The sequence below is a fragment of the Antennarius striatus genome, chromosome 1 (assembly GCF_040054535.1).
Source record: "Antennarius striatus isolate MH-2024 chromosome 1, ASM4005453v1, whole genome shotgun sequence".
In the NCBI taxonomy this organism is placed as follows: Eukaryota; Metazoa; Chordata; class Actinopteri; order Lophiiformes; family Antennariidae; genus Antennarius; species Antennarius striatus.
This window is the reverse complement of record NC_090776.1, coordinates 10,091,284-10,218,570: the sequence shown is the minus strand read 5'-3', so window position 1 is coordinate 10,218,570 and position 127,287 is coordinate 10,091,284. Positions and strand designations below refer to the sequence as shown.

Below are 127,287 nucleotides of genomic sequence, written 5' to 3'. Positions count from 1 at the left end.
CACAGAAATCTAGACACGGTATCGTATTTTGCTGTGAGGAAAGAAAGGCTTTGTGAGGTAGTGTGTTACAAGACACACTGCAGGAGCAGGTTGGTGTACAGTATATCTCATCATATCTTCTGGTTGTTGGCTGAATTATTTTCTATCCATTCTTACATTCCTTTGGTGCACATCAGAGAACATTTTGTCCATCTTGTTGAACTGAAACCAAGATGGTCGAGATCATTTTAATTTTATTTTATTTTATTAACTGTATTGATCCCCAAAGAAATATTATCAGTCCACTCTACACACACTGATTAGTTGCATGCATATACAGTATATAGTGTGTACAGGCCTGTAATACACACACACACACACACACACACACACACACACACACACACACACACACACACACAGACACACACACACACACTTAGGAGGCCTGGAGGGCATGCAGGTGAGGGAGAGGTAGAGCAGCAGGCAGCTCCTTCATGGTGCGCCCCCAATGAGCAACTTGTAAAGGAGGATGGCGCCTTGCTCAGTTGACACTCCGAAATTTTCTGCCCGATGCGGGTCTTGAACTGCCGGCCCTCCGGTCTCCAGTCCAAGACTTCGTGCACTGAGCTACTGCCACCCCCATGCAAACCGCCATACACCCACAAGGCGCATCAATTCCTCCAACACATGTCCAACAACCATGACAAGCTTCAGACAGGCTACAGCAGTTTGCAGGAAAGAGGACATTCTACATATAAAACACAGAAAGAAAAACTAACGTGAGCACTGCTGCCATGATTATGTGTGGTCATTACAGTGAAAACAGCTGGTACATAAAATGGTAAGAGAGATTTACAGGAGGACATGACCCACAAACCATCTGATCACAAAAATCATCCTGAACCTGTTGATGAGTTTTCAACATTGATTCTGTTACTAAACATGTTTACACTGGGCTGTAACTCTTGCATTCAGTCATTCTCATATTTCAAAATACATGTAAGCCGGCTCAGATCTCTGCTATCTCTTGAAGGAACGAGGAGAAATGTGCTGACCTCACCATACATCCCATCGCTAAAACTGTCCTGCCAGGACAAACACACTGCAGTGGACAAAAGTCCTCACTCTATTCACGTGTTTTTAGAAAGACATTCCTGACATATTGAGGGGTTTTTTAACTCTCGTCGCTCAGACAGCAAGAATAAAAATAAAACAGATCCAGCTGAAGAAAGATGTGATGATGGAGACAGTTTCATCGCTGAAGAGCCAGATGTTACATGTGATCAGCAGCACGCAGCAGCTCATGACCCCAGAACTAGCGTGTTGGTATTAATAGGTCAGGAAGGGTGTGTGTGACATACAAGGCGGCTAAGAGGGTCGAGGATGTGGTTTCAGGCAGCCTGTGAAAGGGAAGCAGGTGAACCTTGAGGTGTCTTTGCACATTTCTGAGGCGGGTGTCCATCCAGCGACCTTACAGGTTCATATGATTTATAAATGGTTCCCTCTCGTCTTGCCAAGAGCAACATATCTGGCCTGAGGAAAGCTCTCTGTGAAGTCAAGCCATGAGATTCAGGTGTGTGAGATGGCTGTATACACACATACACACACACACACACACACACACACACACACACACACACACACACATTGCACTATAAAACTGCAGCTTGTCACAGCTGAGGTGAACAGGAGCACGCCCCACGAGGGAGCAAACGGGAATGACGGAAACGTCCAATCATTGTTAATTTGTGTCAAAGAAACAAAGAGCCAGTGATCATGGGGGGAGGCTGAGATCACAGGAGAGAACACACTCACACACACACACACACACACACACACACACACACACACACACACACACACACACACACACACACACACACACACACACACACACACACACAGCCTAAGTGATTTGTCTTCTCCTTGCAACCATCAAATGCTCTGAAGCCACAAACGATTAAAAGTCTGTTTTCAGGCTGTTTTATGTTGAAGTCAAACCCACGCATCAAACACTTTACACATTTTTTCAAGTACACATGTGCTCATCGGAAAAATGTTGTTTTTGGGAAAGCTTTTGCTGCCAGTAACTCATTTCCCACATTAATATCAAGATGTGTAGTAACGGAAAATGTTTATTTCATACTAAATTTTTAAAGGCTGAAGCTTTCAGAGCTTTCGGTGTGAAATGTTCTGCCTCATCCACCAAGAAGCTCTCAGGACGGCAGGCCAACAGCTTATCAATGTGATGAACACAGTAGTGGAAGCTGTCAACATAATTCGACCTACCCCGGAGAATTTTTAGCTTTCATCTTGGACATTGAAGCTGAAAAGTTCAGAAAGACATAATTGTTTGATTTCATGTTGTTGTCATGTCAGTATTTAGGAGAGCCATTGCTCAACTCGCCTTATTCACATGCTCAGTTTACTTCTGCCCTGGGGTAAGCTCGAACTAACTTTTCTGATTGAGTCATTGCTCTCAATCCATAGTAATTATGGATTATCTTTGTCAAACAATATTATCTAAAACAAGAACACTCTAGATTTGCAGTTAAATCATTAAATGCAAGTAACTTGTTACTTGTTCTGTCCCACACACGATCGAGGGAAGACGTGGAGGTGAAATGCTGACAAAATGTCTGTTAAATTAGTCCAGTTAATTATTCCATGTACCTCTGACAGATGCTGTATGCACAAGTGTAAACAGCCCAAACAGCCGCATGGCAACGACAGATAGTCCACAGCCTGAGACCAATGGCTGCTCACCAGAACAGTTTGTACACCAGCCTTTGTTGATGTAGACACAGACGCCTGCTTCACCGGATTTCCCCCACAGGATGGTTTCAGTCGGTTGGGAAGGCGAGCGGCCCGTCAATCTTATAAGCATGTAAATTATAATTGTTATTATTGTTGTTGTTGTTGTTGTTGCTATTGTTACTGCTATTGTTGTTGCTATTGTTGCTGTTATAATAATAATAATAATAATAATAATAATAATAATAATAATAATAATAATAATAATAATAATAATAATAATAATAATAATAATAATAATAATAATAATAATGAAATAGCATAATTTATAAACAAATAATGTAAAGAAATGTATTCACCAACAAACAGCAATACTAATACTATTTTAATGTGCCCTGATATTTTTTGCTCTGGAATATGACTAAAACTAGTCCAATTTATAAAATACAACTTTGTACTTTCAAATTGTTTGCAGTGCATTAGGCAAAAGAAAGTTTCCTGATTCGGTGAAGGAAAATATCAGAGACGGAGGATCGTAACTAAGGTGAATATATGACGTGACTCTGACCTTCACATGATGACCCTTCTGTTGTGTCCAATTAAATACACACATAGGTTCTGTTGCTCCTTTTCAGTTTCGTGCAATTAAAATATTGTAAAATGTCACAGAGCAGTTGATGTTACATTTTATTTTAAATGTAAAAAACATAATTATGGTATAATTATTTTCCACCAAAGTATATAAATCTTATTAGCTTTATTAGTTTTGACACACTTGATCAAAACCCTTCTAAGGTTTATTTCTTCATCTTAATCTTTATGTTCTCTGTATTTTAACCATAAGATGATAGAAACAGTTTCTCAATTCAGAGTCCGGTTGAGTTTTTCCAAATGTAGAAGGGAACTGAATCCAGATGTCTCTGTCCTGCAGCCTTGTCATATCCTGTGAACTCCAACCCAAAGGTTGTCTTTTAAGTGTCTAATGAGATGACAGTATAGCCTTGTGTAACTCATTCAGCTCCTAACCACCAGCCCCAGCCCATAAAGGTGATCGGAAGTCAAGCTAAGTTAATATCTACAATCCAGCTTGACGATAACTCAGCAAAAGTTGAAACAGCCGAGAGTTTCGATGACCTTTGACCTCCTCGTTACTGAAATCCCAGCACCGCTGAGGAAATTAACTCGCTGAACCGCCGCACATCATCATCATTTGTTACTACAAAGAAAACCTGAAGCCGCTTCCTGCTCGGCAGAAGCTCATTTAGTGACGATGGAGTCGTTCTCAGTCCCAGTCTGGTCTGACATGAATCAGACGCAACAACAGACAAACTGTTTTCAAACCAGTTTGACCACCCCACCTGCAGTTCTTGTTAACCCAAAAATATTCCAGGACAAACTTTCCACAAATGGTTTGTCTGTTTTTCTATCGATTATATGAGGAACAGTTTGAGGTTCTGGCTGGTTGGGTTTGTTGCCTTTGGACTTAATGTAAAAACATGATATTCTCCTCAGCTGCTGACGATTTTCCAATTTTTCTTCATTTAATTTAATCATCATTGCATCATATTCCATAAATATTACCCTAAATGCCCTAAATGTCTCTAGCATTCTCTGTTTCACCAACTGTTCTGTTTGGTTAAATTAAAAACAGCTAAAAATAGTTTGATGATGTTAATGTGATTTTGTTTTTGGGTTGTTTTACTGCTGTGAATTGGGAAACAAGACTAATGCCACTCCCATGTGTTTTAAAAACATTTTAAAAAACTGATGGTAAAGATTTTAAACAATGATAAACTTAAAGATTGGGCTGACACACCATGGAGGGTTCACATTAGTCTGGCACTGGGTGTGAACCCTTCATGGGAGTCCTTCTACAAGCCACCATTAACAAAGAAGGTTGGAGATCTCCTATGGAGGAACCTGACTGAGATACCTCATGTAATAATCTTCAGGTATTCTTGTTTGATGTTCAAAAGTTCCCTTTTTCTGTTTTCACGTTTTCAAAATGTTTTGGGGTTTTTTTGTGATCCGCAAACCAATTTTTGAACGATTCATACTTCACAAAGGCAAAAGTAAACAAACCACATTGTATGATTACAATTATATTTTGTAATATATCACTTGACTGTGATTATTTTGTAATTTCTTTTGTATTTTTGTGAATAAACATGCTTTTAAGAATCCAAAATCTCTTAGCTTAGCATACAGACTGTAGTCAGAGGGAAACCCCTCAGGGTAAGGCTCATCATTCACCACATCATAAAATCATAAAATAATAGAATTGATATCACAGTCACAGACATTCTCAGATGTTTCTAAATATGTTTCTAAATAGTAAGTAGTTTTCTTGAAATTAAAAAAAAAAAAAGTAAAAAGCTGTTGTCATATCATATGAAGGAAAACCATCCAAAATATCAGTCTAAAAAGACATGTTGAGTGAAATATGAATATGAATATGAATGTGAATATATTAATATGAATATGAATATTCATATGAATATGAATATGAATATTCATATGAATATGAATATATCAGCCTTCAGATCTTAGTGTGCTAATGAACTATGGTGACTTTATTTTGTTGGACAGAGATTTTCTCATTGTTCATGAACTTGTGCACAAAAATTAAAGACGAAATTGTGACATTTAAAGTACCAACTTGTGGTTTAATGGGCGTGATTGGAATGATTTTTTTTATTTTTTTATTTGGGATTAAATTGATTTGTCATTCATTTTTCAAGAAATTCCTCACAATTACAGCAGCATTTATTTTTACTTCTATATAAGTACAAATAAGTCCAAAATTAGAAAATCAATTTTTAAAAATTGTAAGAAAAGAGTACCAAATTTAATATCAGATGTGCATCTTTTTTTCATCTTAACCGAACACTGAATTTATAATACAGTAGAGTTTATTTTATCATGACAAAAGTGTTTCCACTCTAACTTGCTCTCGTTGTTCTGTTTTTTGCAGAGGCAGTTTCACATCAGACTCCTCCGTTTCACTAAGAAGCAGCTGTACAGAAATGGAAAATACAGAAAATAAATAGGACCATTCACTGTGTCTACAAAACCACATACATCGTCACGTGTGTTACACCGCAGGCAGACATTAAAGGACTATTTGCCATTGGGGAGTGTGGGATTATTGGGTTTGGTTTTGTGTTTGGGTCCATCTGTTTCTGGCTGAAGGAGGAAGAAAAGCAGAGCAGATACTCCCAGCTTGAGTGGTTAACCAGCGACTAATGAGGGGAAAAAAACACTGAACTCAGATGTAACTGTTTAGCATGAAATGGTGTTCAATGTCCTGACTGGGATTCAGGGAAAGATGGCCAACAGTCAGGTAAGCCCATGTGTTTTGACTAAAGGGATGAAAAGGAGAGGTTGGACCTGTTTCTAAACCATTTGTGTTTGAACTCCTCCACAGACCACAGGAATCTCTTTTCAGTCAGACTTCTACACCTTCGATACACCAAATGTTTACTCCCACAATTGTGGTGTAGCTTTTGCTTACTTTTGCCAGAGTTTGGCGACCCTCAAACAACCCCCCACCCCCACCCCCTACTACCGCCCCCCTCAAAGTACTGGAATTAATCCTGGGAAATGAGAAGGCTTCCTGCCCCCTCACTGCTACTCATTTCAAAGTGCACAAAATCACAGGTCAACCCGGGATCACCGCCGAATGGAGAGATAGAAGAGTAATATATGACGGCAGAAATAGTACAGGAGGAAGTGGGGTGAGGAAAGGTGAAAAGTCGGACATAAGACATAACAAAATGAAAGAAAGGGCTGGAAGACGCAGGGCTTGGGCTTGTGGATGTGAACCAAGCTGAAACCATTCAACTTAAATCAGCACCATGTGTTGTCCAGAGTCTTATTATCCCATAAATGAACTTTATTGAGGCAACAAAGTGCTTAAAGGGTCTGCAAAAACATTAAAGGGGCTGCGTCCGTCTCGGCCTGGTGCCAAGAGTATTCCGATTCCTCCAGGGTCTAATGAAAAGAGAGGCGCTCCAAGCTTTGTGTTCCCTGCCCCCTGTGTAGCAACCCCAGCCGACGGGTCACTACTACCACTTGAGTAATTGCCCACGAGAGTCAGAGACAGGGTCAGCAATTATTACAAAGGCACAAGTTATGGCACTGATGTTTTAAATAACCTGGTATATTAAACAGGAATGAAGGATACAGATAAAATACCAAGAATGAAGAAAACAACAGGAAGAAGGAGGAAAGGAAAATACAAACATTTTAGAAAGTGGATGAAACATGTGAGTACCGGTAAGTGTGATTTATGCCAGAATTTATTCTCCCGACATATGATAACATCTTGGTTCTGCATCAAGATAAAAATGGAGTGAAACATCAAAATAGGTTGAGTCCTGAGTGACGATATGTGGCCCAAACGTCATTTTGTGGCCTGAGGCCAGGCCATGCAGGAGTGACGGGTGAGAACAACGGCAGAGGGAAGGTTAGTGAAGAGGAGACGAGTGTTGGAAGTCTGAACAACTTCCAGCTCTCTCATAACATAACGCTGCTGAGTTCTGATAGGAAATCAAACAGAGAACAACCGCTGAGGTAGCACACTGCTGTGTGACATGACAAATGTTTCTGACAGCCAGAGGACTGGACCGCGGATGTGCATCAGATGTGTGTAGAACCACAGTCTACCACTCATGAGGCCTGCGGTGGACGACTGGGCCTCATTCCAACATCAATAAAGCCTCTGATCCTCCTCGGGATGATGAATTTTGTAAAGATGTGTTTCTTCGCGGCCGGGGAAGGGGTTACAATGGTAAACCAAATTGCCGCAAGTAATCGTATGGAACTGATTAAGGATCCTGGAGATGACATTAAAGCGAGATCTACCGACAGATTGACTTGTATTTGCCAGAACTGCTGAGAACAGATTATGTAGCACAGCCTGCAATAAAGAATCATATAGCAGAGGAAGGACGGCTGCCATGAGTGAAACCGTGTGCGTGTGTGTGTGTGTGTGTGTGTGTGTGTGTGTGTGTGTGTTAGTGAATGAAAACACTGCTTTAAAAACAGAAAGATTGTAAAGTAAACCATGTCTGAAACAGTTCAAGTGTGTAGTCAAATAAAGTAAGATCTGGGGTCCAAAGTCTGGAATCAGAGTGACTGTAAAGGACTGGAAGAGTTTCCTGAGGTCAGCCGCTGTTTTCGTGTCATCTGAACTGCACACACATCTGATGGAAATGATTCAGACATAGTGGATCTGATTTCTACAAATTATAAAATAATGTCAGTGAATTAAGTAAAACGTCTATATCTGTTCTAAATCGAGCTAAAGTAATAAGTGGTATAAAGTATTCACTACAGATGAGGACAGTAGTTTGTTTGAAAAGTTTCAATGTGAAATCTGAAGGTCAATTTAATGAAATTGTCCAGTGGATCACACGTCACCAAAATAATATTCAATCAGCAGTAGCTTAGTAATTAATATTGGTGGTTCCTCTGGACAGATGGTCTGAGAATCCATAAATCCAGGTGAGTTGTCAACACAAAAATCCAGATTTAACGTAAATGCGTCATGTGAACCGAGGTGGAACGTGTGGAAATGAGTCATCCTCTAACTTGAACTCTGGCAGGGGTTCCAGTCCAGGTGGGGGACTGAAGCCAGCCCAGCTGAAAACATCGTCCCCACACACAGCAGCTCGCCTTTGTGAAGAACCAGGATTGTTTACCCACATCAAGGCGACTGGAAAATATTATCTGATATTAAAAATAGGTTGACATCTCTTTAGCAGACAATCAAAAACCAAGCAGGCAGTCTTTCCTGATCGTCTTCCCTTGTTGCTCCCTGATGGACTCGGTTTTGAGCGTCCTTTCTCAGTGGCGTGGAGCCAGGGCAGCTGCAGCCTGCAGAGAGCTGAAGGGCCGAGGGATCGTGTGACAGTGGATATGGACTAAAAACGGACCTGCTAACAGTTTGTGCTGCATAATAATGTCATCATAATACAGAGTTCACACAGTCGTTTCTTAACTCATGCCATTCAATCCAGAGGAGGCTGGACTTTAGGTCCTCGTCCTGTAACGTCTCTCACTGGTATTGATTACCTCCAGTGTGCACCGTTACGTCAACGCCTCCACAAAATGTTGAAGAAACCTGTTGAAGGTTCTTGAACTGTTCACTGTAGTGCTGGGAAATGATAACCAACACATTTGATGTCGATGGAACACGTACTCAAAAGATGTATGAAAACAAGCACATAGATGTTAAGTGAATGTACAAGAGTAATAGAGTGTGTGTTGCACAAATGTGAGATCTGTGTCAGAGTTTTTACAGAGGCTTGATATGAAATAAATTTATAAATTAAAGATCCATCCGTCCATCTATCCATCTTCTATACCCGCTTCATCCGCTCTGTCACAGGGAGCTGGAGTCTATCCCAGCTGGCTGGGATGTGAGGCGGGGGACAGTCCAGGCTCACACCTCGTCAATTTGGGACCGGCTAATCAACCTGAAGCGCATGTTTTTGGAGGTTGGAGGAAGCCGAAGAATCTGGAGAGAACCCACGCAGACATGGGGAGAGCAAAGATATTTCATTTTTAAAAAAACAAACACTTCATCTCACTCAAATCGGCGTCACGTTGGTCCAAATCAAATACATCAGGATGGGGCTGATCGACATGTCTTCTTATCGTAAGTACTTTTCAAGTCATGTCAAGGAAAAAGAGAATTGTGTCTGTTCTGTTTTTTTGACGGGTCTGCCTCAACGTCCAAACAGAATACAGCAGTGGCGGGTCGTGCATTTCACACCTAGGCCTTCAGGTCATGTTCTCCTCAGTCAAAAGGGAATCAATACATCCCATAATACTGAAGCGGCTCCCACCGCTGCCACCAATGTAGCATTCAGGACTGAGGTGTAGCGTTCAGGACTGAGCCCCACTCATTTTATTGTCACTGGCACAGAAGAACCCACGGCCACACCTTTATAGACGTCACAGAAGAAAATGTTTGTCATTTTATTTCATTATAATTGATTTGATAAAAATGAAGATGATTTACAAGAACAATAACTATGAAAACTTAAATTAAATGCATGTACTCACTGAAACAGCTGTTCAAACGCAAATTTACTTTAACTAGGGCTGCCAGTTTAACGCGTTACTTAGATTAATTAATTATGCTGCAAATTAACGCGCTATAAAAATTTACGCAATTAATAGTGAGTGGCAAGTCAGTGCGCAGGCATTTTAAATTTGGCCCATTCAGTGACCCGTAGGCTGCAGTGACGTCACTTCGTACCTGCGCCACTAGTCTAAAGCAGAGTGACTGACAACAGAGATGGACGCGACACAGGAGAGCGAGGCAAGCACACTCGGACCTTTGGGCGGAAAGTTTATTTATAAAAAGAACAAAGACGGGACTATCAACAAAAACGCAGTGATCTGTACCTTTTTTAAAAGAGAATTTTCATTTCACCGAAGCAGCTCCAGCCTAACGCATCATTTAAATGCAAAACATGTCAAGGACACAGAGTTGTCTGTTGTCAGTTCCTGTAACGTTAACTTACCCTTTTAAAGGAAATGCTTGTTGGCATCTTGCTATTTAGTTGCCTTATTTAGAGGCATGTTATACTATTCATTTTGAATTGCTGTATTGAGTCAGCTTTAGTATTCATTTTGATTGAGAGTCTGCTTATGTGCCTATTTGAGGCTCAGCTTTATTTTATTTCTGAATTTTATTTATTTTATTTAACTGTACTTGTATTACATTTTTGAGAAATGCACCTGGCCTTATTGGTTTGCTGATGTGCTTGTCCTTTTTTCTTTTGAATATCATTTATAAAGCACACTTAACCAATAAAAATGTGGATTTAAAATCTTCTCTTCTTGATGTATTCTATTCATTAGTCGTACACTACAATTTTGTAATGTTCTAGAATTAAAATTCTTTATTTGGGGGCCTTTAGCAGGTATGAGATTAAAATGTGATTAATTTAATTAATTAATGACAAATCCTGTGATGAATTAGATTAATTTTCTTAATCGCCTGACAGCACTAATTTAAACACAAACTCCATTCTCCTTTCTATCCACAAGAACACTCCATTAGCTACAACAGGTCAGCTAGTTCAGGTTAGCTAGTACCGGTTAGCTCCTTCAGGGATCGGACCCTCGTGTCATTAGAGCTTCTCTTCAGATGTGCATCTGCATAGTGCCGCCTTCTCAGAGTGAGTATCCAATCACAGGACACGTACATGTCATGTGAACTTGGGCTTGCTAGAATGTCCTAGAGGGCCAACTCATGAACTGATTGGCTATCGTATCTATTAACTATGTGTTCTCGTCCATTCACAGTGCAGGGAGACCAGTATTCTAGATTCTGAAGGTCCTGGGCAGATTTCATTCAACCTGGCAACACAAGCTAGCTGAATTGTGATTGGATAAAACCTCTCTAACCTAAAAATAGAACGCTGATCCAGCGTTGCCTATGTCATATTATATCCCAATGTATAATTTTGTATTTATACATATATTTGAATATATTTAAGGAAAATGCATTAAAATATAATTAACTTTTATCATATATACAGTATTATCATGATTTCTGGTTATGTTAGACCAGCAGAGAAGGCCTTACTGGCCCCGATCACCCACCACTGGAATGTTCAGTAATCTGAGATAAATCTATATAATAAATGACAAATGTTTGATTTTATTCAATACATCACAATTCATTGCTGGATTTATCTGATGAAGAATTTTAATGGAAATTGGCCCACCTGGGTGTTCAGCCTGCAACTTTCAGTCCCCAGTCCAAGACTTAGCAGACTGAGCTACTGCCTCCCCGAACAGCATGAACCAATTTTTCACCATTATTTTTTTTTATACTACATAATTGAAAGACGGCAGACCTGGACATTTGTATTCTGTGTGAGTCAAACAACCGATCCTGATCAAAGACCGCTTCGAGGTTTCTTTTCTGTTTTGTCCAAGTTGAGCAGCAAGTAGAAGGGTTTCCATGGTAACTATGCTTATTTATGGGCATCAGTGGCGTTAAGGCAGATTTTGAATGAGTTTGACTGATATACAAATTGGCCACACGATGGCGCTGTTGGGCCGCCTTGGTGCTTTGCAGCTCAATACTGACCGTAATCGTCATGCCTTCAGATGCTCTGAAGGTCACAGGTGTTGTTTGAGAGGCAGGGTACATCCCAGAGACGTCACCAGGGCACCACAGGACTGTTGGGGGTTCCATCATCACCATTTATTTTAATGAATCAAGATTTATGAACACAATTATTTTGCAACTTTACTCGGTGGAACATATGCTAGCTCATTGTTGAGTACATAAAATAAATCTACAACTTTGTCCGGTTAGTTGAATTACTGTTTGAAATAAAATTACTAATTCATGTTATTAATTGAGGTGTAATTACATTATGTATACACACTTAACAGTAATTCTTACACATCTCTGTCAATCCATCAGACTCTTCATTAGTTGCTGAAGCATCGTGACCCAATTCTAGAGGAGTCCTCTGATCAGTTAACTTGTTAAATATTTACCTGGTATTGCACCCATGCTGTAAGGAATTACCTATCAACTGCATTCAGAATGAGTTTATATTTACAAAAAATGTAAATACCTACATAGTGTAACAGTGGATTTCTTGTCCTTGTAGTTAAATGTTTCCCAAATAACTGTGTTGCTTCTTCCCTTCCTACACATCCACCTGTAAAGATTTGCTAATATACTTTTGTCCAACAGTTGTAATGTTTGTTAGCATTAAAAAGGCCTGAGATAGAGATATAGAAATAGACCCCCCCCCCCCCAACAGGAGAGTTCGGTGAAGGCGATTGAACATTGTTGCATCAGTTTAAGGTAGTGTCATCAGACACCAGGTCACCGATTTCATTAAAAAGTTTAATCTGGGGAACATGCATTTTGTGAAATGTGTGCTAAATTCTCACAATCAAGAAAACATGGAGATGTTTACTGGGTAATCAGTCAGTGGTTTCGTCCTCTGGGGACCACGAATGCTTGTGTGGTATTCCATGGAAAGTCATCCAAGTTATCCAGATGTTTCACTGGATTTTGTCAGTAGTTTGGCTAAACGATAAAGGCTCAGGGGATTTTTCACTCATGACAAAAACACAGGACATGTAGTTTTCTATGTTAGGCACTTTTATTGCTTTTGTATTAATGATTCACAAACAAATTATTACCAAAGCTAACACCCAATTTTACACAGATTGGCATTCTGAATATTTATTCATACACTTAACTAGATGTAATTTATAGTCCATCTTAACAGTACAGGAAATAGCAAATGAATTTCTGGGAGGAAAGTTAATCCTGAAGATCATCAAAACAAAAGTCAGTCCATTTTATTTTTCTAAACCAGGAGATTTTGGCCAAAAAACAAAAGCAGGGGTTAAGAACTATTACTTATTATGGAGTGTTAGCTGAATGTTAATGGCAGGAGTGTTTCAAATAATCCTTAGTTAAGGGTTCAACTGTCCACATAAATAGTCTTTTGTTTGAGAGTGTTGTTATCAAAAGCATACTAAGTTAAATGTTGCCCTGAACATGATTTATGCCATTCTATTTCCAGACCTGCTGAATATCAAAATTGTCACACTGTAATACAGTAAGTAAAGTAGTACAAAGCAATGAAAAATATCAGTCTAAGGCATAAGACTCGCTCATCACTCACAACACCACTACACAACACCAACAGACTCAAAGAGCTGGCTCAGGGGTTGGCAGCCCTTGTTCTGAGAAGCTGCAGTGTTCACTGCCACGTAAATTCAGTTCTCAATGTTTCAAGGGGAAGTCAGTCCAAAATCAAATGTACACATTTATTCTTTTACACATCTTACTAGTTATTCATCTAGAGTGTTTGGGGCGAGTAACTAAACTGAAGAGATTCTTTGATATTAGCAGTTTTGTTTCCATATCAATGAGCAGGAGAAAGTTTCCATCTGCTCAAGAAAGAGAGGCTCCTTAATAAAACTAAGTTAGAGAGCATTAAAAGTCCCATCGGGTTCCTTTACCTTTGATATAAGGCAGAAATCTCCACAGCTGATAGAGACCAAAACTCCATATCATAGTAATCTACTTTTATATTCACATTTCATGTTGTTGCAAACAGTTTATTTATTATAAACATGCATTGGAGCAAACATGCAGACAATCCAGGAACAAAGACTGTCAACCCCTGGGCCACACTGATTATTACGATTTCTATCAACTTGGCCTGCCAAGTCTTCACCACTAGAGGGCACTCTGCTTTCAACAAATAGGACGACGAGCCACCGCAAACTGGAGGACAGCAAGAGATCTCCACTTCTCCACCCCTCAACTCAAATCCAGCACAAACCAGACATAACCACACCGTGTGACAGACGTAGCTGGATAATCTGTCTCACTACCTCCTACCATTCAACTACAATGGGGAGTAATTACATTAGGATTTTTTTTTCCCCTCTTAAGGCTTCTGGCATTTATTTTTATTCTGAGACATACTGAAGTTCTAAAAGATGAACACAAGGAGAGGAGCTGGCTGCTGGAATCACTCCTTGTGTCCTCCTGAATTCTCATATTAGCTACTGATAGAAATGAAATCCATCTTTGCACAGAACTCTCTCCTATTGGACCTGGTCACAGACGAATGACCAGGGACCATCAGCGTACACGCAGGCACCTGAGTGTGATATGAAATGATCACTTGACTCTTTTACTCATTTGTCTTTGCCTCTGGATACCTGTGTCCTTATATGCAGATATGACTTCCATTTCCTGGCTATTTCAAAGTCCTAAAGCTGCTCATTCTACAGCTCAAAAAAAAGAACAAATGTTAGTACAACGAATATTCCTGTGATTTTACAATCTGATTTTAGCTGATTAAAGATGATCTATTAAATACTTTGGATTTTATTGCCTTTACAGTTGAAGCAAATGAACAGAAAGATGAACTGCATCAAACCTTTTTCTGTGATCATAGAGGAGGAACCAGACATGTTGAGAGATTGAACCTTCTAATTCACGCATTGCTCTTAATGATAAACATCCTCGATGAGAGCTGACTGTCAGGTGGGAATGTGAAAAGTCGTCTGTGTTCACGTCCATTTTACATTTCAACCGAGCAAAAACACGAAAGGGACTTAGAAATAACTATCAGTTCAAGCTGCATGAAATTACACAGATTTGCATTATCATTCATAGTAGCTCATGAATGTATTGTTGCCGTACACCTTATCAGAATTTGTTTAAGTTTTCCTGGACGTAGTGTGTAGATCGCTCAAATGATGCCACAGGTCACTTTGACACATTGTTGTCTGAATTAAAATAATTTTGAATTTTGAAACATTTCTGCCAAAGTTGACTTTGTCTATCTAAAGTCTACAGTGGTTCATTTTTCCTCAGATGTTTGACAGACGTTCACAATTTCAGAGCGGCAATGCTCACCCACTGGGCACCCACAGGGGCCACAGCAGGGGGGCTCTGCAGCAGGAAATGTTATGTGGTTTTTTTTGGAGGGGGGGCTTTAACACACAAACTCCTGCCTCATCCGGATGATCTGTAGCAATGCGGCCTGGACATCTTCATCCATGTGTCCCTATGAAAAAAGTCAAGATGAGCATCAGATAAAGGGACCAGATAATCACACAACAGATGATCATGCGTCTAGATCAACATGTTCTCAAATAATTTCAGCTTGTTCTGTGTGTCGCTGTCTCTTTATTTTTGACATTTCCTGTTGTGGTTAATGAACCAGAAGGCTGCTCCAGCAGGACTTTCCACCATGTGGTTAGTAAGCCATTCAGAAATCTTTCATTGTTTAACAAAACTTTTTCTCCGACATTTCAAGTGCCAGCATGAATTTCCTCCTGCTTTTGGATGGTGACACAGTGTGAAAGCTGCTTTTACAATTCCCTTGATCTTGATTTTCAAAAGACCAACAATGATTTAATCAAACAGGTGAAGGTGGTCTGGTGGTGTTTTATGTGCACCTCTGAGAAAGGAGGTCAGCTACATAACCAGAGCCGCTGCATGTCACAGCAGTTTTCAGCTCCTATTTGCACCTCTACACCAAGTTAGATGACATTTCTCACATTTTAGTTCTGTTGTTATGGACAAGTGTTAATTGACGTCTGGCCCATAATCTGTGAAGTTTAGAAATCAAAACCAGATGTATGCCACAATTTGATAAGAAGTGAAGCAGTGCAAATTAAATTTTAAATGCTCAGCTAAGACCAAACACCATCAGAATGTTTTTTGAGACCAAAAAACAGATCATTTGGCATCTATTAAAAAGATAACTCTTCAGTAGAAATAAACTTACCTGCGCTGCACTTAGAAGATGAGTTCGATAAATTGAAACCACCTCCCTGTGTTGCCTCTCAGCATCCTGGGGGAGGGAAAGACACGTCAACAGCACGTCAGTCCAGTTAACACTGACGTGATGCAGCCACTGTGTTCTGGCAGCATATTAAAAATCTGACAACTAAATTTCATTGTTCATAAAAATAAAAAACTTTTCTGTCTATAAGTGATGGTATATAAATGGGCAGGATGTTTGCTGGCAATCATCAACTCAGCATAGGTGGATTCTTACTTTCACACACATGGAAGACAGTTAATGTTCAGTAAATCTAATGATAATCTTCTTCTTCTTTTCCTTTCGGCTTTTCCCTTCAGGGGTCTCCACAGCGAATCAATTACCTCCATCTATTCCTGTCCTTTGAATCCTCTTCTCTCACACCAACTACCTTCATGTCCTCTTTCACTACATCCATAAACCTCCTCTTTAGTCTTCCTCTAGGCCTCCTGCCTGGCAGTTCAAAACTCAGCATCCTTCTACCAATATATTCACTATCTCTCCTCTGGACATGTCCAAACCATCTCAGTCTGGCCTCTCTGACTTTATCTCCAAAACCTCTAACATGTGCTGTCCCTGTGATGTACTCATTCCTGATCCTATCCTTCCTGGTCACTCCCAGAGAGAACCTCAGCATCTTCATCTCTGCTACCTCCAGCTCTGTCTCCTGTCTTTTCTTCAGTGACACTGTCTCTAGACCAAACAACATCGCTGGTCTCACCACAGTTTTGTACACCTTTCCTTTCATTTTCCCTGAAACTCTTCTATCACACATCACACCTGACACTTTTCTCCACCCGTTCCATCCTGCCTGTACACGCTTCTTCACCTCTTTTCCACACTCTCCATTGCTCTGGACTGTTGACCCTAAGTACTTAAATCCCCACCTTCTTGATCTCTTCTCCCTGTAACCTCACTCTTCCACTTGGGTCCCTCTCATTCACACACATGTACTCTGTCTTACTGCGGCTAACCTTCATTCCTCTCCTTTCCAGGACAAACCTCCACCTCTCTAGCTTCTCCTCCACCTGTTCCCTGCTCTCACTGCAGATCACAATGTCATCTGCAAACATCATAGTCCATGAGTGTAATAATTCTGTAATACATATTTTATTATATAATCAAAGTCCACTTACAGCCAGCTGTTGCTGTAGGCCCTTGATCTGAGCTTGGAGTGTGTCGACGTGCTGCGTCTGTCTCTTATTAGGCGCGTTGCTTGTGTATGCCAGCTGGGACAGGCCGTTCAGTGCCTGCTTCAGTCGCTCCACATCTGTCAGCAGCTCTGTGATCTGACACCGACACTCGTGTTAATATTCATGTTATTCATGGAATAAGCACAGATGTTGGTAACTAGGAACTGACACAACTGTTCAAAAATAATCTGCAGACTAAAATATTTTCTAGTGGTCGATGAGCACATGTTTAATCTACATGAGTCGGTCAGCTATAGTTAAAACCATATACGTCCTAAAAAGTGTCTAAATATCACTAACATCAGAAAGTTTCAAGTCCACCCCCTTGGATGTTCATCTGTATGAGTTAGCCAAAAATCTTGTACAGATGAGATGTACAAATTACAAGAAAGTTTTAAATAGATGCTAAAAGTTATCACACAATCAAATGACCACTATGAGGTTATGATAGTTTAGACAACACAAGCTATGACTACATCTTCCCAACAGAACATTATCTAATTATTTTCATACGAACCTTAGAAGGCAGACTCTTTGTAAGATTTGACATGTATGAACCACTGCAAAATGTATTCATGATCAAATTGCATCCCATGTGTCTCACCTTCTTGTCTTTGGCTTCGGTCTGCTGAGCTGAGGTCTGAATCCTCCTCTGGAGGTCACAGATGGTGCTCAGCGATTGGTCGTATCTCTCCTTCAGCTCCCTAATTTCTCTTTCGATGGCATGTCCCTTCTCCTGCACAGCCTCCACCTCCGTCCTGGCCCTGTTCTCATCCTCCCTGGCTTGCACTGATTGCTGATGGGCCTCTTCACACTGCTCAGCTAAGCTTATCAGCTTGTTGCTCAGGTTGGCCACCTCCTCCTGCAGCTGTTGTTTCTCCTTCTTCAGCTGGTTCATTTGGTCTTCCTTGTAGCGAAGTTCCTCGAGGGCTTGCGTGGCTTGAAGGAGCTCTGATTGCAGGGCAGACACATCTTCAGCCCTCTGAGCGCTGTTCTCCTCCTCTTCACGGAGAGCCATTTGAAGTTTCAGGACTTCAGCCTCCAGGGTGTCTGTGGACTTGGACTGCTGTTGCAGCAGAGAAGCCTGATCCTTGCGGTATTCCTGCAGTTCCTTCTGTAAGGCACAGACCCTCTGAGCCTCCTGCTGCTGAGCCTCTCTTGCCTTCTTGCAGTCACTCTGGGCCTGCTGCATGGCGTCATGGAGGCCCTTGAGCTCTGTGTCGTACGTTGCAATTCGAGTCAACTCTGATTTCAAACGGTCCTGAAGATTTTGGATCTTATTTTTGCAAAGGGTGTTCTGGTCTTCCAGGTCAGCTTTCTGAGACGTTATCTCTTGATGCTGGAGCTCTAGGTTGGCCCACTTCTGAGACAATTCCTCATATTTGCTCTTGTACTCCTCCTCCACATCCTTGTGCTTTTCACTACTAACTAGAGCAGAATCTAGTCTCTGTTGGACAGATTCAATCTCAACTATCAGTTTCTCCTTCTCCTGTTTGTTGTTATGTCCAGTAGACCTTTCCTTATTGTACTTCTCTTCCATCTCTACTAGCTTTACTGTCAACTCCCTCACCTGAGCGATGTAAGACTGTTCCTTTTCCTCAGCGGCTGATAGTGGGATGAATCTGGACTGGATTGCCTCCTGGATGGTGTCAAGTTCTTTCTTCTGGGCCACCAGTTCTTGAGTAAGCCTTCCTGTTTCTTCCTGAGCGGACAAATACTTTGCTGACACTTCATTGGCTCTATTCTCTGCCTCGACCACAGCAGCATTCAACTTGTCGACAGTAGCTTTGTGGTCTTTTAGCCGTATACAATCTTTTTTCATGTTCATCAGGACCTGATCTAACTCTTGTTTCAACTTATCATTTCCTTCCTTCACTTTCTTCAATTCTTCTCCACTTTCTTTTTCCTTGGTCACCGCCTTCAACACGTCAGCTTTCACACTCTCTAAGGTGGAGGTTAACTCCATTTGCACTTGCTCATGCTGCTGTCTGGGAACATGCTCTCTCTCCATGCTCTGTTTCAGAGTCTGGATCTGTGTGGTCAGCTGCAGACACTCATTTTCTTGGTCTTTAAATCTCGTCTGAAAAAGTTTGATTTTCTCCATCAGGTCTCCGTTGTGAGAACGCAGATCTTCCATTTCACTCTGTTGACTCTTACTAGAGGTTTGGATGCTGCTGATATTCTCCTTTAGCGTGACCCGTTCATTTTGAAGTTGTTGAACTTGAGCCTCTGCTTTCCCATAGCGCTCACTGGCTTCCACCAGTCTGTCCTCTAGCTCCTCCAAAGCTGTCACCATGTTCCTCCGAGCCTCCTCGTGCTCCTGTAGGGGTACGTAGTCCTTCTCGATCTTGCTGCTGAATTCATCCAGCTGCTCTCGTAGTATATCTCTCTCTTCCTCGCTCTCCTTCACCTCATGAATTAAGACTTGGCTTCTGGCAGTCAAATCTACTAGTTTTCTTTTCAAGGAGGCGTTCTGATCCTCGAGGGCAGCCTGTATCCTCTGCTGCTCCTCAGCAGACACCGGTCCTGATGGACTGTCCAGCTTTCGATGGAGATCAGCCACTTCCTCCAACACACGGTCGTAGTCTTCCCTTAGTTCGGCAAGCTGACGTTCCTTCTCATCAACTGCGTTTGTCAGCAGGTTTTTCATATTGTCAAACTTTTCTGCTGGTACTGTGTTGCCATGTTTGGTCTGGACCTCCTTCAGTTGGGTCTCCATTTCTATCAGGGCCTCTGCTAGATCATCTCTTTCTGCCGTCACAGCTCCCAGGTCAAGGTTCAACCTCTCTGCCTCAGCTGCCAGCTGGCTCTCGCTGCTCTTGTACTCCTCCAGGGCCTTCTCACTCTGTTTGAGGCGGTTACGAACTCGACCCACTTCAGCTGACGCTCCTTCATATTTAGCCTTGATCTCCTGGAGCTGGAGTCGCATTTCTTCAACTGCCTGGCCTCCTAAGTGTTCTTTAACAGCAACTACATGAGCTTGCAGTTGTTTGACCTTACACTCAGAGTCCAACATCCTCTTCTGGACATCTCCTAAGGCGTCCTCGAGCTCTTGAACCTGCTGGTCAGCCTGTTTCTGGATGGTGTCTCGACTCTGAACCAGCTCTTGGCACTCTCTATTTTTACGGTTCAGGGCAGATTGAAGTCGCGTTGCCTCCTCTTCTGCTGCCTGTTGTCTTCTCTTGACCACTTCATTTTCCTGTCGGAGGGCATCCAGTTCGTTGGAGAGGTCCCAGCCTTTAGTGGGCTGACTGATCTCTGGAGGTCTGGACAGTGGCCGAGATATGGCAGGATTGTGGTGCATCTGTAGAGAAAGAGGGAAGACATGTCGACTTTAACACACGTCAAACAGACAAAGTATTGTGATTAACTTCTTTCATGGAAAACAAGTCAAGATATGAGAGAAAAGAATAGTTAATACTTTAAAAACATATTAACTGATGCTACACTAATTGTTATTTCACAAAGGTAAGAAAGAAACCTGTGAACCAAAAGGTAGAATTCCACAATTGTTGACACATCATGCAACACTTACCCGATCAGAATCCAGGCTGTGAGCTTGTTTCACCAGAGCATTTTCTTTACCTGTCAGACAATAAGGACATTCTGTGTGTTACAGCCTCCTCGTGGAGTGTGAAAAAGAGATTGGTCTGAAAGTCTATAAATAGAAAGCAGCTGACCTTTGATGACAGACTGTCCAGAGTAGTCCCCCTGTGAATACATGATGATAATATACACATTAATTACAAATTATTGAACATAAGATTTAGAGCAGTAATATTAGATCAGAATGGAATAGTGTCAGGTATGCTGGTTTAACAAAGTGACACACACTATATGGACACTAATAAAAAATAAAGCTTTCAGGCTGCAGACATGAAACCTGGATTCTCAGGGACACAGAACGCTTGAGAAGCACTGCAATCCAAATACTAATGACCAACCAAAGCAGTTCGGAGCTGGACCTTCACCGTCTCCAGGCCTCGAGTGCCTTCTTCTTTGGTACCGAGCAGCACCTTCAACTGCTCTCTCTGATTTAACAGAAACAAAGCATTGTTGGTAGGGCAAGAGTACGAAGACACATTTTAATAATAATGTACAGAAGCAGGAAGTTGATCTTTTTTCTTTTTTTAAACATTTTGTTGTTCTGTCTGGCCCCATTCTAAAGGAGCGAAAATCAGATTTTGAGCCCAGCTCTTGACCTTGATTCTTGAATGTGTGACCCTGACCCTGTGTTGATGACATAACTGCAGGTTGATTGCACAGTAACCAATTTAAGAGAGAAACCACTTAAACACTGGTTGTGAATATGTTAATGTGTTTTGTTTCTTACCTCTTTTTGAGTGTCTTCAACAGTTATTTTTTCCTGTAGGTGAAAAAGCAAAAACTGGAGTTGAAGAAATTATCATGCCCACCTAAGCCATTAACCCCTACCTCCCTTATCCTACATGCATGTCTGATAATTCCTCTCACTCTACAGATGACTTTTGACTAAAGGCTTGATACACAAGAAGTCGATACGACAGATGACAGGAACACAGATTTTGAAGGTTTTACCACAAATGATGTGGAGATGTTCCAGGCAAAGTTGGACAAATTGTTAGAAAATGACGCGCAAGTAGGTTTCCATCCCGCCCACCACCAAACATGAGACCATCAGAGTGTGAGACACACCCCCTCAGCCTCGCCCTCGACTTCCCTGCCTCAATCTCCCCCTCTCTACGTCTCTCTGCCAACAGAGAACCAGAACTCGATGATAAATTTAGTGTCTTTCAAGATAAACTTGAAACACATTAGCTGAAATTACATGATGAAATATTATTTATATAAAGTAAAAATATGTTTGGATTTTACTGATAAAATCTGGAGAGTTACTTTTAATATTTATTAAAGTTGTGTTTTTTCTGCAGCCAGATTGGCTCATGGCACATGGGAGAAATCTTATGGGTTAGCATCCCCAGAGGACTGACAGGGAGGAAAGGGTTAAGGAGTTTTTAATTTAACATTAACATTTTAAAGTCCACTATCATTCCTCTGGAAGAAATGCCTGAAGTTAAAAAAAATAATTATACCATTTTTAAATAAAATATGACCTTTCTTATGCAAGAAGAACTATAAGACTAAGAAAGGATGAATTTTCTTTTTGCAGTTTCATATTTGCTTATATTCATCACTCAAAGTGTACAGCACTTTGGTCGACTGCTGTTGTGGTAAAGTGCTCAAAAAATAAAGATTGGATTGGATTGGAAAGTGTGGAACCCCAAAGTAACTAGTAGGATCTAAAGGACGACTGACACAGGTCACCTGTTGTAGTGACGACAAGTCAGAAGTTAAGTGTAAGCATGCTCTGAGGGCTGTGGTTTGTATCTTTTACCTGTGTGAGCTGCTGCTGCAGCACGCTGACCTTATCCAACAAGGCTGCCTGCTCCTGATGGTACTGCATCAAACTTTCCTGCAGGGCCTCGTTCTGTCTCTCCAAGTCCTAAAAGGCACATCCACCCTCAAAGCCATAAAGCTCAAAAATTTAAACTAATCCTTAAACCCAATGAGGAAAAACTTTAATGGACTTACATGTATGATCTGATCTCTTCTGTGAGCTTCAGCTGCCTCCGATCGCTCCACCGAATGCTGCAGACAACACGGGGTTATTTTAGTAACTTGCATATGCATCCTTACTATATATGCTTAACAAATTTACACTAACGTGTGCTAATCACTAGCTGGCAGTCATGAAGTGAATACCATCCAGGTTCAAAAGGGTGAAATGTTTGTACAAAACAAAATGTCAAAAAAATGATAGCACATGCAGAATGAGTCATTTAATAGACAATCTTGCAGCACAGGTTTTAAAGCTTCATAGTCTTGTCATGGTGAATAAGAGGGATTCTGACACGTTAATGTTAATAATGCCTTAGGAACAAGCAGCCCAGACTTTCGTTAACTATTAACAGATCACACTGAATGAGTATAATGGCAGTGCAAATGTCAGTTAATTGCTATTCACTTCAAGCTTCATGCACACAGCGACCTCCTCTAAAGCAGTGGTCCCCAACCCCTGGTCCGTGGACCGGTACCAGTCCGAGGGTCTGTTGGTACCAGGCCACACAGAGGGAACACAGAAGCTAATTATTTCCATTTTATTTACATGATTCTAAACAATGCTTTGTTTTGAAAAATTATCAAATTCTCTCCTCCACATCTCTCTACGAGTCACTCTTGATGCCTGTCAAGATACTTGCCTCGGTCACATGACTACCTCAGCCGGTAACAAATAATACATTCGCTAAATTGAGACTCCCAAGCTAGCAGAACAAATAAAAAACAAACGTTGGTACAATGTTACGAGGACACTGCTAATAAAGTTGTATACACACTGGATTCCCATTTTTTATTATTATATTTTTGTAAAAAAAAGTTTTTGTGGTCATACCATTTTACTTTGTTGTATTTATCTGCCACACCTTAAAAGCCAGTCAATGAAAATACATTCTGACATTAAAAAGGCACAAAAAAAGTTGGGGGACCACTGCTCTAAATAAGTAATGACAGAGAGCATGTGCATCTCTCCCTGATGATGAGAACCAGAACAATGGTTCACTCTTACCTGTCGTTTCCACTGCTCTATCTTTGCAGCCTCTGAAAGCAGACAAGGAAAACATGCAAGGTTTAGTAACAAGGTTTGCTTGACATAAGTTACCAAGAGACACTAATTATTTGTTAATGGAACAACGTCATTAGGAAATAAGTTCACGGAAAGTAAGGCATACAAGGAGGACGAAAACTATTACAAACACGAAATCAGGTGCTTCAGATGAAGACTCTGACTTCAGATACTGTGATATACTAAACTGACACAGATGAGGAAGTTAACATAGAAAGTGGGACCACATCATATTTATGGTCTGAAGGATACTAAAAGCAATCCAGCGACAGGGCATTTATTAACCATCCTGCTCTGCAGCCGAACATACAGAAATGTTTCAACCTACCATTATAGTTTGGACAGTCCTCTCAAAACTTTATTTTTTTACTATACAGCTCCAACAACAACAGAACTCACTTCAGGTTAGCTCTCCTATAGAAACATCTTAACCTTCTCCTTTTTGTAAAATAAACTCATGGGGGTTTTTTTTATTTACATGATAGCATGTCGTTTCTGTCAACATGGTCACACGTTTACAATCGCTGCATCAGGCATGTCAGAGAGCGACCTCACTGGGCTCACACATCCACACACTCCCTGTGTGAACGACTATAATAACTTCATGGCTCCTTCTCACTGGTTTTAAGGCGCAGTCCATCTCTACTTTTTTAACTTTAAAACACATGTAATGATTTAAGGACAAGTTTCATCAGTCATAAATACTACTGATGCTCTGCTAATTATGCACCTCAAACAAATATTTACAAGATTATTTTAGGCCATCTAACCTCTGGTGGCCTTGTCCAGGTAACTTTTGACCATTGAAAGAAGTTCTGGGCTCTTGCTGAGGCGAGCGTAGTGAAATGCATCATGACCTAAGCCATCCACAGCCTTCACGTCAGCGCCACTCTTCAGCAACACCTCCACCGCATCCTTACAGCCATACTCACAGCCCAGGATCAGAGCAGTCCTGAGGGTAACAAAGAAACAAAGACCACTGATCATGATGCTCTCAAATAGATGAATGGCAAAACCTATGAACCACTGAAAATTTGCAGCTGAATATTCCATTCCTGTGGTAGCTGAACTTCCTAAATCGGCCCGTGTGTTCAACATATATCATTGTTTATTGCATTGGATATAACAGCATTTTCTTTGTCGGAAATGTTGCTGCTGAGAATACATAATAAATCACATATGTTCCTACGAAGTCAAAAGTTGTATTGCATTGGAAAATTTCAATGATAAGACATTCTCTAACTCAGCTTTAACTTTGTTGTATTGTAGATATACAAAATCACGAGCCTACTGTTCCTGGCTCCAGTTGAGCCTTGATTTTGTTAAACCCTTCAAACAATAATACAAAGACAAACAGCATTTCAGTATGCCTCGTTCGCTAGTGACGCAGACTCCATATTGAAGTATACTTTACAAATAAAAAAATGCCATCTAACAGTACTTTTATTATAATAATAATAATAATAATTTTGTAGTGAAAGAGGACATGAAGGTAATTGGTATGAAAGAAGAGGATGCAGAAGACAGGGTTAGATGGAGGCAACTGATTCGCTGTGGAGACCCCTGACGGGAAAAGCCGTACGGAAAAGAATAATAATAATAATTTTTTATTATTATTATTATTATTATTATTATTACAGTATATTATTATATTCATTGCTCCCTTTATGAAACATGTTATATTTTTCTTTTATATTTACTAACTGCCTAACTTAATATTATCAGAAAAACATTATTGCTTCAATTAACAGAAAACTCACAATATCTATTTAAAGGGGTCATAAACATTAAACTTGCCAACCAAACAAAAATTCCATGAGGGCCGATGTCTCTTACTTGTTTTGTTTGTCTCGGATGGTGATATCAGCCCCACGCTCCAACAGCAGCTGACAGATCCGTGGATGACACATCTGAGTGGCTAGCACCAGAGGCGTCTTACCATCCTAGAGAAAAACCAATCCAGATAAGCATGCACAGGACACAAACCTTAAGAATCTTACCTCAAAAGACCCCGAGAAAACACTAATTAAATGCAATACATAGATTAGGGCTGCTGCTGTCAATTAGTTTTTTCTCTCATGTTTGATTGCATGTCAATTTTTTGTTCTTAGTTTTATATTTTTTTATGTTTACTCGGTTTGAGAAAAATGCAATTTCAGTTCTTGGTATTTGTACGTGTGTAGCAAAACCAGCAATAAAGCTGTCTTTGAACAATGAACTTTGAACTTAAACACACGTTGAATGAAAACAAGAAAACTGAAATGGGCGGAAAGATCAATACTCACAAAGTCACTGGCATTCACAGAAGCCCCACTATCACAGAGGAGCTTCACACTGGAGGGGCAGCCGGCCATGACTATAGAGACAAAAAGCAGAAATATCTGCAATCAGCTCATCAAATTTACTGAAATACATATTTTTTGCCTGTAGATTAACATTTAAATATCACTGCATGTTAATGACATGAATAATTTAGTAATATATCCTCCATTTGATCTTACCAGCATCATGAAGAGCCGTTCTTCCTTGTAGGTCCACATTTCCAACTGGACAGTTGTGCTGCATGATGACATAAGCAGAAGTTGGCACAAGTGAGGCAAACTAGTTCACCTCTGTTCAAGTACAACTCGCTGCTTGTTGTGTAAATTATAAAATTCCAATTTTCCCAAGTAATTACAATCCACAATAGTTTCGAAACAAAGATTGAAAATGAGAACATTAATGTCAGACGAACAGATGACCCCATGATGGAAAAAACTGATGTGGACAAACCCCAGCCTACATCGCTGGTGAATTTGGGTAAATTGTCACGACAAACTGGTTGGATAGGCCAACAAATCTAAAAACATGCACACCAAAAATTATTATGATGAACACCTTTAGGTCTTCTACAAAATATTTGTTTTCTACTTAATTCTGTCCATCAGCTTCTGTGAAACTGAACATGCTCCCTTTATCAGACAGGTAACCCTATGTGCCCAATTTGTATGGGGCATGATAGAAAATTCTGATTGGAGATCTGTATAAAACAGTGAAAAGTCCAAAAGCGTCTTATCATTCAATGAGAGGAGGAGATCAATGAGCACTTAACAAGTAACGTAAATATACATTTTAAACCATGTCAATCAATTATTTACAAAGCTCTGCTTGATGCATATGGAAGACATGACAGAGTATCACACATCCTTTGCTTGCTGCACAGCGGATTGATACCGGTAAAGCACATCCCCACTGCTGTTTGTTTAGTGATAACTGACAAAGACTTTATGCAGAAGAGACAACATGCAATGATGCTGAATGAGCCTTGCACACAAAAAACTTTTGTTTCGGTAGTCATTCCACTTGTGCATGTATGCTGCATACGATAGTCCCTCTCTGGGAACAACAACTATCCACTTTTACAAAGGTGCTGAGAGGATGACCTTCAACACATATCTGTAAAAGAATATATGCAGCTTAAAAACCATTCATATTCAGATAATCAATCACAAGCTAAATATAATGTATGTTTTAGGCAGCTGATGTTATGGAGTAAGAAGAAAACTAATAGTTATGCGTTATGGATTGAGGCCCTCTCCCCTGGTTGGCAGTGGACTCTGAGCTGGGACAGCGGGCAGGTCATATTAGGCTAAGTGGCGCTGTGCTGATATACTTGTGACATCTCTACAGAGTCAGTCAGCTGGTTGGACAGCAGCGACCGTACATCTGTGGTGACGAGGGTATGTTATGAAGCCGTGAGGACTTAAAGCTAACAGGGGCCTGATGTTGCTGGGTAAGCTCACCAGTGAGCTCTGCCTCCCCCCTCCCCCCTATAAAAACCCAACTCTCTCTAGCAACAAGGGCCAAAAATTAGCCCCATGCTCAAATGACAAAACTGGAGGAGGAGGGGAACGGAGTCTCGATGGGGTTGGAGGGTTAGAGGGGCAATGAGAGCTGACGTTAGAGCAAGTAGTGGGGGATATCCTACACCTTCAGGGGTTGGACTGACAGGGAGATAGTGGAGGTTGTGGGGGTGTCGGCATCCAGCTGCTATGTCTGGTGTGATGACGGCACCAGGAATGGACGGCAGGTTTGCAGGAGGGAAAGCTTGTCAACACCACTGACAACTGCCTGCCAACAGCCTGCCAACAGCCTGGACCACCATTAGATCACTGCCATGCATGGGACGAGGGTGGGGGGAAAGGGCTACGATGCTATGAGAGCACAACAATGCATAAATCCTCCAGTGGGTCACAGTGACTCAACAGAGCCACTGTTGAACGGGCACAGCTGCCAGGACTGTTTGACAATGAGTATGTCAATGAGCTGAAAGGGAAACTACTTTTACCGGCCAGAGACCGATGAGCTGCTCTGAGGAACATTACTTCACTGGAGAGTAAGATGCATCTATGTTTTACTATCCCAAACAACTAAAATACACACAAACAAAAAATAAAGAAATTTAAACAACAATCCATTATCATTGTTAAGTTTTAATATTTTCTCATAGGATGAAATAATGAATAAGCATATACTGTATATAGAAAAAGAGTAACACGTGGAGGACAATAAGACTTTACCTGCAAGAGTTTTTGCACACACAGAGAATGTCCGTTTCGTGAAGACAGATGAAGAGCATTTTTACCTGAAAACAATGAATGAAGCAATCACCAAACGAAGCAAAGTCACAATCTAGTCTGCAAACCAGCTACATACATACGGACTGACAAGATTTTCCTGACCTGCCAGAGTTGTTTCAGCGGGAATCAATGTTCAAGCTTAAGTTGAATGAAAAAAAACTACATATATTACAAAATATAGCAAAACTGATAGATCCATCAGTGCATCGCTTCATCACAGCTGGTGCAGCAGAAGTTTGGAAAACAATTACTGGTCTGAATGCATCAGCCAGTGAGTCAAATCTCAGTAAGTTTGAATGGACATGTTGAAACATACGTAATGTAGAAACATTTATAGATTTCTCTCTACCAATATGCTTTCTATCGATTAATAAAGTTCTAAGGTGAACATAAAACAGTGTAAGAACTCAACTCACAGGTGAAAATAAGTTTTATTGACCAACCGACCAGGATGAAACCTCATTATTGCAAACAACAGTGATTGTAATTTGAGTCTTCAAATTTACCTAATTACCATACAGTTTCTGAAAGTAAGAATAACTAATGCCTCCTGCATGTTATTCAGCCTGATATTGATTTGAAAATGAAGTACAATAACATATCTGATGCCACGCAGCAATTTGTATGAAAGAACCACTAAACGAACAGATTTTCCCTTGTTTTAACACATTGTTTTGTTCTTAAACCAGGACTTGTGTTCTGGTACTGAGTGACCTGTCCAACTGGGTGCAAAACTTAAAGTCTGTATAATCTCATGTGAAATTCGTTTTATTGCGTCTATCTTACACAATGAGGGGACAAAATATTGGAAACAAATCCAAGAATACAGACACAACTCTGACGTACTGCTTTCATAAAACTTGAACTCACCAGAGCCATCAGTCGCGGTGACATCAACATTGTGTCCAAGAATGAGATTCAGACAGTCAAGATGTCCTCGAGTTGCAGCCAAATGAAACCTGAGAAGCGAGAAAAAAACAGAGTAATATGAAAAGAATTTTTTAAAAATCCAGGAAGTTGCCAAAGTGCACGGAGCGTGACATTGAGTGCCAGTGAAAAAGTGCTAGAATGTTAAAAGAAGGGATGTGTTGGAAATTTAAAAATGAGTGAGGGACTGCATACAAAACCCTGGCACCTTGTTATCAGCAAGATCTGCATTCTTGAAATTCATAACAAGAAAGCTCAGGGTGTAATGATGACACAGAGTCACATACAGAGCTTTCCTTCTGAGCTTCACCTTTGTATATGAAAGCCCTATCAGATTCCTTTTTCTCGTAAATTTTCCCTTTTGTGTACCAATTTTGTTTTGTCTGAGTGATCTTTACCTGTTCCAATGTACATTTATCAAATGGAAGATTGATAAGAGTTCAATTTACAATATTATTGCAATTATAGTCTGAAAGAATTCATGAGATGCCTTTATACATTTAATATTTATTCATGAGATCTTAGTTAATTTTTAAAAGAGCAAAAATCAAACTATAACTGATACCAGAGCAGCTACTTGATAAAGCTTTAAGTGTAATGTCAACATGATTTTTTGTCAGTTTAATTGCCAGTGAAGTTTGTATATTCCCTTTCTACTCATCACACCAATTAAGCAGTTTGCCCCTTCATGCCTTTGCCAACATGTAAATCACTTTTGTCTAGAAACATTCCTTTTACCTTCTCTGATTTAACCCACAGCAGCAATGCTGCCACTGGTTGTGAAGGTCTGAGAAGCACTTGTGTGAAAACCAATCTCAGTCTGTCACCCATCAAGCCACATGAACCTGCTTAAATACTAACCCCAAAGTATCTGCCAAGGAGACAGCTAGGCTGTCACCTCAACACTGGCGCGGGTATTAAAAGCCGTGTTGACGGCCAGGAGACGCTGGTTCTCTGGGGAGCAGTGGAGGGTCTCGACCTCTCAAAGCACTGACTTTCTCATGACCAATAAGGAACGACAGGAAATCTAGTACGAGTCTCACGTGAAATTCACATATTTGATGCATTGCGTGTCGTCCTGACATATTTGCAAATATATTTGTTTATGGAAATTAAGTGTAAATATAATTAAATGAAAACTAAGACTGCAAACAAAAACTGAGAAGGAAACAAAACTGACCCAACAGATTCGGAGGAGTCGACTCTTCGGGCATAAACACAACTAGAGACCTTATTGAAAAAGAATTTAAGGTTTAGACCCTATTGGATATAGCTCTAAGAAAATACATTCAGTTATGTTATTGAATTTTTACATCTGATCCTCGGCAGCTTTCAGGTTGACAACCTGCAGGATACTGCCACTATTTTTAGTACAGGGAAGAGTGAACCTAAGTGTACATGTGGGTAGCTAAGCCATATATGTTGATGTGTTTCTCTAAAGGCAGTCAAACAACCAACATACTGTGGCCACTGCAGCTTCAACTTGTCCCTTCAACAAGATCCAGTTTGTCTGATTTCCTTTGCAGTCCACAGGATTAAAACCTGACTGTCCTTCCATTTCAAAATTAAAAAACACATTTCTGCAGTCTCTCAATCAGCCATACCCAAGTACATATTATACACATCCAACTGTGGAAGTCACACCCTGTTATTGATATGCTTAAAAGACACATTGACAAGACTCCAACTGGAGGCACTCAGGAGTATCTCAGTGCCAGTTTAACGCTGCAGGGCGAGGCGTGTTTGTTTTAAATGGTGTGCTGTCAGCATGGATTTCTTTACTGCTAATGCGTCATCTACCACCTATCACAATTGCACAGAATGAGCAGGTCCGATGGATGGTCTTACCTCACTAGGATCCATCTAGTGTCATGACAGTGTTGTAAATTGTTTACTCAGCTGGAATTCGCAACAGAACGGTTTGAATTTGATTCATTAGCTTCATGCTGTAAGGATAATTCAGGTCACAACAAATTATATATCTTTGGTCTGCAGTACATAATTAGTTTCCCGCTGAGGTCCATGATTACCGGTGGATTGTCATTCAACATTCCTTTGCTGGCTTTTCCAGGGGCAAGAAAACCATTGACCTATACTGGTCTGTGTGTGGCCCACTGAACTAAAAGTAGAGTTGCTGAGTTGTGAGGTTGTTTCACTTTTATTATGAGTTGATTTGGCAAAAGTGAAACGTTTCATAATAAATGTTCAGTTAAGGTAAGGCTTTCTAAGTAAATTAGAAGAGCACTTGCAAAAATCACTGGGTGCCTATGGAGCCCTCAATACACCTTGACACTAAATTTATTTAATGAGTTTTGTCCCAGACATTATTCTCTAATATCACTAAAGGACAAACAGTCTGTTAAAAAACTAAATAAAAGACTTGGTGAAGCTAACTACTTCTGGGCAATATGCCATACAGCAGAAAACTAAATGAGTGTGACTGTGTGAACAACAGCTACAGACCCACAGTTGTGGACTGACTCCTGCCAGATTCTAGCACCTTATTATGAGACAAGGCATTTATCAGGTTGTGTGCGTAATTGTGTTTATTTACATGCATGTGCAATGCATACGTAATCATGATTCTTTTCTATGGTGTCACTAAAGAATTTCACACATTGCTAAAAATACTGAACACCTTTGCTTCAGGAATCTGGTGTTCTATAGTTAAATGCTTTAACAAAGCCTTTATCAAAATAAACCTGAAGCACAACCCATGACCCGTAAGGTCTTCATATATCTGGGATTAAAGGAGGGCGCCTGGCCTCCCAAAATGCTGGTGTTGGAATCCGGTTACTTTTAGGCAGAAAAGATCTGTATGAGATAACTGAAATAGTTCTGGGACTTAGATGGTCTAGATGCAGTAACACACATTTCTTTATACGTATCACTGTTATCTTAACCTACTTTTTTCCCCTACCCCCTATTTCTTTTCATTTAAATTTGTGTACAGTATCCGGTTCTAAACTGCATCCAAATTAAACAAAATATGTCATACAACAAGGGCAACTTTTGTCACCATGTCTTTAAATGATATTACATAATTCGAGAAAAAAAACCTATACATAATACCATTAGCTAAATAAACAGTGTGAAAAATAAATTTACCAACCCTTATAAGCTAAATCCAGCTGCAGTGGTAACTGGTTGCAGTTGGACTGGACACACTCAGGCCTGGTGACTACCTGCCCTCAATCAAATACTCCCATCAAATGCATCAGTCTTAGAGCCTCAAGTGGTGCCGTCAGTATCACCAGTAGCACACAAAGCCAGTCAAATGAAAGTTACAAGGAAGAAGTTACTGAAATATGACATCCACTGAAGAGTAGTGAGCTGAAAGCTAAAGCTAACCCAGAGGAACATTAAGTATGTATTTTGCTACAGTACACCTTGGTAACACTGGGAGCTTCTCAGACTATATTCCAAGAAGTGTTAAATCCTGAACTGCTTGGAAGACCGGGTTACTGTTACATTTGGTGTAAAGTGAACACTACATTCCACACTAAGAAACAAACAACATCACTACACCAAAGATGAATCAGGCAGCAAGACAACAATTCCAAAAAAAAAAAGAGTGTATCCATCCCTGAATGGGTCAAAAAGAGAAAGATTTCGGTTTGGAGTAGCTCAGTCATTGTCTGGACCTGAATTGTATTGAGATGCTGTGACGTGGTGATGAGCAGTTCATGCTCACAATGTGGCTGCACAAAGGCAGTTTAAGCACAATTTAAGGTTAGAAACTCACAAAAGTAGAAGAAATCTGGTGCAGGCCAGACACTGATAATAGCCTGCAGCTGGGCAGAAATGTTTTGGTTGGAGTTGCAAGCACACAGTGGCTCTGATTTGACTTTGCAGGGAGTCGTTTCCTGTGGGGACTACAAAAACAACCTCTGGCCAATGTGGTCAAGTTTTCAGTGGTCACAGACATTCTTAATACCAACTCCCACTCTGACCACCAGTCCAACGGACACTGAATGGGTTATTTCTGGATAGAAACATGAATAGGGAAATTGACACGTTATAATGCCTCTCCTACACAGCTGGATGACAGTTTTACATTTTAGCGCTATTTCTCAAAAACTGTTTTTTAAAAAGAGTGACCAAACCATTAAGGTATTTCCATGAATGTCTTATCTCGGAAAAAGGGTCAGGAATGTGTGACCACTACAATGTTTGGAATTTGTGAAGCTCGGTATTTTTATATAAACTGAAATCCCTGGCAGGAAGTAACAATGAAGAGAAACCAAATAGAAACCATATTTCTATTAGGTGAAATTACATCATAAAGTCACAGTGAACACAGTAGACATGGGTATGTCGTTACTCACGCAGAGCGTCCTTCCACGTCAAGCTTGGTAGGGATGATGCCCTTCTTGCTGAGAACAGCGGCCACCTTTTCCACCTCGCCCCGTTCCACAGCCTTCATCAGCCGATCGTCATACTTGTTCCAGTCTGTGTTCTGGTACACAGATCAAACAGATAAATACACAGCATGTTTGAATATTTACTTTATCCAGTGAGTAGGAATACTGCTTTACATTTTAAATGGTTAGATAAACAGACATAGATATATAAATAGTACCAATTTTGAAGCAATAAAAACAAGATCCAGGATTTTTTTGCAGAGCAGGATAACAGCGCTTGCCAAATATGTACTGTGCAGCAATTTCACTACATTTCCACAACTGAGTGAAAACCATAAAGCACAGGACCAAATGCTGTTCAGGCCTCTGGGAATCACATTTACGTACAAACTGATAAATGATGGATGTACAGAGAACTAAAGACCAACAACTTTAAGTGAGACTTAGATTAATATGTACACAGCAGCAGTGAATTGAAAACAGTCAGGTATACATGCATTCACAAATCACTTTGACATTTTCACAATACGAGTTATTAATGAGTCATATTTATCCACCAATAATGTTATAATCAGTCTCACGAATTTCTGTTTGTAGATGAATCAATGTTAGAACAGAGTACCTGCAGACAATGAATACCTACAAAGTGCATGGAGGTGCATTTCAGCCAGCGGCTCATCTTGGGTGAATGAAGCTGGTCTTTGCACCTTGCTACTGAAAAGGTCGCCACTGTTCCGGTTTACAAAAGCAAAAATAGAGAAAAACAAAGTGTATAAATAATCCCCTCGGTCTCAGTCCACTCAACCAGTGAGTGGACTAGATGGCAAAAGGGTAACTGTCCCTACACTACAGTGAAGGAGGTCCCCTTATGAAAAGGCTCAGCCTCTCGAGTTCCCCTCACTTGATGCACAGAAGTTCATTTGGAAGGTATTTTCTAAGCATTCCTGTATTGCTCATGAGCTCAGCCAGTAAGTTCATTACTGCACAGCAGTGTAAGTTCTTGTTATAGTTTAAGGGAGTAGAAGGAGGACTAAGAGGAGGAAGGAAAGGAGGTGGAGAAGCAGTTGGGCCAGCCCTGCCAGCCTTGGGACCTGCCCTGGCCGGCAACTGCAACTCCTCCTCTGGGGGAAAAGTCAGCTCAGTCTGGCTACCTCTAGCCTCCCACACAAGTTTCTTCCCCTCTGTCCCTCAAACCTGTTCACGTCGATTTTCTGTTTTTGATTCTATTCCTCTTCTCTGAGCCGATTTCTATGTGGAAAAAGTTTTTGCTTATCAGGTTGTAACCAAGGCTTTTCTCTCTGTTCCTCTTCTGTGCTCAATGAGTGGTCTCCAGTGTCTTCACCCCACCAAATGGCAAGTCTGTGAGACTGACTGGGGTAAATATGTGAGCTCCCCCAGGTTTAAAATATCACCCCCTCCCTGGTAAACAGCAGTGGTGCAGACAGCCCTGTAGACTGGTTACCTCTTTATTTTTTGACCCTCCAACCTTTCTGTAGTGACTGATAGGAAGACAGGGGCTAAGAATACATTCTGGACATGCCAGCACCATGAGTAATGGCTTTAGTGTCTATCACCACTGCCAGCATGAAACAAGCCCAGCCAAAAAGACCTTGCTTACACTGCCACCCCCCACCATGCTCCCTGCTTGCCTCCATCTGAAAATATTAATGTCAGAGGAGGATTATGGTTTGCACATTTGAAGTGGTCTTGGCACTGACCCTCACAGGACACCCGTGGGCCAAGAGCCGCTGTTACCCATCCATTTAAAAGAGGGTGGCATGTCTCCAAAGCCCTCTGATCCTACCTGCACAGTAACAAGGTTAGGTCAGCCTTTTTACAATCAGCTGTCTGAGACTGTAGCCACACTGAACAGTATAAACACACTGCCTACCTATGTACAACACACTAATAGCCCACACAGCTAATTTGTATTTTATTAAGATAATCATCACACAAAATGAGTTAAGAGAAAAAAAAGGTACAGAGACAGCAATCCAAGGACTTCTATAATTTACACTCTGCATCCACCCCTTGTGGCCTTGTGTTACTGTCTGCTGCCGGACTGGCGTTAGCAGGGCTGCACTGATATCCACAAACATGTAAAAAGATCCTCTCCATATGACATGTCATATGAAGAAGCAGGTGTCAACTTACGAAAGCTGCTCAGTCTAGCACAGAGACAAAGGCGCCAAAATGGCACCTAGCCACGTAGCATACTGTACAGCAGTCACATAAATATCTCACACGGGTGTGTGCTGCTGTGTGTATATTCGTTTGGGAATCTGTTTGTGTACTAGTTCATTATAGGGCTGTTAGGTCGCAAGAGTTGCCACTGCAGTAGTTTCAAAGCATTTGTGGAAACAGACACAAAAATATTGTAAATGTAAGTCAGTACAAAGTATTATTATTCATACATATTTGGCCGAAATGTGTTGCTTTTATAAAATGTTTTGACTTAAATGTAATTTCATTTTGGACTGTGTGTTTATGCATGTGACAATAAAAAATGTCTTGTTTTATTAAAGTAGAGGGACTGGCCAATTTCCAAATCCCACATTTTTTTCTGGGTCGATGAAATAAGTGCCTATTTATGCATCCATCCATCTTATCTGTTTAATTTAATAAGACAAGCTTAGTCTTGCAGTATGTGTAATCTTGTGGAGTGTATCATTGTATGAGAGGAGTTGGTAAATAACTTCCCTTTAGGATCAATGAAGTATGCATTTGTGTATCTGTCTGTCCGTCTGTCTATCTAGTTAAAGCAATAAACCAGTTTCAATAAAACTCCTTATTCAACAGGACAATACAGTCACTGAACATGAATGTCAGGATTCACTTTGGGTCCAATATTTGGACCCAATCTGGAATCTATCTCGAGTCTTTTTGAAATATTTCAGTCTCTATATTTGATATTTCAGTGGTGGACTGACCAGCCAATGATCTTTGTAATCAATCATTCAAACATTAGATACGTGGCAAAAATGAGATTCCTTTAATATAGATTAGAAACTTGTGCACTTAGATGTCCAAAGAACAAATTATATGTTGGTGATGATATAATGGTGAAGTGGAAACAATATTCATCTTTCATTATGTGAAACACATTTTGAAAAGTTTCTATTTTAATAGTGACAAACATCACCTGACTCTGGGTGTGACATAGTTCAGCCTCTACCTGTCGGCACAGCATATTCTGGATTTTGTCATCGTTAGTTCAGCGTTTCCATCACTGTCTTCAGGCCATTACTCTTTCCAACACCTCAGTAATGGGTCTCAGAATTCTTTATAGATTAAATCACCAGAAGAAAATATCCGACTGGTCATCTGATAACAGACTGATACCAACAACAAAACATAAAGCTAATTGCCAGTATGTTAAGTGATAAGTCATATCCAGTGCCAGACTGTGGTCGCTGATTTGGTGTTATAAGATTAAGAAGATGACTGTGATAGCACAGAAGGAGACACTGGTGAAGAGACATTATGTCATGAAATGTCAACCTTTGACATTTGTATTTGAAACAAAGTGCAGTCCCTCTGCAGCACAATTTAATGTTTCTTGTTTATTACTTTAAACTACAGATTTAATTATGCTAAAACCAAGACTAACAGAAAACGATTTGAACAAGCTGCCGGTACGACAGATTAAAGTATTTTATGGAAGTCATTCTTGTTTCAAGAGAATAAGGACTTTGGTGAGCATCAAAACAGCTCACCGAATAAAAAAACGATTACAGTAACTCATTTCATTTGACTTCAGTTAGATTGCTGAATACTCACATCAAACTAAAAAAAAACTATACAAGAATACAGTATCACAGATTCAGGGCTATGGATATGTCTGCTGCTCCTACAGCCATGCTGCTACAATTTGGCAGCTCAATCATTTTTATACAAACGATCATATAAAAAGTACACATGCAGACTTTAGACTTTGGTCCACAATGTACCAAAGACTTAAAAATGTGACCTTGAAAAAAACACAGTGTGTCGATATCTCTGGAGTTCATTCATTGGGGTAGACAACCCTAGGGAACAAGACAATTGAAGGCTCAAATACCAGAAACCAAGTCTAACAAATCATGAAAATTTAAATAAATCGCAGTTGGTATGTAAGAAGGAGACACAAATCAGAAAAATGCTTGAACAAATGCTGCTTTTCAGTGCTTTTTCATTTAAAAATAAAAGAGGTGCATCTTATTAGGGACTGCCCACATTTTTTAAATAGAGCATTATCCTTTTTTGATAAATTTAGCTGACTTACTATCTCCTCACAATCAGTGTTTTATTTTTTTTTCGGACTGGAATTCAGCGTGGCAGTAAAGCACACACCACTACTGCCTATACACAATCCCCGCACTACTCTGGGGCCACAGACCTGCACATGTTGCGGTGAACAGTGCAACTGGCAAGTAGAGTGCAAATGAAAAGCTCTAGGATCATCGCCAAATAGGGATAAGAAGAATAGATAAACAGAGAGAATGTGAAGTGAGCAAGTGTCTAAAAGAATGTGTGTAGAGTTGAGAGACTGATCTGATAGAGCGTGCCTGTGGTCAGTCTTTCCTGATGGGACAGGTAAGCTGATGCTGCAGACAGAAAGGCCCTCTTGGATCGGACCAGGCCATCCATTGACGGTTCTGGGCAGGTGTCCAGAAAGAGGCACTCTGTTTTTGGTATGTACATGAGATACTCTTTGCATACCTAACTGCTAAACACAGGTCCTCTCTTGCTGGGCAGAGTATGATCTGGATGGTGGATAGACAGCCCTCTAGCGGTGAAAAGCAGCACCGCAGTTCCAATTCAATAGGTTACATTTGAGTCCCATAACACAGACAGATGAGGGATCAAAGGTCATTTACAATGTTGATTCTTTCTACAAGAATAAACTGAATTACATTTTACATAGTTTATAAAACATTCAAAATATATGCCTTGGTTCAAACCATCTATATCAGTGGTCCACAAACTAAGGCCCACGGGCCGGACGCGGCCCGCTCCCACATTTGGTATGGTCTCATGAACAGTACCAGTAAAATGCCCCCTGACAAAACTGATCCAGAACTGATCGGGCCAGAATGGAAATGACACCTTGCATTTTTAATAGACGTGACAAAAATCCTGAACAGCCTTACCTTGCAGCTCCAAGGCCAGGGGAAACTCATTTGCGACATCCCATATAAAAGCATTTGAGGTGAAACTAGCGCTGGTTTTGGAACAAGTGAAAAATCAAAACTTCATCCATCTCCCTGCTACTCAAAAACTCTCTGCAGAGAACCCAGCGGTCCCGTTCCCAGCTGAAAGGTGTGTGGTAGCACTGGAAATGCTAAAGGCGGAGCTTCGTGTGAGACTCTATTAACTACATGCCAATGCAAAAGAAGTTCGACTTTTCCAGAACCTCTTTGTGGCAGACATCGATGAAGCCAAGCCTTCTTATCAGTTTGAGTTCGCTGAGTTACAGAACTGTGATGTTCTGAAAGACACATTCAAGCCGGACAGTGTCATTGACTTCTATGCCACCCTCCCAAATGATATAATATAATCGGAGAGGGTTATTAATATTTGGTTCTGGAAGACAATAAATCTTTACATTTAGGCATTCGATCGTCACAGCTTTTCTGTTACAAACTGAACCCAGCCCACCATCAGAGAATGGAAAAGTTATGTGGCCCTTAATGGACAAAGTTTGGAGACCACAGATCTATATTCTGTGCAATTTAGATTCAAGTGCAAAATATGACAACATTGAGTTGTTATTTTGCTGTTGTAAAAGTAATGGGACCAACAGAAGAAGTATAGAGCACGCCATTATAAATGTATTGAAAATGTGTTTTGAAAATGGGTACAGCATTAGTGAAATGAAACAATAATAAAAGCATATAGTAAATCAACTAGGTATAAGTCAACTATGAATCAGTCTATGTGAAAGGCTAACATAACAGAATCTTAAATTGTGTCATGTGAGCAGTGACAAATGCATATAAAAAGAATACCTATTTTTTACATTGCATTGTTTTAGAACATTGAATAAATGAGCGAACATTGGGCTTCCATGACAAAGACAAAAAACAAATCTACATAAAGTGGTACCTCTACTTATGAATGACTCTACTTACGAAATGTTGTACTTATGAAATTTCTCAGCAGGAAAATATTGCCTCTACTTACGAAAGAAATTTCGACTTACGTAAGGTAAAAATACAGTATCGGCTGATACTCGCAGCTCCCACAGGTTCCTGAACGCAACATTCTCGTAGCTGTTCTGCCATTGGCTATTACCTAGTATCTTCCTGGCATCCCATTGGATAAGAGGGATGCCACTCCACCTCTGTGTGGTGCTAGTTTGATATGTATGCAGAGTCCTCGTCATTTGGCTCTCGACCCATGAGGTGTTCTGATAGTTTTGCGCAAATATGCTGTATTAACTTTTTGAGTATACGCTATGGACCCCAAGAAAGTGACAGAGAAAAGAGGAAAAGAAAAGACCAAGTTTTTTTGTCCTTACAAAGTAAGAGATAATAGAAAAGCGTGAAAAAGGGATGCGTTTGGTTAATCTCTTCAAAGAATATGGCCGTAATGCATCTACAATCGCCACGTTATTAAAACAAAAAGGAAGTTTAAGGAGTTTAAGGCATCGCGTCGGTGGTTGGATAAGTTCAGAAGGAGGACTGGAATTCACTCTGTTGTTCGGCATAGGAGCACATGAACCAAAGAGGGCAAAAAACAATGGGGACAGCTGTTAAAAGGTAAATGACCATCATTATTATTCTTTATTCTTTGTTTTTTACATTATGCACAACTCGCAGTTATTGTGCAATAATCTAATAGTAACATGTATTTGTTACATGTTTTGATGCATTTTTATGCTTTATAAAAAATTTATGTCTGAATTTTTTGGGGCTTGGAACGGATTAGGGCATTTCCATGGAAAACACGTCTCTACTTACGTAATTTTCTACTTACATAATTTCTTCCGGAACCAATTAATTTCGTAAGTAGAGGTACCACTGCAAATTTAATGATTGCATAAGACTGCTCCCTGTGCTCCATGATATGCCTAAATCATCTCCACTTATTTTTAGTCTCATTTGCTGAAAAATACCAGAGAAGCACACAAGAATTCTTCTGAGGCAATGCATTGCATGCAGAGAACAGTGAGGTCAAACCAAATACAATTAAACAAGTCATGTGAAGATGACATATACCCAAAGACTGAGGCTGCCCACGAAAACTAATAAAACATAGGATGGTTTCACAATATCAAGCTAAACCTGAGTCTTCTGAAACCACAATAAAACCCATGTGGTTAAGGTGATTGTTGGGAGTTTACTCGAGATCCTCAAATCCACACTTGTGTTGGCTATTGATCTAAATTTGGAGCTACTCCATCCAGCTGCTGGGTCACACTATTTTAGATGACCTACAACCCAGAGGGCAAAGCTGTTCCTTGCTATTTTCTTGTACTTCCGATACCCTCTGCCAGGCAGGTTCTCAGCTCTCCAGTTTCTCAAACCCTGTGAACTTTGCCCCCACCAACATTACAGTAAAGACAGTCTCTTAAGAATCATGGGAATAGGAACTGAACGACATTTCTAGAAAGAAGAGACTCATTTGTGACAGACGCTGGGTACGAAACTAGCCCACTATTCTTAAGGTAATTTCTCTAAGGTCTACCCTTGATGTTTTTCAGCTGATTAAAGTTCTTTGAACAGCTGCAGAAAGTTGTAAATTAATTGGTTTCATCTACATAAAGAGTAATCTACATGCATCAGCTGTATCTTCTTACCAAGTGGGTCCTATATACAGTACATTGAAGTTCTGGCAGATGGTGTGAAATTAAAAAATTAGAAAAAACTCATGCAAAAGATGTGCATCGATATTTACAAAAAATATTAAAATGAAGAAAGCCTGAACTTTCTTCCAGTGAACTTTACATAAAGACACTGATGTAAAGAAAAGGCAGATGAGATTCCTCTACAAAGAAAATGTTATTTTCATTTAACAGCACACGTCTAGCATCAATTCACTATCAAAATGTGAACTCTGGCCTGGATTTTTTGACAATAACAGAATAACTTTATGACATTCAGAAATGTATCCATACTTGGCATATGAGTAATGAGGTTATGACCAAAATGTGCTTTGCAAAGCCACATGGCACTGATGTTTGAATATCAAAATCTAATCAGTTCATACAGACGTCCACATACTTGCATCAAATTTGAATAAATTCCCCCAAGGCATTTGTGAGATGTCACATGGTTTTTTGAAATAAATGAACAAATTTTAAAAGTTAATAGCAAACATTCCTGCGATGGTTATGAAGGCAGCATTCTGTATTCTTTCTATGAGGTTAAAAGCACCCATTTCCTTTAAAATGGCAGCAGCTTAGCAGACACTTTAATGGGAATCATTAAAATAACAATGTCCTGAAGCAGGAGAATTAAAAACAAGCAAGGTTGTGGGCTTTGGCTCCTGCCGCTATGGCTGATATTATTCCAGCTGGCCTGATGTTGTGGAAAAAACACAGAGAGCTCTGGTCACGTGATATGATTTCCAACCAACAAAAGAGAAATTACTCTTGCCATTAACGCAGAAACACAATAAGTCAAGGTAGCCATGTTCTTCAAAAGCTACCATCATGAGCCAGTAAACCACTGAAACTTACATTATCAGAGCTACAACAAACAAGAGGAGAATATAGACTACAGAGAAAAAGAAAGAGTGAAGACAGCTGTCCTCTGCTCTTATGTGAATGATTGGAGCACTGAAGAAAAAAGAATAATTTACATATGCAAAAGATTACACATTAATACATGATTTTTCTTTTGCCTTACCTGCCCATATTTAGCCTTCTTGGGCAGACATACTTGTGATGATGATTGTTTGGCTAACACTTACAAGTCATCAGGCCCAATGAGGGATGGTACTGGAGGGACGGTCAAATGGCTTTGTTGAAACATGCAAACTAAAAATGGAGTTATTCATTACCACCATTTAATTCTGATTCACTACATGGAAACAAGACCCTCTGAAATTTCCTGAGCCACTACAGTTACACAAGCACACACAACAATGACCTCCCAAATCAAACACGCAAAGATGTCAGTGAAATGCTATTTGAATTGCTGCAAAGAATCTAGGGAAGACATTTCCTGGTAACAACATTTAACTCCCATGGTGTAAAAGTTGATGTAGATAGAGTACAGGTCATAACATGCCCCTTTGACGTGTCAAACGCTCCACCTATCTTTAATAGCAACAACTCTGAAGAAGCAGGTCTTCCTGGAAAGGTCTCTTTCCACATTTCAACATACCTTCAACAAATGGCTGAGATTTCTGACTTTAAATTACAATAAATGCAATTTATTACACCTAATTTCCAATTAATGAACATTTATTTTTTGTCTTTAAAACTTCCTGCAATAACTAGCAGCCTTTTTCTTACAACACATTTTTGCATTTTGAAAAACTTATTTTCACAAGATGACTGCATATCTTTTAATGAGAACTTAAAACCACTTTGCTCCATGATATCTATGGGAACCATATCCTCTGTGATGTAATGTGCAATGACAGCCATTGTTTCCTCCTCTTGAATGCTTTGTGGCATTTGTACATGCTTCCGTTTGATACAGCTGGATTGCTGAAGCGCAACCGGAACTGTTGGACTTTTTTGTTTTCTTGTTTGTTTTTTTTACCCATGAACTCTTTATGCTCTGCAGTGTAACAATTTTGCATAGTGTAACCTTGGGTGATTTTTTTACTGCTATATTTGCATTTTTGGTCTCTTCTAGTGTTTTAAAGCAATAGGCGCAGTCTTCTGTTTCGTACACACTTCGCCCTTTTTGTAGGCTCAGTGCTTGGTGTCACGTCATCCATGCTACTCTGCGTGCACATTAACATTGTTTGGTGACAAAGGAGGCACATGATGAAACACGACGTGCTCAGGGACAGTTCATGAGTACATGCACTGGGGAAATTAATCAAAATGAGGAAGACTATGTTGCTGGGATCACTTTCTTTTAATTACTTAGTCCTGCTTCAACATACATTATGCTGAGTGTTACATGCACACTGTCAGCAAATAGACCATCAGTCAATTGGACTGCACTTCTCAATATAAGAAAGACAAGGCAAGCTATGATTAAAAAGAGGATCTATTTTTAAATCCAATACAAAATCCGCAGATGAAGGCCAAAGCATTTTGCTATTGATAGTACTGTATTCAGCTTTGCATTGGATTCCATGTGTTATACAGTCACTGTGCAAGATGCAAAAAACTAAAAACTTTAAAAAGTGCATACAATATGTTTGTTCACTGTGACAGATTGGGATCATGTTATGCTTTTTAACATTTCATAACTGCATTGCATTTAGAAATAAAAGGTTGAGAAACATCAGCCCTGTCTGGTTATCCACAGATAAATGCAGCCTATAGTCTCCACTGAATACAGACGTGTATCCAGTATATCCATTTCTTTCAGATGGTCTCTGTAATCAGGGTGATCTTTTACAACAACGATATGTAAAGTTTGTGATAAAGTAGAGAAAGACTTGTCTAATCTGCAGAGACAGAAATAAAAGCACACATAGAGCACAGCTTGATGAGGCTTAGTCCAAACATCAAACTGCAGTTTGTCCCCATCAGCAGGATCTCTGTGCTGTTGTTGCTCTGCGTGACAAAGTGTGTGTGTGTGTGTGTGTGTGTGTGTGTGTGTGTGTGTGTGTGTGTGTGTGTGTGTGTGTGTGTGTGTGTGTGCGTGCGTGCGTGCGTGTGTAGGGGTATGTACATGTCGTAAATTCAGTCAATATGGTCAGCCCTTCCAACGTGGTAGCCTTCCCAGACACTGGTAATCTCTACAACACTGGCAAATATGGAGTTCATATCAAACATGCAAAGTCTATCAAATGCATGGGCTCCAAAATTCACAAGCAATGACCAAACATGATTCAAAATAAGAGACACACCAACATTGACATCACATATATGTGTGCCCTGCCTCATACAGACTGCAGCAAACGCAGCATGGGAACAGAGAGGTAACGCTGCTGAGATGACCTCATGGCTGACCCCATGGAGCCAGACATTAATCCTAAAAACACAACCCTACTTCACAGACAACACAACATCCAGCACTAAGTAAACTTCTGCTGATCCTGTCTGAGAGGTTGCCTCCTGTGATGAATCTAAGTTTTATGTCTATTTAGAATAAACGTACTGAGACAGTGTTTGTAGATATGATACATAGATATACATATAGATTCACACACACAAATGAATCACAGTAGGAGGTATCCTCTCAGACAGGATCATCAGGAGTTTATTTAAGACTGGATGTCTATGGCTGTAATCAGTTTAATATACTGATTAATGCTTAACATATCATAACATGGGACCTGATTCAAACCTTACAAATATACCCCTCCAAAAAATCTATATCAGATTTATGGCAAATTACTCTTGGAACAGTCTGTTCTAAAGAAATGCAGATTAAACAACATCTAGATGCAAGTTCTGTAGAGCTCCATTAAAATCAGCAGCTAGCATGTGCTGCTGTGTTTTCTTAAACACAAACATAATACAAAATGAAACAATATGGAAAATTGGAATATTTTCCTCTACTTCTCAAATTTAAAAGATTGATTTCCACTGCAAACCAACGTGACATTTTAAATGAATGAATCAAACCAATCACAGCAATGAGCAAAAAAGAATAAATTAAGCCAATTGCTGGAATCAGGATGACATCTCTGTAGACACCTCACTGTTTGTTCCAATTCTGATAGACAGCAACGATAATGAAAAAATTACAATGGGTCAATATTTTTCATCTTTATTGTTTCTCACTTTGTGACTACTGGTTATAACTAAAAGAATGGATTTAAATAATACTTTACACTTCATTAAGTTAAACTAAAATGTCATGTTTCCCTTTTTGCCTTCAAATGTCCAGAATCTGAACACCAGCAGATTTAAACTGCATCCTTGATGGTCCCCAAACGTAGAAAAGCATTTGATAACTTCCTAATCCTTTTTAACAGGATTAGTCAGTCAGTCATCTTCAGATTACCACCGCTACATCCGCCGCAGCGGGTCACGGGGAGCCAGAGCCTATCTTGGCAGCATAGGGCGTGAGGCGGGGGACACTCCGGGCACGACGCCAGTGCACCGCGGAGCCACACAGAGAGACATACAACCATGTACACACACACACACACACTCATTCCTACGGGAAATTTGGAACGGCCAATCAACCTGAAGCGCATGCTTTTGGAGGTGGGAGGAAGCTGGAGAACCCGGAGAGAACCCACGCAGACACGGGGAGAGCATGCGAACTCCACAGAGCGGGTCCGCCGTGTTGTGAGGCAGCAGCGCTAACCACTGCGCCACTGTGCCGCCCTAAAAAATAAATGATTCTATTTATTTACCATGTAAATCACAGAGATGACAAGTTTAAGTTTAACTAATCAACTCCATTGTCCTTATTTTAAATTTTATACAAGAACAACATCTAAAATAAGACTGGGACTTCCGTCGAACCCTAAGACAACTCCTGACGGAATCTTTCCACAGGTGATGGTATCATGATTGAGAATAAAAGGGACGCTGCAGAGGTGCCATATAAACCAACAAATATCACAACTTTTCCTTTCAGCTTTTCCCTTCAGGGGTCGCCACAGCAAATCAATTGCCTCCATCTAACCCTGTCTTCTGCATCCTCTTCTCTCACACCAACTACCTTCATGTCCTCTTTCACTACATCCATAAACCACCTCTTTGGTCTTACTCTAGACCTCCTGCCTGACAGTTCAAAACTCAGCATCCTTCTACCAATATATTTACTGTCTCTCCTCTGGACATGTCCAAACCATCTCAGTCTGGCCTCTCAAACTTTATCTCCAAAACCTCTAACATATGCTGAGCCTTTGATGTACTCCTTCCTGATCCCATCCATCCTGGTCACTCCCAAAGAGAATATCAGCATCTTTATCTCTGCTAAACCCAGCTCTGTCTTCTGTTTTTTCCTCAGTGACACTCTCTAGGCCAAACCATATCGCTGGTCTCACCACAGTTTTATACACCTTTCCTTTCATTTTAGCTGAAACTCTTCTATCACACATCGCACCTGACACTTTTCATCTGAAGTCCTCTTTTTTTTAGCAGGAGACCACATTGCTGTTTACAAATGCTCACTTCTGCCCTCAGTCTAGCTTCAACTACTCTTTCCCATAACTTTATTGGATGGCTCATCAGCTTTATTCTTCTGTAGTTAACACAACTCTGCACATCTCCCTTGTTCTTAAAAATGGGCACCAGCACACTTCTCCTCCATTCTTCAGGCATCTTCTCACTATCTAAGATCCTGTTGAACAACCGAGTCAGAAACTCTATTGCCACCTCTCCTAGACACTTCCATACCTCCACAGGTATATCATCAAGACCGAGTGCCTTTTCACTCTTCATCCTCTTCAATGCACTCCTCACTTCATCCTGACTAATCTTTGCTACTTCCTGGTCCACAACCTCTTCTAGTCATTGTTCTCGCTCATTTTCCTCATTCATCAACTCTTCAAAGTACTCTTTCCATCTTCCCATCACACTACTGGCACCTGTCAATAGACTTCCATCCCTATCCTTAATCACCCTAACCTGCTGCACGTCCTTCCCATTTATGTCTCTCCATCTTGCCAACTTTTATAGATCAGTCTCTCCCTCCTTACTGTCCAACCTAGCATACAGGTCATCATAATCCCCTTGTTGAACCTTTGCTACATCTACTTTCACCTTACGCTGCATCTCCCTGTAACCCTGTCTACTCTCCTCAGTCCTCTCAGTGTCCCACTTCCTCTTAGCTAACCCCTTTCTCTGTATACGCTCCTGTACCTCCTCATTCCATCACCAAGTCTCCTTATCTACTTTCCAAGTACTCTCCTACCTGTCTCCCTGATCACATTAGCTGTAGTTGTCCAGTCATCTGGAAGCCCCTCCTGACCACCTAGAGCCTGTCTTAACTCCTTCCTAAAAGTCATGCAACACTCTTCCTTTTTCAGCTTCCACCATTTCGTCCTCTGCTCTGTCTTTGTCCTCATCATCTTCCTCACCACCAGAGTCATCCTACACACCACCATCCGATGCTATGTGGCTACACTCTCGCATACCACTACTTTGTCACTGATCTCCTTCATTTTGCATTGTCTACACAGTTCCTGCCCTTCTGGAAGAAAGTATTCACTGTAGCCATTTTCATCCTTTTTGCGAAGTCAACCACCATCTGTCCTTCTGCATTCCTCTCCTGGATACCAAACCTGCCCATCACCTTCTCATCACCTGTTTCCTGCACCAACATGTCCATTGAAGTCTGCACCAACATGTCCATTGAAGTCAAATGTTGGGTAACGATGGTACAAAGTACAGAGAGGAGGATTTGGTTAAATTGAAACAGGATGATAAAGTAGGAACAATCTGCAAGTTAGAATTGCCATCTACTGCTAGTCTGATGATTGTTGAAAATCATTCCAGCATTTACAGGGGAGTTTTTTCGATAAAATGGTTGATGTTGTGTGAAAAATGTACCAGTGTATACATACTTGAATGGACTGGTAAGACAAAGAGCGATAAACCACGTTTACACAGAAATTATGCAACAGCACCAAAACAAAAACCTTCTGATATCTTTGTTTGCACTTTTGAAATCATTTTAATCACAAATCTACTATGATAAAATCCTGTCTACTATTATAAAATCCACTCCAAAACCAAAGTGTGCAAGGGATCGATTCAATACGAGTCAATTCATTTCTCGAGATCTTGGCCTGCTTGCTTTTTTTCCAGCATCCAACTGATAACTCTGTTCGTTACGGCTGAATGATACCACCAGTCAATAGTGCCTGGAGAAAACGTGTCGAAAGTCTGCACCAACTTAAACTCAGCGCAATAAAGTAATCAAAACATGCACTCTAAAAGTGTGAGAGAGGCAAGGGGGCATAAGAGGATTTCAAAAATCCAAGACCTTCTTAGCCCCACCAAGAAAGTACTAAGAATGCCTGCTGGGTGTTGAGGATGGCTTTGACTTCAGCAGATACTCAAAAGCCTTAACGACCATTAAACAGCTTGAGAAGGTTTCCGCAGGGGCTATAAAGCCTGCATCCTGGTAAATGCTTAAACTGTCAACTTCCCACATTTCTCCATCGTTACAGCTTCGGAAATACAAAAAGTGGTCTTAAATGTATGAAAACTGATCACTGCTACAGTCAAGTCACAAAAACTGAAAAGTTTTCATGATTACAGACAAGACTGAACATCTCATATCTTAATGAGAGATATTTTAAGTTGGCTTAGACAAAGCTGACAAATGTCATTACTTAGACACAATCTGATGGACAAAGCAAAACCATGAGATCTAATCTGATTTCTAGTTCTAGAATTTTATTTTGAAATTTTTTATGTTTTATTTTTTTAAAAATTAACAGCAAGCTATTTAGAACAGTCCATCATAAATAGCATGCTGTTATAAATATGGATGTCAGCAGAATGTTTTAGGCAAAAAGTACTAACTGATAAGCCACTGATATTGATCGGCTACCATCATTCATACACACCAATACACCCACACACAACCGGTCAACAAAGTTGCAGGGACACATGTTTTTGTCAGTCATATGTAAGATAACAGTCATTTCTAATCCTGCAAGTCTAACATCAAACTGTGGATGACAATAGACCGCCTTCTGCTGGTGCATTGACTTGACTTGTGATCAGATTTTACATGTGTTGATGTATACCAGATTAATATACTCTATATAATCTATGCTATGTAAAACGGGTACTTGAAGACTTTTGTTATTAAGACAATTTCCTGCCCTGTCTTACCCCACATTTGTAATTATTATGACGTCTCAACAATATAGTCTACCACCTTCTGGTTACTCTTTCTTACTGTGCCACCATGGCAACACATACCTTCTGACCAGTTTATAACAAACAAACAAAAACACCAGATCAAGGCAAGGGATGCTATTGGTGCTTCACCCTATCATGCACGTCCATTGGAAGAGAGGCCAGAGAACAAATGAGGCGTAATCGAAAGCACAGACATGAAGGGAAGGAAGCAACAAAACAGAAAACTCTATAAATGACAAGGAGATCTTAGATACAAAATCTCAATTCCTTTATTAATATTACTGTATTCCACAGAATATGAAAAAAGTCAGATGCAGCAGTAACAAGACAGTCAGAGAGTGCAACATCCTGCGACACCCCTGTATTCAAACTTTTACCCTGACCTATTTTTATACGACAGGGTCATTTAATAAAAGACTCATGATCCAACATGTAACTGGTGCATTCTATTTGTCATGAGGTTTCAGAGATGTGTACCTAAAAAGGTATGAAAGTGAAAATGTAACCTTGACCTAATTTTTCAAGGTCAAGGCTGTGATCTAATTTTCATCCCCTTGCCTCCCTGAATATAATGCCCTTTGTTTTGTCTTTCTATCTTATCCGGTTCCTGAGATATGTGCAAAACTATCTCAGGATAGACTAGAACCAAGGCAGTCAGAGAATGCAACATTCCGCAACACCCCTGAATTCAAGTTTACCCTGACACTGACACTACTCACACTGGCCTTCTCCCTTTCTATCTTAAAGGGTACCTGAGTGTACAAAACTTGAAATTTGACCTTGACCTAGTTTTCTCAAGGTCAAGGTCATCATCTCATTTTCATCCCCTTTGCCGCCCAAGTAATGTGCTTTTTGTTACATCTTTCTATCTACAATGGCTGTGAAGATATTTGGTGGACGAACAATCGGAAGGACAAACACACAAACACTGACAATTAAAACACATCACCGCTTCATGAGGTGTAATAAACGAACACATCATCCAACCTACCTATCTCCAAGTACTCACAGTTAAGTACTCACTGATTAATAGTACTGATTCATGTCATTAGATGTTATTTCATTTAAATGGAGGTAAACGCTCTGCACTGTAAAACCCTGATTATTCAAAGACACGAGCAAATTGGTATTTGGATGTAACAAATAGAACATCAGCGTCATAGACTGACATACAGTATAGTATGGTGTCTGTGGTTGGTCAAAATACAGAAATCACACAACTCTACACTGATGACACATTGAGCGAATACTACGATCACAGATATCAGTGAAGTTTGAAGTGAGTTTCGCTAATTTGCTATATCATTAAAAGATTAAGGTTAAATTAGATTTATCAATCCTCAAAGAAAGATTACATGTGTTTACAGGCCTGTGACACCCCCCCACACACACACACACACACACACACAGACCACCGTCATGGTGTACCCCCAATGAGCAACTTATGACCTGCGCCTTGCTCATGGGCACCTCGGCAGTGCTCCAGGGGTGAGCTGGCACCCCCTACTGTCAGCTCACACTCCGGGTGGCTGAGAGGGAGCGGGAATCGAACCGCTAATCTTAGGAACATTGGACGACCTGCTGAGCCACTGCCGCCCATTAACAGTGACAATTTCAATTAAATCGTAAAAACAATGGACTGCATTTATGTAGTGCTGTTTTCCAGGGGACTCAAAGCCTATACACTGAATTCGTCATTCATTCACTCCACAGTCAGACCAGTGGTAAACGACATCTGTAGCCAAAGCTGCCCGAAGGCAGACACACCACCGACCACCGCCAAACACACTCGCACACATTCCAAGACCAGTGTGGAAGGACACGGACACAACAGCACAATGGGAGGGAGCAGGTCTAAAAGCAGTTCTATAAAGTTGAATGCTGAAAACGGGAAGCTAAATGTTTGAAATTCTACAATTTTATTATAGATAACAAGCAGCAGGTACAATATACAGACAAACAAAATGAAAATACATAAGGTACAGTTATTGATCTACTTTAAATCAAACCAAAATAACTACACCTCTGCAGACAAAATACAAGTCTCCACAACTGAGCAGATACAATGTTTGCTGTGACAACAGCCTGTGATTGTGTGAGACCTTTTAAACTATTTTCAAAACTAACCAGGAAATCCAGTTTCCTTTCGTTTACCCCAGAGCTCTAAAACTGCTGATCTTTCCTAAACCATTTTCCACATTTAAACATTTTCACTTGGAAAGCAAGGATTTGTGGCTAGCTGGAAGAGGTGTGGAAAATGATAATCCAACCAAATACAGACAATGGATCTTAATTCTAGGGTGGATATTTTAACCAAGGCCTTTTATCTAGCATCACTTACCGTATTTTCCGCACTATAAGGCGCACCTAAAAGCCTAAAATTTTCTCATAAACCCGTAGTGCGCCTTATAATCTGGTGCGTCTTGTATATGGATTAATATTCATATTAATATTGGTTAAAAACATGATTGCTGGAAAAAAGCCGGCAGTCTGGTCGCCAGTCATGCCGCACTCCCCCACCAGAGGCGCACCCTCACAAGGGACTCGGGCCCACGCCCCCTAACAACGGTAGTCAAGGGGCGTCACCGAAGTCCCGGCTCTGACTGAGCTGCTCTCAGACGGTAGAACCGACTGTAGGAGCACCGGTGATTACGTAGCAAAACATAAGGAACTTTCAACAATTCTATTAATAAAGTTTGAGTGACTGATCTCAGTATTTCCTAACTATTTGGCGTTGGAAATAACCCACTTTAAACTTAATTGCTCCTAAAAATGCCACTGTGCTGTCATCTGGACTCTAGTGACGGTCCATTCTATTAGTCTGTGGAAACACACGGAGAAACTGGCATAAAGGTGAATGAAAGACCCTCAAAGCTGAACTTCCAGCCTTTTCTGAAATTTCAAGAGCAGTCACTGCTAGACAAACGTGTCTGATGTGCTGCAATTGATTTACAAATGTAGTTGATAGCTGTGGGCGGGCGGTGGAGGGGCGCATTCAGGCTTGTGTATTCTGTCTGCAGCGACGTGCTGTGAGATTCACGGCGGTGAGACACCGACGTTAAAGTCAGTTCTAGGAGTAAAACAGTGTCATATTTGCTAGTAAATTAGCAGCCTGACATTAAAAAATAGTTTAAAAATTGTTTAGGACACACAGCAGCAAATAGATGCACCTCACGTCCGACTGGATTACCAATCGATCGAAACAATATTTAATTAATAAACGAAGACGAACGTCAGAGCTTAAATATCTGCTTCGAACTTCAGATCAGAAAATAATCCGCTCTGTTTGCACTGACTGCACTAGTAATGAATTTAACCAGTTTTTAATGTCAGGTTTTTTAATATGCGTGTTGACTTCTTTCTAAGATGGCAAAGTGATCAAGTGATCAGGTTCCCCTGATGAGGCTCAAAATAGCTTATTGACATAACAATAGGGGCCATTCAAAGGTAGTCAGGAAGTCATGAATGCAATCATGACTGCCTGAGCAGCGCGACTATCTAGTGGACGGATTGAGCAACTACAGACGCTGCAGTTTATCAAATAAATTTTATTTTTTATTGTGTGTGCCTTATAATCCAATGCGCCTTATATATGAAATAAATTGTAAAACAAAAAAATTATTGAGGGTGCACCTTATAGTCCAGTGCGCCTTATAGTGCAGAAAATACTGTATTTGTTTATGAGATCAGTAAGGATCTGATAATCTTAAGAAAATTTAATTTTTAAAGACAAGATTGTAATATTTGAATTGGTTAACAGGTTTTTCAAGGCAAAGAAGGAACCTTCTGCTTGGAGCTTATACAATTAAATGACTCATGATAGAAAAATTGTCTGAAACAATTTGATATTGAAATAATTCTTCTCATTAAAAATCTGTTTACACCTATGCTGTCAAGAGTTCAAGCTTTTCACAACTGTGCAGGAAATGAGCAAGTGGAGTTGCATGCACCACAAAACCTTTTTGTCTTTGCTTTAGAAGCATAGGCCCCGTCCACACGATGACGGATTTTTTTGAAAACACAACTTTTTGAAAATGCATCGAAAACGATTTGCGTCCACAAGAACAGCATTTTAAAAAAACAAACTCCGTCCACACATAAACACATCAGTGCGTTTTCGAAGACGGCTATAAACATGCCAAACCATGTGGTGGCAGTATTGAGTCAAATTTTATCCAATAGGAATCCTCTGTGATTTGTTGGCAGCATTCTTGCAGACGTTTTATGTGACATCAACAAGGTTCGTACATCCATCATGTTTGTACACACAGGCCCATAAATATGACGTCACAGCGGTTTTCATCGCAGGCAAGACGTCAGCGTTATTAAAAAGTTCCTGATACACCATCCACACGACAACGCAGACCCAGCGTTTTTAAAAAAAATCCACCTAGGCCTATGTTTTCAAAAAGCTGCGTTTTCGATCCGGATATCTGCGTTGTCGTGTGGACGGAAAGCATAAACGCAACAATAAAGTTGCGTTTTCAAAAAGTTCCGGCATCGTGTGGACAGGGCCATAGACAGCTCAATGCTCGTCACGAGAAGCCCCCTACATAGCCCTCTACACGTGGATTCACAAACTGGAACCTTAACTGCCACAAACTTGAGCCAAGACCTGACCTCATCCTGCCTATACTCTGCAAATGGCCTGAAGGGAATGCCATAGCACCTTATATTATTGAGGTTCCCCAACTGAATTACTTTATATAAGCAGTTACTGTTTGTTCACATTATAAAAGAAGAATTCTATCATCCATATTTTCCAAGTGGGTGAGGGTTGGAAGTACCTTAAATATTAGCCTTCTCACCAGAAAATATAGTTCACTGAGTTCACTCCCCACTGCTATTTGACTAATGGGACAGGCATGCATCTAAAACATTCAAATAAAAGTTCATACTGTCGATCTAATTTCAGGACATACCTTTAGCAGGTGGTGAAAATACAGAATGCAATGAATGATAATTCTGCCATCAACATTTATCTGCATACACACAAGAATATAAAGGTAATGGGAGCCATCACTCAGACCAGTGAAAATAGTATGTCTGCTTCAAAATAAAATACCTCAAACCTTTTGTTCTTCACTGATGGTTAGAATGGGAAGAAGGCAATAACTGAGTGATTACTCAGCTGACAAAGCACCTGGACCAGGAAGACAGAATATACTGGACAATATTGGAAACAATCACACTGCATGGAGTTAAGCTGAATGCTATCCTCCATGTCACCGCAGATACCACTGTGGGTATGTCTATACCTTCCAGCCTTCTCCCAACATACAAAAACAGCTGCAGGGCAAAAAACAGGCTTTTCTTTAGACTGTTTTTGTCTGCTTATGAGTGAAGGGATAAAACTACTCACCACACAGATACAATGGTATTTCACTTCTAAAAAGCTTTTTCCTCCCTTTAGCTGGACCCAGAGAGTCTACCACACACAGACCCTCTGGCTTTGTGGCTTTCTCATGGTAATTGCTGGGAGCTGAAAACAAAGCGTCACACCGAACACCCCTGCAAACTGACTGCAAAAGTGTTAGGACAGTCTTTAGAGTGCATGTTAGATGCTGTTACTGGATTATCAATAATTAATTCAACATTGGATGGGATATTAAACAACAGGTGAAACCCTGATATTAAAGAAAATTCTGTTTTCATCATGCTGATATGTTCATTCAGGATTCTTGGCTCATACAGCACATACAGACTGAACTTCTGATCAAAATCACAGCATTCCATGGGGACTGAAGGAGTTTCTATGGTACTGCTGATACTTCAAGGCTAAACAAATCTGATTCTACAGGATCTACATTTTTTTCATATGTTTCTTAAAATATTTAGCTCATGATTTGGTACATTTCTTTTGAATAAAGGCAATAGACCACATTTATGAGGTGCACCATGCTAAAACCAATGAAATATGAAAAGCAGCTCTACAGTAAGTCTGACCTACATGAACATTAAGTGGTTGAGCTGCAGCGAATATCTACTTTCCTTATTGACCATTTTCTCAACGATACATGAGGTCCAGAAAAATGACTAAAATGTTGAGGACATATTTCACAAGGTCCAAGATCAGTTTTTTGCACAACTGCACAGGTCTTCAGTCTTCTGTCAGAAGAAACTAAAGAAATCAAGTACTTACGTGTGAAAAGCTTAAATCAAATGTAAAAACAGCTAAACAAAAACACCACGCCTAATCCATAAATTTAATAAGCAACTCTATGAAAATGTTCATGATACATACGTGATTGTGATAAAGAACTGATCGCATGTGTTAATTTTTTAGTTGTAGTCTGTGATAGAGCTGAAAAGATTTGCTTTTTTAGTGTTTTAGCCATTGGATGAATTCAACAGCAACCTACAACTAAAAAGCCATCCAACTAAATCCCACATAAAAGAAAGATTATAACCCTGATAAAGCGCATATTCAGGTCTGCATTCATTTGAAGTCGTCGTGACACACACATTGTGTGTGTCGGACCTCCCTCTGTGTTTAGAGGAGTGTGTGTCCGGGCTGACAAATCCTCAGTGCTGACCGGGTCACGGCTCTTCCCTCCAGACCGCCTTAGAGAAGGTCAACAGAGTCCGATCCGGGATCGGTCCTTCTTCATTAAACATACGTGTGTATGTGGGGCAAATAAAGAGTGTTGGGCCATGTTTACCGCCCACACAGGGGTGCAGGTGCTTCACATGCTGGCGGTGAATTTTTCAACCACCGCCGTGAGAACAGGACTGAACTGAATGGGGCTGCTGGGGGCAGGAGGTTAGAGTTACCCCAGTTACCCGCCCCGGTGTGACACACAATACCCGACATTAGCATCTCTTATCTACACGCAGCTAATTCAATGATAACAGACGGCATTATTAGCAAAAGTGAAGTCAATATGGAAAAACAACTGTATTCAACTTACCGTGATGGTTACTTCATGTTTTTTCAATCGATACTTAAGACTCTTCATCTTGTAACGCGGTGTTTCGTTTGATAAATATCTTCGTGAATAGAAAAACAACTTCACCAGACATTCAGACGGAGTAAGTTTGGGCCGTCCCGTCTCCCAGGGAGTTTCACCTGACGCTTTACCATGACTCTGCTTGCACTTTGATAGACAACCTAAACAGCCAATCAAATCAAAACAACCGAAGTCCGTCTGAACTTCTACCCAATTGACAACGTTAATGGGCGGGACTTCCTCATAAAGAGTCGTTGGGAGAAGTTGGACTCATCTTAGGACAAAGCAGGAAAATATGGCATGACGTCAGACTTACCTGAATAGCGATACACCTGAAAAAAAAATCCTTCACCTATGAACACCTTGGTCTGAAAGCTCTCAATGTTTGGAGCAAACATATGATGTTGACAAAGCTGCTTTTTTATTTGAACTAACACAAACAGAAAATATGTAGTTGATGAATCAGCCCATTTACCTGTCTGTTACACCTCACCGACACCTAGTTGACATGCTGTGGTAGTTATGTAACCTACATCACTCTACATCACTTAAAAGTTAAAATACACCTCAGGGCCTCATAACATATAAGGTGTGCAGTGGCACATAAGTGATAATAGAGTAGTTCTGGTATCTTTGTTTGGGCGCATTAGTTTATGTGTTGATCGAGCAAAGCAGAAGTTGTTAGATAAGATCAGTTATTAGATATAAGATTGCAATGTAAATAGAAATAAAACTTTTTTAATAACCATGAAATATTCATTATTATGAAACTGTAGTGTAAATAAAAGGAGCAGTTTCTGCTTTACAGTATTTGAACCGGAACACTTGTAATATCTGTTGTATTAAGATATTTAAACTGATTTGTTTGATGTGATTTGTGAAAAAGGCTGATAAATAATATATTTTGCCTCCATGTGTCACGTCATTTTATGTTGTGTTCCTCCAAAGTTATTCCTACTTGTACCTCATTGAAGCTGCCAATTTATTTTTTTATTGTTGTAGTAAACATGAAAGGACCCTCTCTGTAACCTCAAATACACATCCAAAATAAATGAAATGTCCTTCATTTCAGCATGCATTACCTAGTATGAAGTTATATTTATCTGTATGTAAATATAAATACTGAAACCCGCTTGCCTAACTATGTAAAAATCATTTGTAGGCCAGTAATTAAGATGCTTCATCAGCCATCGCTTTTTCAAATGAGCATCTTGATTGTGTGAAGAACACACGGCTAGTGAACACCTTTTAGGAAATATATTGAGAGAAAATAAATCATTCTGTTCTTCAATTGCAGTGAGATGACATTGATGACATACAATAAATTCACATCAATTACACTCAGGCAAGCGAAAGAACTGGTTATAAATGTTCAAAGAAACCATTGTGTGCTATTTATAAGTTTCTCCCCTGTCTGCGTACAGGTAATCCTATTTGGTGCAAAAAACCCACTCTGGACTAAGGTGAGTATTTTATTGTTGGTTTCTCTGTTTCTCTTTTGACTCCCCAGTAGCATTTAGCTACTAAACTAAAGTCTCACAGGGCTAGTTTTGTGTAGTTCAGCTTCTTCCACCAACTCGTTCTCTTGCAGGAACCAGGACAGAAAGCATTTATCAACAGACAAATATGCAGAACAGTTGAAATATTACAACCAAGATTACTGATGAAAACACTTAAACAATAATGTCGATGTTTGGTCTAAACTCGTTTGTTAAATTTGATCAGAGTGTCTCAAAATGTTTAGCCAAGACTGGCAAAGGAACAAATCAAATCCTAACGAATTTATTTTAGAACTGCTGATTGATCACTGCATTGATGCTGCCATTCAACAGAGTAGAAACAGAGAGTATGTCATTTCTTAAATGCAACAGTAGGAAAGAGGAATAACCAGATCCACTAAGAGAAAAACAGACTGCTGCTAGTCACATTTTATAAATGTAAATATTTTTAAACATTCATTTCTGTGTCCTACTGTGAAGCTTGAAAATGGAACATTACAACTTTACTTACTGGTTAGTTTACAGATAGATGTTTACATACAAACCTGATTAACATTTTTATGTTGAATTTTAAATTTTTATTTTGGGCAAACAAACCTCGTCACCTCAGGCTGAGGATTGCAGGGTAAAGAAATTGAGCAATTACAGCAGTTTCACCTTAATGCATGATAAATGATTATATTTTGTGTAATTGTATAATAGTCCTACGAAAGCAGCGAGACCTAACCGGGTTCCCCCAAGACTCCTCCGGACTTGTGCTGGTGAACTGGGTGAGCTCCTACACCAGTTATTCGACCTCAGCCTTCGGCTGGGGAGGGTCCCGTCCCTGTGGAAAACCTCCTGCATCGTCACTGTGCCTAAGGGGAGATGCCCCACTGAGCTCAACGACTACTGACCAGTTGCTCTTACCTCTTGTGAGGACCTTGGAGGGACCGGAGCTCTGTCTCCCCAGACGCAGGGCGCGATGGGATGGACTTTCTTCAGTTTGCCTACTGCCTCGTATACTTCATCTCAACCCCTGTGCCCAATCAGGCTGATTAAACGGAGTCTCCTTTGGTTTGGGGCTGGATTGTTAGTTCTCTTAGTGACTCTTCAGCCTGTGTGTCTTGCCTGTAGTTTGCTCATGTTTTAAGTCTGCCTGTTCTCCGGACCCTGCCTAAATTCTGAACTCCGCTTGTTCGACTTTCGTTCTGGTTTGTTGGACATGTCAAAGTTTATTGTGTCTTCTGATTTTGCCTGATTAAAATACATATGAAAACATCTCTACCGGTGTCCTGCATATGGGTCCTAGTCCTGCTCTGCTTAATTATCTATATCCGTCTTACAGTTCATCAGTCACAAGGATATTTTTGTGGAGAGAATAATTTCATTTTTGAAGTTGCAATACTTTTTCCTGATAATATTTGTAGGTCTTTGTACCTTAACTGAGTACTATTACTAAAATGAGACCCATGTTTGAGAATGTCCTGTGGATTCTGTTGTCTTCTAAAAAATCTAGAAAATTAGTTCAGTCATGTATGAATGTAAATTTCTTTTGTAAATGGTTGAACAGATGCTAATTTAGCTAATTATACATTAAAGATAAATGTGCTTCTGGATTAATTTGATTTGATTGTGAGACCAATCAAAGCCTCACTTGAAATATTCACAAATCCCAGTCTGTCTAGTCAGTAATACAATATGAATGATTAACACCCTTCCATCCATTTTCTTGATGACATGATTGCAGTCTCATCTACAATCACTTATCTACCCTGCGGGTCATTGGTTTGCTGGAGCCAATCGCAGCTGTCTACAAGCAAAAGGCAGGATACACCCCAGATGAGACGCCAGCTCATTGTGCGTTTCACAAAAGACAAACAACCATTCATGCTCACACTCACACCTACAGACAATTTGGTGCGACCAATTCAAGACATATGGAGGTGGGGGTAAGCCGGAGGACGCGGAGAGAACTCACACAAACATGGGGAGAAAATACAAACTCCACAGGGAAAGGAATTGAACTTGGAGCCTTCTTGTGAGGCAGCAGTGCTACCTACAGCCCCATGATTAACATATTTAATATAAGTAACTATGAATATTTGTGGAAAAAATCGTGTAAACAGTTAGTAAAGTAATTCAAACTGTTCATTTATTCATATTCTGAACCATCTCTTCCGCTTTCAAGGGTCACGTTAGTCATTTGTCACGTTAGTCCGTTAGTCCTTTGGAGCCTATCACAAAGGACTAACGGACGACAGGTGGGGAGACGTTCCGGATGCACCGCCAGTGCATCACCACTCAAAAGACGAACAACCACACACACACACTCACACCTACGGACAATTTGGAACTGACTAATGCACATCAAGTACATGCTTTTGAAGGTGGGAGGAAGCCGGAGAGAACCGTCTCAGACACGAAGAGAACATACAAACTACGCACAGAAAGGATTCGAACCCAGAATCTTGCTGTCACCTCACCTGCTGTGAGGTGACAGCCCTTCCTACTTGGCCACCACCTTTAATTTATGCTTATTATTTTTCAATTTTTAATAAAAAAGTACACGTGCAGGTATTCTGAATTTTTCAAAAATTTGCAACATACAAATCTATGTTGGTGGTGAACCTATGCCAGTCCCTTACTTTTCATCTTATGTCGTTGAGTGACACTTCATGGTTTATCTCAAGAAAACAGTCAACAACATAAAGATCTGTAGAAACTTTTCTTTTTTACAAATGGATACAAATACACAGGATACAGATATGCAAACACTAAAAGTGCCGACCATGCGGTCTAGTAATATATATTGTACCTCATATCAGAAGAAACACTAATAAATACACGCATGCAAGAATAACATATCTGTCATCTGGAATGCACAAAAAGACCAAAAGGTTTTTTTTTTATTTCTTAAAACTTTTCAAAGTGAGAGAAGAAGAGCAAAGGCAAAGAAATATTTTAACGACCTGTGACGATCTCATTATGACCTTTGAGGGGCATGAGATCAGGTCAAGAGAAAAGTTCAGTCTTCACTTAAAATGGTAGTGATAGTTTTTTTTACATGTGGGACGACATGCTTCAGTCACTGTGGCCAGTGTTCTCACACAGCTTTACGGTGATACTCCGGTGGAGCAACCTCATAGTCGCTGGCACTGAAGAGGGTGGAGGAATTCTTGACCAGGTACCTGAAGAAGAAGAAGAACTGACTGAGAGGGTGGAGTGGAATGGAAACTACAACCGTCACCTCTACAGGTAGAGCTTCGGTTCAGGGCCCTGACAGGACATTCAACCGACAGCCATGTGGTGTCACTGGATCATTTACAGTAAAAACAACGCTGGTCACAACTCAACTACTTCACTGTGTGTCACAGACTGATATTGTGATGAAAGAAGAATGCAGGTAGTTTCACCAGATGATGCAGTGTGTTACTCATGCAAAGATGTAACTCTCACTGTGGAACAGCGCTGTCACTTTGTATTTCCAATTGATTGATTTCGAATCAACGTTGTTCACTAAAAAACTGAGCCACCCTTCATCCCAGTCATGTAGATAAACTTATTGAATTTGTTGGAACTTTTTTTTTTTTAAATCAACAGCCCTGTTGTGCGAAGCTGTGTGCTCAGAGCGATGCTAAGCCTCAACAATACATTGTACAGCCCAGACATAACAAAGTCAAAATTTTAGAGTTTATATTATAGAAAAATAATCCAGATTTTGATTTTCAGGTCCACTTAATCAAGTAGAATTTTTATTTTTATTTTACTTTAGTATTTCTGCAGGAGTTGCAGTTCAGTTTTTTCCCACCACTTACCCAATTCACCCGTGTGAAAATCACACTGATTTAAGTCAACATAATTCTGTTGGGTTGTGTGGACAGCGACAGTAAAGATTGTGTGTTTGCTGCGTTATAGATTTCCATTAATGATTACAAACTTCAGCCTCCATTCACGCATCAACTGTGAAACCATATAAAGTATTTCTTCTACCTCAAACACCCAAACATCAGATCCACCTGTCATACAGTTCTATTGTGCTGTCACTGTCAGGACATCGACTTCGTGATGTGTGTTTTGAGGATTTGAAACAAGTCTGGCTGCGCAAACAAAGGAGTGTTGTCAAACGTGACTCTCTGGTGAAGTGGTGGGAGTTCAAACTTACTTGAGGAAATCTTGGAGGTAACTGAGCAGCAAAGCCAGACTCTTCTCATCCAGTGGAGTGTAGGCCAGCATGGCTCCGATACGAACTGCAAGGAACGGCAAAATACGTGAGGAACAATCAAAGAAACAGCACAGTGAATGATTTACAACCAGTTTTTAAAATATTATGTCACGCCTCACAAAAGTAAGGTTTGCTAGACAAACTAGTGACAAACAGCAGGCCACACTCCTGTGCTGATCTGATCTATATAACTTGAGTGACTGTAGTTTTAAGGAATTTTTTACTTACAGTTCAGGAGGGGCAACATGGTTGACTTATCGTGCACTTTACATTGCAAAATGACAATTATTAGTATTATTATTATATAAGACATTTTATAAAAATTATGCAGAAAAACTTCAAAAATAACAAAGGAGAAAGGTATTTCTTCTTGTTTTCAGTGAAATATTCTTAATAATCCAGGTACTCATTCATATTAATGTAGACATCTTGTAAAATCACAGATCATATCACGTTTTCACAGAGTATGTTAGGAAAACTGTTCCACATCCCAACCTAGAACTTCATTTGTCCAAACAGCAGCCATAACAACCGTACTGCTTGGATGCTTAAACTGGTAAATGTGATTAGTTATGGCAGAGTAAACTCTGCCTTGAGCCCTTGTAATCACTGAAGACTGACGTGTTCATCAAAAGCAGTGAATTATTCCATTAGTCATCTTACGCACCAAGCTGAGTCATTTCCTTCAAAGCTTGATTTTAACTCTGAAATGAACGCCACCATGTGGACTAACCACAGGGCATCTCACACCAATCAGCCGTAACACTATGACCGCTGACAGGCTAAGAGAATCAAATGAATTTCCTCATTATCGCAGCACCTGTTAGTAGATGGGATACATTCAGTAGTAAGTTGATGTGTTAGAAGCAGAAAAAATGGGCAAGCAGTGTTCTCGTTTGCATGTGTCCTTGCGTCTTTGATGCACATTTTGTGACAAGGACGCACGATCATCAGACAACGTATATCCCTGGGACGCAAGCTTTAATATGCTTACAATTAAAAAAATCGATGCTACCTTTTTCCGCGATATAATATTGGTAAAAATGCACTTCCATTCAACAGAAATATTGACAATTTATCCATTTCTCCACTTAAATTTTGAACCCGGAAATCGCCATTGTGTTTTGATGTTGCGAGAGTTTGGAGAAAACCCACGTGACAATGAGTGATTTCCTGGGAAAAAAAACAAAAGTTAATGAAAAGAAAGAGACAGATATTACTGTGGACTGTATGGAAGAAGATGCAGAAGAAGCCGAGCAAAAACCAGCAAAAATCTGAACATTTGTACCGCAATGGACGCGATTTTTTCCATGGGTGAGGCACGGCTAAATGTCAGCACCCAAGACAAAATGCAGCGTACAAAAAATGTGTGTGGGGAAGGCTCTGTCATCTTGGTGCAATGTCCACAGGAGAATATATGAATTAAAGGCAAAGAAAACCATTGAGTAAAAAGAAAAAGGGGGAAAAAAAACTGTATAACATCTTTATTTCTTAAACTGTTTTTTTAAGAATAACCACCAGGCTGTAACATTTTGATAAAAATTATAAGTAATTTTCCTGTTTTACTGAAACAGTTTTGATGTCTTTATTAATAAAAATTAACAGTTAAAATTAACAGTTTGTTAAGTTTTGATATTGTACTATTGGCAAAACTCAATCCTTGCATACGCTTCTACCGCATATTCTGTTATTACTTTTGGGATGCATAAATGTCGTGTTGGGATGTACAAATTTTTGCTGAAGTGCATCCCAGGTGTCAGATTATACAGCGCACACAGTTTGGGGCTGCATAGACCAGTCAGGGTGCACACACTGACACCTGTCCACGGAAAGGTCAAACAATGGATGTGTGGGCATCAACACAACCATCAAAAATGGTTCAGGAATGGTTCAAGGCACACAACGGGTTTGAGGTATTGAATTGGCCTCAAATCTCCCCAGATCTCATTCCAATCGAGCATCTGTGGGATGTCCTGGACAAGCAAGCCCAATAGTCAGAGGCTCCACCTCTCAACTGATAGGACTTATCGCACTTCAAGGATCTGGATCTAACATTCTGGTGCCAGATATCCCAGCACACCTTCAGAGGTCCAGTGAGGTCCACGCCTCAAAGGGTCAGAGCTGCATTGGCAACCAAAGGTACTACAGTATATTAAACAGGCAGTCATAATGCTTGGCTGAAGATGCATTTCCACACAAGAAAGAACAATTAAAGTAGCTGCTGATGAACATTTTTAAACTTTATAATGTATCAAGCTGTAAGATTTTAATTTCTGAAAGCAAATGCCATTAGTATGCTACTTCATTAATTAAAATTAATTTACTGCTCTTATTGTGGGATTTTATTTTGTGTACAAAGCTGATTTAACAAAATAACAATCTAAAAGCAGCCTCCTGTACTTTTGCAGTTTTACTTAAAATGTGAACTTGAAGTCTCTCATAGACAGAAGACATGAGTTCTACATAAACATGCTACGTCAAATAAGGAAGTGACTTTAACTGAGGTTGGAGCAGAGGTATAGATAATTCTATCATGGCTATATAAAATATAGGGAATGTTTCACTCAGGACCCAAAAGACATCGTTCACCATTGTGACAGAAATATTTTAAAAATCTAATCTACTAATTTTTAGGTATAGGTTTAAAGCATTGGTTCAGTGTCCAGTGTTAACCTGTGTGTAAGCTGCATGAACACTGATCACCAGATTTTAACATTGACGTGCTTCAGGGCGGCTCCTACCAAACAGCCGTAGTAAGTGTGGAGCTCCGTACACCTGAGACATCGGCATCTCAGGATGCTCAGCCAGGATCTCGGCATACTGTGGCCTCTCAAACTTGTACAGCAGCTGAGTTCCCAGCATCACGTTGAAGTACTCCCGGATCCCTGCCACCACTTCGTTTACTGCATACTCTCTGTGGAGAGAGAAGAGAAGAGCCACACATTTCCCATGAAAGTATTCAATAAGATATAAAACCATGACAGAAAACCCCAAAAGGAAATAAAATAGTCTGTAATCCATCAGGGGAATCAATTAATTGTGCTATCTTTACTTATCTGATTTGTAAAGGAGCACAGAAAAGCAGCAGTCTACCTGTGCCTGTTTTCCACTGTGTAAACACAACTACAATTAATTTGGTTATGCTAAACTTAAATCTTTGGAGTGAAATAACTGAAAAACATACAATGTGTGGCATGCTTAGAGATCCAGGATACACCAGTTACCGTAAAATGGATTAAAATACACGATATGGTCATTTAAAAACTTCAGAATACAACAGGAAGTCTGATCATATCTCATGAAAACTGTCTGAAATTCATTCCATAGAACAAAGTCAAGCAGAAAGTTGAGGAAGAATGAATCTACACTGGGTGACAGGTAGAATGATTACATTATTTTAAAAAAGTTATTTATTACGGCTTCTTATACTCACTTATTGTCTGAGTTTCCTTTTGATTTCTTATAGTTTGCATAATCCTCCAAGACAGTCTCTACATTCTTCTTCGCAGGCAGATGAAATAACTGTAAGCCACAGAAAGCAGAAGAAAACACAAAATGATTTTTAGTTTCAACACTTTCACATTGCTTTTCCTGTGGAAACACAATGTTCTGATTCCACAGGGCCTCACGTCTGAGGTAAATCTACACAAACACTGGACCGTGTTCAGGCTATTGCGTTTTCACCTGCTTCTGGCGGGTGATGAGGTCCCAGTCATCCACCAGCCAGGGCTTCAGCTCCTCCGGGATCTTCACCTTCACCTCCACACGGTTGGTGAACATGTCCTCCTGGACACATAAATGTGCTCATGTTGTAGTTACGTTCTTTTTTTTTTTTTACTACAGATTGTCACTTTATATAGATTATCAATAAACTTCATTATCATTGTTTTATTCTTAAGTGACAACACTTAAGTTGTGTTGAAAACTAAGTATTTTTTCAAGGACTACATATAAACACAAACACTTTTCAAAACCTTTTTTTTGAAAACCATAACAAGGACTTAGATAGATCACCAAACCATTATCACTAAATTGCTATCATTTTGCAGAAGATTTGAAATCACTTCTTTTCATTCATATGAAAATATCTGGACGAGAAAGAAATGTCATTTTTCCATCTTTTCCACTATTTCATGTTTGACCGACACTCATTATGGTCAAAATCTAGTGGAAAAAATTTTTTTTTGGTGTGTGAATTAACTGTGATTGTTCATCTTTTGATGTTGACAGCTTGTCTTTGTGTCCAGGTCATGGTTCATGTGATTCAATCACATTCATCACTCAAGAACTTGACTCATCACACAACTCCAACAGAAGACAGCAGGAAAAAGGTATATATATTAAGGGAAATGTTGTCAAGGACAGATGATCAGCTTGAACATTTCTGACAAGATAATATGAAAGACAGGTGGCAAAAATGAACCCTTGAAAGAATAATTGTAAATGTCCTGCTATGCACTGAAGTAATTATGTAGATGTGTATTCAGGGGACACCGATGATACCTACACTCTCCACGGTGGGGTCAACCCGTGCCCGCTTCTTCCGTGGTCCCTGGGGCATTTCTCCACTGCTAGAACCTTCTCCCGGCCCTGGGGCTAGACGAGACGTAGAAATAAAGGGAATTAGAGTTCAATGCAATCCTGGCATGTTGTCTGTCAAAGCCTCTTCAGCCCCCAGAAATCAGCAGCTAGTACTCATAGGTATAATAGATGAGGACTTACAATTATTAAACGCAAAAAGCATAAATTAGATATATATGAAAACTTTATTCATGTCACTTCACACAAGATGATGGGGCCAACTTGGATCCATTTCTATTAGATACTTTTCCTATCATTTTTAATGAGTAATAAACATTGCAGAACGGGGCGTAAAGTTTGAGAACAAGTCTATGTTGTCCAGAAAATTTTACTCACTCTTCTGCTTCGCCTTTTTCAATTTCCTAGGGAAAAAAAAAAGACATTACACATGACAATGAGATTAAATGCACACACAATGTAGTCCCTCTGTCCAATGACTATATCCCGCACATACTTCAAAATGTATAATAAAGCTAGTTTAACATGTGATGTTTACAGTAAGTTGATTTATTAGAGGTGAGAAAACAACACTTACAGATCAACATTTTTCTGCTGCACAGCGGCAATCTTCTTGCTTGGTGCTAAACCCCTCATCTTTCCCTCAACATAATGGTCCCTGAGGGAAGAAATAAATATTCATCATTAAAAAAAATCAATTTGGAATGTACAAAACAACATTAAATCGATTTTCAGTTCATCTCCAGAAATAAAATTAGATGCAACCCATTCTGATATCCTGCTCCTCACTTCAGTTGTCGTGGAGGATAAAAAGAACACTAATGGATTTAACATCGGGGAGTTGCTTTTTTTTAAAGTCATGAATGCTTACTTATTGCCTTTAACCTCTGTGCACAAAGATGGAAACTCACTGATTGGCCTTTTGAAGCTCTTTTTGTTTCGCAAGGTTGCTGTCCACATATTTGAGAACTCTGCTTTCAGGAACCCATTCATCCCAGCTGCAAGAGAACACAACACAACTACGTCCATAAAAATCAAATGAATAATTCAGAAGACACTGACACCAAACTAAACAGACAAAAAGCACTCATTGTGAAATACAGAATCTAAACTGCTCACTTTTTGTTCCATCCGCTGTAATGAATGAAGTATTTGATTTGCTTATCCTTTATGTTGATCTTTACACACTGTGAAGCAAGAACAAATCGACCTGCATCAGTCGTTGCCTGATGTTTGTGTTGCAGAAAGACACACAATGACACACATATAGTGTGGATTGACACAAACCTTTGCCTCATAAAGCAATGGCCCATGAAAGCACAGGACTCGTTCACCTGCGAGCAGAAAGCAAGACAGTAACACACCCGAACACACAAAGGGAACACAGTCTGCCCCAGAGTCACAACCCGCTGGACCACCGGGGGCACGAAGGCTTCCTGAGTCAATGACGTCTATGTAAACAAGCTAGCTCACTGTTAGCCTTTGGCTAACGTCGGTTATACACATCTGCACATCATAACCTTCATTCTATATTACTTTAGGGTGTCTTATTAATATACTGCACACAAGAATAGACATGAATGAAGCCTCTGTGTCTCCGTCGCCCCCCTTGCAGCACACTACTGTATTGTCCTTCCACAACAACAAACCCGCCCCCCTCCTAAGAGCTTCATCCGACTAATTTTCTCCACCGACCTTCTTGAAATTTAGGTTTAGGGTCCTGTTTTGGCGCCATTCACAGACTCAGCTGGTCGGATCTCTGAATGATCAAGTTCATGCATTGCCAGAGTCCATTTCTTCCAGACACGAACACCTCCGACATTTGAGCACGGGCGAAGGAGAAGCCGAGAATGGCCTGCTGCCCCTCGGTCACCTGACCACCAGGAAGACTCGGAGCCGTGAGGCGTTCACGTGTTCATTCTGAAACTCGGAAAGTAACGCTATCTGTTAAAACGCCTGAATGTGGCGCGTCTCTCAGTTTGTTTTTGTCTTCAGGAGAGCTATAAAGATTTGCTAAAATAGATGTGTTAAAATCTATGGACTCTAATCATAAAATTTTATTTTTACTGCCGGTTATTGTATTTTTCGTGCTCATTCTTAATGACAGAGAGAACCCCGTAGTGTATGTAGCTTTGTAGTTCTGTTTCACCTAAAGTTGGAAGCAGTTTATGAACGCCCCTCTAGAGGAGATTTATTGTCATATTTTTTCTAAAATACTTTTTACTAGCAGATTGAATCGCTTAGTACAACATTTTAGTTTTAAACGTTCAACACGAAACGCATCTTTAAATGACAGCTTTTGCTTTTGTTTTTATCCATATTTTATATTTTATTTTATGCATTTTCCTGAAATAAATACATTCAAATATATGTGTATATATATACAGTATGTGTGTGTGTGTGTGTGTGTGTGTATATATATATATATATATATATATATATATATATATATATATATATATATATATATATATATATATATATATATATATACACACAATGTGTATGTATATATAGAGACCTGCATTTTGAGCAATAGAGAAGACATAGTTAATTGACAGATGCAATAGCCAATCAGATCACGACGCTAAGGCCTTCTAGCTGGCCTCACGTTCACCTGACATGTACGTGTCCTGTGATTGGATACTCACTCTGAGAAGGCGGCGCGATGCAGATGCTATGCAGACGCACATTTGAAGAGAAGCTCTAGTGAGGCAGGGTGCGATCCCTGAAGGAGCTAACCTATTCTAGCTAACCTGAACTAGCTAACCTGTTCTACCTAACCTGTTATAGCTAATGGAGAATGAAAGGAGAATGAATTTTGTGTTTAAATAAGCCGTTTGAAGAGTTGTTTCAGTGAGTACAAGCATTTCATTTATCTAAGTTTTTATATTTAATGTTCTTGTAATTTAATTTAATTTATATCAAATCAATTATAATGAAATAAAATGACCAATAAACTAAAAATGAAAAAAATTCTTGCTCTTCTGCAATGTGTGTAAATAATGTGGTGCACTTGCGCAGCTGTGTGATTGTAGTGGAGATACACCAAGAGACTTGTGTCCCTGCTGGAAAATAGCCTGTTTTATACCTGATAGAGGTGATGCAACATCTAGTAGTGTGTTAGTGTATGTCTGTATTTAGTTTCTCTAGCTGTGGTGTCATAAATGACGGTCATTTCAATCGGTTTTGTTCTGTGATGTAGTTGTGTGACCTCAATAAAAGGTGTGGTCGCGGGATTCTTCTGTGCAAGTGACAATAAAAGGAATGGGGCCGATGCAAGTTTGACTAAGGTAGCATCACTGAAGGCCTAGGTATGAAATGCAGGACCCGCCACTGCCTCCTGAGTACTGCCGAGGTGCTCTTGAGCAAGGCAATGTCCCCTTTACCAGTTGCTCATTGGAGGCGCACCATGAAGGAGCTGCCTGTTCACTCTACCTCCCCCTCACCTGCATGCCACAGGCCCCCCGTGTGTTACAAAATTAAATTAAATTAAATTAATGACAGGAAACACCACAATGGTTGCAGTAAAAACTTGAAACTAAAAGTAAAAATGAAAAAAATGTTGATGAGTATTGATTTTTTTTTTTTATAAAATCAGACACTGCTGTTCAATCGTGGTTCAGCAGAATCATTAAATTAAAATAAAGGAAAGAGGCCTCGACAAAACTGAAGGGACCCTTAATTTAATAATTTGTTAAACAACCTTTTGAGGCAATCACTGCAATCAAAAATGTCTTTAACTATATCAATGATACTTCTGCACTCCTTGTGAGCAAATTGCTCCATTTGTCTCAGGCTTGAAAGGCATGCTCTACAAACAATAGCTTTCCACAGATGTTTAGCACGATTGAGATCAGGTCACATAGAAGGTCACTTCTGAAGAGTCCAATGTTTAGCTCTTGGTCATTCTTGGGTGTTTTCAGCAGTGTATTTTGTCTTATTATCCTGTTGGAAGACCCATGAGCTGTGAGTCAGACCAAGCTTTCTGACGCTATGCCTTGATAGTCTTAAGAGTCCATTATACCCTGCACAAATTCAAGACACCCAGTACCAGATGCAGCAAAGTAGCCCCAGAACATAACTGAGACTCATGTTCTGTGGAGGTATGGAAACATTACGGAGAGGTAGCCATGGAGTCTTTGACCAGGTTGTTCATCAGAATTGTAGCTGGTGAGAAGACGCATGAGAAATGGAGGAAGAGTGTGCTTGCACATATTTTTAAAACCTAGGGTGATGTGCAGAGTTGTGGGAACTATGGGGGGATAAAGTTGATGAGTCACACGATAAAATTGTGAGAACGAGTAGTACAGGCTAGACTCATGACAGAAGTGAATATTTCTGAAGAACAACATGGTTTCATACCTAGGAAGAGTCCCACAGATTAATTATTTGCCTTAAGGATGTTGATGGAGAAACACAGAGAAGGTCAGAAGGAGCTACATTGTGTCTTTGTAGATCTAGAGAAAGTCTATGACAGGGTATCCAAAAAGGAACTGTGGTCCTGCATGAAGAAGTCTGCAGTGGCAGAGAAGTAAGTTAGAATAGTACAGGACATGTACCAGGGCAGCACAACAGCAGTGATTTATGATGAAGGTGTGACAGAGGAGTTCAAGGTAGAGGTGGGACTGATAAGGGATCAGCTCTGTGCCCCTTCCTGTTTGCAGTGAAGATGGATAGGCTGACAGATAAAGTTAGACTGGAATCCCATGGACCATGATGTCTGCAGATGATTGCAATCTGCAGTGAAAGCAGGGAACAGGTGGGGTAACATTTAGAAAGGTGGTGGTACCTTGATCAGAGAAGCAACCAAGGTGAGATGTTTTGGAGTCAAAATCAGCGAGAGCAGACTTGGATTGTTTGGACATGTCTACAGGAGAGATGTTGAGTATATTGGTAAAAATCATTGAGGATGGAGCTACCAGCAAGGAGGGCATAAGGAAGACCAAAGAAAAGGTGGATGGATGTAGAGAGGAAGACATGAGGGGATGTTAGTGTTAGAGAGGAGGATGCTGGAGATATGGAAAAGAATGACACGCTGTGGCGACCCCTGACGGCACAAGCTGAAACTAAAGAAGAAGAAAAAAGTTTTCAACAGAGGTGCCCTGCTTGTTTGTCTCCCACAAAGTCCACTGTGGCTCAAAAAACAATGGATGGTGCGATCTGACACTGATGTACCTTGAACCTTGGGGTTCACCTTTAATTTCTTTGGAAATTCGTTATGGATTCTTTGGTTAACATTGGTATTATCCAGGAAGGTTGGCTAAACTTCTGGATAACTTCTGTGCAATTGTAGTCACAAGAACATCAAGCTGCTTGGAGAGGGTCTTGTAGCCTTTACCTTCACATGTGCCTCTGGAATTTTCTATCCAAACTCCTGAGACAACTTTCTCCTTCACTTCCTGTGGTCTGTGTTCAGTGTGGTAAACGCTATGTCACAGAAGAGCACAGTGACTACTTGTCACCCTTAGGCAGACTGATGATCACTAGTCTGTAGACACCAGTGGTCTTAGTGGACACATCTCAGAACATGTCCCTATGGTCAAATCATTTTCAATCTTATCTTGGGGTACCATCATTTTTGTCCAGGCCTGTCCATTAGTTTATTTCTTAAAATGATTCTGCCAAACCACAATTCAAAAGCAATGCTTGATTTTTATTAATTAATGTTCAGTAAATTTTTGTTTATTATTTATTTTTGTCAGTTTCAAGTTATTTCAGTATCCATTGTGGGGTTTTCTATTGTTAACAAATGGGTACCAATAATTTACTCCACATGTGTAACCAAATTTTCCAACAGGATATTGGTTCCTAATATACTTCAAAGTTTAAAGTGTGTGATGACAAATTTACTTTCAGCCGTTGCATACTGAGACACATTATCCACTGGACCCATGTTTCAATATGTACATCCTGAAGGCAGGTGGATGTTTGAGCTGCCTCTGTTGTGCATTGCTTGGAGCATGTATGGTATGTACTTTTGTTTGTCTGACCATTTTTACTGGCTGATCAAGCTGTTGAATATACAGATTTTGGCCACAGGGGCCAAAACTCCAAACATGCTGACAGACATCCAGCCTTGAAATCCTATCCCCTTCTAAATTTGTTATGGTTAACAGCAAATCACGCTTCAGAGAATTTAATCAAAATATCATCAAAACATCAGATTCACAAAAAATTGTCAATCTGATTTAAATAATTTAGTTGTGCTGTGCAAAAATGTTGAGTGAGAATTCCTGTAGTAGCCATGTATTTATGTAAATGACATTTGGTCCTCGCTTTCAGCCCTGCAGTAGCTTTCACACTGCTCCCTTACAAATCTACTGAGCATTCAAGCAGGCTTTCTGTTTAGCCCTCTGGTGAATGGATTCTCACTTCTTAATAGCACATACTCATAGTCTGACCGTCTTTATATCAGTCTGTGTCTGACCTCCATTGGCTGGGCCAATTGGCTTAATAGATCTGAATGCCATGATGCGCTCGGATGTTCAACCACCTTAGTCGTATGAAACATTCTTATAATTGAATAAGGTCGCTTCATCTTCCATAGCGATGTAAAAGATGGGTTTAACATGAAGTTACAAGAGCACAATAAGATGCAGCAGTGTCTTTTTAACTTACCCCGGATACTGCCAGGCAGACTGAAAAAAGGTTAACATTTTTGCGGAGTCACAACATTAAAATTTCTCATCATTATCTGGGCTGTGACCACGGCTTTTAGGTCACACATTTCTCATGAACTCCAACCCGGGAAACTTCATCCTGATATAATTTGTGGTCCATCAGACAATCGTTTCTCCCATGAATTCATCTTCATGTTGGTAGAGAAGACACCACAGGTATTCTCAAACTGGGGCTTGAGAATCTCCGTTCAAGTGAGTGACAATTTAAGATCCAAATACTGATGGCGTTTTACCCATGTTTAGACAGTTTCGGACTAACAAAGTAAAGACAAATGGGAATTCCAAAGCAATGTAATAAATAAAGGCTATAGCTTCAATCTTATGTGAAAAAGAAACCCACCAGTTGTACAAATGTCCCCACAGACACACTGCATCGCCATCCTGAGTTACCCTTCCAAGACCAATAAACATCTTCTCAGTCCTTCAAGAAATGTTTATCTGTTACTGTGGGGGTTAAGTTCAAGAGGAAAATAAATAGACCCTTCATGGAATTATCTCATATAGATTATTGATGATGAACTGCGTGAGAAAAGGAAACGACAATCTTTTTAAAAAATCCCACATAAACTCGGGGGAGGCCGAACAAATGTACTCACGCGATTTCAACTCTCAAAGCATACGAGAAAGCCGTGACCCTCTGTGAATGACTGACTGACATGTTTCTCAAAGCTGCTGGCAGAAGTGTCGTAGTTACGCTGCATCCTCACCGTAGTATTGTAAATAACAGTCAGCAAACTCAGTGCGTTTTGACATTGTAAGTTTTTAATTCCTGTTATTGTTTGTTTTAAATCACATAATATCATCAAACACTGAGCGATTTTTCAGCACCTATGTAGTATCATGTGAATGATCATCTTTTAGGGCCTATACAGAATTAATTAATGACTAACAAATAAAGATAAAGATGTAAAAAAGACACTAAACAGGAAATGATCATTCTAAAGCATCCATAGAAAGTCAGTTAGCCTCAACAATATTCTGTTCTATTCTATTCTATTCTATTCTATTCTATTCTATTCTATTCTATTCCACTTTATTCTATTCTATGTTCTGTTTGTTCTGTTTGTTGCGTTGTGTTGTGCTATGTCCTGGTATGTTCTGTTCTGTTTTAATCTATTCCAAATACTGTAGTGTTGAAATAAGTTAAATAATTGGTTCCCACTAACTCACTAACTAACATTCTTTGTTGTCAGTGTTAAGGAGTCTTTGAATGAGTTAGATTCTATAAAACTGACAAAAGAATATATTTTCTTTGTGCAGATTAAATGTAATCACTAAGAATACTGGATAAAACACCAGAAGTTAATAACATGTTTAATCTCAGGTGTAGCTCCTTCATCTACAAAGTGACCAAATGTCCAGTTTGAATGACTTTGAATATCTTTACATCTGTTCACCTCTCCTCGCTGCCCTCAGGATGTGACTCAGTTTCAGATCATACATTTAGAATTAGCATTATTAATTTGAAGTGGTGCACACTGAACTGCTGGCTGGTTGCTGCACACATAAATCAACAATATCCCCAGGATCCACTGACTGCTGTGACAAAAATCACAAGTATCGTTGACAGAGACATTACAGATCTAAAAACATCATTTATGTTTTACAGAGTCAACTTTAACACGGATAACAACAATAACAACCAACAAATTCACACAGGCCCAGATATCAAAGCATAATCTGGTAACACTTGTTTTTAATTAAGTAGGACTCCAGCACTTATATACTGTATATGTACATAAATGTATTATACATATATTTATATGTTCTTTAAGTGTAAAATCTAGAGGACTAGATATTCTTCTGAAATATAGTGTATAAGTGAAATAGCTGAAATCGATTTGACAGTATATATAAATAACACACATACTGAAAATTAGGCTACATTTACTGTACTGTGAACCACGGGCTACTCCACAACAATAATGAATGGACACTGATCATGAATGGAACATAGATTAATGGTTCCGTTTTTTTCATGCAAGCTGCAGCCCACATTCATGTGACCATGTCATCCATCTCCATTCATATCACCCCTCCCTCCAACCCAACCCCCGCTTTATGGCCTAAACAGAATCATATATGTTCTCCAGTCTCCAGTCTCCAGTAATCCACATCTACTGTGATCACAGCAAATACATTATAAAGAGAAATGTTTCTCCTTCTTTTCTATTCAGAGCTTTACATTCAGTTCAAGGCACACTGTGAAAAACGGCTGTTTTACGGAAACAGTGCCTGTACTTCTGATTTGAATGCATTCATGGCAACCAGTTGTGCGCTCCAGCTTCCACCCCTATTCAGAAAGGTCTTTTACTCGAGCACACACCCATGCTGAGTGATGGTACTATCAGTGTTTTAGCATAATGATCATTTATAAAGCGGATCTTATCCGCCTTTGTGCATCACACCAGATTGAGACGCAGCGGGCTCACACATTTATGTCTTTCAACCTTCAGTTATTCACCTCAGTCGTTCACAAGTCAAACCTGCTCGTCTTTATATGTTACATTAGAGTCGTGCGCAGGTAGTGTTAAGAAGGAAAACTAACCTAATGTCACAGCTTACATGTTATTTTTACATTAAACGGACAATATTTACAAATGTGTGTGAGTGTTCTCCCCTCACCCCAACACGCCCTGACACCCTTTCCACTAACGAGTTTGGATGTTTGCATCAACAGTTGTATTATTATTCACTCATCAGCCGCCGCTCGGCCTTCGATGTTCAGCCGTGACACAGCACACATTCAAGTCGTTCATTGGAGCGCGTAATTACGCACGCATTGGCAGAAATGCAGACACACTTCATGCTTTTTAACAAGCGCCTCTGAGCTTAATAATGTTTCATTTCTCTGCATGAAGCCTCAAACAATGTACTGACCGATCCTTTATAGACACAAGCCACATTACACCAGCATTTAAAGACATGACGCGCCACAGAAAGTCACATTTCACATACACACTTAGTGTTGATACGGTGTTGTTTGTCCACGTTGTGGGTTTTTTTGACAGGTCTCTTCTCATTCGGTTTTTTTGTCCCATCTTGGTTGTTCTTTATTTCAGATGATTCTCAACACTCCAAAAGCCACTAACCTCTGTGAACCAGAGCTTTCAGTTTGTTTCTGAATTCCTGCCTCATGAGGCAGTAAATTACTGGGTTCAGGCAGCTGTTTGCGTGCGCCAGACAGACGGTGAGTGGGAATACATATGTGTGCACCACATAATACGCCTTATCCCAGTGAGCCGCGTTCAGCTTGACCAACACACTCCACAAGGTGATGGCATGGTTGGGCATCCAGCACAGGAAGAAGGACAACACGACGATGGTGATAGATTTGGTAACTTGGGACCTCCGCTTGGGGTTGCTTGTTTTCATACTCCGATTCCGTATGACGCGAAACAGCATCAGGTAGCTGATGGACACGATGGACATTGGCATGACGAAACCTACAAGTATTTTCTGCATGTGATAAATTGCCAACCAGTACTGTCCACCAGGAAACCTCAGCAAACAGAGTTTTTCTCCTGTAACATTGCTGACAGTTGAGAAAATCGGCGTTGGCGCAGTCGCCAGAGTCGCCAGAGTCCAGATAATTGCGCAAATCCACTTGGTGGAGCAGGACTTGTGCACGGTTCTGTTCCTCAGAGCCGAAGCCACCGACCAGTAGCGGCTCACACTCATGGCAGTGAGGAAGAAGACGCTGGCGTACATGTTCATCACGGTGACCGACAGGACGATCTTACACATGGCGTTTCCAAACGGCCAGCTGAAGTCCAGCGCGGTGTCCACCGCCCAGAAGGGCAGGGTGAGGACGAACTGCAAGTCCGTCACTGCCAGGTTGAGCACGAAGAAGTTCAGTCTGGACTTGGTCCGGTCCTGTTTGACCCTGATGAAGAAGAGGACCAACAGGTTGCCAATCAGGCCCGCAGCGCAGACCGCAGAATAAACCACACAGATCAGGACCCTCAGAAACAGGCTTCCATCGGCTGTCAGGTCGATGTCCTCCAGATTACTGAAGCTGTCAATCTCAATCAGTGAACTGTTCCAACAAGCGCTCTCATTATCCTCGTTCATCATTTCATCCTCCCAAAAACACGTCATAATAAAATAATCTAATCAAGCTCGATCAGTAAATCATGTCCAAATGCAGCTGGATTAAACTACAGGATGCAAACACAAGTCCGTCTGGACTGAATCCACCCAACCCTACTCACAGCCCCCCCACCCGCCCCTTCTTCAACATGCATTCCCACCCAGCATCCCTGCGCTCTGCTGCTGACAGTCTGAGGGCAATGATGGAGCTTCTGAGGTCTGACTGCGTGATCGAGGCTCTTCAGAGGAAAACGTTTCCACGTCACTAAGTCGAGAATAAAACACTGAATTGATTCCAGGTGCAGTTTTAAATACAAATAGAACCAGTCAAGAAGCCTCCAAATTGCACTTGACATGACTTGGGTTGATCAAAACGTCTCTCTGCTGCCGCCAAGTGTTCGAATACAAGTATTAAATCAGGGCAATGTCTCCCATCTGTTAAAAGAAATGACAACACACTGGTAACAGAATGCATTTTATTACATCTAAACTTTTCTACATAAACAGGTAACATTCAATAAGTAAACAATTTCTTCCAATGCAGGTAATAAATATTTTTTTCACTTAGTATATTTGTACAAACTGACAACTGTACACCTTCTCCTCCTTGCCCTCCCTGAAAAGCCTTTCAATGATTTTTTTTTTAAATTTCTTCTTCTCAGATTGGAGCCATGAAACAGAACCTGTGAATGTTTTAAGGCAGTGAGTGCAGATGTTGATTTGAATGTGACTTTGAAATTGTTTCATTGTGTAAGACTCTGTATTGGCCACAGTCCTTATATTTTTATATAATAGTACAGCTTTAATTTTCTAAAAAATATATAAATTAATTTATTCTCTCGCTCTGAATTGACACACAAAAGCATACAGACCGACATCAAATACTCACGTTTGGATCTGAACGTTCAGTTTTCAGGTTTCCATACAGACATATTATACACATTGTTCACTTTTCCCTTTTGTCTATGGTTGAGACGCGACAGCGCTGAGCGGCTGTGTCCAGATACCGGTGGAGACTTTTTGAAAACACATTTAAGAGCAACTGCTGACACAAGTGGATGTTCAGTTTGATCTTTGCAGATGCTGGTTTTGGTCCAGTTCCACAGCAGCAAATTCAAATCAGCTAAAACAAGAGTTGCAGATACAAAAAAAAAAACAAAAAAAAAAAATGCTGAGAATTTAGGACGCAGCTGCTCACACCAGTATGTGGCTGAACTCGAAGGGCTGAAATAGAAACAACCCTGTTCTTCATTATTTCTGCAAACAATATCATTATTTTACATAAAAGCCAATTTGTTAGAGCAAAAATTAAGCTTAACCCACAGGATGGAGCCGTGGACACAGCATCACGGAGATAACTTGAGGAGAGAGGAAATCCTATATTGACCTCCTGTATGTAGAGCACTTCAACACAAACATTCAAAACGGTCTGCTCTCTTTAACTTTTCATGCATGCCTGGAGTCTGCTGCACCGCCTCATGACAAGGGCGAGGAAAAATAAAGTTCAAATAAATTAAACCCAGATAAAAGCAAACTGGTGGTCGATATTCAAACTAGAAGTATAGAAAGCAAAGGAACAGTGTCATCAGTATAGAAAGTCAGGGTAACACTTGATCACAAAACAGCACAAATGGTTAAGTGATGTTTCACACGAGTCATGACGAGTCATGAGTTCCTCTTTGTTGCTCACAATTAAAGAATAATTCAGCCTCTGTGGTTTAACGGGATTGGTTAGCACTTTATGGACTCTTCATAGACTAAAGCGACGCATCGTGGCTGGTTTGTGAACACTGCTACCAGTTGAGAAGAACCCCTTGTCTTATTCTGGGACTGAACCGTAGCAACTGATCCAGGGAGGTTTAAAGTGGTCCATTTATCTAAATAGTCATTTTTCTCCTCTCACAGCTTTCTGGAAAATGCACCAAACTTGAACACACTTGAGTTGAGACAGGCCGGTGAACATTTCAGACTGAAGCTGCTCTTTTAAGCATCTGTGTGGCAGACTTTATAAACAATGGTTTTTAGGTCAAATTTAGAAGTTCTGAAAAGAGTCCTACATTTTGTTTAGATAATTTTGTCATCTTGGTGGGGGGGGGGGGGGGTCTGTAGAGGGAAGTGAATGGAAACAGAAATCATGGGGTGAAGCAGAGAGTGAGTTAAACATGTTTCAGACAACATTCACGTCGCTCTTTGAGGCTCTACTTCAGAAAAACCACAAGCTAAATGCTAATATGTTTACCCACAGTCTGCTAATATTTCTTAGAAAACAGAAATCACAGCTCAGGGATGTGAATGGTTTTGTATGGGGGGGGGGGACTTAATTTGGATTTTATTTATAGTTTGCATGTGATTATTCATTCACTCATTCATCGTCTACCACTTAATCCTTTGTCTGGGTCAGCAGCGAGTGAACCACGAGAAGGCAGTCATGACTGTTCATGAGGCAGGAGTTTGTGCTCTCAATAAACGTGTGTGTGTGTGTGTGTGTGTGTGTGTGTGTGTGTCAGCTCCCCAGAAAATACACATCAGTATTTTCATGACCACTTAAATGGTACCTTTTCAAGAAAGAAGGAATAATAAAACGCATATTAAATAAAATCAGAACACAACAGCTCCAGAGTGACAGTGACTCTCACACGCTCACCAATGGAAATCCAATAATTTGTAAAAAATATAATATATAGAAATAAGAATACACAATAAATAAAATACTGCACAACACAGGAAAAACACTAATTCGTTCCGGCAGTCGGTTTGAGAGCCGGGATGGGTTCCCATGAGAACGGAGAATAACGTTAGAAGACAGGGTGGGTGGGTAGGTGGGGGTGTCATTTTAAGTTGATTTCCCAGTTAGCTGCTGAAGAACAGGACAGGGGGTGTCAGGTGTGGGGGTTCGCTGCCTGAAGTAATCAACTACTGTGTGAGGATGATGAGGCTTTAAGGTGTCTGTCCAACAACTGGAAGTGGAACGTCCAGGAAGGTCTGATAACAGAGAATTATGGGAAAGTTTCAAGGACACATCGGCTGGACGAGGGGTGAGCCGACTGGGTAGGAGGTCTACTGTACGTCCCTGGTCATGTGACCAGTGTTACGGTGAATCTCTGCATCCGTTAATAGAAACAGAGAACAAAGTGATCCCATTTTTAAACTGTATCATACATTCGCAATAAATTTTAATCTGCATGGCAACATGGAGGTGTTGTGAGACCTCGCTCTGCTTTGGGCACATCGTACTCCGGCTGACTCGCTAACTCAAAGGGTTTTGCAGTTACAGGTTGTGTATTTTTTTTCAACCAGCTGGCTTCGTGCCACGTATAACTTGGCATGTTGAGATCTCCTCCTTTCATTGTGGCACCAAACAGGCGTAGAATGTCAAATACATCAGTCACAGGTCAAGTCTTCAGCGGAGATGGGACCAAAGGTTCTGTGTCACCATTTAAGACATTCTTTTAAGAAAAAACAAAACAAAAACAAACTTCGAACACGCTGTGAAGCAACCACACACACAGGCACTAGATGAAACTTGGTCACATGTCGTGAACGCCTGTCTCTTTAGAAGCTACAACAACTGCTACAACAGCTTGACTTTCATTGGAAGTCATTTTTAACAGTCAAGCAGATAAATGGTGAAAATGAGAGCACAATGTACACAAAGAGACAGTCTGAATGTCTGACTAACCATCAGTAGGCCAAAGAAGAGGACACTTGCCTGGAAACACCGTGGCACACAGATTCAACTGCACTCTCCTTAATGAGATCATTTTCATAGGTACCTTATGATGTTTGTTTGGGTTTTTTTTGGCATTGAGCAAAAGTAAAAGCTAAAAGAACGCTTCCAGCTAAAACTTCTTAATTGGCAAATACAACTAGTCTGAAAGACTCCATCTCTAAGTGCTTCATGTCGACAGTCTTTGTGACGATCTGAAAAATAAGGTGTAAAAATGAAAAACCACAAATGGCTAATTTCCACTGAAACACTCCCCACAGCATTAGCCTGAAGGTCAAAGGGAATGTGTGTGTGTGTGTGTGTGTGTGTGTGTGTGTGTGTGTGTGTGTGTGTGTGTGTGTGTGTGTGTGTAGATATGTATGTGTACATATATAAACATAACTGTTTAAATATCATACATAACTTAAAAGCATAATAAAACTATCAGTTGAATAAACTGTAAATTCAGTGTCTTAGTTCTTGTCATTTGAAATAACACATCAAAAGATTTAAGATAACCGGAGGAAACTGAAGTCCATACTGAGAAAGTGAAAATGAAAAAAAGTGAGCAGAAATTAGCTTAAAAAAAATTGGAAAAAAAAGAGAGGAGAATGAAAAGAAACCCACTAAGTACAGGCATGTGTAGAAGCTTCTTAGGAAATAATGATCCTAAATAAAATACAAACCTCCAGTCCTCCACATAAAATCAGCGATTGAAGCAGCTCACTAGACTGAAAATGTTCATATTTGACATACAAAAGTAAAAGAGGAAAATATATTTTGTTCTCTGTACACGGTGCCACTCATCATTTTTGTATAAAAGAGCCTTCCCTCCTTTGTGTTTTTGCTCAAGTAGCATCTTTGCAGTTTATGCCAAATTGGTACCGCTATAGCAGGAACACAGGTTCACATGCTGGACAGGGTTCTGAACTCAAGTCATCATACCAACAACATGTCCACAGCTGACAGGAGGAGATGACTTGTTACTGTTCTCAGGTCAGTCTGGGGAAGGGATCTGTCATAGTATTGGTGCTCTTCTCGAGGCAGTCTCGTCTTTATGACTCCACAAGTTTTCTGAGTCTGATGACTTTGGGTCAGCCTAAGTTTCTGGATCAGAACTTACCCTGCAGTCAAAAAGCTTCTTACTGGATCATAGCTGGACCCAAATTGTAGTCTTGACTCTTCTCGAGTCAGTCCAATGATATAACATCGGCTATCCCACCATAAATAGCAGCCACTGCTGCTTCAGCGCTGCTCCGGCCGGCCACCACTCCAGGGTGTGTGTGTGAGGAGTGTGAGCCCGAATGCGACGACGAGTGTGTGGAATGAGTGTCACGGAGGCTGCTGGAGGAGACCAGGCTGCTGGTGCTGCCCGAGTTGCTTGCCCCGTTGGTCGGCATGGTCAACGAAGTGGCTGGGGAGGCTCCTGGTTGGTCCAGGAACAGCTGGGAGGAAGAGGAGGAGGAGGTGTTGTAGGGCAGGAAGCGGTTGAGAAGCAGCTCGTGGTCGTCTGAGGCCGACGCGGCGGCCGCTGCTGCCATCACCATGTTGTAATGCTGGAGAGGAGGAGGAAGAGGAGAGCAGGAGGTGTCAGGAAAGCGAGTCAGGTGAGCTTTCACATTGTTGTCTTGAATGTGAACTCACACACCCATAAAAGCTGACACCTTTATGGATGGGTGTGAGATGAGTCAGAGCGACAGTGACTCTGCGCATCACATCAAGGGACATTTTATCAGATTTGGGAGACAGAAGCAGGATTCTCAGAACATCAAAGTTAATAAGTTAACATCTGGATAGTACCAGAGCATAAGGTAGTTAAGTTTGAAGAAAAAAACATCTCATGATAATGGTGGCATTAACCCTAACCCATCAGCTCACGCACCAAAATGAATCAATCTGTTAGTGCCAGATGTGACGCTCACAGCACCGTCCAAACTTTTTTCCCCCGGTTTACTCCTTCCGTCCACACGACAACGCATACAAACAGAATGGATGGAGTTAAAACCATGTAGGAAGCTACAATCGTCCAGGCGTTTTCATTCATCTTGTTGATTTAAACCCAAGTGCTGCTGCTCCACATTGACCACAGACAAAAGTCGGCTATTTTGGGATGCGCTGCCTGCTGCTGGGAGAACTCTGACGGAGGTCGTCCTCCAGGAGGAACGGCGTGAATTTCCACACGTCCCGGTCCTCGCTTCCGTTGTTGACGGAGTTGTTCTGCTTATAAACATGTTGATCGACGCTCTGATGCTGATACGTGCAGATGGAGATTTTCTTGAAAACAGTGTTGTGTGGACGCAATTTTTTTTCTATACGGAATGAAAAAAGATGCATTTTCAAAAAGAATCCAGCTAGGTGTGGACATGGCCTCAGAGAGCTCACATCTCCTCCAACAAGTCACTACAAGCTCTACAATCACACGCTAATGAATTGTTGCATCCCTGCAGTGAAGACATGTTAGATTCCTCTGAAGTGACAAGAATCCATACTGTGTTCTGAGTCTGAGTTGAATCACTTTTCCATTCTTCCATCAAACTGCATAAAAATCCACCAACAGCCTTTCAAGGTGTCTCCTAGACAAACAGGTGATGACACACCTCCTCCAGCACTTGTTAGTAACGCACTCAATGAACCTGATTACACTTCTGTTGCTGAGTGATGGGATGAAAGTGATTCTAGATGACTGCCATACAATTAATTCATCACCGATTGGCCTTTGCTTACACGGACACTTCAGAGGGACTGCTGGCACTTTGTTTCTCCTGCACTGCCAGACAGACAAGCATTTTTTTTTCTTCTGACAGCCAATTACTGTACAAACAGAATAGTCACACTGAAAACTGGTGTAATCCACCACAGTAGGATCAGCGATAAAAATACACACACGAGCACCACTAGTGGTATCTAGCTGTGCAGGTGGTTCTGGCTCCACTTTTCTTTGTCCATATTTGACTAATTCTGTGCTCCAGTAAAATGTGGAGGAAGAAAAGCTGAGTAGGAGCCAAAACTATCTGTTAATGTACATAAAACACTGTCTGCAGTCCACATAGGGGTTATTCTGTCAGGTGGATGTCATTCCAATGACATCCAATAATGACATCCACCTGTGTGTGTGCATGTGTGTGTGTGCGTGTGTGCACGTGCCTGTGAGCAGTACCAAGAATGTTTTTCTTCACTGTTGTGTGAATCACATAAGAAATTCCAGACTTCAGAAGAAATTTCAAAATCAAATCTATCCCCACCCATTACGCTTTGAAAGACAATGTTTCACTTTTTAATCGTCTGGGGAACCATTCCTTTGAAAAAATGTTTAAATTAGAAGATCAGAAGCCAAACAGAGCCAAGTGAGGCGAGGATATCAGAAATAAAGAGATGCTGGAATCCATGTGTGATTGCTTCAATCCACCGTAATTGTGGGGTGACAACCATCATTTGTCAAACGTCTGACGCTCACGTCTCCTTAAATAGCTGCTAGATGTGCAGGAAGGATGGCATTTAGTGCTCACGAGCAGACAGTGAATGATACGGTAGGTACCAGTGGCTTTTAAAACATTTTACAACACATTCCAGAAGTTATAAACATACAACGCTGTGAAAACTGTCGGAGCCGCACCTGATTTGGTCTATTTTTAAAATCATAAAACAAAAGCAACCTGAGTTAACATGAAAGTTTTAAATGATAGATATAATTAATAAAGTTAAGAAGGCACATCTAAATCACGAGTGTGAAAAAGTGTTTGCTTCCTCAGGAGTTCAGTCTAAACAGAGTTTGAAAACAGTTTCTGAGGCTGTGGGGCTCCACAGATTCACATTTAGACACATCATCTCCAGACAAGACCAGAACAATAGTTAACTTTCCCAGAAGAGGCTGACCATCCAAAATTCCTGCATATCACTGGAAGGAATCCTTCAGGTAGTCACAAAATACTCAAAGAAAACAACGAAGAAACTACAGAACGCTTTCACCTCAAGGGACTTTAGTATGACATACACATTAATGGGAAAAAAATCGAATGTGGGCTCAATAATTGTCAACCACTGTGTGTGCGTGCGTGCGAGCGTGTGGGTATATACTCTTATGTGACTCTGCGTGAGGTAACATTCATCAATTTCCCCCCTGAAGAGTTCTGAATGGACGTTTTTGGTTTCATTTTTCAGGAAGCAGAAGTAAAGGTTTAGCTGTGTGTTTGCCAGAGGCCTCATATTATGGAGATGAGCTGCAGTCACAGCGTCTGGAAACAGTAACGCTGCTAAATGTAGCAGCTCCACCCAAGATGATCTACTGGCGTACGTACCTGGTGATTGTCACCTTGGAGAAACGAGAAGAAATTCAACTCTGGAAATCAAACACAAACAGAGTGAATATAAACTATAAGCAATAGCACAAGCAGACTTGTTTTAAGTCACATGCTTACTATACCGCGAGAGGGGTCTCAACCCATTTCATTGAAGAAGAAAAAATATTTCATAGAAAAAACAAAAGGGAAATTTGACAAATTCAGTATCATTAAACCTCCTGTTCTCTTCTCAAATTTTAAAACAAATTTTTTTCAAATTGCATAACTGCGTCACATTCAGTACCGTTTACAGTACCGTGTATGGCTGTATTAAAACATTTTTATTTGATGTAGTCATCTGTATGATACTAAATATTTACTTTCTACCTGAACAATATTTAATATCTTTTATGAAATTTGAAAAAAAAAGTTTTAGGTGTAAACATTTGGAGTTTAAACAACACTTACTAATAGTGCAAATTTGCACAAAAACCCATGTATATTTAAACATGTCAGTGCAGGTACTATATATTTGTTTGGTGCTGTAATTTTGTGCAATGTTCACGCTCCTGTAACTGTTCTCCACTCTGTCAGTCCGTACCTGAGAGGTCATTGGGGGTGTGGTAGTACGGTCTGTAGTCCTGGATAAGTGGGGGGACAGGAGGGATGTAGCTGGTGTCCACGGCCGGCATGCTGGGAGTGCGCCTCACGGGAGAGACCTGATGGTGCAGGTTCAACACTCTGGAGGCAGGAACAGAGCAGGAAGTTCAGGGACGAAGGCATACAAGAGGACACTTCCTTTGTTTAATATTTATTTTATGTCATATTTATGTGAGCACCTGAGAGCATTCATTACAAAAAAAATAAGACGACCGTTTTTATGCATAATTAGTCCGGACTGGGCTGAAATCGTAGCTGTTAAACGTTTAGACTGCTTGGGATTCTTCAGTAACGCCTCTGAGTGGGAGTGAAGAGGAATCCTTTCACTGTGTCCTCAGTGTTCTATTGGAGAAAGCACATTACCATACAGGTTTACGTTAGAAGCACCCGTCTGAATTACTGCCTCCATTAGAAGCTGGTGTTATTGTCTGTGTCGGCTGGTTTGCTCGTTTCTCAGCAGGACTGAGGTCGAGGGATGGGGCACGGGCCAGGAAGGAATCCATTAAGTTTTGGAGTGCATCCCCTTAAAAAGACCAATCGTGGATTTATTTCCCACCGTCTCAAACGTTGCTGGCTGGGACATGTTTCATGATCCCCCTAATTACAAATAAATCCGTGAACCCTTTTCCACAACACTTTATGGAGGGGTGGGACGTGATTCAAGCAAGACAAACATACGTGTCAGAGTGCCTCAGCTAATGAGTGCCATCAGTTAGAACTTTGTATTGTTCTATCTGAATAGGCTTTAATGACTACATTACCCATAAACCTCCGCTGCCAAGGACAAGAATGAAGTTAGTGAGAGGCTAAAATGCTTCGCTGTGCAGTTGTTAACAAAATAAGTGCTGAATTCAGACAAAATTGTCCCAGTAGCTAGCTCACGGTGTGTCTGACCCTTTGTTGATGACGGGTGGCGAGGTCGGGGACAGCGAGGGACACGATCTCTTGGGTGGAGGAGGCAGCGGTAGCAGCGGCAGAGGCGGTGAGTCCTGTCCTTCATCGTCTGAGGAGCTGTCCAGTGTCAGGTCGATCACCTCCACCTTCTTGCTGTTGCTGCCGTTGCTGCTGCCGTGGCTGGCCGAGGAGCTCCGCTGATCTGAGGGTGTGGACGTCCTGCAGGAACCTGGAGAACAGCAGCCGGTCGTTAGTTCGGGTTTGCAGGCTGGTGTTTATTAATTTACATCGATTGAAATGCAAAATACAAAGCCATGTTGAATGCTGTATACATTTCCTCTGCCCTTTAGTTCAACACACTGATGTTACTATGGAGACAGGCAGTTCACCAAGGGCCATTGTGGTTGATGCCCTAATAAATTAAAAGTGACAATGCATAAAGAGGGGAGGGAATGCATCCTCGCTCTCTTTTTGCCACGTCTCTGTTCGAATCACATCCTTACTGCCTTCATGTCGTTCTGTCTCTCACCCCACCCTGTCCACACTCCATGGCTGATAGCGTGTCTCACCATCAAGCCCGTTGTTATAGGAAGCAGTGGAGACCTCTTGCACTTCCCTCTTAGACTTCATGGGAGCCCAGCTGCCATCTTCTTTGAACTGAATCTCATCGCAGTCTAAGCAGCTGTTTAGGATCTCTACGAAGAGCCTGCGAACAAACATACAGGTCAGAAAATCTCATCAGGGAGAAGCTGGCAAAGGCACACAGAACTGGATATTGTCTAAACAGAGATGGAGTGGAAAAGTCTCTACCTAAAGGAACAGTAAAAGACAAGGAGCCAAACAGGTTAACTTCAAGATCTTCCTGCACAAAACACTTCGGGTTCAATTCTGTTTTTATCTAATGTTCATTCCTGATGGCTTTAAAGGTAGGAGACAGAGACAAATACTCGCATTCCGTTTTATTCAGGACACGGAGAAGAAAACCTCTACCCTTTCCTAACAGAACATCCATGGATTGAAGTGAGGCGGGTGTTCGGTGACTCACCCATCAATGATGAGATGTTCATAGGGGGCTTTCTTGTCACACACAGGACACACCCAGGTGGGTTTCTTCTCATTCATCTGGATGTAGAGCGTGGCGTCAAAGCACTGCAGGTGGGAGCACGTCAGCGCCCGGCATGGGATCATTAGCCGCATCTTACCTAGCTGCAGAGTAAACACAGGCGTGACAAGGGCGTGTAGAGCATAAGAGGTGCATGATGGGGGTTGAGAACAGCAGTGGAACACGTACACAAGTCAAAAATAGGGGGATACAGGCGTGTTATGACACTTCCAAAAATGATAAAGTGAACAGAATGGACAGACAAGTCTGGGCAGTACTGGCTGTCTGAACGCTGCCTGAGCAGTGCAGCGAGCGTATTTACCGGGCAGAGCAGCGACACTCGAAGGCTGGTCGTGGCTATTTCACTGTCCGGGTCCGCTGTTAGCTTCTCTTTGACTGAAGCAGAAGTAAACACAAACACACACATATAAACAAGTAAGTACGTACGAACCAAGCAACAAAAATGCTCCATGCAGAAGTGCTACTTTTCATTTCAGTGTGGAACTCTGTCACAACAGCCATGAAGGAAGCGGCAATCTCTAAATCCAGCTCTGAATTCCTCAAGCTGTGTAAAGCTGATCGAATGTCAGTCTTATCTCACGCCCACACAGTCGAAAAGACAAGCGTAGGGGGGGGGGGGCTGTGTCGTAACGTCAAATCAATATCGTGATTGATTCACAATTTAACCCAGATTACGATTAATGAACAATTATCTATTTTAACTATTGCACTTAGGACGTTTCTGGTTCTGTGTGGCTGAACGCACACGACAGACACAGCATGTCATGAAGCCAAGTGTCAGGTTGCAGACGAGACGGTACCATCAACTGCATGTTTTACCCTAAAGACATATTTTAGGGCTCTAGCTCTAAGCGCAAACAGAACTTCCTCATCTAGTCTTAAATTACTGAGTGATTGTTCATTCTGGGAAGGGGGAGGAACTTCAAAATCTGTGAATAGATTAGAAACCAAACAAGCAAGAAGCAATATTTATTCATTTATTTTATATTTAGTATTAAAACGACTCAAACAAACTGTTGGTGTAAAATCACAGAAAAGCTCCTGCACCAGATTGGAAGTGATGTCAGCTGTCACAACAGCAGCTGTGAGCAACGTGACAAAAGCTTCAGGTCAGGACGTGTAAACCCTGTATTTTAGGTCCTCAAAGCCGGGAGTGATTGTAACACAGTCACATTTAACAGAGTAGAGGGAGGGGGAATGCGTAACTGTATGGGCTAAAGACCTATAGATAATCAGATCAGCTTTTCCTACAGCAATGCATTGCTTTTCTCCACCTTTGGACACAAAGACAAATTTTATCCAAAATATGACAATATCAAATACCACAGAACCTTCACAGCAGCTCATGAGAACATGCACTGTGCCAAATATTAAACAAATGAAATGAAATTAGCATGATGAAATCCAGAGGCATAAATGTGTGTTTAGATATAGTTTTGTTTAATTGTCTAGACATATACTATTTTGTAAAGTAATTCCTCGTGTGTAAGGGGAAACACTTTGGACATCTGATGGTGAATTAAATCAGGAATTAGGAATGGATGCATGTTAAAAAAAAAAAAACCCCACATATTAGTTATTGAGTTATTGATTATAACAGAGACTTAAAATGTCATCCACAAGATCACTATAAGGTCTTTTTTTTTTTGTTTTAACCTACGTTAGGTAGTCACCAGAGTAAAAAGTGTCACCACTTTCATGTTTCTTATCCTGGACACCCAAAATCAGAGCTGGGTTTTAAAGGCAATAACCATAAATTATTATTATTATTGTTATTGTTGTTGTTGTACATTCTTTTCCACAATTCTATCGCTATGTGACCTCAGTTTATATTGAACATTGTCATATGGTTGTGGTTTGTGAACTTAGTCGTCTATGAGGATTTAAATGAATTAAAAGGACACTGGAAGCACAGAACTAAACGATGAAATTGTATTTACTGCCGAGCTGACATCATTTTCATAAGTTTGGACCTGATACAATCCAGAATATGTTGTCGCTAAGAAAAGATGTAGCAGTCCTTACTGAGCGCTCTGGAGTGGTCTGGGTTTCTGATGCCTTTTGTCCGTAGTCTCTGTAGCAGCACCGTGGATGACTGCTGCTTCACCAAATACACGGCCATGGAGTAACTCTATGGAGAGACATGAATGAATGCACTAGTTAAAAATGAATGCATGAAATATTTAAAAATGTGCAAAATGACACTTAAAATCCTGATTGATACATTTCTGCGTTTCAGTGTCAGTTACAGAGAATGTCCTTGAGCCGTGTTATTTAAGGTTGTTCCTGTTACCCTGAGACGAGTGTGTGTTCAGCAGCGTGCAAGGAAGAACAAAGGAAAGCAAGAACTCAAATGTCAGCGTTGTATGCTGACATTTGAGGCCAGTATGTACAGCATGTATTTCTATCGTGGGATGGTTCTGCTATCGCTCTTCGGTGCCTGTCTGCACAAACGTCAGCTCCATCCATCTCAATATAAACCAGTGCATGAATCAATAAAGTACTTTGTCATATTAGCAAGGTTATTTCATCTAAATGTTTCTACAAAAGGTGATTTTGTCAGTAACTGTGCCAACAGCTTGATTCACTGTGCCTTTTGACCATACAAGGTCACATGGACAAGCTTTCCCAGAAGTTATGGCGCTATCCTTTCTCACTCTGCTCCATTAGTGAAGATTTGTGGCTCCCAAAATTCAACACAGCAGTGATCAGAAATTCCACTTCCTGGGTTTTAAACTGCTGGCCACACATATGCAGGTTATGCACGCACGCGCACAAAACCTGCACACACACACACACACACCCAAGACGCTTTCTTTTTTCTATGACATGTGTGATGCATGTTTAGCATGCTTGGTTGAAAAATGTCTCTTTATGTTGCTATCCTTAAATACTGTGATACTTCCTCATATAAAGCAAACTACCTTCCAACCAACACCTGTGATAATATTTTCGTTTTCACTCTTGGATAAAAAAATTTCAAAAAACAACAACACATAATTTGTAGCTGGCGGTGGGGGCACAACATTCCACTTGAGGTCTATATTTTTCTGGCCCACATTCCTAGATAGATAGAGTAGATAGATACTTTAATAATCCCGGAAGAAATTGTACCCTAGGCCTTATTTAGCTCACATTTGTCCTAAAATGGTCAGAACAATTCTGAGAATAAAATATCTGATTTGTGCTTTTGATTGTGAATCTGGCCCACATCTCATCTGCTAACACGGAACAATGGAACAGACGGGATTTCAGACCCAAACCACACACACACCACCAGGGGGCGACAAAGATGCTGTGGCTTCACTTTGAAAGAGCTGTTCTAAAGTCCATCATTTTTTTGTATGCAGTGTCACACACGCACACACACACACACACACACACACATGCACACACACGATTGGCTACTTCACTAAAGACTGAACCTAAAGCACCTGTAAATAGAGAGGGTGAGCTTTAAGTCTTGGGGCGGCAGTGGCTCAGCGGTAGAGCAGATGTCTTCCAGACATCGGCGGTCCGATTCCCGCTCCCACCAGACTTTCGACATCGGAGTGTGAGCTGACTGTGGGAGGTGTCAGCTCACCTCCCGGCCACTGTCGAGGCGCTCTTGAGCAAGGTGCCGTCCCCTTACAAGTTGCTCAGTTGGGGCGCTACCTGAAGTAGTTGCCCTTCACTCTCTGCCTCCCCATATGCTGTGATGTGTTGTGATACTAACTGCATGCACACAGGCCCCTTGTGTGTTTCAGGGGCCTGCACAAATATACTGTATATATCCTGCATGTAACACAAAAATCGTGTAAAAAAAAAAAAAAAAGAGAGTGAAAATAGTAATTTCCCCGTAAAAGGGGATTAATGAAGTCTTTCTTCTTCTTTTTAGTATCAGGAAATTCATCTACGGTTCTGGGTACAATAGATCGAATCAGAGAAAGTGGCAGCTTTTAAATTTTATCTCTGGAGAGGCAAAACTCGCAATTTATGTGACCAGGAAGAGGAGAATTGAAAACAATACTGTTCAAGAAGCAGCTACTGTTTTTTGCAGTAATCAGATGTCGCTTAAAACTAGAATTTGGTTTCTATAAAATGACAAAAGACCTAAATAACTTCAGAAACATCTGGTGTTACAAAAATGTCCTATGCACTTTAGTTGATGACCACCTCACTTTTGCAAACTTCCTGATATAATGCACTAATTTTTAAATTGTATTTCCTTTTATTTATTGGTGTTAAGTGTTTTTGAAGTTTCATCTAATTAAAATTTGTAAAATGTTCTGAAAGTGATTGAATTTTTTTTGCACAAAATCTTCTTCGTCTGAAGCACTTTAGTGCTTTCATATAATGTAAAATTGTAAAATGTTTGAATGTGATTAAAGTGTTTTTGCAAAAGTAATAAAAATTCTTCTTCTTCTTGCTCTTCACTCTTCTAATGAATGTTTTTAATTTGTTCAGGGAAAATTTTAGTATCAAGAAATTCATCTACGGTGCTGGGTACAATAGATCGAATCAGAGAAAGTGGCAGCTTTTACATTTTATTTCTGGAGAGGCAAAACTTGAAATTTATGTGACCAGGAAGAGGAGAATTGAAAACAATACTGTTCAAGAAGCAGCTACTGCTTTTTGCTGTAACATCAGATGTCGCTTTAAACTAGAATTTGGTTTCTATAAATTGACAAAAGACCTGAATAACTTTAGGAACATCTGGTGTTACAAAAATGTCCTATGTACTTTAGCTGATGACCACCTGACTTTTGCAAACTTCCTGTTATAATGTCCTAATTTTTATATTGTATTTCCCTTTGTTTATTGGTGTTTAGTGTTTTTGAGTGTTTAGTGTTTTTGAAGTTTCATCTAATGAAAAATTGTAAAAATGTTCTCAATGTTCTAAATGTGATTGAAGTTTCTTTGCAAAAAATCTTCTGAAGCACTTTAGTGCTTCATCTAATGTAAAATGGTAAAATGTTTGAATGTGATTAAAGTGTTTTTGCAAAAATCAAAAAAAAATCTTCTAAATACATTTCAAACTAGACTGCTTCACTTTGAAGGACAAAAAACAGTGAACTTTGAAGGAGATTTTTCCAAAAGTTTAGTGATCTGCATTTACAGATTTACATAAAATGTCTCACTTTTTAAATCTATCTTGTTTGAAACGGTGACATTTCATTCCTTACCCTTCCAATCTCAGAGGTCCATGACACGACAATGGTGTTGGGGACTGTGGTGGACAATCTGACCAGAGAGGTAATGTTGATTGGCCTGCTGGGCCTCTTGGGCTCAACACCATTTTTGGTTGGAGGAAGATAACCCTAGATGGCACACAGAGAATTAAACTTTTTGCTGCGAATACCAAGTTCCACTTTTATAGCTATGACATTAAACCCCGTCCCTCTCCATGTGTGAGTAGCTGAAAAATGATGTTTGGTTGGTTGTTTGTGTCTTGTCCGTCAATGCAGCGCTCTTTACCGGCAGGTTACATGGCTTCCCGTTTACTTTCACACATAGATTAGGTGGAAAATGGTCTTCCTGAGGGCAGCTTGTCTCCGACAGGCAAAACCGCAACTGAACTTGAACTGAGAAGTCACATTTGGTCCCCGAGATGTCCCTTTGAGCATAAAAACAAATTTATCACTAGACATCTTTAGAAAGCATGCACATTTTTGAATTATTCATGATTGGCTCAGCCTCCCGCATTGACAGAGTGGTGATTGTCTTACATTGAGCTGCTGATCTGCTGGACTTGCTGTGGCGTTAATGCAAAGGCAAAACACGTCTCTTGAAACCTCTGGCTGTTGTCGGATGCTGTAGAAGGGTGACAAACGGAGACAGAAACATTTTTAATAGCCATCTAAATTACACTGATCCAAAGTTAAAGTTCAAATGTCCTTGCACAGGGAAAAATGTCCTGTTGCATAAGTACAGTAAATCATTGTTTACATCCACAGATGAAGTTAAAGCTAAGAAAAGGGTGTGTATAGCATAGTATCAGTCGGTGTCTCATAAACCAAGAGCGAAGGAACACCTGCATGTCAAACCACATCATCTCACACAGAGGTGAAGAAGAGCAAACGTGTGCTCTATTTATAGTCACCCCAAGAGGTGCCAGAAATGACTGGTGTTACTAAACCAGCAGGTTTAGAAAGAAAATAAAAGTTTATACTATGATGGGAGGGCATCTGTAGGAGAAGCTCTGATGACTCTTTCTCTTTCCCTGTTAAATGAGACAATCGTCACCACTCCCATCTCTGGTCAGCATATCGATAAATACAGGAGGACACAAGCTTAACTTGTCAAGACTGGAAACCAAAGTGAAACAGCCTGGCAAGGATCATAAAATACTTTATATAAAGTGGTGCTGCTTTAACATCTATTACAGGTCTTGTTTAATTCATATACAAACAATAATTTGAAAATAGTTTTTATGGTAAATTGCATCCAGAACTAATTGAAAAAAGAAAATTCAACCAAAATCAGACATGAACCTCGAAATTCATCAGTTCTTTATCAATTTCTGTAGCTTTTTACTGAAGCATTTTTAAGGATTTTGACCTTATCTGATTTGAGCCCTTACATTTTTCTAATTTTAATAGACAAATTGTGACTAGATTATGTATGAAAGGTAAATATAAAGACTTATAAATTGCATTTTCTTTTAGTGAATTTCCCACTTTGGGGTCATTAAAGTATATCTAATCAAAGCTAATCGAATCAAATCAAATCTAATCAATGTTTTTTTAAAGTTAAAAAAAAATTTCCTCTTCAACAAAATGAGTTTGTGTTAGTGCTCCACAAATGAATGAGTAACCAATGTCACTGGAGCATCATTTCTGTCATCTGAAAACTACCTTCTTTTACTTTTCTCAGGAAAAGCTGTTAATGTCTGATGTACATTCAACTTCCTGTATGGTAACCATAAGAACCATTGACTGAGATGAATGTGACTTTTGATTCATGACTGCTTTGCTCTGATAAAGACATTTGACCCGGTTAGAATTAGTTGTCCCATTTATCAGAGTTGATGGAATCTTCCAAGACATATGGACATTTTTCACTTCATGCATAAAAACTATAATTAATGAAGCATAACTTCTGGATCTCGGTGTGACACATTTGACCCGAAGGCGGTGCAAGTGATAATTATGAGTTACAAAATTAACAATCATTAATCATGACTGCTGCTTTAAATAATTAAAGTTTGCAGTAATTGTGAGTGAGTGACAGCCACTCACAAACACTCAGTGGTAATTTCTGTCTGTGGCATTGAGGTGGACGAATCCTTAAGCTGCCAACGAGTCCTGGACCAATCATGTTCCTCCTGCCATCAGTCTCTCAAACACTCATTAATTTCACCAGTAATGACCAATTTTACCACCCACATCATCTATAATTTGTATGGCTTTCATTTACAGTATGGTTCTGTTCTTTCATTTTGGAGAGGCCGGCTGTGCACTGCAGAACAAAACCACACGAAGCAAGTGTGCTCTCAAACAACAGTGTTCCTCCTCTCTGGGCACACCGGCTATAAATAGAAAGTGCTCTCTCACTCTCTCTCACTCTCCTCATCGTTCTATAACTCACGCTGTCTCTGGTAGTGGATTTGACTCTGGCGTTTGGATGCGTGTGGTAAGGAGACATATGAGAGGAGCTGGAATGAGCTTTGACTGATGTCTTCATTTCACTCTCATAAACACAGATAGATTTTTACACATTCTTCTAGAACTCTAGTGGTGTAAGTTATGTATGTCTTATTTGACATCAGCTCTGGAATAATATACTATACTTTTGGTGCTATCAGAGAAGTCTTATTTTTTTGACAACCACAAAGTACTGTAACCTGGAATCAAAGATTCAGATTCATAGTTTCACTTAACCGACTCGCGATCAAGTGAGATTGAATTTAAATCATAATTTTGACAAATTTATACTGGATTTAAGTTTTAAAAAAATCTTTTCTAGCTGCTTTTGTTAAATAATATCGAAAACAAAATATTAACTTTAAGAAACACGCCTTTTTTTGAGTCCTGACGTAGAGCTGCGAGAAACAATGAATAACATTTTCATGTTTCTCAGTCGGAAATTAAGCTACAGGCATAATTTCTTAATCCTAGTTTTATATAACAACTTAACAAAAGGAGAAAATAGATGTCCAAAGGTAAACAAATCCTGTACAGCAATTAATTTATTTTGTTTTTGCTAAATTCACACAATAATGTAATTGCCTTATTTCTACCATGGAGACACAACCGTTGTCACAACATTGTTGCTACAACGGCGTTATTGAAAAATTGAAAATCGTGCAAAGGCTTAGTCAAAACTAAAAAGATGGAGGAAGGAAGTTAGAATTTGGAAGTTAGATTAAAAGAAACAACAGAAAACTATCATTTCAATTTCATCATCTTCAGTCCACACGACAACACAGATATCCGGAACAAAAACGCAACTTTTTAAAAACGCTGGCCAAGGTGGAATTTTTTGAAAACGCTGGGTCTGCGTTGTCGTGTAGACACTGTATCCGCAACTTTTTTTATCCGGGGGCGTGTCCCTGGAACCAAAACCTCTGTGACGTTATGCATGTGACCCATATCTACATGTACAAATGGCGCTAAAACCAGCTACAGTGATACCTCTACTTACGAATGTCTCTACTTACAAAATTTTCTACTAACGAAATTTCTCAGCAGGAAAATATTACCTCTACTTACGAAAGAAATTTCGACTTATGTAATGTAAAAACACAGTATCGGCTGATACTCGAATCTCCCACAGGTTCCTAAACGCAATATTCTCATAGCTGTTCTGCCATTGTCTATTACCTATTACGTAACTTCCTGGCATCCCATTGGCTAAGAGGGATGCCATTATATCTCTGTGTCGAGCTAGATCTGTGCTTATGGAATATGGAGTGTCTTTGGCGTTCGGCTCTCGACCTGTGAGGTGTTCTGATAGTTTTGAGCAAATATAATAACTTTTTGAGTACGTATTCACTATGAACCCCAAGACAGTGACGGAGAAAAGAGAAAAAGAAAAGACGAAGAAAATAGTTTTTTTTTTGTCCATACAAACAAAGCAAGAGATAATAGAAAAGCATGAAAAAGGGATGCGTTTGGTTGATCTCTTCAAAGAATATGGCCGTAATGCATCTACAATCGCCACGTTATTAGAACAAAAGGAAGTTTAAAGAGTTTAAGGCATCGCGTGGGTGGTTGGAGAAGTTCAAAAGGAGGATGGATTTCACTCTGTTGTTCGGCATCGTGAGATAGGAGTGCATGAACCAAAGAGGGCAAAAAACAATGGGGACAGCTGTTAAAAGGTAAATAAATATTATTCTTTACTCTATTCTTTGTTTTTTGCGTTATGCACAACTCTCATTTAAAGTGTAATAATCTAATTGTAACATGTATTTGTTACATGTTTTGATGCATTTTTTATGCTTTATAAAACATTTATGTCGGAATTTTGGGGGGCTTGGAACGGATTAGGGCATTTGCATGGAAAACGCGTATCTACTTACGTAATTTCTTCCGGAACCAATTAATTTCATAAGTAGAGGTACCACTGTATTTTCTGATGTATAACAGCTCCACGTCGAAGATGCGTTGATAAACATACTTTGCACTTAAATATTTGTTCGTCTGTTTCTTTATTTATGTGTCATAAAGTTTATATATTCCTTCATTCATTCATTCATTCATTCATTCACGTTCCTCGCCAAAGACGCCGACGCCAGTTCTGGGTTGGACCGGGACGCGCTGCCTGCTGGTGGGAGAACTCTGTGATGGAGGTCGTCCTCCAGGAACAACGTCCCGGTCCTCTCTCCTGTTGTTCTCGGAGTTGCTCTACTTATACACGTGTTGATCAACGCACTGATGCGGATACGTGTGGACGGAGATTTTTTTGAAAACGCTGTTATTTGGACGCAAATCATTATCGATGCGGGGGGGGAAAAGTTGCGTTTTCAAAAAGTTCCGGCATCGTGTGGACAGGGCCTCACAGGTTCAATTTAAGACACCCTGTTTTAGAAAATCTATTATCTCCCAAATTTAGGGATAAAAATATGTTTAAAGGTTTAAGAAATGAAATCATTTATAAATTGAATATCATTCTGAGGCTCCTTTTTAAGTATTGCATATGTTTTTACAAGAATAATTTCACTTAAATTTTGTTTTTTTTCCTAATATGAATGACATTAACAGTTGAAATATCAAGAAAAGCAAAGTAATGACAGATCCATATTTTTTCATTATAATATTTATCTAAATCTTTTGTTCCAAAACAAACTTGACAAATATCAAACGATTAAAAATATAAACAGGTGGGACAAATTAGGCAGGAAGGGTGCTAAATTTGATTTGATCATATGGAACTCAGACAGACACTCACTAATGGGGGGATTCATTAATTAAATGTGTTAAAATAAAATCACAAAGGATTTACTTTGAATACTTTCAGTATCTATTGGACTTCACTGGAAGAAAACTAATGATGCCGTGAGAACTGTAATCAAACACATTCTGCCATGTCTGCTTAGTGATGCTTATTACAATACAAACATTAATGAATCAGTGGGATATTCATCTTGAGACACAATTACAATAAACAATCAAGAGCTCTAACAGTGCACATCTCCAATAATGGATCATGAGGTGCTGAGACTGAACATCACATCTGAGAGGACCTGCAGTAGTCAGACGGCATCATCAGAGAAGACGATGGCTCAGGCGACTCTTTGTAAAGATTGGAAGTGACTTCATATGAAAAAAAGCCTGCTTCAAAATCAGTGCTACTGTTTGAAATCATGCCTTGATTAACATGAAGTATGTGAAATATGTTTTCAATGACTGAATGGATTGAGACTCAGTCCATGATTACATGTGTTCTGAGACAGCTTCTATGTTAAAGTTTAGTCAAATCCATGATGTTCAATGTATGAGCTAAAAAAAACAAGAGTGTATAAAAAGTGACAGATGGAAAACTGACCTCCAGTGGGTTGTTGTTGTTGACACTGAAGAGTAAACAAACTATGGTGGATCCACAATAAAAGATCAGTGAAATTTTTATTAGCTCCCATGTAAAAAAACAACAACACAGACACATTTCTGACAATATGTCCTCCCCAGTTAGAGCGTTATTATCAAGGTAATCAATAATGATAATTATAGCTGTCGAGCAGCAGTGAGTCAGGACCTGGTCTTTTGAAAGGAAGAATATGGAGAACAAGAAGACGAAACATACTTTATTGATCTCACACTGGAGAAATGATCTTTTCCACTCGTTGTACTGTTAAACATACGTGTGCATACACACACACACACACACACACACACACACACACACACACACACACACACACACACACACACACACACACACATTTTTATATATATATATATATATATATACACACACACACACACACACACAGTATATAAGGGCTGTCACTTTAACACGTTAATAAGACTAATTAATTACGCTGCAAATTAACGCGCTATAAAAATTAACGCAATTAATTGCGAGTGGCAAGTCAATGCGCAAGCATTTTAAATTTGGCCCATTGAGTGACCCGTAGGCTGCAGTGACGTCACTTCCTACCTGCGCCACTAGTCAAAAGCAGAGTGACTGACAACAGAGATTGACGTGACACAGGAGAGCGAGGCAAGCCCAATCAGACCTTTGGGCGGAAAGTTTATTTATAAAAAGAACAAAGACGGGACTATCAACAAAAACGCGGTGATTCTGCGCTGCCAATCTGCGCTGTAGACGACTCCGCCAGTCTGCCCCAGGGCAGACTGTTGGCATCTTGCTATTTAGTTGCCTTATTTAGAGGCATGTTACACTATTCATTTTGAATTGCTGTATTGAGTCAGCTTTAGTATTCATTTTGATTGAGAGTCTGCTTATGTGCCTATTTGAGACTCTGCCTTATTTTATTTCTGATTTTTTATTTATTTTATTTAACTGTATTTGTATTACATTTTTGAGAAATGCACCTGGCCTTATTGGTTTGCTGACCTTTTTTCTTTTGAATTTCATTTATAAAGCACACTTAACCAATAAAAACGTGGATTTCAAATCTTCTCTTCTTGGTGCATTCTATTGATTAGTCATGCACTACAATTTTGTAATGTCCTAGAATTCAATATATATCAATTCAAATATATATATATATATAAACCACACAAGGGGGCCTGTAAGCATGCAAATTAAACACAGTAGGAGTCAGAGCTGCGGGGGGAGAGGGGGGAGGAGGAGGTGAGGAAGACAAATTAGAATGGCCTGAACCAAAATAATCATCAATAATCTTTAATCAACTCAAACAGTCCAATATCAGAGCAGAGCTAACATGTTCATTCTGCAATGTGTGGATGCAAAACGCCCCCGTTTATTATTAAAAGCACATGGAAAATAGAGGAAGATGCCCAAATGGTTACAACCATCACATGATAGTCTGACATCAGATTGGACCATAATTATTAAAACAAAAATTTAATTTAGAATTTGTTTGAACTCATGTCTCAAATCAAGCTTTTAATCCTCATTGTGAGGATGGGACCTCATCCTCACAATGTTTAAGTATTGAATGTGATGGAATCCTATATTTTGTTACAATAATTATATTACTCGGTGGTCCTCAGATTTTTGAACAAGTAGAAGTGGGTCTCCTGTAAAGGTTGTGCAGGTTTTGGACGTGTCACTGTTCCAACCCACCACAGTGAAACAAAGGGGTCCTTGTGAAACTTCTGATGAGCTTGGTGATGAACTGATTGGACCAGCTCTCTCAGACAAACGAAACAATAAAAACAAGAAAGTGAGAATTTTCCACTTCTGAAGTAATCAGAAAATCTTGTCACGGTGCAGCAAAACAACTCCACATCATGTCCCAGAGCTAAGCTGAAACTCGGTTGTACAAACTATACAAGAAAATTTTAGTTGTGAAACTGAAAATGAAATTATCCATTCTGAATATTATTTAAAGAAAAGCTTGCTAGAGGGGACTAGTTCCTGTTAGTAAGGAAAGTGGGAATATCCTGACTCCTGCTTCTGACTGTGACCCTACAGTCAGCAAAACCCTAGAAAACTTATTTCTGGGTCTTGTTTGCCTGGTTTGAAAGGATGTGTGAGCTAAGCTACAGAGAATGTGCTCAGCTCTATAGTCTTCTTCGACAAATCAGAGCCCAGCTGGAGTTTATTAACTTGTTTGTGGCTAAGCTACTTTTTTGGTTTTAGTGCACCGCAGGCACACACACACATTCACAAACACAGGACACATACAAGTGTAAACATATCATGCAGCAACATTCACAGGCAAACAAATGGACAAAAATCCTTCCAGCATCACTCAAATCCAAAACTACGATGTCAGAAGACTACACAACAAAAGGTCAGATGTGGATGTTACACCCGCACTCCGAAACTGACAAGTTTCCAGAAGGCTTACTTCCTCTCCCCCGAGCAGCAGCGGTTAGACTTTATTATCCGAAAAGGGTGTGTAGTTATATATTGACAGGGCTCATTAAAGCATTCCAGTGAACTAGCAGGACCGCTGAGCCTGGCCTTACATTTTCTCAGTCTGGCAACTAGCCATGGTGTCTCCATCAATGTCTATCTTATAGCACATTTTACAGTGTCGGTAGAGCTTGGCTTCGTCCAAGATACACTAAACCCATGTCGGTATATAATGGCATATACGAACAGCAACAGTGGGAAGAAGATTGGAGCTTATATTTGAGCTAAGCTTTAAAAGCAACAAATGCTGAGAGTATCAGAGTTTGTTTTTGTCTCATCAGAAAACTTGTAGGCTAGAAGAAAATGGTGCAGGTTTTATGAGCTCGGGGTGAGGGAAGCCATTTTGTGCAGTGTGTTTATGCTTCGGAGCATCCAAGGCTTCTTTGTTTATGTTCACTTGTTGGGAGAAGGCTATAACTGTTTACAGTGAGATAAAGAATTTTGCACGAGACTGTAGGGTAGGCTGAGCGGGTCAATCTCAGGTTGTTCTTTGTTGTTGAGTGGAGAAGACTCAGAGATTCTAGATACTTGTGGACATATTCACCATGACGTTTTGTATGTAGCTGATAATGAATGTGACACGCCGTATTTACAGGAGACATGTACTTGCTTTCCAAACCAATGACGGGGCTCGAAATTGCAATCATTTTGGTCGCATATGCGCCCAAATTTTTATCAGTGCTACTATTAAATATATATGGGAGCAATGGTGCGACTAGGGAATAAAATCTGGTGCGCCTTTTTTTTCCTCTTCTCTCTCGCTCTTTCTCTCTCTCCATAGAGCAGGGGTCACCAAATGGCGGACCGCAGTCCGGATTCGGATGGTTCTGTCCGGACCCGTGACCACTCGATGATAAATTCACGAGAGTAGATTTTCTTGGCGCATTTTTAGTTGCAGTTCGCGGCTACAGATGAAGGGCGCTGCTCCTCCAGTTAACATGGTAATAGCTCCACTCAGTTCAGCCAATCAGATTGCCTGTCTACCCGGCGCTGTCAGTGCACCAGGAAGTGAGACAGCTCCACGTCAAAGATGCGTTGATAAAAATGCTTTACACTTAAAAATGTCTGTTTCTTTATTTATGTGTCATAAAGTTTATATGTGTTTTTATTCATTCATTCACGTTCCTCGCCAAAGACGCCGACGGCAGTTCTGGGTCAGACCAGGATGTGCTGCCTGCTGTTGGAGAACTCTGTGATGGAGGTCGTCCTTGAAGAGGAACAGCGTGACTTTCCACATGTCCCGGTCCTCTCTCCTGTCGTTCTCGGGGTTGTTCTGCTTGTACACGTGTTGATCAATGCACTGATGCGTTTACGTGTGGATAGAGTTTTTTTCTTGAAAACGCTGTCCTGTGGACGCGAATCGTTTTCGATGCCGGGTAAAAAAAGTTGCGTTATCAAAAAGTTCCAGCATCGTGTGGATGGGGCCTCAGTTACCCACAAGCACAGATTAATGAGGTACACAACAAAGAAAAAGTAAATGCTCAGAAAACCATCTGGAATGAAAAGCCACCAACCTGTATGATTAAAAAGCAGCTTGTGCTGATTGAACTCAGGTTGGTGTCATGGGATGTTATGGCTGGTTACACATAAACATAATGAAGGACCAGTTGTAAATGCTGTAGGAAGAACACTAAAGAGTTCAGTTCAATTCAAACCCTGAACATTACATTAAGTCCTAATCAATCATTTTTTGGCTGCTCAAGAGGCACTTGAGCTCCCTGATGTCCAACTATAATTAATTTGATATATGCAACAGCACCAGTTATGGAAATAGCATCATTAAGTTTGCTAATGACTATGATAATTTGAACAATTTTTTTCAAGAAACATTCAGTATTTTTCATCTGCATAACATATAGGTGGTATTATGTGAACTTCATTTTTAAGAGCCGAGAAACAAAAGTCTTCCATAAAAGCTTTACTTACAGAAATCACCCAAGCCCCCACAAAATCCCACTGACTGCATTTATAACAACAAAAACTTTCAACTTTAATAATAACTTAGAAATCAAAATTGTACTCTTGAATTCTAAAAAGATATGTTTTTCATCATCCCAAGCGTAAAGTACATGTGTATCTTGCTTCAAATCTCAAACCTTGCTCATCTTTTAAGAATAAATAGAACTTGTTGTCACGGAAACTAAAACAATAAAAATTGTGAATATTTTTGAAGGGGAAAAGTCAGCATTTTAGTATATTATTGATGAATATGAACCATTTGTTGGATATATACTGATTTCAGTTACGTACCCTTTTTCTGTAAAACAAGAAAAACCTAAACATTGAAAATCTAAACATAGCAACCTCTAAACATAGAAGTTCCACTGTTGCATATGTCTTAATTGCTAGGTGAGTGTCAGTTAAGTTTATAATAAATTTGTATCAGGTGTCGTTATTTATGGCATTATAATATTCACCATGTAAATGATGGCTCCATGCTGTTGGTTTATGTCCCAGCATCAAAGAAAATATTGTGGAGCTAAAAAAAATTTCCCTCCGTTGGCCTTTAAACAAGTGGTGAAGACAAATTTGTCTGTGACCTACTGGCCTCATTCAGAAGTAAAGTAAATTATTATAGCGACGCCCGGATATCTAGTTTTCAAAAGATAAAAAAAGTATCAGAATCATTTTTTGATCTTAGATTGTAAGACATGACTACACAAACAATTCCACAGCACGGTAATCTTCAAATGTGGAAGGAATGCAAGCATGCTTTTGAATATAAAGCGATTAAATCATGTATAATGCATGCAGACCACAATGATATACAGTACATAATGAGTTCAGATGTATAGCTCTCCATGAAGGTCTGCTAATGATGGAAATAAAAATGGAGTTCAACCGGTGAGGTCACCCTGGCAATAAAGGAGACTAGTGCAGCCAGGATACCCTGCAGGATTACCCCTTACTGCTGGTAGAGGGTAATAGGTATGTATGTGATAGGTATGTATTTATCCTCTGGACTCTGAGCACATGTCTGATACTAGAGGCTTATAGTAAGTTTCATTATAAAGCTTGTATTGTTCTCAAAGATGTACAGTATGCTCCACACATGACTTACTATATGTTGAAAAAGCAAAACAGATGAAGAAATGGTATTTAATGTATTGATTTTTCTGATTGATTGGCTATAAGAATTATTGCTTTGTCAGCATTACCAAGATCGGTCTATTGACTGAACGATTCATTGTTTCCCTTTTTGAGAAACATGCTTCTTTAACTTGACTTTATCTGTAGTCGCATCATCACCATGGTTACTAGTTAAATACTATACAGGGTTAAATACAAAAAAAGGCAGTAAAATACACTAAAAGCACATTATTTAGAGAAACTAAACTTTAATAGTCCATGTACAGTATATGCTATATTATTTACATGCTCTGCTCTTGATTTTGAAAAATAATTTTTTGAAGATGTCCGAATGATTTCCTAACTCAAACTGCATCACATGGTTCCCCGGATGTTCCTTCGAAACATCAAACAATTTGAAACACTAAATATGAATGACTCAATAAACTGCCAATGCTTCTTCTGCCCAGAGGACATCTTTAAATTGGCCAGTGCTCTTGAACATTTTTTTTTAAGTCTCCAATTTGTTTTTATTCAGAATTATTTGTGTACTTAATGAGGGAATCAAACAAAGTCCAAGCTTCCTTCAATAAATTCTGCAAATAACCTACATTACAGCTGTGAAGAGGACTTAACCAGACTCAGAAATAAACTACCGTGTGTGTGTGTGTGTGTGTGTGCGTGCGTGCGTGCGTGTTTGTGTGTGTGTGTGTGTGTGTGTGTGTGTGTGTGTGTGTGTGTGTAAAAAAAAAACAGAATTTCCCCACTGGGGAATAATAAAGTCACTTACTTTCTTTCTAACATGCTGACCTCAGCAAATAAGTAATAACCTCTGCTTTTATGCTGTCATGTCATGCCTGTATATACTGCCTGTCATGTGTTTTAATGCTGGTTAAACAGGTATAATCAACAAAACAGCTTTCTGCCAGCCAGCCCATCCCCCACCTGAAAAAAAAAACAAAGACAAAATACAATGAGGGAGACAATTGGTGAGAAAGATGGAGAGAGTGGTGGAAGACTGTGCAGAGGTTAATCAGAAGTTGAGGCCGAGGTCAACATGCAGAGAAAAGACAGTGAAAGAGTCATCAGGGAGTGAGGAGACTGCAGTCTGCCCATGAGTGAGGGATTAGAATTAATCAAGTGGTTTTATTTCTGCCCTCGTCACCTCCAAGACAAGACAGCAGGGTTTAAGGTCTGAAGCAAATTCTAATTTCCAGCTTAGTGAAATAATGAGGAACAACCTCCTCCAGGTTTTCCTCTTCTCAGAAATTGTTTTTTCTCTCGCTCAAAACTTCCAACATGTAATATTTACTGGAAAACAGATTTGCTGTGAAAGATCTAAATGTGAATGTGTTCACTGGTATGTTTTTGAATAATGTGAGGAGAGATTCAAATGAGGAGAGGGTGTGTTATGCAGGCACAGGTGTATGCCTGTCTGATTTCATCACTTTGCATGCAAATGTTAACTGAGAGAGGCCGTGAAGAAAGGATGGAAGATGGAGGGGAAGAGAGAACAGACAAGGATAGTACATGTGCAGGAAATGGTTAGCCGGAGAGGGGTGAGATGCTGTAATGACAGAGCTACAGGCGCTGTGTTTGTACATGCATCTGCAGGAAAATTAATCATAAGATGGTCTCTTACTCCATTAAAATGCTAATGCAGGAAAATCTAGACATTTCCATATATTTGCGATATATCCCAGAGCTGTGTTATTATGCTAAATGTGGGCGGGTGTTAGATGTACACCTAATATTCTGACAAATCTAACAAAGATAAAACCAAGATTATGAGCATCTTTATAAACATCTAATTAATGGCCACACTGGTTAGAAGACATGGTGCTAATTCTCTGGGACTTCATGAAATTAAGTAAGAGGAGACTCTGCACAGCATTTCAGTTTTTTTAAGTTGGTGAACAATTTGAATGTAGTGATGCACATTTAGAAATGTCACGTGCATCCGTGCACCAATCAGAAGTTTGAATTACTGTATCTGAATCAAAACTTAATGACAGTTTGGGTGTTGGCTTGTGTTGCCATTGTCAAAAACATCTTATTGAACTTATTGAACTAAACTCCACAATCCTTCATCTAACCCTGTCTTCTGCATCCTCTTCTCTCACACCAACTATCTTCATGTCCTCTTTCACTACATCCATAAACCTCCTCTTTGGTCTTCCTCTAGGCCTCCTGCCTGGCAGTTCAAAACTCAGCATTCTTCTACCAATATGTTCACCATCTCTCCTCTGGACATGTCCAAACCATCTCAGTCTGGCCTCTCTGACTTTATCTCCAAAACCTCTAACATGTGATGTCCCTCTGATATACGCATTCCTGATTCTATCCATCCTGGTCACTCCCAGAGAGAACCTCAGCATCTTCATCTCTGCTACCTCCAGCTCTGTCTCCTGTCTTTTCTTCAGTGACACTGTCTCCAGACCAGACAACATCGCTGGTCTCACCACAGTTTTGTACACCTTTCCTTTCATTTTAGCTGAAACTCTTCTATCACACATTACACCTGACACGTTTCTCCACCCGTTCAATCCTGCCTGTATAAACTTTTTCACCTATTTTCCACACTCTCCATTGCTCTGGACTGTTGACCCTAAGTACTGAAAATCCTCCACCTTCTTGATCTCTTCTCCCTGTAACCTCACTCTTCCACCTAGGTCCCTCTCATTCACACACGTACTCTGTCTTACTGCGGCTAACCTTCATTCCTCTCCTTTCCATGACAAACCTCCACCTCTAAACTCCACAATCCTAAAGAATTAAAACAATACGTGTCTATAATAATTAAGATTAAATCAACTATCAATCCTCAAATGGAAATTATTTTTTCACACTAGTGTTAGTATATTTTGTTAATCACATGATCACATGCACAAATACACCGGTAGGTGTACAGGCCCGTGACACACACACTGTAAGTATGCAGATGAGAGATAGAGCGGTGGACAGCTCTATCACGATGCCCCAAAGACCAACTTATAAGGGGGAAGATGGTGCCTTGCTCAAGGGCACCACAACAGTGCTCAGGAGGTGACGTGAGTCTTGAACATGGACTGAGCTACTGCCGCCGTACATATCTGACACCCCTATAATATCTGTGTGTGTGTGTGTGTGTGTGTGTGTGTGTGTGTGTGTGTGTGTCTGTGTGTGTGTGTGTGTGTGTGTGTGTGGATGGCTCTTTAACTCAGCAGTGAACCCCACAAACCACATGCCTTCCTTCCAACACTCCAAGACCTCCGATGATTTCATCATTTAAGAGAAACTATTTCCTATAGTGTTGGGCAGATCCTTCCCAATATTTTACCATGTATCCATTTTCCAACGTCTTTCTCAATCCAATAATCCAGACAGAAATTGTGCAAAAAAAGTCTGAAATAACATTTTTTAAGAGAGAGAACCAATTGAGTGACTTTGAATTAAAAACTTCAATTGGTTCTTCCTTTCTCCTACCTGGCCACTATGTTTCATGAATACTACTCTTGGAGTTAATAATCCCTCAAGATTTTGAATGGTAGAAGAAAAAAGATTACAGAATCATGTTAAGTGCTTTAGGTTACTCTTACTATTATAACAATCATTAATGTGTAAATATTAAAAGTTTTTATTATAAAGAGTCTCCAAAACCTCTAACACCCAGTGTTTTCAAAAAACTTCCGTTTTTGTCACAAATGAATGTGTTATCGTGTCGCTGTGACCGACAAAAGAGGCAGAATTACATTTTAAGCATTAAGGTGGAAACATACTTGCATTAATGATGTTCTTTTATTTTGCGTTCATCGGTGTAATGATGTTGAGACATAATGGTGTTATCCAGTGCAGAACTCTTTTCTCTGCAGTATATATATATCAACTACCCAACTACTCATAAACGCCCGAGTTCTTTCTGCTCACTTAATGCTGTATCCTAGGAGACACGTGACTCGGTCATGATAAATTCACTCCTGTCAACATATGTTACTGATGGTTCGGTGGCTCATATGTGCAGCACTTCATTCATATCCAGTTGCTTGACACTTGCATGAAATTGGTCTCACAGCTAGAAATAAACGAGTACAAAGGAATTACAATGACAGTACATCATGGGGTGGTACTGTTCAGCACATCCAAAAAAATTCTAGCATAATAGTCCATTTTAAACAACATAAATATCACAATTATAAAATAAAACTGTAACAGAAATGTTTTCAATCAGTAAATTTAACTAAAATCCCCTTCATATCCACCAAAACAACTCTACTTGTTCAATAATGAAAATAAAAACCTGAACAGGTGTAACCAATTTGTAGCAAATTTCTCAGCAATGACGGTTTTCATTTTGAATGAAAAATGTACATTGTCCTCCTTATTAGTATTTTCACAGCTGTTGGGAAACTCTTGTGGCCTTTGTATCTCAGCTCTTAAAGGAAATTACATTGCACCCTTGTTCTTTGCAGTCAATGTGTTCCAGGAACCACACGCGATTAATGACTTCCACGATAGAGCGACAAACTATTTATATTATCATTTATGGTAATTTAAATGTTTATGGTCCCTCCCCATACTGATATTAAACCACCTTCTATCTATATTACCTTTTCACACACTTTTATTGACTGTTTAAAGCACTTTTGTGTCTCATGTAAATCCAAGACTCACAGAACCGAGCGCACTTCCTGATGCCGTCAGCCAATAGAATGCGCATACGGTATCACGTGACTGCTTTCCAAAAATCTGTGACGAGGTGAAGTTGCAAGATTTGATGCACCAATGCGCGAGGGCACACTGTATATTTTTGCAGCAACATTGATGCTCATAGTCCTAAATTTTATGGGAGCACAACTATGACACTGGCATGAAGGTCTCTCCATGATAGAGGAACTAAAACTGTAAACACAACACACTGACATAAATGTTCTTTGATTACATTTTCTCCACAGTCAAACAACAAACATAAATAGAGACCAAGATTTAATGCGCTGAATCTCTGGTGAAAGGCAGTTACTGGGTATACGTCTTAATCATGAAGCTAACAGGATGCTAGTGTATTTGGACATAGAATGCAGTACATTAAGCAGCTTCGTGAATTACTGCTTCGTGACATTCCAATAAACACATCTTAGTATTCATGTTTTCTTAAAGCCAAACTGAAAATAAATGTGTTGGAACATTCTCACACCCGAACACCTGCACTAACCTAGAGTGGTCGGCTTGATGAGCTCATCCAGCATGTCGTAGAAGGGCAGCCTCTGGAGCTTGACATCTGGGTGGACCGGGTGCAGCGTGGTGGAGCCAGACAGGTGGTGTGTCAGTCCGGTCAATTCGTGTTTCCCAGGGCCGAGCAGCGAGAGCGGTAATAAGGCAGCAGGAGATGGGGCTCCGCCATGACCAGCGTGACCCTCATATGCCAGCTGTGTCAGGCCAGAGGGAAGTGCAGCGCCGCCTCCTCCAACCATCCCAGCTGTGGCCGGGTGGTGCGGTCCAGGCATGGCCAGCTCCGAATGAGACACCATTTTGGCAGGGAATCGTCTTCGGTAGAGCTCTTTGATCTTCATGTGCACAGCGGGGCTGCAGCCAGCCTTCAACAGATGCAGCGCCTTGGTCAGCAGCTCATGCTTGCGTCCGTGTTTGTTGCGTCCAGCGTAGCCCAGCAGCACCTGCAGCTCAGAAACCCGCAGGCTCATCACCATTTGCTGTCAAAGAGGGGGAAGAGACAGAAGAGAAACGTGTGAAATGCAATGCTAATGCTGTACTGAAGTAAAAATCTGAGTGACAATGGACAGGCATTGAACAACAACACAAAATAATTGGTGATCAAATTTACATGTACCACTGCGCTTTTACAAAAGGGACAGTAACAAACACAAAAGAGGGCAGCAGCAATCTCCCATGGAGTTCTGAAGTCTTGGGCATTTGAAAGACTTCATATCGTCTGTGCAGCACTTTGGCATCTAAGTTTGCACCAAAGTCTACAATGAGTAAACCGAGAAAGACTTTCTAGTTTCAAAAAGCTGAACCCTGAAGTCTGCTGAACAAAAGATGTGCTCAGAGAAAAGGTGGAAACAGCTCAACTTCTTTCAAATATCCTAGGACATCATGCAAATAACATTCTGATGAGAACAAATTGTGCTCATCTGATTTCTACAGGAACAGAAGTTCAGTTGTCTGCCCTTTGGTGCACGGCTGGACCACAAGGTTTTTGCCCACATGCCCAGAGCATGTCAAATACCTGAGAGGAACACTACGGCACGGAATGACTACACAAACAGTAGATACAAAAAACAGAAATGAAATGAAGAACAGACCTATCTCAAACAGTGACAATCTCAGGAAGGATCATTATGAAGCCGCACCTGAAATTTCACTTCTGAATCTTTTTCACACATTTTCTGTTTGCCAGAATATAATTTAGAAAAAACACGACTATATTAAAAATAACTGAGAAATTGATGTTAGAGCAGAATAAAACAGTGTAATATACAAGCTAGTGCTTTTATCTACCTATGCACTAGCTTTGATCTATGATCTTACACTCGCCTTTTCCATATGCACTACCCTGACCTACCCTGAAAGTATACGTCAGGGTAAGTTGCGGGATGTTGCAGGCTCTGACTGCCATGTTTCCTATTGCATGCGTTGTATTCATTAATGCTCTTCATGTTCTGAGTTCATAAAAAACTTGTTCCGTCTATAGTTTCTTTGCTATTGTGATCAAAAGCATTGAATCTCAATTCTGAGGCTGTTATGTAAATATTTGTTCATGCACTTAAGAATATTCGTGTTCAAAGTTCATAAAAAAGAACAAATTCTGTGTAATTCCCCAAAAAAGCTACTTGCTATTATAATTAAGTGCTTTGTCATGGGTAGGCCTGAATAGTTGTAAAATTCAAAATAAATAAATAGAAAAACAAACAAGAAAAACAAACAAGAGTGGTGTCTAGACCTGCAATTTAGGAAAGTGCCTTGAGATTAGTTGTATTGTGATTCGGTGCAGTGTAAATACTATTTGACTCGACTAATGGGCTTAACAAACTGATCATTTAGGCTGAGCTCATCGGGGGTAAAGTTGATCACACAAGGAGCCAAGAATTTAAGACAGAGACTTAAATTACAGGCCAAGCAGGTTTTATATTCATTGAACTGTCAAGCAACTGCAATATCTAGATAGTCAATTTGAAAAGATTGCACTAATCATTTCTTAACTGCAGCTGGGCAGTTAGCTTGACACATGTACGTTAGGTGGTTAACTCTCAGCGACAAAAGGAACATTTCAGACAAGCTGGGCACCAACCAAGCTTCAGAGCACAGAAACACAGTCTGCTGTTTGCAGACTAAACAACATTATGTGTACTGCTGCACGCACACACACATGCATACACGCACACACACACACACACACACACACACACACACACACACACACACACACACACACACACACACACACACACACACACACACACCCGATTACAAGCAAAGTCCCTGATGTATACAACATCCAGACACAATCTGACCTGTCGTGGCAGAGACCTGTCCATGGTCGCTGCAGACATACGATAAAAGCATGGATTCGTGGAAGACAAGCATTTCTGTCTGTAGCCTCCACTGGTGAACGTATTTCTGAGGCTTTTGATCTGAACCACACCGCAGCTCTAGAAACACATCAGTCAAACACAGCCAGCTCCTGCAGCACGACAAGAAAGCTCAATCACAGGGGCAGCACACAAGGCAGCCGCCTCATCATTAGATTTACAACGATCATATTATTTTAACCCAAATAAAAATGTGTTAATTCAGTTATAAAAGTTAAAAATCCCTGAACACATGCACAAGACATATAGATTTGGATGAGAGGTTCTCCTGCTGCCGACAAATGACCGATTCCATGAAATATGTATGTGGCAAAGAACTACACACTGACTGCCAACCATTTCTCTCTCTCACACACACACACACACACACACACACACACACACACACACACACACACACACACACACACACACACACACACACACACACACACACACACACACACACACACACACACACACACACACACACACACACACACTTTCCTCTGGCTTCCACAAAAAAGAACAAGGTAAAACAAATAGAGGATAGAGAACAGTGGAGTGGGTGGCGTTGGAGGACAGACAGATGAACAGCTCATAGCTCTCAATCTCTCCTTTCTCTTTCCTGTCCTCCTCTCCCATCATCACTCATTCTCCTTCCCAGGACAGGTGGCTGCTAAAACTCCTTCATCCCCCTGGTCAACAGAGGGTAGGAGGGTAGAAGAGGGGGGTAAGAGGGTAGACTGTGTGTGAAGTGATTCCACGGTACAACAAGTTGCTCTGACAGAACAAATGTAGCTCAGAACCAGTTTTGTTTAGTTTGGTAACAGAAGAAAAGGTACAAAGAGAACATTTCAGATGGTGGAAACAATTAAAAAAACATTTTAAGATTAAATATTATTAACATCCCTCCAAAGTAGATATCTGTGTCATCATTGTTATGAGTCTGTGGTGTTGATTATTCACACCGCTAACTGTAGTCCTGACCTGGATGCTAGAGCAGATTGTAATGGTTCTGTTGTTCCATGTGCAGCAGCATTGTTTCCAAAAAAACTGCTGTGGGGATGCAGAACTTTCTTAAAAAAAAGGAAAGAGTGTGTGCTTTCAGAAAAACCATCATCCTATAAAAAGGGTTAAATCTATATCATGGAAAGAGCCTGACAGTGAGGGTGACGCTCTCCGATAATGTGGCTTACAAAATCCTTTCTCATTTCTTGAACACAAACGTGAAAACTATTTAACTAACGGTCTTCTGGTTAAATAGGAAACAAAATTCACTGATTTGACTTCAGCTAGCAGCCACGTTCAAACACAACGTGTTTGAGCAAGAATGTGCTCTGCAGTATTGTTCCTTTGAAACAACTTGACGTGGAGGCGCTCAGGGGAGCCGCAACAAAGGAAGGAGGCTGAGAGCGGCTGAGAGGATGCAACACAAAGAGAAGCGCTGCTGGTGAATGGGAAGTCCTCACAATCACACACAAACACACAGCATTAAGACCAATGTCAGCTTGTTATAAGGAATGTTTTTGCTTCAGTTTACCAGTGTGTGCCCTTCTGTGCTAATGAACCATCTATTTAAATGTTAAGTTTTCTGGTGCCAGTGAAAAAATTCACCACAGCGAAGGTTTTCTGTCTGGGAAATTTCAAACATATTTCAATAAACTGAAAATATCAAATCTGTGGGCAGGAGCAGTACTCTGGCTTTACCAGTTTAACTAGGTCTCAGTCGTGTGGTGTCACTGGGTAAAGACATCCAGACACAGCCCACAGCCTGTGAATAAAACGGAAGCGCCTTCCCAGTACACAGCCCTGACGATTACCGGTTGTGGATAATATGAGACATTCTTGTTGTCTTGGTGTAACATGCAGTTCCCTACCAACACAGCATCACAGACACTGAACTACCAAAGACTACAAAAAAGTCCATCAGCTCTCTGTTGCACAGCTTTGCTTCTTTATTCAGTGGCAGCAAACTACAGTATATTAATGCATGACCAATGTCATGCGTCACTGTCACTACTGATATTTAAGCTAGCAGTCCAACGTCCCTTCAGTTTGGCCAACCACTGTGTGTTGACTTTAGTACTGACAAGGTATGAGGTGTATGCCTGCCACACTACCATGTTAAAGTCACAAAATAATAATTGTGTTGTTGTCCATGCAAACAACCAATGATCAATTTTACTGCGTTGTGGATTGATGAAGGTTTGACTCCAGTCATTCTCCATGAAATGAAAGCGTGGTTTGAAAGTGAACTTTATTACTCACTCAGATCAGTGTCAGCAAACACTTAAATGTAAGTACTTGTGCTCAAGTAAAGTGATGACCATTCTTTGGGCTGATTCCTCTAAGGTCTCTCTTAGAGAATAGAGACACAAGCTTAAGTTTATTTGACTGATATGTGACTGATGTAGAAGAGGGAGAGGAACAGGTCCTGAGGAGGAAGAAGTTGAGGCCCAGTCCACACGGTCCTGGATCTATTCGAAAACAAGTTTTCGAACAAGTTTTTTGCTGTGGTTACGCCTCCCGTCCACATGACAACACAGATACCCAGGACGAAAATGTAAAATTTTGAAAACGCTAGCCAAAGTGAAGTTTGCTTGAAAACGCAGAGTCTGCATTGTCGTGTGGATGCTGTATCTGCAACTTTTTCTATCTGGGGGGTGTCTCCCTGTGACAAAAACCGCTGTGACGTCACACATGTGACCCGTGTCTACATATACAAACACAATGGACAGTTCAGTGTCTGTGGCGTATAACAGCTCCACGTTGAAGGCGCGTTGATAAACATGCTTGACAGTTGGATATTTGATCGTCTGTTTCTTTCTTTACAAGTCACAAATTTTATATATTCATTTATTTATTCATTCATTCATTCACGTTCCTCGCCAAAGACGCCGACGCCAGTTCTGGGTCAGACTGGGACGCGCTTCCTGCTGGTGGGAGAACTCTGATGGAGTTCGGAATTGTTCTGCTTATAAAGGTGTTGATCAAAGCACTTACGCGGTTACGTGTGGACGGAGATTTTTCGAAAACACTGTCGTGTGGACACAAATTTTTTCTATGTGAGGTGAAAAAAGTTGCGTTTCTAAAAGATTTGGTACCATGTGGACATGGCAGTTTACATACTGAATGTGGAGATCACTTGAGTTTTTCCAGCAGTGAGGCAAAGGTCACCCAATTTTGGAGAAAAAAAAATTGAATATTCTTTGCTAGACTGTTTGTATTTATGATTTATGATGAGTTGAAATAAAACAGGTGCTGTAAGCTACTATTACCATGTTACTGTAGCTTGGGCTGTTAAATGTTGCTCTGGTGTTGCCACACATTCCAGTAGCTTCTCCAGCACTGTCAGGTAAAACGCTGCCAGACGTAAAGGTCCCATATTATGCTTTTTTTAAATGATGTCATTCAGCTGCCAGATATCCAACTACACTGTATTTGAAATGTCTTGCCCCAAAGGGATCCCTGGTCCTCAATATCTTCAATTGAATATTGAAAAAATCTCTTCTGCCCCCACACGCTGTCTTGCGGCGTGGCTCTCAGCTCCCTCCCCCCTCTGAGCTGCCTCTATCAGCCCCTCCCTCCCCCTCGTGTTCACATGCATTTTGTTTACGTGCGCCACTTGAACGCGCCTGCATTACAGATCAATCGGCATAGTCTGGAACTTTTTTAACTATCAGTAACTTCGCCGTGTGTGTGTGTGTGTGTGTGTGTGTGTGTGTGTGTGTGTGTGTGTGTGTGTGTGTGTGTGTGTGTGTGTGTGTGTGTGTGTGTGTGTGTGTGTGTGTGTGTGTGTGTGTGTGTGTGTGTGTGTGTGTGTGTGTGTGTGGATACATGCAGTTCTCTGACCACTTAGAGCTAAAGCTACTTTCATTCACTGGTTATATGTTGCTTTGCGATGCGGGGAATAGCCTTGGGCGGACACACACACGCGCGCGCAGACACACTTACACACATGACTGAAGTGGACCTAACTAGTTAGCCAAATGCTAGCTGATTTCCAGTTTGTGAGGAATTTTCAGTGTGTAGCTCTGAGCTAGGACAACACTGCACAATGCTACCGTAGCCTGAACGAACTCCCCCCTCGGGGATGGCCACGTCCCTGGGCATGTCAACCAATCAATATCGTCAATCTCTCTGTCCAATCACAGAGCGCTCTTTGTGACGTCACAAATACCACTCTAGCAAAATCTGATCGCTTTGATTCAGTCCAGGCCAAGAATTCCTAAAACTCCAAATATTTATTGATGCAGGAAGCTTTTGTTTACCAGATTTTGATTTTCATAATAGGACCCCTTTAAAGATGTTTTCAATTTAGTATCTTCTTAGCTGCTGACGCTACTAGCTTATTTCTAAAGCTTGTAGATGTATTTAGCCCACATAATGCACATGTACTGCCTTGTATTTATATAGATGTCCGTTTATGCTGTGTTCCGCTCCCCCCTTGTGTCTTGATTGCGTTTACATAAAATGACAGGATGGAATAAAAACACTGGGCCAACGGTGACTGATCACAAGAAAATTGAAAAAGAATAAAGGATAGCATCCATCCCTGTTCAGAGGAAAATCTGCATTACAACAATAACATAAGAAAATCCATTCTAGCGAATGGCATCCACCAAAACCCTTTTTCTGTCTTCCTCGCTTGTGCTTCTGCCACAGTAATGTAAACACTCTTTTAAAGTAGATAAAAAGAATTTAGATCAAGTACATTGTGATTCAGCTGCATTGAAAAGCATCCAGGTGATCACAGAGCAGGGGGGAGAGGAAGAAAAGGGAGAGGAGGGAGGTTTTAATGAGCTGAGACACAACAGATGTGACGATCCAACTCCTCATCACATGTCGACTGATCCACAGTTTGGTGATCAAAGGAGGAGGGAGATGATATTTAGCTGCATTTCAGTGGGAACCAAGGTCTTTACAATAAGGACCTAAAAATTATAAGCACCACTTCACAGCTTTTTAATTATCACTGAGTTTAATGAAGACATTTTCTTAGAGTTCAGGTTGAGATTGATCTAAGCGATGGTGACTGCAGTCTTATCTCTCGCAGCGTGTTTGGCAGATTTTTGTCAGACTGGAGAGAGGGGTGTAGGATAATAATTTGCTGTGTCCAGAGCTGGTGAGAATGACTGATGGAGGGATAAAGGGAAGGGGGATGGGGAGTGAGCGACAGCAGCTGAGCCTCCAAACCAAATGAAATTCTCTGCAGCTAGCAGTGAAAAAACAGGAGGGAGGGGCAGCAACATTTTTATCACTTTAAATTCCCATAACCAATTTGTTTACATATCATTAATATCTATATAACATGTAATTGTTTGGGAGATCAGTTTTTTCAACATGGATTCTGAGAAATATGGTCTTTACTATCAGTGTAGCTGGTGATGTCAGTAAAAAGCCACCCATGAGGTCTTCAGATAACTTGTTTAATCAGACCAGAATAAGCTTGTTGGATTAAATGAAACAGATATAAAACATTATGAGTCAAGGACCTAAATAAAACAGGTAACAAGCGTCCATAAAACAGATAGCAATGAACATGACTGGAAATACCAGAACACCTGGAACAAAAGTTCTACCATAGTAACATTAGACAACACACAGCCCTAAACTAAAGACAGCTTGTTTCCATGGCTTTGTATTAACACACTCACACGCACAGAGAGAGAGAGAGAGAGAGAGAGAGAGAGAGAGAGAGAGAGAGAGAGAGAGAGAGAGAGAGAGAGAGAGAGAGAGAGCGGGAGAGAGAGAGAGAGAGAGAGAGAGAGAGAGAGAGAGAGAGAGAGAGAGAGAGACACGGGGGGGGGGGGTCAAAGTGACACTGCGGCATCCATCAGCTGCTCGGACGTCATTGACATGCTCACACGCGGTTTACAGAAACATGTAAACCAACTCTGTCCTGCTTGGTGCCTAGTACAAACTTTAATTTCTGAAAGAACGATTCCTGATCTAATATCTTGAGTGAAGAACTACGGTGTTACTGAAAGAATCACCCCTGCTGTGCGCTAATATGAACAGGTTCTGGTGGAGTGGTGCTTCAGAATGTGATGACGATGATCAGCGTTAATGAGCAGAGGTGACTACTTCATTCAGTGACTAGTCTGTGATTCTCTCCTCATCTGTACCAACACCTCTACATAACATCATAACATAACTCTACATACATGTAACATACACACAGCAAAAACTAGTTTTTCAACTTTCTAATTTAAAATACATAAAGAGGTATTTAGAGCTTATATTTTTGTTTTCATGTATCATCTTATGGCATCAGAAGGGTTTTCAATTTGATAAAAGTCCATAAACGCCACATCTTATTATCCAGCTATTTCACCATAGATAAAAATCCTTATCTAATCACTCCATTGTCTGACAAAAATAAAAGTTAATGAGCTGTGACACTGAAACCAAGAGACAGCCAGAATGAGTGATCACACACAAAGTTATATATAATGAAAGGAAATGGGCAGCTGGGAGGTCTGGTTGATGAAAAGAGACAGGTTGGGACTGAGCTGTTTTATCAGTCTGGACAGACACCAGTATCCAAAACTGCAGACCGGATGGTAATGAGCTCGAGTTTCAGAGAAAGTCCTAATCAGCACACATTGTTGCTGATGGTGATGATAATCGCCGTTTTATTTTTCTACCTCGCCCAAAAAGATTAGAGGGTCGAGCCCATACAATGCTAAACAAATTCTAATTTTAGATGCACACAGACCATGATAGGTAGAAACGAGCCGAGGTACCAGCACGAAAGTACCCTCAGCAAAATCTGGGAGAATGATTCGGCCGACAAATGCAATACAGTGCTACCTCTACTTACGAATGTATTTACTTATGAGATTTTCTACTCACAAAATTTCTCAGCAGGAAAATATTACCTCTACTTACGAAAGAAATTTCGACTTAATGTAAAAACACAGTATCGGCTGATACTCAAATCTCCCACAGGTTCCTGAACGCAACATTGTCATAGCTGCTCTGCCATTGGCTATTACCTTTTACGTATCTTCCTGGCATCCCATTGGCTAAGAGGGATGCCACTCCACCTCTGTGTGGCGCTAGATCGGTGCTTATGGAGTGTTCGGCATTCGGCACTCAACCCGTGAGGTAGTCTGATAGTTTTGCGCAAATACAATAACTTTTTGAGTATGTATTCGCTATGGACCCCAAGAAAGCGACAGAGAAAAGAGGAAAAGACGAAGAAAATAGTTTTTTTGTCCATACTAACAAAACAAGAGATCATAGAAAAGTATAAGAAAACGATATATTTGGTTTATCTTGCCAAAGAATATGGCCGAAATGCATCTACAATCGCCACGTTATTAAAACAAGGAAGTTTAAGGAGTTTACGGCATGAAGTGGGTGTTTAGAGAAGTTCAAAAGGAGGACTGGAATTCACTCTGTTGTTCGGCATGGTGAGATCGGAGTGCATGAACCAAAGAGGGCAAAAAACAATGAGGACAGCAGTTAAAAGGTAAATGACCATCATCATTATTCTTTACTCTATTCTTTGTTTTTTACGTTATGCACAACTCTCATTTGTAGTGTAATAATCTAATCGTAACATATATTTGTTACATGTTTTGATGCATTTTTATGCTTTATCAAACATTTATGTCTGAATTTTCGTGGGCTTGGAACTGATTGGGGCATTTGCATGGAAAAGGCATCTCTACTTACGTAATTTTCTACTTACGTAATGTCTTCCGGAACCAATTAATTTCGTAAGTAGAGGTACCACTGTATAACAACAAAGATAAGAGATGTTGAGACACAACAAATACTGCAAACAAGACCTCTCCCCAATAAAACATGGTTCTTACTCGAATCCTTCAGTAAATGAATTAATTTTCTCAAACTTATTGGTTGCAGTGATATAATTAGTAGTAGTAGTAGTAACATTTAATATCCTATGAACAAGCATGTGCTGGTACAGCATAATGATTGTACAATCATCTTTTGAAGGATGGAAAACATTACTCTCGCTCGCTCGCTATTTCCCCATGCGGACGGAATTTAGCCGAAGCATGCCGACAGAAATAGAGGACGGAAATAGCCGAAGTGACCAAACGCTCCCGATCATTAAATATGCACTCAGGTCATGACCTCCTCTCGTCCAATGAAAAACAAAAAGATTCTTTTTTTATTAGGTAATTGGTGTACGACAAGGCGAGGACGATAGATTTAAAGAAAATGAGAATAGAGTGCTTTATAGTAGATTTTGTGTTAAAATTCTAATTGAACAACAAATGGTGAATGCTGAGAGGGCTAGGAGTTGTGACAGACCAATCAGAAGGTAAATGAAAGATATTATCAATACTTTTTTGTAGTCTTAGACTTTTGATACCTATGACCTGCAGGAATAACCAGCAATGCATGTAAGTATGTATTCACCTCACTTGCTATTTTTTATGCCTTTTTAAATTGAAATGAAAAATAATGTTGCTGAATTAAAAAAAAAAACAACAACTATGGCATACCAATGGTGTTGGTGGTGGTCAAAGTTAAAATGTCTTCTAGTCTAAGTAAAACTTACAAGTAAACATTGAGTAATATTTTGTATGACTGTATCTTCACATAGTGAATGCAAGTTTTCAATTGTTAAATATCACATTTATACCTGCATAAAGTAGGATAGAAATACAGATAGTTAAGCTTGAACTGTTGACTTTAGTGTATTTTTGTAGGTAAACTGGACAGAAGATTTTGTCCCCAGAATGTTCCAGAATGCAGGAAAACAAACCCATTTTCTAAAAAATTTCCCGGGGGCACCAATCCTCCATGCGGGGGGGTATCCCCCCACTCCCCCTACGACAAGTGTGGTTTTACAACCCCCAACAATTGAAAACTTGCATTCACTATGTGAAGATACAGTCATACAAAATATTACTTAATGTTTACTTGTAAGTTTTACTTGGACTACTAGACATTTTAACTTTGACTTAGACACTTTGATTTTAATAAATTTGATTCTTGGTATTAGTCAATGTTTCCTTGTAAGTTTTACTTGCTATTACAGCAAGCCGCTGTCTTGGACACAGAATGTGACTTACTCAATTCTTTTACACTGAGCCACAGTGGCTTAGTCATACTACCTCCTAGTGCAAGCCCAGATTACCATCATCACATTTATTGCTACTGACAAAAAAACAAAGAAAATTATAGAAATTTCTGTCAATATTGTACACCTCTGGAATTCAATGATTTTTTAAAGTTGTGCTTTTCTGATGCGACATATGTGATTTTTAAAAAAATTATTCATAGACAATGAGAAAGCAAAACCTTTAAAGGGGGCCAAAAATCTTAAGTAATTGCAACCAGTAATCGATAATGCACGCGCATGAGGACACCCAACATTTCACGGTTATTATGAGGTGTTTCAGTTCAGCCAATCCCGTAAGCACCCGCCAATGATCTGCTGTACAAAGTTAGCATGCCAGCGGAAACACATTTGCACACATGAAGCTGCAGGACCCACGCAGCACACGAGAGATCATTCAGCTTAGAGCCACATGGAGGGTGTGTGTGTGTCTATGTGTTCAAAACCCTACATGTTCTAATCAGTCACAATATCCCCAAAGGAACAAACACTTTCTACATGTGTGCAAAAGCCTTCTTCTCACAGGGTTGATAAATACATGATTAAAAGCTGTTTGATTATCATTAAGTTCAACCATTATGAGATCAAATCTTTGGTTCTAAGATCTAAATGGCCCCCAACACCTCTGGCCTGCATAAGAAAAGAAAAAAACTAAAAGAATTGTCTTTATTTTCGGTGCCTGAGGCCAACACGGTATGACTGGAATAATCTCTACTGTCATGACGACACTAAGAAGTGATGTTCTGGCCTCACCTTGATTCTGGCTTTAACTTGCATCCTTGAGCAATGTTTTGATTTAACATGATTTAAAACCTTCATAAATTAGTCATAAAGCATCGGGAGTCCTTTTAAAGTACACTGCAATCACCATGCATCAACTGTACTGACTGAGGATACTGATAGTTTTCATAGCTACACTTGCAATCAGTCCCATCTCGGCTCGGTGAGACAATCTCTGGGGATGAAGAACGACCAGCTAATAAAACTCAAAACCAAACTTGTGATGATTAAAGTCTAGGTTCCTCTTGTATGAAGAAATACAGTAGGTGGAAGTTAACATCAGCAGTGAAAGCAGTATGTTGTTTACCTACAAAATATATTTTTGAATATTTGATGACTCAAAGCATCCAAATCACAATCAATAGATTAATCAATTACTAAAATAATAATGATCGCAGACCTAGTTCAGATATGTCAGGCAGTTCGACGAAGGTGGGAACAGAGTCTTCATGAAAGGTCTCCTCACCAATACCGACCCATTCAGATCCACTAGCAGTGCGACTTCTAAACGTGTCAAACTTAACAGACGTGTCTCCACTTGTGCCCCCTAGAGGCAATGCTGGTTGCTACACTTAACAACAGCAAAGCATAACCTCATGTCAACTGACATTGTCTCTCCTTTAGTTCTGCACAATTGGTAGCTAAAAAATTCTGCTGCACTTGTTTTTGAAGTGGTGAACAGTTGTGCAGTTTTTTGTGTCCCAGGAGACGAGCAGACGGGAGGTTAATAATGTTGTGCTGAGCAGTTTCTGCAGGATGTGTGGGTTTGTGTGTGGGAATGCAGAGGCTGTGTAGGTGGATGGAGGGGGAGCTTGCACAGTACCTGCCCATTATATAAAGCTCCCACTCCCAACTAGAGGTCTCTGTAGTGAGTGCCAGCTCCCTCCCTATTCTCCTTCCCTCTCTGTCCTCCCATCCCCCCACCTCTTAGCCTTGCAGCGACTCTGACTCAGGCTTAACTCTCCTGACTGTTGTTTTTTCTCCCTCCTGTGTCTGTAGCATCAAAACCATTTGTGCATTGTGGATAAATCAAAAATACAGAGTTTGGGGAGCGTGCACTTCCTTCCTCAAACAAGAGGCTCATGCAACCTGCAGGACTCAATTCAGAATGATTTCTCTTTTAATCATAAGTCATTTAAATGTGGTGCCCCAACACCTGAGGCTATCGAGGTCCAGTCACAGCTTGCCAGAGGCAAATAGTGAACCTGAAACCTGCAGTGTTTGACGATGAATGGCACAAAGCCGTTATACCAAGGTGGTTTGTAATCTTGTGCCAAAACAGTGTAGGTAAATGCTACTTGGCTGCTGATGTGGAAAAAGGCAGCTGGCAGGAAAAACTGTGATTGAAGCATGTGATAAGGAAACTGAGTGGGTGAAAACCATTTGTTAGATTATCGCTGGCTTCACCCCCTATGAAGACATAAAAAATGGGAGCTTAACATTGGAAGTTAAACACATAAGTCTCTAAATTAGGAGTAGAATTACCAATGAGTTGTTCTTTATTCCCAGTAAGTTAGTGGAGGTTTGCAGGCTGAGTAGCCTGATCCTGGTAGACCAGCAACCAAATAGACGCCATTCAGAGAGGGTGTCTAGGTGGGGTACCAGGAGGGCCTCCGCAATACAATTATTAGTTTGCTAAATGATGGCAAAAAATAACGAAGATATAAAGATGTTTATATTATTGACCAGACAATAATACTTTGTTTAGTGGCTTCTCCTATAATGTCAAATCAACATTATACCCTACACGGTCAAGTGGTCCCTAGGGGTCCCCATCCATGCCAGCAATAGTCATAGTCAATCTAGTGTAAGTAATCAAAGTCAGATTTATATTTTGAAGACAAAATACTCACCATTCCTTATTAAAGTATGATAATTTATGTTGATTAAAGTATAGGCTGCTTTAAATTTAAACCCAACTTCTAAAAAAATTCTGAGTCATTTTTAATACAACATCAAAATGTCAAAGAATTGCAGACAGCTGTACACAGCGGCGTGAAGCCAAAGGAACAAACCGATGAAGCTAAAGATTTGATTAGATATTTGCAAGCAAAGAGCAGACAAGCGTAGCTAGCTGAGCCACCCCCACCTGAGAAAGAGGATGCTAATTATCACGTAAAGCACATTTGTGGAGGGCCCTTTCCCCAGTCCTTCTAAGGGGCCAAGACATTTCTGTGGACAGACTTGTATGGCTACAACTTCTTGTCTGACAAGCGTATTGCTGTTGTTAATGATTGACATAGTTGCCATAGCACCACTCACTAGTGTGACTTTGCATCTTGTCTTTGATGTAATATTCACTGCTCGTATTTTCCACTTTGAATATTACACTTTTTTGCTGCTGAAAAACAAACATTGATTTTTTTTCCTCTCAGATATCCTTAGCATTCAAGATTTTCACTTAAAATTTCCTAAAGCTTTAAATTTCCAAATATTGTGAAGCACACCCCTGGCAAGTACAGTTTATAAATTGTGCTGTGTGCATCAGATCATTTCAATGGAACTGTGTGATTAGACATTAAGCACTGAAGACTTTCACTCATAAAGCTACCATATGTGCAATTTCCTCCAGGATTAATAAAGTATATATCTATCTATATGTTTTGACATGACAGGTAAACTTGCAATAGCAGCAGTTAGGGTTCAGTTAAGCCAACAAAAGTTTGATTAATGGTCAATAAAATGACAATTTGATGGCATTATATATTAAGGCACTTTTGTCAAAAACAAAAACAAACAAGCATTGGCTCGAAAAGATCCATTTAATTGGCATTTTATGTTTGATTTTAAAACATGCTAGTGTCATGCAGAGGTCATTACCTCAAAAAAATTCCTTAAATACTCAAATGTGTTGAAAGCAAGAGTCAAAAACAAAGCCCAACCCGCCACAAGTAACTGGATCAGCACATTTTCATTCACTCTCATTCTTCGACCAAAAGCACACAGTTGTTTTCCTTCAGGGTCGAGGGAAGTTCCACACGCAGCAGGCTGCTTCCTAAAGAATGAAGAGTTTGGACAGTCACTATCTGAAGCTGTCGTCCTTCAGGTCACAGGTCACAGCCGAGTCTCCCACTGATGTCTACTATAAGTCAAGAACCTTCAAATCGAGCATGTTTAACGGTGGCTACAATCTCCCAGAGACTCACAACCACTTCATCAGCTGACGCAAAAAGTTTAATGGCACGATACAGAGATATATCTTGCCAAGAAAACACTTTTCAGTCATTAATAACTTTCCTGGCTTAATTTTCAAAGTAATTTGACAGTATATTTTATCGTTGTCATGTATTCTGTCGAGCTGTGTGTTAAAATTATCCCATATATTGCCAAAAATGGGAAAGGCAGAGGGATACTTTTAGTGGACGTACTACTGTTTCGTTTGTTTGTCCTAAAAATGTCTGGTAGAGTCAGAATGTGAGCAAGGAAGTACCCAACCATAACAAAAATAAAAGGTTAGATATATACTCATCAACTTTTCTTACCCCATGTCAACTTGAATCTGAATCTCATCTCGCCCGATTCTGTACAACTTACAGCTTGTATTTTTATTGTGATGTCATGTCTGTTAAGCGGAGAGGCATTCATTTTATTTGTTTGTTTTTAATACTTATAATTTCCTTGTGCCTGAACTACAGGAAGGAAGTTACATCTGGACAAATATAAATGAGTTGAAACAAAACAAATATATTTAAAGCAACATCATATTGTATATTTGATATATGAAGAGCCACTTGCCCCATATCCTGTTACACCTGCTGTAATATTCACATGAACCTGGGGAAAATGTTATTGTGAGCATGCTCAGGGTCACATCTGAGACGACAGATGATATTTAGAATAGTAGTCAATACATGGATAATTAAAGGTCATTAACAAGACTTTAAGTCACTCTGGGAACTGATGAAGTGTGCAAACACACGTCTATTGGGACTGAATGGACGGTTTAAAACAGCAATGTACCAAAATGAATTAAATGTTAAATTGGTTAACACCATATTTCAATGAGAGGTGTTGATTCTGGGGACGGAAATTGTACAAGCCAAATGGCCTCTACCTGTCAGCCCTTCTTTTTCGGATGTTGTTGTTGATGTTGCAAATGTAATGAAGAAGCCTGATGTAATAACATGTTCAGAAAGAAAAATAAACTGAATAAATAAATAAATAAATCTGTAGACACAGTGTCAAATTATTTTCACCATGTTCCTGACTGAGCAATCTGTGGTTTTAACAAATGCAGATAGACAACGGTAAGGTGGGACATGAAAGTTTGGCTCAAGATTTATTCAATGCACATCATACGTACTGACTTATGACACATTGCTGCAAATCATAAGTGAATAATGAGTCACAAATTACAACGCGACAGTGTAACCTCACACAAGCGACCTCAGACTGGAGAGATTTATGAACACTAAAAACACCACAATGCATAAGCCTGCAGTAGGATAAAGAAATACATTCTATAATGGCTGGATCATCAAAAGATAAGCTTTGGTTGTTCAGTCCCTCTGACTGCAGCATGTTTCTACCCATCCTTCGCAGTTCTGTAGTTATGTTGGCTTTAGAGTCACAGAGAGAAACCTCTTTGGTGCGGTGAACAAAGGCAGAAAAATATTAGATTTTATTCAATTATTGTGGAAAAATCCAGACATTCACATTCAGACATTCAGGCAAATATTCACTGAACGATCGGTTCAAACATGTATGGTTACGTTTTTTTGCATCTCGAGCCCAATAGGTCAACAGAAGACGCCATCAGTGTCAACACTTCCTCGGAGGGCCTGAAGATTCCAATCACCTGCGTCTGGCTGCTCTTCCTGGACAGGTTGGCCTTTCACACATTCATCCACAGCAGCTCGGTATCCAAACTGCAAAACCTCAACCTGAGGC

At 40.2% G+C, this 127,287-nt stretch overlaps 4 protein-coding genes across 6 annotated transcripts in view; all 4 read right to left on the bottom strand.

Annotated features, from left to right (window-relative positions):
- Positions 1-12,871: 12,871 nt before the first annotated feature.
- On the bottom strand, positions 12,872-56,831 carry uacab (uveal autoantigen with coiled-coil domains and ankyrin repeats b). The gene is made up of 19 exons (XM_068314610.1): positions 56,668-56,831; positions 33,820-33,950; positions 29,435-29,523; positions 28,505-28,569; positions 26,447-26,504; positions 26,231-26,301; positions 25,782-25,888; positions 24,716-24,897; positions 23,889-23,920; positions 22,856-22,912; positions 22,659-22,766; positions 21,618-21,650; positions 21,229-21,315; positions 20,965-20,995; positions 20,820-20,869; positions 17,889-20,588; positions 17,228-17,380; positions 16,056-16,121; positions 12,872-15,329 (listed from the first exon to the last, which is right to left on the bottom strand). The coding sequence occupies exons 1-19, from the start codon at positions 56,713-56,715 to the stop codon at positions 15,258-15,260; spliced, it is 4,140 nt and encodes a 1,379-aa protein (XP_068170711.1). The 5' UTR covers positions 56,716-56,831; the 3' UTR covers positions 12,872-15,257.
- Positions 56,832-60,899: 4,068 nt separating this feature from the next.
- Positions 60,900-68,832, bottom strand: LOC137592514 (mortality factor 4-like protein 1). 2 transcript variants are annotated; one of them, XM_068310771.1, is made up of 12 exons: positions 68,644-68,832; positions 68,236-68,282; positions 68,068-68,135; positions 67,860-67,967; positions 67,526-67,606; positions 67,327-67,352; positions 66,917-67,005; positions 66,094-66,195; positions 65,843-65,931; positions 65,151-65,323; positions 62,350-62,434; positions 60,900-61,375 (listed from the first exon to the last, which is right to left on the bottom strand). In XM_068310771.1, the coding sequence occupies exons 1-12, from the start codon at positions 68,681-68,683 to the stop codon at positions 61,291-61,293; spliced, it is 993 nt and encodes a 330-aa protein (XP_068166872.1). In that variant the 5' UTR covers positions 68,684-68,832; the 3' UTR covers positions 60,900-61,290. The 2 variants fall into 2 exon arrangements, with proteins under 2 accessions (XP_068166872.1, XP_068166880.1); XM_068310779.1 differs by having other exon boundaries at positions 67,860-67,946.
- A 5,546-nt stretch (positions 68,833-74,378) lies between these two features.
- Positions 74,379-77,705, bottom strand: LOC137596310 (relaxin-3 receptor 1-like). Its single transcript, XM_068316703.1, has one exon. The coding sequence runs from the start codon at positions 77,703-77,705 to the stop codon at positions 76,719-76,721; it is 987 nt and encodes a 328-aa protein (XP_068172804.1). The 3' UTR covers positions 74,379-76,718.
- A 2,100-nt stretch (positions 77,706-79,805) lies between these two features.
- The window catches only part of LOC137595774 (E3 SUMO-protein ligase PIAS1-like), a 57,888-nt gene continuing 10,406 nt past the window's right edge, over positions 79,806-127,287 (bottom strand). The window contains exons 2-13 of one of the 2 annotated variants that reach the window (XM_068316052.1): positions 110,135-110,630; positions 94,092-94,176; positions 93,841-93,979; positions 93,549-93,683; positions 90,409-90,514; positions 88,685-88,758; positions 88,306-88,466; positions 87,830-87,966; positions 87,261-87,489; positions 86,308-86,447; positions 85,725-85,765; positions 79,806-82,985 (exon numbers count right to left, since the gene is read on the bottom strand). In XM_068316052.1, coding sequence (XP_068172153.1) covers positions 82,620-82,985; positions 85,725-85,765; positions 86,308-86,447; positions 87,261-87,489; positions 87,830-87,966; positions 88,306-88,466; positions 88,685-88,758; positions 90,409-90,514; positions 93,549-93,683; positions 93,841-93,979; positions 94,092-94,176; positions 110,135-110,630 — 2,109 coding nt within the window. In that variant the 3' untranslated portion in view covers positions 79,806-82,619. The remainder of the gene's footprint in view (positions 82,986-85,724; positions 85,766-86,307; positions 86,448-87,260; positions 87,490-87,829; positions 87,967-88,305; positions 88,467-88,684; positions 88,759-90,408; positions 90,515-93,548; positions 93,684-93,840; positions 93,980-94,091; positions 94,177-110,134; positions 110,631-127,287) is intronic. The other variant, XM_068316063.1, reaches the window with a different exon arrangement.

Coding starts and splice junctions, on each gene's coding strand:
- LOC137596310 (XM_068316703.1), bottom strand. CDS start 77,705: ATGAACGAGGATAATGAGAGCGCTTGTTGGAACAGTTCACTGATTGAG.
- uacab (XM_068314610.1), bottom strand. CDS start 56,715: ATGAAGAGTCTTAAGTATCGATTGAAAAAACATGAAGTAACCATCACG. Junction 33,951..56,667: donor AACATGAAGTAACCATCACG/GTAAGTTGAATA, acceptor TCTGTGTACCAG/AACACAGACTGGAACAAGTA. Junction 21,316..21,617: donor TTGAAGACACTCAAAAAGAG/GTAAGAAACAAA, acceptor CTGTTAAATCAG/AGAGAGCAGTTGAAGGTGCT.
- LOC137592514 (XM_068310771.1), bottom strand. CDS start 68,683: ATGGCGCCAAAACAGGACCCTAAACCTAAATTTCAAGAAG. Junction 67,968..68,067: donor TACAGCGGATGGAACAAAAA/GTGAGCAGTTTA, acceptor TTATGGACGTAG/TTGTGTTGTGTTCTCTTGCA. Junction 66,196..66,916: donor TTGACCCCACCGTGGAGAGT/GTAGGTATCATC, acceptor TTATGTGTCCAG/GAGGACATGTTCACCAACCG.